Source organism: Dreissena polymorpha, chromosome 4, assembly GCF_020536995.1.
Source record: "Dreissena polymorpha isolate Duluth1 chromosome 4, UMN_Dpol_1.0, whole genome shotgun sequence".
In the NCBI taxonomy this organism is placed as follows: domain Eukaryota; kingdom Metazoa; phylum Mollusca; class Bivalvia; order Myida; family Dreissenidae; genus Dreissena; species Dreissena polymorpha.
In genome coordinates this window covers 16381948-16526126 of record NC_068358.1, presented here as the reverse complement: position 1 = coordinate 16526126, position 144179 = coordinate 16381948, and the positions used below count along the sequence as shown (strand labels likewise).

The window sequence follows — 144179 nt, the reverse complement described above, 5'->3', positions numbered from 1 at the left end:
TTTAATGTATAATTTTTCTTGCTTATTTTGTGTTATTGTAACATATTTTATCAATATATTACAATTAAACGCATACAAAAAATCGTATATATCCGCTTTAACGCATATGCATTAAGCACAGTTTTCCCAGAACGGCTCTCTTTTCTGTGGCAAGCGCTGTTCATTAGTGTATATGTATGCGTATAAACATTATTGAACATTTATTCAATATACAATTATAGGAACTTTGTATTACGCAATGCCTCATCCGTTCGCATACATTTGAAACTTTATTCTTTAAAAGGGCCGCAATAGGCTGTATGTTTACTATATAAATATTTATTATAACTGGCCATTAATACGATAAATAGACTCGCGTCATGTATTGACCAGTAGTGCTTAAAATAGATGAAAACCATAGGCGCTCGATGTCAATGACAATGTTGTTTTTTTTAATTAATTTATTTATTTCTCTGTTACCCGTTGTTTATTATAATGCATACACAATTTAATTAATAAAAATCTTCCGATAAAACGTCTTTGAAAAAAAAAGAGAGTTCGACTACGTACATAGATATTGACAATATCTATACATACATGATCGAACTATCTTTTTTTAAGAATACGTTTTGTCGGAAGATTTTTATTTATTTAATATGTGTATGCATTATAATAAACAACGCGTAACTAAAGAATAAATGAATTAACAAATTAGAAAACAATTATTGTCATTGACATCGAGCGCCTATGATGAAAACATCATGTACTATCGACATTTTTTCCGAGCTGTAACGCGTGAGTTGGTTTCAATCGATAGGAGCCAGAAATCTTACGCCACCATTGTCAATGTTATATAAACATTACTTAAAAGCTATGTAAGAACACACGCTTGCAAGGTGGTTCCGAACCCGTGAGTTTTTTTTTCTACACACACATGGGCCTTCTTCTGTAACCAATTTTGTAAAAAAAACAACAACATGGATTTTATTTTTGTAGAGGCAGTTCTTTCGTGTTCAATGAAGACTAGATCTTGTATATGTTACATCTATGACACAATGAACGGAAACACATATTATTGACATATTCGAGAATTCATGAATGAACAATGCTGGCACAGTGCCCAACGGACAAACTGTTTTACTGTTGCGGAAAAGATTTTCGGATCGATATGAAGCTCAAAGTCTGTTTCGCATAAACAGCCGCCATTAAGTGCTACCGGCAAGTCGCCAATAGCGGAAATTCTCCGAGTGGGGAACACAATAAAAATTTATTATAAATAGCTTACTTGCCGCTTTCCTATTTTAATATATAATGTTTTGGTTCAGACCTGTTATTTGATCTTGAACAAATATACGGACCTTACCATTATTGTTAAACAATTTTCGGGAACACTAAACGCTTGAATGACAGATACAATCATTAAATCGTTAACCATGAATTTGCCACTGTTACACTTGCGTTCTAGACATCAATGCGATAGTTATTCAGAAGATTTCTCGTTTAACCAAATATTGGACGTAATTAGTATGATCAATCTAGATTCAACAAACTTAATAATTTTATCAACAAGATTTTTCTAATTAAAAAAAAATTGGAATCAGGCACATGTCGATTCAGCAAATGCGGACTAAATTACCGTACACTACTTAACAAACATTTCAGGCGGCTGATGCGCGACAAGCAACTGGAACAACACCAACAAGTAAACATTTTTTAGAACAGACTAATCAGACACTTTCCGCCTATACTGGATTTTCTCTATGAATGAACTCCCTTTAAAGGGGCCTTTTCACAGATTTTGGCATGTTTTGAAGTTAGTCATTAAATGCTTTATATTGATAAATGTGAACATTGGATCTAAAACGCTTCAGTAAAAAAAACAACAATAATACAATTAAAGAAAGAAACAAAAGTAACCCTCAACTGCGTTCGAACCACTAACCCATCGAATAAAAGTATATCGCTTACACCACTCGGATTTCCGTGCTCACACAATAAGTGATGTATTTTAAACTTTATATGAGCAATTTTCATAGTATCATAACATATAACGACAACAACAGAACTCTCCATTCAATCGTTTCGCGTCGCGACGCTTTATTATTTTCAAGTTTTTAAAGCGTCAAAAGATGCATATAATGGCTATTTTAGCGCATGGTAAATGTTCAGTATTACTGTTTTCTCACAAATATCACAACTACGACGAAAATTTACGAATCTGAAACATTTTTTTAATTGCCAAAACGTGAAAAGGCCCTTTGAACGAAAAATACCATAAAAGCGGAAAGTGCTGTCCGTGATTAGCCCGTGTGGACTACACAGGCTGATCTGGAACGATACTTTACTCTCGTGCATTAAGCCCCGTTTCACCCGAACGCGGCTCATTTAAAGATCAACAAGTCAAGTATTACTTAAGTATGTGTAATAACGACATAAGCTGCAAGGTTTTTTATGTACACACGCGTGCCCGTTGTCGAGGAGAATATTAATTGAATATTGAACCTTAATTTAAAACAAATGCATATATTCAAGCTAAACGAGAAGTTTTTAATGTGCGATTCTTTACGACTTTCGTGACAATTAAAACGATACTTATTGTCCGAACCTAAAAATAATTTTATTGTAACAGATTACCCACCACTCTCAAATGCTTATTTTTTTGTTTTTAGATCAATATGGATATACACATGTATAAAGCGAAAATAACGTTAGAGTAAAACAAATTACTAATTACCTCAAAATGCGCTTAAAGCAGACATATTTTAATGACTGAGATTATTTCATGCGATGACAGAATGGCTGGGAGCAAACTAATATGTCAACATGATTCATTTCTTTCTTTCAACTTTATATTTGATTAAGATAAACACACTGAAAATGTGTCGCCCGATTGTCTATACCGTATGTCTATTTAAAAGTTGTTATAAGGAACTCGTTCAACTGTCCTGAAAATGAGAATTTCGCATTTTTAATGTCACAAATTTAGAAATTATTAGGAGTTTCAAGTGAGAAGGTTGTGTTAGTATTGTCAGATGTATATATGCTTGGAGGGGGGGGGGGGGGGGGGGGGGTATTCTATGTAGTTGTTTATATTTGGAGGTATGCTTTTTCATGTTTTTGAAAGTTTAAAAAGTTATTGCAATGGTTAAACACGTATGCACTCGTGCTTCTAAGCTCTGTTGTGTGGAGAAAGTATTCGTGTACATTTTTATTCTAAGACCTATAATTACCGACACCTATGCCATTGTTATACGATTTATGTAATAAATATTTCGTACATGTAGGCATGTTTATGGGACATATTTTCGTACTTTTGACAAATGTCTTTGAATGAGTTCATAAACAAAACTGTCACAATTGGAACAGTTTTAAATAAGTATAATTACAAGACAATCTTTTTTCCTTCACTTGGTCTCGAACCCGTGACCCATCGACGCAAAATGTATGCCTTTATTATTTCGCCACTCTGGCTGTTGAATGAATGGGAAAGTTTTATCGCTATGTTGGTACACATATTTGCAAAATCATCGTCGAAAAGCGTTAAACACGCTATATTTTCCGAGTTCGATTGCGGATTATCAATATACAAACATATATATTTTCAATATTTTTGGTAAGTCACGAGTGTTATTTTGCTTCTTTGAAAACAATGCCTACATTGTGTATGGAATCTGTGACAATTTATCTGAAAACTATAATTTTGCCAACATATGCGAAAGTCCCTTTAAGGGATTTTAATATAGTAACAACGGTTGCTATGATAAACATTATTGTTTACTAATGACAACAAAATCAGTATTACCTTCAACGATATACAATGTATGTAAATATAGCTTGTCAGTAGATTGGGCAAAATGTTTTCAAGTTAAAGTAAAGTCTGACTTCGTTTGATGTACAATGATAAATCGACCAAAAACACTTTCGTGCTTACTGCGGTTTGAATGTGCACTGTTGTGGTTTTGTTTTTTTTCTGCGAACTATAAGTTCATACAAAGACGCCCAATATTTTTTTGTCAGATCCATACACTTGTTTATATTTACTCAATAAAAACAAATGAAAAAGAAAACAATCATTTGCATGCAAAACATGTTGATCGTGATACAAGTACAGGACTTTGTATTTAGTTTTCGTGAACTTTTAAATCATGTATCCGATTTCAACGATTAAACAATGAAAAACATTATAGTTTCATTCTGCGAAAACGGGGTTTAATGCATGTACATTAAGTGTCGTCCCAGGTTAGCCTGTGCATTCCGTACAGGTTAATCACACTTTCCGCTTTAAAGGTAAATTTCGTTTGACGGAAGTCTCTTCTTAGCGAAAATCCAGTTTGAGCGGTAAGTGTCGTCCCTGATAAGCCTGTGTGGACTGCACAGGCTAACCTGGGGCGACACTTTACGGAAATAAATTAAACCCCGTTTTCATAGAGCGAGTCTCAATCATTTTAAATGCTATTAATATTGCTCGTTGTTGACCTTTCATTCCCGTCAGGCGATTGTAACAATCGCCAATATTCTTCCGGTGCTAAGGGCCTTGTCCGCAATGTGTGACAGTTCGTGTTTTCATTATCTACTCTGAAATCTAGACATACTTAAATCTGTATTGTAAATAAATTGTGATCAGCTATAAAAAAATAAGAAGATTAAAACTTCAATATCTATTGAACGCAGGAAAAAAGTAATACAACATAAACGCTATAGTTGCAACGGAAATTACGGAATTAAAATCAAACAAGTACATATACTATTCGAGTATTTGAAACGTTTTAAACGTTTATTATATGAGTCGTGTTCTGAGAAAACTGGGCATAATGCATGTGCGTAAAGTGTCGTCCCAGATTAGCCTGTGCAGTCCGCACAGGCTAATCAGGGACGACACTTTCCGCTTTTATGATATTTTTCGTTTAAAGGAAGTCTCTTCTTACCGAAAATCTTGTTTAGGCAGACTGCACAGGCTAATCTGGGACGACACTTTACGCACATGCATTAAGCCCAGTTTTATCAGAACAAGGCTCATTTGATTATATCAACGATTGTAACTCGTAGGAACACATTCAAATCTGACACTACTGTAATTGCTATTATTAGATTCGCCAATAATTGAAGTAGTTGATCTCTTGTTTGCATTGGGATTTGAGTTAATTCATGTCATGACCAGTGCCTTTCTATCGGATAGGATGATACCAAAACAAAATTCAATAGTTACCATGCGTATGTTTACATGTTATGGTGTTAACGGTTATGTTTATTAACAGTCTAGCCTAAGAACATCCCGTTTGCTATACGCTAAGTGCTTATTTGAGTTTAGACATTTCCGGTGTTTACGCTTTAATTAAATTCTTTTATAAGAACATCGATCTTTTATGTTTATAGTTTCTTTTTTTAATGTGTATAATAACCATGATGATATCCGTTTATGCGATTTGAAAAAGTATTGAGCATCCCTAGTTTTAAAGAAGAGAACATCACCAATAAAACTGCCAGAACGATACAAACATGCGCCCATATGGTGTTGCTCAAATGAGGTAACACATATTGAACACATGTGGGTTCCATATGGGGCGTGTATGGACCTGTCCATATGGGTTGGCTCTTATTGAACCAATATTTGACTTGTATGGACAGAAACCTATGAAGCCCGTATTGCAGCACTTTTAGGACAACTGAACTGAAATGTTTTATTTTTTATACAGGTATTGTGTTGACGCTCTTTTGTGAAAACATGGTTTTTTAGCAGTTGTTATTTTATTTTGAAACGTTTATAGAATACATAAAACGTAAAATGTATGTCCCATATGGGCCACACATTGGCCCCTTTTGGGTCTAACAATATCTCAGAAATGGTTCGCGAAATAAAATATGTATTACTAGCGCAAAACAAACCGAAGAAAACAAACGGTAAATTCTTGCAATTTAACATTTATATGCCACATGTTTTATTTAAATGGTTAATGTTTACGTTAATTTTCACATATATAAATATGTCATGCAAATTCACGCACGTTTTGTGCATAAAGAACTGTTGATAACCTGTTCCTCAAGTTTTGTGCTACATTTGTAATGAATTTACGAGTACTTATGTTTTCAAGAATCCGCCTGAGACACCATCTTTGAAATACATCTTGCCTCAAGCTTAATGTCTTTCATAGAATGCGTCTCAGGCGGATTCTCCAAATCTTCTGGCCAAACACTGTATCCGACACAGCACTCCACCGCAAAACAGGTACAACCCCAATATCAACACTGATCAAGCGCAAACGATGGCGCTGGATTGGTCATGTTCAAAGCACGGGGGAAACAGCCATTCCCGGGGTTGCAACGCGATGGACACCCATTGGACGTAGATAAATAAGTCGACCAAAAGAGACATGGCGCCGGTCAGTTGAAAGGGAGGCGAGAAAGGAAAATTGGAGCTGGGGCCAGGTGCGGACATGGGCAAAGGACCGGGTGCATTGGCTAGCATGGGTGGAGGCCTTATGCGCCAATAGGCGCGAAGAAGAATCAGAAAATTTTTAATTTGTGAATACAGTATGTGAAACTATGTTGAACTATGTTGCCAATACTAGGTATACAGGTAATCATCTCTTAAAATAGTCAAATATTAAAGTCATTTGCTTGTAGCTGTGTTTGAAAGATTATTGACCAAGGAGTTGAAGGACATGGACATTCAAGGAGCCGCATGACAACGAGGTCAAGACGGTAAAAGGCAGTGGCATATCAAAATCAGTGCAAAATGTGGCCTTAACCCATTTATGCCTAGCGTCTAGAAAAAAGGCCTTGGCAAACAGCGTAGACCCAGATGAGACGCCGCATCATGCGGCGTCTTATCTGGGTCTGCGCTGTTTGCTTAAAGGAATTTTTGTAAGAAATATTCTAAATATAGAAATAAATTTACAAGACATCCCTAATTTTGGAAATAAATTGATCTCATTTAGAAGGATGGGAGAGTCCACTAGGCATAAATGGGTTAAACACATTCTCATCAACCGTGTTCCTCAATGTTGCTGTTCAGCAAGTTGGGAGACTTGAAATTAAACGTGTTTCAAGTAATATCCCGAATAACACAGCGTAGAAGCACATATTGGACCCACAATAAACACATACGGGACCCAGATTCAGCCATTAAGGAGACCCCTTGTCAGTCCTGTTGCAACACCCACATGGGTTTTCCCATATAAGACCCAAATAGGTCCTGTTGATTGCTGAGAAATGATTCGATGATCCAACGTATTCATTCAAGGACACAAATTAAAAGTATACGAAATATTTCAAATTTAATACAAATTGTTTTTACAAAATGTACTTACATTACGAAAATATCGCGCATGATAATCTCTTGGGACAACCATCGGCGATTTTTTTGCCAGATGGATGCTTGCTGCTGGTCTCAGACGCTTTTTGTTGGATCATTATTCTGGAGTTAATCAGCTGTTAGTAATGCCTTAAAATGAACACGCGGGGTCATTTGCATGCAGATGGCCTTGAAAGAAGCCTTACAAACCGCAAATATATCTTTATCGAGATCCAAATATGGTAAGACTTAGCTTGACAGCATACATGATCAATCAATGTTGTACCAGTATTAAGAGCTTAAGTTAAATATACAGTAAGAGTTATTAAATTTTAGAAAAGCTAGCGTGCATCGACGGGTTCAATAATAAAGCAGCGCTAAGAAAGCGATTCTAGTAAATATTTTCTTTATTTTATCACGATGACAACAAAAAAGCAACTTTATATAACTGTATTTAACACTTAATTAACCGTGTTTCCTTTAATATGGGTCACCTGGGATACACAAAGACAGTGTCACATGTTTACAACCAGATAAAAAAATATAGAAGCTTACGCAACGGCAGATTCTTGCGTCGCTTACGCACGTGGATGTTAAAGTTTAATCCACCTGTTGAGGCGTAGAATTACAGTGAAAGTTTTGTATGACGTGTTTAACAGTGAACGGCATGTACGCTACTATTTATATGGGCATTATCTGTTGCGAATAATTCTTTACAAGGTGATAAAGCGACATTAAACAAATCTTTGTCTGCCTTCACAGGATATTGTTTTGCACGCTAAGATGCTGGACTTACTTCAACATTGGCATTTAAAAAATGATACAAGTAACACCTATTTACAAGGCCATTTCGCCGTGTCACGTTATGTACCGGTGTATGTGGTTTTGCAAAACACATCTAGGACTTGTATACAGTAACATTAAGCGGACTATTATAGAGCACATAGCGGTCAATGTCATAGTGGTTTAAGTCAGGTCTTCGGCCAATCAATTATTGACAACTGGATAATGACCAGTGCTATATAATGCACCCGTTGATACCATCTGATTGAGGTCAAATAAATGAATATTCATTATGATTATGTGAGAGTGGTGATTAATATTTGCGATGAAGTAAATATATAACGCATGTAACCAGATTAACTTCAAGTCATACCACTGGCAGATTACTAATTAGTTTAACTTCAAAACTACATTTATAACGTGTTGCCATTGTAAATGAAATTAATATTTTGGTCCGAGCGGCTGATTTTCAATAACGACTCCTTGGGCTGTATCGCTCGATTACCTCGGAATTTCAAAGGTCGAATTTTGTATTGATAACTGTTTTGAATAACAATCAAAGGATCTATACTGGTTAGAGACATTTGCTTTGTAGGTTCTTCAGGCTGCATACAGACACCCTCAGCCAGTGCTCCTACTAGAAATCAAGGGGGATTTGATAACAAGTAGTAAATCGAGTAATTTTGTGAATATACAGCATTTTATACAATTTAATTACGATTCGCACAAAAACGGGACATCAGAACTGACCCTTTTGTCATTGAAGACCAGAGTTATAATTTTGACCCAGTGGCTCACAGCTGTTGTCATAATACTTACATTATATGTTTTGATTTCGCCAAAGCGACCGACACAATTTAATCATGAAAAAACTGTCAATGGGATGATGAAAACTTTTGGCTTAATTTACCTTTTTGCGCAACCGAATACGTATCTTGAATCTAAACAATACTATTCGTGGTAGAATGTACACGTACGGCAGTATCCTACTGCGAACAGGCGTTTTTCTTCACGCATTTCGTAGTATTCGGAATTTCCAGCTATCGACTATCCTCTTTCGGTTGATCTTTTTTTGCGTTTAAATCAATTGATTTGAAAAATCTTTATTTTATGCTCAAAGATTGTGCGGATTTACAGTACAATTTACTGTACATGAAATTGCAATGTCATCGTAAGTTAGTTTATTAATTTCGCAGGGTCATATTTGCTCTTTTTTTTAAGACATCGACTTCGTGCTCTTGTGGTTGTTAGAAAATTACCCATGAGCAATCTTCTCTGAGAAATATTAACATTTACCGTTCGATGCGTCATTATTTTTAATAGAATTTTCTTATGTTTGAAATATAACATGCTACTGTGTTCTTCTTCAAGCTTCTGCGTATTCAAGTTTTCATGGCAACTACAGTCTGCATAGTAACAAGCGACAGGAACGTAAGCACAAACAAGTATTTTGTGTAAAAATATCAAGTTTATTTTTATTTATAATAAACGCAATACTTACAAGCACTTATAATGACAAAAATATAAAACAGTTATTTTAAAACGAGAACAGTCATTTTCGTCTTAAAAACGTAACAACAGCAAATAAAAACGTTGAATGTACTAACATGACCCACGCATTTCTAAGTGAAAACGGTGGGAAATACCACTGTACATGTTTTTCTTAGTCAACATAGAGGTGAAAAAGGAAATGTAAAGAATACAGATTTGTTGGAATCTAAATCTGCATTTTAAGGTTATGCGTATTATTGGAACATGCCTTTTGGAATTTAATTCCTAGGTATAAAACGAGCGATGTGAATTTACATCAAATAGCACATTTCCCATGATATGGCGATAGTTAAGGTGAAAGCACTGAAAAGCAGGTGGATAACACATATATCACTGAGACTCAAACATAGCAGGACAAACTGTGCGAAACAAGTAAAGAGAAAACTTTAAAATAGAACGTTAACAAACACTGGAATTCTAGGGGCTTGAAGTAGAGAGCTTGATATAACAAATGAAATGGAAAATCTTTTTTTTTCTTGTTCGTCTAACGGTGTCGAATCAAGAAAATCGGCCTCCATTTGAAATTGAGCAATAAATAACATATATTCTACTATTAACTATGTGTAATGTACACATACATACAAGAATCATAGCAATATTCTTGTGACATTGTGACAAAAACCACAAAACAACAGTATGGCTTCAAGATAGTACAAAAGAACTAAGAAAATGAAAATATTGATGCGAGGATTTTACTGTGATATGTTCATTCAGCGTATGGTCTTGAAACATATAAACAGCGCGTGTAAACTCAAAGACAGCCAAAAAAGCTTAAAACACAAATGAATAAAGACCACTTTTAAACACAGAACAAACATCAACAATATTCACTAATAAGTACAATAGCTAAATAGATAAATATCCAACAAGCACATAAGCACAATATCCATATGTTACAAAAATGAAAATTATCAAACGTTCCTGAACAAATAGACTTTAAAAATCGTTCAACCAAAAACAAATCTATCACAATTCTTTCCGCCAGTCAACTTTGGCTGAAAATGAAACTTTAGCTCATCAAACGCCCAATTGTTCAGCAATTAAACCGCATGGCTGCCTTTACTTGTGAACACCGTCACCCAACAATTCCATTGCCGTCGCCTGATCGTCGCGTGGCGTGCATGCAACCAAATCAGTCCAAATGTTTCTGTACCATCAGTCAAACAAACAGACAAATTGGAAATGTTCCAAATCTGAGTCTTATGCCATCAGGCTGTTTGTTTCTCGTCCCCCAAGTTAGGTTCTCGTGCGTTGCCTAACAATCAAATGCCTCCGTGTCAGAAAATCCTTCGTCCGAATCGCCGGACTCCTTTGATAGTCACTTTCCCTTGGGTTCGTGACGTTTATTGTGCAGTGCCAAGTGGTCAGAGCGCGCAAAACTGCGATCACATGTCTTGCACTGAAACGGCTTGGAACCAGTGTGCTTCCGGATGTGACGTGTCAACTCATCCGAGCGTGCGAACCGCCACTGACAGCTCTGAAAATGGCATTTGTAGGGTTTTTCGCCCGTGTGAATTCGCTGGTGAGCTTTCAGATGGGAGCTTTTTGTGTAAGCTTTGCGGCAACCTGAAATCATAACATAAATAAACACTAAGTAAACAGACAGAAAATATACGTTCTATGTTATTTTGCTTAGGTGGATCGTGTTGTATACTGTATTTGCAGTGTTAAGATGACGTTATCCAGTTCAACAAGCACAACATGCCTGTTTATTATCTGAGTCAGCATGATACGAATTACGTAACGATGACTAATTGGCGGAAGCTTGATCAAATATCGGTATGTTCCCGACGTAATTGACACGGGATATTGGTTAAAATCTTAAATGGTATACAATAATTACATATAACAAAAACTGATATGGTTAAATGCCTACCAGGAAATTCACAGAAGTGAATTCGACGTTTTTCCAAGTCGGGGTTGTTTTTCCGGTTGTATTTAATAGTCGAGCACCCTGGATGGGTCTTCTGGGGTTTCTTGGATGAATTGTGGTGTCCCATCGACTGCGGCGACAACGACATCGGACTCATACCAAGCACATTAAGGGGCAACTGCATGTGACTCTGGAGCATGCCCGGGTAGGGGGGCGGCGGGGTCCGCCGGACGTCCCCGAATGCCGTTCCGGGACTGCTCGGCTGAGAATCGGGAGGCGTCGGCATCAAGACGGGAACTGTGTGAGGGGGCGTCGACCCGACGCTGAACTGGTGACCAAGAGGGGAGTGGCTTTTCAGCTCTCCGGCTGAGCTGTAGTGAGAGACAAACTGGACTAGAGGAGAGGGCGAGGACAGGATTCTCTGGGGAACGGGAATATTCAGGGACTTCGGTCGGTCAGAGAAAGAGGTTGAGTTGTATAGCATGCAGCTAGATGGATTTTCTTGTTTGATGTGCGAGTCATCAAAGTCTTTGCTGTTGTACTGACACGACGGTTTCTCGCTCGTGTCTTCGATTTTAATAACAGGCACAGCGGCAATGTCAGTGTCCATTTCATTATCGCCATTATCGTCAGTAATGTCAATACTGGCCCTTATATTTTCCCACAGAGAAACACTGGGTATTGCACTCACGCTATGTGTGGTCGTCGTCAGAACTGACGTCGTCGGGTAACGTTTCTCTGAACTTGCTGACACGAGGCTGCTATAATCGTTAACGAATGTTGCATCCATATCGAACCCGTTCTGAAACTTGCTGGCCTGCAAACTTGGCGCTTTAGTGGTGTCCTGTGGCAGTTTAGGACTGGGCAATTCCTTCCCGAAGAATTCGTCAACCAACGACGACGACGTCCTTCTGGGTCCCCCAATCGCGTGCTGCATTATCTGTTGTCGAGTCGCGTTCAAGAGACCAGTCCTCAGCATGCTGATATCAGCGCCCCTTGAGAATCCCGCCGACAGCATCTTCTTGGCCGCCTGCAGCTCTGGCGTGTCCTTTGAGTCCCCGAAAAACTCGTCCACCAAGGACGAGCTTTCCCGACGCGTGGGTTTCCCATTCGGTATGTCGAGGAATGTGATGTACCGCTCTAAATCGTCAGCTGACTTGCACTGAAAATGCACAGGTTTTCATATTTGGAACGCGTTTTGACGTAAATTCATAAAACCTCGTTCATCCATACGTGTTCGTTCATCCATACGTGTTAACGAACACAGCAATTTTATTTATTTATAAAATACATGTAATCCAGAGAACGTGATTTTTTATTATTTCCACATTACACAAATTATAATCAAACTGCACTTATTTATACGAAAAAATAAAACGCCTACGTGAAAAATAGCGAAAGCGCTATTCGTGTAAAGTTCAAAGGGTACAAAGAGTCGACCAATCAAATGCGCGATTACGACATAGCCAATAATAAACGTTTTTCTTAAGTGCGTTAATTACTCAAAGTGAAAGGAATAAGAAGAAGTCGTGATTTAAGATTGGAATCAAACTTTTAACGTTCCGTCAGACATACAATTACCCAATACGTTTAGAAAACACAATTGGCGAAAATCAACGTGAAAATTCAAATGTTCGCATGACCTACTTCTTCATTCATGAAGACATTTCAAAATGGCGCATGTTCATTCATAAATTTTCTTACACCATCCGTCAACAATTATGAAAAATCTCAACTTAATAAATGTCGTGTAAAAGCAATCATATTGTTTATATTATAACTTAATGAAGAACGGAACAAATAATGTTAATTATGACGTTTTAGGCGAAGATATCGCTGAGAGCTTCAAACAACGGTTTGATATCAGAATCATATCAATAGCATTCCGGTTAATCATTTTCGTGTGTCTGATATGTGGCACAGTTACGATTTCAATTATATTTGTATTACTAATGAGAATAAGATCTTTTTAAAATAAAACTCACAAATAATAATTAAAATAATAACTAAAGTTATATAATAAGGTATATTTTAAATATTAAATTCATACAATTAAAATTACACAATTAAAGCATATTGTCTTAATTGTCTTAACTTTTGTTGCACGTTCTATATAATATATTTTATTAATGTATTAATTACGAACTATTTACAATATTTTTCACCATAAATATTTGTTATAAAACTTACTGATTCGGTTCTCGGTAGCCTTAATTCTGCCGGAGAAAGAAAACAGTCGTCGTTATCGGGAACAATTTGATCATCGTAAACTTCACTTTCGAGAGACATGAAACAACTATCCGCCATTACAGAATTACACAAAATAAAACGTCTCTTCAATAAGTTCCTCTCATAAAAGAATCACTACTAATGTCGTTCCAATATTGTCGTTCAGTTGTTTTATACACGAGTTATTAATCGGACTTCTCTCTGCTTCGTTCTTCGTCCGCTCGTTTTATGAATGAACTGACGTCACGCCCGGGATTATATAGTTAGGTCAATCTAAAAATAGTACAACGGCCGCGTAGTAAAATTAGCTCCGCCTAAATTGATCGTTTGCCAGCTGCTTGCAGCGAATAAATGTTTAAAGTTGTCTTTTTTCTTCTGTTATATAATAATTGCAAACAATTATTGATTTTACTACTAAGATTTCAATAATATGCAATACATATGGTTACATTTTTCTTGTATTTGGTTGCAAAATTTATTGTTTTCCGACGCATGGGAATTTGTAGCTGGCTGTCAATCAAAAATACGTCACGACATAACACGTCAAACGGTCGAATTAATGAATGAACACAGTCGAATTTCCGCGTAAACAAGGTTGTTTTCTACGCACTCTCTCGTAACATTTCCTAATTTGTAAGTCACGCTCTGATTAAAGAAGTTGGTGTCTTTTTTATTAAACTCACGCAATCCAGTATAAAATAAATATAATTATGTGTACAAAAAGCTCTATTTGTATATATTTTTTTGTTTTTCAAGTTTTCGTTATTTTTTCAAACAACCAACACACTCACTGTCTCTGGTTTTTAATGGCTCAATACCTATTTGTTCGAATCGAATGTATTAAATAGTATGCCGATTTAAACATACAAACTTCCATCTACGCATTTTTTATTAAAAAATTACACAGGTTGTATTAATTATATATTCATAAATATGTTTAAGCAAAAGAAGTAACACATACAAAAATGTATGATGTCTCGGTCGGTTCAACGCGATCCGTGTTTCAAACAGTTCGATATTTGAATGAATTTAGAATATCATAAAAATTCAAATGCTTCCAACTTCAGCTTTGTTTTTTTCCTATGGACGAATAACCACCGCACAACTAAATGAGTTGTCATCTGAAGAGTTATCTTTCTTACGAAATCAAATTGATAATTTTTCATAGACGATAAACATTTCAGATGCATACTTTAGTTTTAAGCGGAAACGCAAAGTCTATGTAATAGGCATGCTAGAAACACATGTCGGGGAAAACTAATTTATCTGAAGGGCTAGCTGACAATCACTTTGCAAATGCTCTGTACAGGTTTTAATCAATTTTCTCATCTCACATTGGTTCGAGGTCTAATTTATGATAAAATCATGGAAGACATACACCGTAACGTCGTAAAATATTATTTTCTGTATGACCCACCGCGAAAATGGTCGTTATCAAGAAAATTGTGCACTTAATCATGTATTTGTTTTCATTAAAAACTTAAAAAAACAAAACAAAGAAAAGTTCATGCACTGATAAAAAAAAATCATAGTAGCAAATCGTCTCCGGCGCGTGTTTTGTGCTATATCTCGTAGCTCTACGCCAATCAGAGCCCTTGAAAAATGCACGTGACGAAATGTTGTAGCTTTATTGTTGGCTTTTTTCCGGCGAAAAATCGTAGCAAAGTCATTTCATCTATAGGTACGTCATTTCGTTTGGACAAATTTGACAAAAACGTTTTTATATTTGCAGCTACGAGGTTTCCTATCAGGACGAATTGTCGTACCTCATACCACGGACGCTCCGTGCTCATACACATGACACAACTGTGGCGACAAAATATCGTAAATAGCCTTTCTGAACATCAGTATGACTTATCAGTATGACTTACGCGTCTACGGCTTTTACCGTATTTTGCAGTTTCATTTGTTTGGTATTTTTACAGAATTTCTATTTCTAAAACATCGTTATAAAAAAATGAGACGTTTTTTTCTCTCTCCTGAAAACTTGGCATTTTGTAGCTACGAGGTTTGAGAACGACAGCGACGAAATTGTGAACGATTGTCGAATGATCGCAAATTGATACTAGGGCATGCTGTAGATAAATGATACTCAATTGAAAAACAAAGTTATATAATATAAAAATAGTTATATTTCTTTAACTTTAAGAATCATAATATGAACATGCGTGTCTTGTCAATACTGACGATGTATTGGGTATTTTACGTTAAAGATAATCATACATGTTTTTATTCAAATTAACACTCAAATTACTGTTAAAACATATGCCTTAAGTAGTTTCGTTATTATATGGAAAGACTGTTTTATTTTTATGGTGCGCCCCGTGTCTGTAAAAGTTGAGGTATTGGCAAACAATGCAGACAAACAGACAGACAGACGGACGGACGGACGGAAGGACTGGCGGGCGGGCGGACGGACGGATTGACCGACTGACAGACAGACAGACGGACAGGTCTGACAGACAGACAGACAGACAGACAGAGTTTATTTCGACTTGTACAGGTCACATCATCAACAACGCGTAATGAAAAAAGTACAATGTCAATTGTGATAAGAGCAAAGTTTTACACATATTTACAAATCATTTACTTATCTAACAAAGTGGCGTGATAACAAATTAAATATAACAACACCAAAAACAGAAAAAAGAGAAAAAGAGACGACTGGTACAAGGCGAGTGTTTCTCGCTAAACAACTCATGTTTGAACTCAGGTTGACCCTCAAGTTAAGGCTCAACAATTTAACTGCTGAAGCAATTCACCACCTGTAAATATCGCATTATATAATATGATCGACGTATCACATAATGCCACTTGAACGGTTTGACTTGCCATCCTGCCTCTTGTGAGTAAGTATTAAATTAAGTATTTCACACAAAAGCCAAACATTCTGTGTTTACGGAAGCCGTGATAAGTCGATACAAGCAGTACAATCTTGTCTGTGGATCATGGTATTCTGATTTGTAGATCAGCGCTCAAATAATATACAAACTACAGGTTTAATCCTTTGCATGCTGGGAAATTTGTCGTCTGCTAAAATGTCGTCTGCTGAATTTGTAAAATAAGCATTTTCTTCATTTTTTTTCAAAGAATACTATCAGAATAGCAAACAGTTTGGATCCAGATGAGACGCCACGTTCTGTGGCGTCTCATCTGGATCCAAACTGTTTGCAAAGGCCTTTAAAATTCGGTTCCCGCACTGAAAGGGTTAAGTATTGTCTGCAGGGTTTCGTTACACTCTTATGTTTACCCTTTAACCCTTTGAATGTAAGAATATTAGATTTTTAACTATTCAGTCTTATAATGTTTGATTAAAAGTTCAAATAATAATAATAATGAATACAGAAGAAGTATAAACTAAATCTTAATGACTCACAGAAATTCGATCCTACGAGATAGTCGACACTTTTGTTGTCTGAACTAAGGCAGTTTGAACAAAAGCTTCGCTCTGGGAAAACTGGGCTTAATACATGTGCGATACGTGTCGCCCTATGATTAACCTATGCAGTCCGCACCAGCTAATCAGGGACAACATGTTCCGCCTATATTAAACTGGATTTTCGCTTAGAAGAGGGTTTCTATTTACGAAAATCGGAAAGTGTCGTCCCTGATTAGCCTGTATGGACTGCACATGCTTATCTGGGACGACACTTAACGCATATGCATTAAATCCTGTTTTCCCAGAACGAGGTTCAATTGGTGAAGACGACACAAGAATGTCAATTTTAGCATGCAACTGACCAGTTATTTTAATGGTGTTGCAATGGCTTATAAGACATAAAGAGTCCATTTGTACAACTCCGGAAATAATGCCGCACGTTGCCGCACGTCGGGCAACAAAGCAATGCTTTTTTTAATTGTGATTTAAAAACTTAGATATCCATTTATATGCTTAAATGTAAGTTATCCGTACTAAATTAAAAATATAACACGTGTTCAATGACATAAAGTGTATGCAAATAAAACGATGATTTGACTATAACAATAAATATTGACGAAAAGCACTATCAAATATAACTGATTATGAACACACAACATATAAAAACTGCATCTTCAATTCAGCTTAGCAATTAACAGTAGCAGTAGTCATAATGGTAGTGTTACGCGGAGGTGTTTGTTTTTGTAATTTCAACATATTTTCATCGATTGCATTTGCTATCATAAAGTTATGATTTTTTGTATAACCATTTAGATATTGTTCTAATATTTGGTAAATGCATTGCATTAATCTATTATTTATATTACCGAGTCGCAGGTGCAGTTGACAACGACGACGTTGAAGATGACGATGATGAAGATTTTGACTAAGGCTACAACAATATATATGTGTCGTGTTCTGAGAAAACTGGGCTAACTGCATGTGCGTAAAGTGTCATCTTAGATTAGCCTGTGCAGTCTGCGCAGGCTAATCAGGGACGACACTTTCCGCTTTAATTGTATTTTTCGTTTAAAGGAAGTCCCTTTTTTAACGAAAATCTAGTTTAAGCGGAAAGTGTCGTCCCTGATTAGCCTATGCGGACTGCACAGGCTAATCTGGGACGACACTTTACGTACATGCATTATGCCCATTTTTCTCAGAACAAGACACATATATAGAGTAAGATGATGCCTAACCTGAATATGATGACGACAATGACGACAATACAAACCACACCGAAGAAGATGATGATGTATAACATCTTACCTCTACGTAACGGCAATGTCCGACGTCTCGTTGCGCCTCACATGGGCGCCTGTAAACGTAAGGCGTCGTTATAAATGGGTCCTCAACATCGACGATACAATCTAAATCGCTCCCACTCGTGGTTGCGGTCATTTCGTCAAACTTTGTACACTTTGTTTTGCTGGGCTCCAACGTACGCTTGTAGGCAATGGTCGCTTTGAATGATCCAAGACAGATCAAGAAGACTTGGAGATACGGTTGTAAAATCTGAGTTGTTTGACGATGTCCGTACGGGTCTCAGATAGCTAATGTACGCTCATTAAAAGTAGAAAATAAGTATACAAACTGTCCACTTGATATATGTTTTGTACCCTCTTCCGCTGGCATAATCTGCTGAATACGAAGACACTGATCATGTGAAATTCGCTTCCGAAGAAATGTGTCTTAAATATTGACGTGAATGTTTAGCACCATCCTCTTCATCCATTAGCAGCCTGCACCTAGGCGACAAACTGGGAAAGGCTCGGGCTTTGTCCGTAGGTCGGCATTTTACGAAACATCATCTAAAAGATGTACGAGTGACGCCAACGTCATTTTATCCCACTTTTACAGCGAATTCGGTTGATTAAAGCCCCGTTGATTACATATCATCTATAATCAACGGCAGGAAATGACGTCAATATTTCGACGAAATGACGTCATAAATCCAGCGAAATTATCCAGTCAAACTAATTTTGTTTAAACAAAAGGTTTACTAAATAAAAAGTGGGATAAATAGAATAGTAGATAAGTGTTGATTATAGATCAGTGTTATCATGCTCGGCACGAAAACGAAAAAGCACTCGCCAAGGTATTTCAATAGTATTTTGAAGTTGATCTGTTACATTTACATTTTTCGAGAAATATCCTTTATGTTATTCTTCAGTAAAACCTTCATCAGTATCTAATTCGAAAATAATTTCAGTAAAAGCGTAACACAAATATTTATATTTTGACTAGAGGGCGAACATGTACACCTTTATATACAAAAAATGTACTTCCGTAAATGTGTGAATAAATTATAGATCTACATGTGTGTGAGTTTATCGAGTTTGCGTATATGTTTCAAATTAATAATCTGCATTGAAAGAATAAACAGTTAATTAAAATTTGTAAATAATGTCAATTTGTGCGACTTATTCGTATAAGACCTATACTTAGCACATCGGGACATTAACTTTGTAAAGATTCTACATGTATATAGTTATTTATCTATTTTTGTGAATGAGAATTAGACTTTATACATATTTATGTGTACAGTATAAGTAAAAAATAGAACCATTAAAATTGTGAATGATCTGTTGCAGTCACAAATCGAATCTTGAGCATATTTCAGATGGTGAGCTGTACTGCCATTAGTTTCATTACTTTAGTCTTAGTGTACACTTATCATAGAATACCAACATATGAGGCGCGCATAAGGAATAATGCATACGTGCATTAAGTGTCGTCCAACATATGAGGCGCGCATAAGGAATAATGCATACGTGCATTAAGTGTCGTCCAACATATGAGGCGCGCATAAGGAATAATGCATACGTTCATTAAGTGTCGTCCAACATATGAGTTGCGCATAAGGAATAATGCATACGTTCATTAAGTGTCGTCCAACATATGAGTTGCGCATAAGGAATAATGCATACGTTCATTAAGTGTCGTCCAACATATGAGGCGCGCATGGGAATAATGCATACGTGCATTAAGTGTCGTCCAACATACGAGGCGCGCATGGGAATAATGCATACGTGCATTAAGTGTTGTCCAACATATGAGGCGCGCATGGGAATAATGCATACGTTCATTAAGTGTCGTCCAACATATGAGGCGCGCATAAGGAATAATGCATACGTTCATTAAGTGTCGTCCAACATATGAGGCGCGCATAAGGAATAATGCATACGTTCATTAAGTGTCGTCCAACATATGAGGCGCGCATAAGGAATAATGCATACGTGCATTAAGTGTCGTCCAACATATGAGGCGCGCATAAGGAATAATGCATACGTGCATTAAGTGTCGTCCAACATATGAGGCGCGCATAAGGAATAATGCATACGTTCATTAAGTGTCGTCCAACATATGAGGCGCGCATAAGGAATAATGCATACGTTCATTAAGTGTCGTCCAACATATGAGGCGCGCATAAGGAATAATGCATACGTTCATTAAGTGTCGTCCAACATATGAGGCGCGCATAAGGAATAATGCATACGTTCATTAAGTGTCGTCCAACATATGAGGCGCGCATAAGGAATAATGCATACGTGCATTAAGTGTCGTCCAACATATGAGGCGCGCATAAGGAATAATGCATACGTTCATTAAGTGTCGTCCAACATATGAGGCGCGCATAAGGAATAATGCATACGTTCATTAAGTGTCGTCCAACATATGAGGCGCGCATAAGGAATAATGCATACGTTCATTAAGTGTCGTCCAACATATGAGGCGCGCATAAGGAATAATGCATACGTTCATTAAGTGTCGTCCAACATATGAGGCACGCATAAGGAATAATGCATACGTGCATTAAGTGTCGTCCAACATATGAGGCGCGCATAAGGAATAATGCATACGTGCATTAAGCGTCGTCCAACATATGAGGCGCGCATAAGGAATAATGCATACGTGCATTAAGTGTCGTCCAACATATGAGGCGCGCATAAGGAATAATGCATACGTGCATTAAGTGCCGTCCAACATATGAGGCGCGCATAAGGAATAATGCATACGTGCATTAAGCGTCGTCCAACATATGAGGCGCGCATAAGGAATAATGCATACGTGCATTAAGCGTCGTCCAACATATGAGGCGCGCATAAGGAATAATGCATACGTGCATTAAGTGTCGTCCAACATATGAGGCGCGCATAAGGAATAATGCATACGTGCATTAAGTGCCGTCCAACATATGAGGCGCGCATAAGGAATAATGCATACGTGCATTAAGTGTCGTCCAACATATGAGGCGCGCATAAGGAATAATGCATACGTGCATTAAGTGTCGTCCAACATATGAGGCGCGCATAAGGAATAATGCATACGTGCATTAAGTGTCGTCCAACATATGAGGCGCGCATAAGGAATAATGCATACGTGCATTAAGTGTCGTCCAACATATGAGGCGCGCATAAGGAATAATGCATACGTGCATTAAGTGTCGTCCAACATATGAGGCGCGCATAAGGAATAATGCATACGTGCATTAAGTGTCGTCCAACATATGAGGCGCGCATAAGGAATAATGCATACGTGCATTAAGTGTCGTCCAACATATGAGGCGCGCATAAGGAATAATGCATACGTGCATTAAGTGTCGTCCAACATATGAGGCGCGCATAAGGAATAATGCATACGTGCATTAAGTGTCGTCCAACATATGAGGCGCGCATAAGGAATAATGCATACGTGCATTAAGTGTTGTCCAACATATGAGGCGCGCATAAGGAATAATGCAAACGTGCATTAAGTGTCGTCCAACATATGAGGCGCGCATAAGGAATAATGCATACGTGCATTAAGTGTCGTCCAACATATGAGGCGCGCATAAGGAATAATGCATACGTGCATTAAGTGTCGTCCAACATATGAGGCGCGCATAAGGAATAATGCATACGTGCATTAAGTGTCGTCCAACATATGAGGCGCGCATAAGGAATAATGCATACGTGCATTAAGTGTCGTCCAACATATGAGGCGCGCATAAGGAATAATGCATACGTGCATTAAGTGTCGTCCAACATATGAGGCGCGCATAAGGAATAATGCATACGTGCATTAAGTGTCGTCCAACATATGAGGCGCGCATAAGGAATAATGCATACGTGCATTAAGTGTCGTCCAAGATAAGCATGTACAGGTCGCACATTCCTTACTTCCTCCCTTCCTCCCATCCATCCATCAAGCCAGCCAGCCAGCCAGCCAGCCAGCCAGCCAGCCAGCCAGCCAGCCAGCCAGCCAGCCAGCCAGCCAGCCAGCCAGCCAGCCAGCCAGCCAGCCAGCCAGCCAGCCAGCCAGCCAGCCAGCCAGCCAGCCAGCCAGCCAGCCAGCCAGCCAGCCAGCCAGCCAGCCAGCCAGCCAGCCAGCCAGCCAGCCAGCCAGCCAGCCAGCCAGCCAGCCAGCCAGCCAGCCAGCCAGCCAGCCAGCCAGCCAGCCAGCCAGCCAGCCAGCCAGCCAGCCAGCCAGCCAGCCAGCCAGCCAGCCAGCCAGCCAGCCAGCCAGCCAGCCAGCCAGCCAGCCAGCCAGCCAGCCAGCCAGCCAGCCAGCCAGCCAGCCAGCCAGCCAGCCAGCCAGCCAGCCAGCCAGCCAGCCAGCCAGCCAGCCAGCCAGCCAGCCAGCCAGCCAGCCAGCCAGCCAGCCAGCCAGCCAGCCAGCCAGCCAGCCAGCCAGCCAGCCAGCCAGCCAGCCAGCCAGCCAGCCAGCCAGCCAGCCAGCCAGCCAGCCAGCCAGCCAGCCAGCCAGCCAGCCAGCCAGCCAGCCAGCCAGCCAGCCAGCCAGCCAGCCAGCCAGCCAGCCAGCAGCCAGCCCAGCCGCCAGCCAGCGTCCAGCCAGCAGCCAGCAGCAGCCAGCCAGGCCAGCCAGTATTGGGTTAATCATACCTAGTCGTATCGACCTGAATTTCACACTAAGCACTTTAAAAACAGTCACACTTCAGATAATCAATATACTTTTAATATAAATTGAAACGAAGAAAGAGTCAAATAAATAACCTGTGGCCTTATTTTCGCAGTCTCGTATTGTTAAGCAATATAAATTACAGTTATCACCATTATTAAAAGGGGTTTTTTCGCATTAAGGGTCCAATAAACAGGACAATGTAGCATGACACACCGACATCAATCACCCTGTCGGCATGATATGTCATAAAGTACCCAAGGCACCCTTCCTCCTGCTATGTGACGATATCACCAATCGATTTTTGTAACTTCATTCAACTTGCATTTTGTTTTAACGTGGCAGAATTAACATAATATACATTTAATATAATACAATACAAATAATACAAAATATATAAAGAAATGAAAAAAATAAAATAATAGAAAATGATGATAATGATGACGATGATAATGATGATGATGTTGTTGTTGTTGTTGTTGTTGATGATGATGATGATGATGATGATGATGATGATGATGATGATGATGATTACGAACGCAGAAAAGCTCGAACGCACAAACGAACGAACGAACAAAAAAATTGACGGACGCATGAACGAACGAACAAAATAACAAACGAGCGCACGAACGACCGACCGACAGGCCGGCCCGCTCGCTCGCTCGCTCGCTACTGACTGAGTGACTGAGTGACTGACTGAGTGACTGAGTGACTGACTGACTGACTGACACTGAGTGACTGACTGAGTGACTGAGTGACTGACTGGCTGACTGACTGACTGACTGATTGACTGACTGACTGACTGAAAGAAATTACGAACGAACGAACGAACCAATAAACCAATGAACAAGCCCACGTACGCACAAACGGAATGAATAGATAAATAGATAGATAAATAAATAAATAGATGAATTAATAAAGAAAGAAAGAAATACATGAACGAATGAATAAACGCATGAATGAACGCATGAATGAATGAATAAATAAATAAATAAATACATAAATTCATAAAAAATACATTAATACATAAATAAATACATTAATACATAAATAAATGATTGAATGAAACCCTGTTCTATTTACAATAATTTGATTATTATTTTTGGTATTTCATACTTAAATATAATCAAACTATAAACAAATCCCTGGTGTTTTCAAAATCATTCATCTATTCACTGTCAGTGTGCAATATATTTTATCTTAAAATGTTCTAAATTCATTGATTAAAATATAAATTTATAACCAATATTTCCATTCTTTATTGGTTTAAGACCTAAAAAGGCGTTTTTCTTCATTATTTTCAATAAATAATCAAGAGATCGAGATACCGTGACCTAATACATTTTCCTTCGTAATCTATCAATAAACTATTTATTTATAGATCTTTTATCCAGGTTATCTACAGGCTAACCCCATACCAAATGGTATGATGGTAATACCATTGCCTGTCCGTACAGGCTAACTCCGTTAACCTAAGGCCTGTTGAACAGACTAACTCGAGTCGTATCGGGTGCATAAAGACGGCGATATTACAAACACGTGCGTATCTGATATTGTAATTGGTGATACAAATCAGCACCATTGCTCTATGAATATTTGATACATTTGATCCCTGTCGTCCCGTCGACTATAAACATCGATACAATCAGTATCACAGCTGGAAATGTTTCCATATGTCATTATGCCATTAGTAACCATTCAAATGTAATCGTAACTAGTAGTCAGGATTGTTTATACAATTGCTTTCTTTCCTTGAGACCATGTCTACAAGGGCATACTGGTCCATGATAAATCATTCATGTATCAGCGCACATAGATTCATATCGCCCTTTTTAACACTTCATCGATTGTTTGCACACTTCCAAGATAGTTTCACATCAGAGAAACAAAATATTCGTGGAAATATCTCATTGGTTTCGTCCAAATAGAATATTTGATGTCGAAGTTATTATTGGCTTAATGATGAGTTAAAACAGCAATTAAATAGTATACATACACTACAATACAAGTTCATCGGGATCAATGGTGTGTAGTATTTACAACTAAGTGTCTACTTACAACTAAGTGTCTACCGGAAAGGAAGACACAAACGCATGAATACAAATACAACTATGGAATACGCAATAAGTAAAATTTGCAGTTGGAAGGACGTATTACGTGCATACGTTAAATGCCTTTTAACATATATCAATTTTAAACAGGATGTATGTTATAACATGTATTTTATTCGATTTTACGTTTACATATTTATATCTGCCTGGTGTATGGGTGTATGATATCATTTTGAATATCGCTTCAACAAGGTTCAGGGCCATACGCAGGAATTTATTAACTGGCGGGGGACGAACCGGGGAGGGTGCGGGAGGGTCTCCTCGACCGAATTTATTTTTGAATTTTGTTCTTTTCAACGTGAATGTTAATTATTATAATTATTTTTTTTAATTTGGCACTTATCAATGTGAATTTTAATGCTTAAACAACTTATTTTGTGGTATAATTGTATGTAATATAACAAGTAAATCAGCACCTTTCTGAAGTATAAAGCTTCGAACATTTGTGTGAAATTCACACCAATCATTTAAGCTCCAGATTTGAGAAATGTATGATGTTTGGTTGAGAAGGAAAACACACTTTGACAATCAAAACACTAAAGGGGACTTTTCACAGATTTTAGCATGTATTTAAGTTTGTAATTAAATGCTTTGACGTAACGTCAAAAGGTGAGGTACACAAATGTAACACTTAAACGACGTCGTTTTTTGATATTTTTACGAATACGTAAGATTATTACGTCTTCATTTCATCTTTTGTTTATGTAAAGAATGCAACAAGCATAATAAGCTCTGTGAATCTTTATTACATATTACCATAATTATATTCACTTTGCTAAAATAAAATTATAAAATTGTTTGTAAAATTTTAGGTTAACAAATATCATGTTCATACACTTAAACATACACAATACGATTATGCCGATTAGGATTCGTCGCTGCTGCACTGAAAAACATCTTTAAAATTGTGTACATTGGGCGATTTTGTTTTCAAATACGAAGCCATTAACTGTGTCCTCTGACTTGGCGATGCCGGTAATAATTTTCTTAAACGCCCAATTCCGCACGACCGTGGCATTCTATTGCTGTAATCAGGTGGTGATATTAAATTACGGTGTTGTTTCTCCTTTTTCTTTGTTTCATAACGGCGTTGATATTCCCTGTGTCTCGCTGTCTTTTCATTCAATTTGTTCTGTTTTAACTTATTTCGCTGCCTTTGATTACGTTTCAAGACTGCACTTGGGCACTTCGAAGTTATTGACATTTTTTGTTTAAATGAAGTCTCTTCTGATCAAAAACCAATTTAGGCGGAAAGTGTCGTCCCTGATTAGCCTGTGCGGACTACACAGGCTTATCTGGGACGACAATTTACGCACATGCATTATGCCCAGTTTTCTCAGAACAAGACACATATAATACCCTTTTTCCGGAGTTTGTTTTTACGCAACACTTTCAGATATTTAGCTAATTTTCGGTATGTGAGTCTACCTACATGATATATGTCGTGTTACTCGAAATCAAATATGAAGTCATCATTATTTTTCGACATAGACTCATTTTTAGCTCCACTGGCCAAAGGCCAGCGGGGCTTATGTCATAGTCCTGTGTCCGTCGTGTGTGCGTCCGTGCGTGCGTCCGTGCGTGCGTCCGTGCGTGCGTGCGTAAACTTTTTCTTTAAACATCTTCTTGTCCTAAACTACTCGTCCAAATCTGATGAAATTTCTCAGGAATGTTCCTGTGGTGAACCTATTTCAAATTTGTTCAAATTATGCCCCTGGGGTCAAATTTGACCCTGCCCCGGGGGGTCAAAAAATTGAAAATTTGCTTATATAAGGCCTTTTTTGTGCAAATTTTATAAATCTTCTTGTCCATAACCATTAGGCCTAGGGCTACCAAATTTGGTATGTATTGACATCTTATAGTCCTCTACCAAGTTTGTTCAAATTATGCACCTGGGGTCAAATTTGACCCTGCCCCGGGGGGTCAAAAAATTGAAAATTTGCTTATATAAGGCCTATTTTGTGCAAACTTTAAAAATCTTCTTGTCCGTAACCATTGGGCCTAGGGCTACCAAATTTGCTATGTAGTGACATCTTATAGTCCTCTACCAAGTTTGTTCAAATTATGCCCCTGGGGTTAAATTTTACCCTGCCCCCGGGGGGTCAAAACATTGAAAATTTGCTTATATAAGGCCTATTTGTGCAAACTTTAAAAATCTTCTTGTCCATAACTGTATGACATAGGGCTACCAAATTTGGTATGTAATGACATCTTATAGTCCTTTACCAAGTTTGTTCAAATTAAGCCCCTGGGATCAAATTTGACCGTTCCCCAGGGGTCACAAAATTAAACATATGCTTATATTGGGCCCATTTTGTGCAAACTATAAAAATCTTGTCCATAACCATTGGGCCTATTTCTACCAAATTTGGTAGGTAGTGACATCTAATAGTTCTCTACTTAGTTTGTTCAAATTATGCCCCTAGGAACAAATTTGACCTTGCCCCAGGGGTCACAAAAATGAAAATATGCTTAAATAAGGCCTATTTTGTGCAAACTTTAAAAATCTTCTTGTTCTTAATTATAGAGCCTAGGGCTACTAAATTTGGTATGTAGTGATATCTAATAGTCCTCTACCAAATTTGTTCAAATTATTCCCCTGGGCTCAAATTTGACCCGGCCCCGGGGGTCACAAAACTGAACATATGACGTTTACCAGTGGAGATTACTGCGGCCGTTTGGCTGTGACCAACAACATCATCAACATCTTGTAAACATGAGATAAAACCCTGTCATTTAGTGCCATTTTAGGTCAGATGGTGACTGCTTACAAAGGCATTGAAGTAAGAACATGTGTTATGAATGTTTTCCTTATAAACTGAAAAAAGTCGGGTTTTATTTAAATATGTCGAAAGTGACCATATATCCGGATGAAAATATTTTGGATGACATGTTAATTTCATGTCTTTTTTGTAGTGTTAAAACCAGTTTAATAATATATTATTGATTTTAAAAACACAACTTCCATGAACATAATTATTTCAAGGAAAGTCAATATATGATACTGCACGGTAAACTCAAACTTTGTATCCAAGAGAAGGTGTTGAAATTAATGAAGTGCAATGTTCTTAACTATCGTATATGCTGCTTTATAATAACTAATGATTCATTGTTCCATTTGTGAATAGTGACTGATCATGAATTGTTGAAATGATTGTCAATTGCTCAACAATCCATATATATTTCTGACCATTTTATAATTTTCTTAATACAAGTTATGAATTGATCTTAGAAGTCAAATGTATTACTTAATTAAATACATTTATAAATATAAAGAAATAATCTTTAGATTATCATAATATTCTCAGGCCTGTTGGTCTTAGGGATGTGTGGGTTGATGAGCAATTTCTCCTTTTATCACAATTATTTCTACCCTATACCTGATCATTTCCTTCATATTCCATTTTAATTCAATTGACGTCTGCAACCTCTTTCAAATTGGGAAAGTCCAAAATGTGTTGTTTGGTAAAGGTTTAAGGCATTTTGATTCCAATGGGTCTTGTGAATCTGTTTCAAATCAAATAAGTAGATTTGATCTTCAGCATCAAAAAATATGTGAAATAGAAAGAACGACAATATCTTTTGTACCTACGTTATAAGCAAAGGACCTGTGCAACAATTCCCGGGCTTTTTTGTCTGTTTAGTTAACACGGTAGTAACTTTTTCCATATATAAAAATGCTCACCCTTCCAACTGTATGCGCCCAGTGGGACGAGGGGTAGAAAGAGAAAGTCACATGCTTGAGTACATTTCAACCCATGCGCATTACACTTTTTTTTTCGCAAAGAAAAAACAGTGGAGCGATACAGGGCCTGTTAAGAAAACACATAATTTATACCAAGATGTAAAGTGTTTTATACGCAAAAAGCAACAAACGCAGAGGCGCAAGCGCTCATGATGTTAATATTATCACGTCAAACGTCATAATCCAAGCCACTCCTAATATATAACACAACGATAGGTCAGAAACCTGTTATTCTCTATGTCCATTAACTCTTTCAGTGCTGGAACCGAATTTTGTCACTTGTTCTAGCTTCTCGCCGTTCATGGTGATGTCTGCACTGGTGTTGGTCGTGCTGTTCACCGTGATCTTCGATTTCTCCGTGCTTACCTTCATCCCGTATGCTACTGCTCTTTCATAGAGTATGTTGGTGAGATATTGAAGTTAACTGCTGATGCCACCCATGAGGTCAATGTCAGCAGCGAATCTCAAGTTAGAGACGTGTCTTTCACCAATTGAGATAGGGGTGTGGTGGTCATGGAGAGTCTCCTGTATTATCTTTTCAAAGAAAAGATTGACACAGCTTCAGTACAACAATAACATTTTTATTGTTTAAAACCTTTTTTTTCAGGGTATAAAAATGTGTTATATTTCATTGTTACAAAACCCCGTTTCGGAGAAAAGTTAAAACTAGAATTAACATCTAGACATAATCAATGTACAGTTTTAAACCTTAATTCATGTCAATAATTATCGAACTTAAGACTGAAGTCATGATTAACATTAATGAAAAACGAACTTTATCGTTGAAACTTGACTTTCCATCTTGACTTAATGAACGTAAGAGTTGAGACTTTCATTTACATTAAGGCATATTAAAAGTAAGAGTTAAACACAGAATTTATTTTCATCAAGGCCACATGAACGTAAGTGCTGATTGCAGAATTTACAGTTAGAGTTAGAGCCCGAATCTCAGAAATCAAGATACCGAGTTACACTTGTCCACCTATTGAGTATATTTGACAAACATCAAACAGACGAAACAATTTTAGTAAAACAATATCATTTTATTTTCATTGTTTAAAACATTATTTCACGGTCAAAATGTGTTATATTTCACTCAGACAAATACCCGTTTCGGAGAAAAGATGACGGCTAACCAGAAGTATGTTCAGCCTTCATTCACTGCTCACTTGATTATGATGTACCAAAGATCTTGGACTTACATGTGTAAAAGTTTGTAGACAATAAGAGGTTACTACCCTAGCGTGCACAAGACAACAGGACAGTAACCTGTTTTTCCGTCTATCATGCATCTACGACCCTATTTTTTTGGCGTGAATATGTTGTACAACGTTGACACTTAATATTTGCAAAATACATTTTTGCTGCTTTGTGTGTCTAAAATATATTACTTCTTGATTGTTTTTTGCTTGTTTGGTGTGTTAATTCTGACTATATTTAACCAAAAACATGATTGCTAAACAGGGACGACAATTTCTGCCTAAGTGGATTATCGTTTTAAATAGACGTCCTTGCAACGAAAAATACCAAAATAGCGGAAAATGTAGTTCCTGATTAGCCTGAGAGGACTGCACAGGCTAACATCGGATGAAAATTTACGCACATGCATTTAGGCCAATTTTCCCAGAACGCGGCTAAAATATAGCAAATGTATTGCGTATATCCTTGCGAAGTAGCGGAGAACTCGTACCGTAGTTTTATGAAATGATTATTACGTTAAATATTGCGGGTGCAGTAGTATAAACATATATCTCACCTCCTACAAAAATGACCTTATCCGATTGGCTTAGAGCGGTCACGTGCCCATGGTGTATTTTCCATACACCTCGAGTAATTTCCATACACACCGAGTAATTTCCATACTTCTATCAACGTAAAAAATGGCGTCTGTTCGATAAACTGCTAGATAAGTATTGTTATTAATATATAATATATTCTATATAATTTATACTATATACTATATACTATATAATATATAACATTATATGTATAATATAATATATATAACATATATATATATGATATATTATATATGATATATTATACATGATACATGATATTTCATATATAATATATTATACATGATATATGATATATGACAGATGATATATCATATATATTATACTAAATGTTATATATTATATAGTATATATGATATATTATAATATATGATATATGATATATTATAATATATGATATATTATATATTATAATATATGATATATTATATATTATAATATATGATATATTATATATTATAATATATGATATATTATATATTACATATTATAATATATATAATAGTATATATTATATTATATTATATATTATATTATATTATATATTATGTACTATATATAATATGATATATTATATGATATATTATATGATATATTATATGATATATTATATTATATATTATATATATATTATTATATATTATATATATTATATATTATATATTATATATATATATATGATATATTATATATGATATATGATATTATATATTATATTGTATATATTATTATATATTATATTATGTATTTTATTATATATTTTATTATATATTTTATTATATATTATATATTATATTATATATTATATTATATTATATATATATTAAATTATATTTAAGACATTATATATTACATATTATATTATATATTATATGCTTTAAAGGAAGTCGGTGAGATATAATCGTTACACTGTAAGTAACTAACAGTGTAACTTATAATATTTATGTTGTACACAAAGTCCCTGACATTTGATACAACTTCATTTTTTAGTTATTTATTTTTCATCATTCCTTTCAAAGAACTCTAAACGACAGACAATTAACGTCTTATATTATCACTTAGTTGATAAACAGATCGATCTTCTGTTTTTACCTACTGTGCGTTGGTTCAAACCAAAAGCATTTTAGCCTCGTTCTAAGAAAACCGGGATTCATGTCCGCTTTTATTTTATTTTTTGTTTTTAAAGGAAGTCTGTTCATAACGAAAATCAAGTTTCGGCGGCAATTATCGTCACTGATTAGCATGTGTGGACTATACCGTCTAATCTGGGACGACACGTAACTCACGTGAATTAATCCCCGTTTTTTTCAGAGTGCGGCTCACATAAAGCTGAACCGGTGTTGTCATGGTCGTTTCATTATGGAATAGAGCTACATGGTAGTTGAATTGAAATTCTAGAAAAGCAGAGTATTAAAAAGATCACCCGAAGTAAACTGAACGTAATCATAGTTGTACCAATGGAGATATTTGACACACACAAATCGGTGTCGTGGGGTGTTCATACGTGTACTATAGTTCATAACGACGCTGTCTGGCCTGATAATCCGTATGACATGGGTTTGGTGTCACTTTCGGAGTGTTGATGTGTTTCATCGCATCAAATGTCATTTTCAGTATAAAGTCATTTCAAATAATCAGTAGTTTTGATAATTTCATTTTCTATTGTTCTAGTATATTTTAACCAATAAGTTATTAAATTGCAATCTCAATCGATTTTTTTCTCTGTTTTTATTATTGGCGTCGCCCTGAAGTGCGGCGACTAGTATTTAAAACTTGTTTCGCTTATGGGAAGAGAAGTTATTTCACGGATCAATGTATACATTTTTGTTGTCAGAATATCTTGCATAATGGTGATTTTTGTGTGTAAATTAGTGTAAATAAGTACCGGGGCACTGCATTTGTGCCTATTACATTTACTACAACATTTATTGCGAATTATGCAAATCTAATTCTTTTAATTAAAAACTGATCACAGGGACTGGGCAATAATACAAGATCACAGGGCCTGGGCAAAAACGCGAACCGGTGAAACTTTCTGGTTTTGTATACAAACAAAACGTCTTTGTTCCACTATCCTAGCAACCACCTAGTTACTAATAAAGGCGCTATAGAGCGCGAAGCGCGACACGTATTATTAATTGTAATAATGAGTCGTGATAAAGGAAGCAGCCGCTTATCAATTAGGAGCACCATCACAGCACCCCAATCTCATTACTTTCAAGTCCTCCTACAGTTTTTTTTTAAGAACCACATATAGAAGGCCGCAGGCCAGTGGTAAGGACCCTTTGGTATTGACCTTTAACCCCGCTCATTATCCAGCGTTTAAACTTCCGGGTTTACATTTAAACCGACTATTAATAGCTTATTAATATCTTAGTTAGGGGGTGATTTTTCAAGCGGTTCCGTAGTGTAGTGGGTATACACTCGCTTCACGTGTGAGATGCCCAAGGTTCGATCCCAGTAGAATCAAATTATTTTATTTGTGTTCTATGTTGACTTTTTGTTTTGATGTAGACAATTTAGTTTAAATAAATATGCTGTTTTATTGTTACCATTTTTTGTTTTTATTATGCCCATGAAATATATGTGTGACAGGGTGGGGGGGGGGGGGTCGTAAACACATTAAAACTTTTACAGTGTTTTCATATCAATGAGTACTCAACCCCTATCGTAAATGAGCAACGTAAGAATAAGTTCAGAGTCATCTCCCCTTGAAGTTGAGAAAAATATGAAATTACGCTTACAAGTTGAAGCAGATTTTTTAAAACCTACACAGTTCTGTTCCATTAATGAAAACTGCACACGGATGCCAGTAAAAAAGCAAATCAATGTAAATAAAATGAACTATGACATATTTGGGAGTTACAACACAAAATCATAGATAATGGTTATTTGGGGGTTATAACACAACATCATAGATAATGGTTATTTGGGGGTTATAGCACAATATCATAGAAAATGGCTATACCAGTATCTTTTTCTATTTTGTTAAAAATAATCGGCAAATATATTAATATTTACAGTAGAAAAAAAATTGTTCCATGTAACTTCATTGAGTGCCTTTTACACTGAAATTCCCGACGCCCTTTGATGCTTTGCATCAATACTTATCTTGTTTAATATTAAATACGATGCTATCGGGGTAAATGCTTTTTTTGCATGTTGTGATACATTCTGAGCTCAGTGTGAGGAGGAGCTTGCAACCAACAAGCCAAAGGTGCGGTAACATTGACTGTTCCAAGGCGACGAACCCAGAATTCATAATTTTTCTTGAATGTATGCTTGTCGGGTACTCTGTGTGCTGTGGACTGTATGTTCTATAGTAATTGATTAATGCTGAACTTAATGTGTGGTTCGGCTTGTCGTCAAACCGGTTTAATCTACCCAGTGATTTGCAGTGATCGTTTCAGGGCTGTCCCGGCACTGACCAATTCTTTATCAAATGGTTATGTTTAATGTTTTCTGTTGCATGTATTGTCGTGAATAGCAAATATTTAAATTGCCTTTATACAGCAGGCAATCTGATGTTAACGAGAATTTCTTGATGATGACGTTAGAATTGCATATGAAACTTGAAACTTGAGCATTTGATTGAACGCCTATTTCTACGTATAAAACATATTCAATTGCGTTGTACAATAGAAAAAAAAAAAATCGAACACACAAATAAAAAAAAACATACACAGGTACATCACGTATTACCTTAAAAATATGCAAAAAAGTCACCGAACAAGTATGTCTTAAGTGTTTTTTTGAAAGTGTCTATTGAGGTACATTGTCTTAAACTCAAAGGTAGGTTGTTCCATAGTTTTGGACCTACAGTGCTGAAGTTTCTATCACTGAATGATCTTTTCTTGTTGAAAGGGGAGGCGGAAAACTACAACGGGCGAGGCATGGTATGGTATTGCGCAAGGGGGGTTAGAGGGTTAGGGTTAGTGTTAGGGGTCGGGTTAGGGTTTGGGTTAGCCTAAACCCAACCCTAACCCTACCCCTAATCCCAACCCTTACCCTAACCCTTTTTTGGGGTTATCACCCCTAACCATGCCTCGCCCGTTGTAGTTTTCCGCCTCCCTGTCGAAAGGTACATTGAAACAGCCTATTGATGATGCTGATGATCTAAGATACCGTTTAGAAATCGGCGTGGATAGAAGTTCGGTCAAATAGGCAGGGAAATTACCAATTGAACAGTTAAACATGTATGTAAGAATTTTGAATTCGATTCTAGTCTTGATTGGCAGCCAGTGCAGGTCATCAAGTGATTGTTTTGAACTGTAACTTTTTCTACGGCTCAAAACCAATTTTGCGCACATATTTTGAATACGCTGTAATTTTGCCAATTCATTTTGGGAGATGCCGTACAAAATAACGTTGCAATAGTCCAACTGGGAAATGACTAAAGAAAGAACTAGTGTTTCTGTGGCGTCTTGTGTTAAGTATTTACAAATGCTTTTTATTTTGAAATTATTCAACATAACAGATCTACACTTTCTCTTAACTTGTTCCTTAAAGTTCAGGGTTTCGTCCAAGAATGCGCCAAAATATCTTATGCCACTTTATCGCTTGATCTTGTCACCACATACATCAATGCCCTGAGTGTTACACTTATTTAATTGAGGGCGACTTCCAAACACTATGTATTCAGTTTTGAAGCGTTCATTTTGAGCTTGTTACTGTTCATCCATTTGTTTATTTCTTGTGCACATTCTTGGAGTTTGTTGATGGCTTCAGTTTCTTCCGATAGAATCGGCTTGAAACGTTTGCTGGCAGTATGGTCGTCTGCGAAGCCATAGACAGAGATGGAAGGGGGTACTATGTCAAAAATTGTTCCTGCATAGGTGAGGTTGAGCCAAGGACCCAAACAACTTCCTTGTGGGACACTGCATTTCAACTCACGTGGTTTTGACATGCATCCGTACACACTTACACAACAACTTCGCGGCCGCAAGTATGAGTCCATCCAGTCCAGCGCCACATCACACACGCCCTATTGACTTTTCAAGACATCTAAGAGTATGTCATGATCTACGGTGTCGAAAGCAGCACTAAGGTCTAATGCAATGAGTGCTGTAACCTCTTGGTTTTCCAATGCAGGTAGGAGACCATTAACAAGTCTTAGCAATGCCGACTCACAAGAGTGATATTGTCTGTAGGCAGACTGGTTCTTAGGGAGAAGATCATTTTCACTAGCATGTTTGTTTAATCTATAGAGTGCTGATTTTTCAATTAATTTTGACAGAAATGGCATATTACTCACTGGTCTGTAATTTGAAAAGGTCAGTTCAAGGCCGGCTTTTTTAAAAAGTGGTCTAACTACCGCCTGTTTCCACTTCGCAGGGAATACACCTTGTGCCAAGAAAAGGTTTACTAATTTGGAGATGGTTGGAAGAAGCTCATTCAAAAACAACTTTAACACTTTTGTCGGTAAGATATCAATTTCGCAGGATTTTGTTTGTAATTGATTTATTAACTTTCTGATCTCATCTTCTGTGAGTTGTTCAAAATTTCCAAACTGTGTGACCTGTTTCGCAATCGGCGTATAGTTGTCAAAGTCTTTAAGATTCTCTCGGATTGTCTCTATTTTCTGTATACAATGATCAGCAAATGTGTCAGCTAAAGTTTTTTCATTTTAAACAGTTGGCATCGGGTTCTCAGACTTGCTTCCCGTAAGCTCCGACACAAATTTGTACAGCTTTTTGGAATCACCTTTAGATTCAAGTACTTTCTGGCTGAGTGTCAATTGCTTGTCATGCTTTAATTCACAGTGATATTAATGAAGCGATACTTTGTAGTTTTCATAGTCTCGTGGTTTACGATATTTTCGCCAAATGTTTTCTGACCTACGTAAAAGTCGCTTTAAGTGAAGAATATTCTCACTGAACCACGGTTTTGGGGATCTATAAATTTGCATTTTTTTCTTTTATAGGAGCATGTTTATCCAGAAGTCCCCCGATTTCATCCTCAAACTGATGGACATAAGTTTCAACAGAGTCAGATTCGATTGACAATTTAGCCAGATCACTACCAAATTCGGAATTATCCGTGTCTTTGAAGTTTATAAAAACTACAGTTTTGCTGATTATATTTTCTTTTTTCACTTTCGTGACTACTCTGATAGCACAGTGATCAGAGATGAAAGGGTGAGGTTCACAAGAAAGTAATTCTACACCGTTTGCAACTTCAGTTATCACTAGGTCAAGACTATGTCCATGTACATGTGTAGGGAAAGTTACATGCTGTTTCAATCCCAGGGCAAATAAACAGTTGTTGAATTCTGAAATTGCATTTCTATCTTCATGTATGCACAAATTGAAATCGCCCATGACCAAAAGGTTTGAATATTTTGCGACAGTGTCTTCTAGAAATTAAAAGAAATGGCTCACAAACTGTACAGGTGTAGCCAAAGATGGAGGTCTGTAAACACCAACACAAATTATGGAAATATTTTTAAAAATCAGCTGCCAAACTCCGTACTCAAAGCTTTGGGTTGTGCCTGATACAATTTTACGCATGTTAACACTACTTTTTCATGTCAGAGCAACACCACCCCCTGTCTTATTTCTACGATTTGCAACACTAATTTTATAACCATTTTGATTCAAATCTGATGTTTCGAAATGATGTTGTTTTTCGTCTGAATACCAGGTCTCAGTTAAAAGAGCAAAATCAGTTTTGTGTTTAAGGAATAATTGACCAAGAGTACACATCTTTCCTGACTAATGAACGGCAATTTAAAGTGACAGACAGGTAACATTCTCTGTAAAATTGTTAAGATTATTGCATCCGTTTTGGGTATATCAAATTTGAAATATTTACACCAATGTGTCCTCTATTTCTTTTGTGAAGAGTGTATCTTTTTTCCCCTGACCGGGTTCTTCTATAGTTCAGTATACCTAAGCCTTTAAATCTGGCTAACACTTGTTGTTCAGGCTTAATCCATTGTCTAGGTAGTGAGCGAAAACTCATCAGCTCACTTGCGGTGTATAATAATCCAGCCCAGGGTAATCCGTGTGTTTATGCATTGAAAAAGTGTTCACCCAGTTACAACACAAATCTTCGTTATTGCATATCCTATGCTTGAAACCTTGTCCATTTGTGTAGTTATGCTTGACGATGTGTAATCGCAGGCATATAAACAGCAAATGAAGTACTTCACATTTGAAAAAAATGAATATTGTATGAGCAAAAATTTATCAATAATTTCCTTATAATTTAGAAACGCAATTAGAGCGTTGTATTGTGTTTTTTTGTCACACATGTGCGAAAAACACCATCATAAACATCATAAACACCAACATTCTATTGTTTATATATGTGTATATCCATCTTATACGGCGAATATTGTTGAACAATTAATTATTTAGTAATACCGAGGTAAGTTGGTAGGCGAGTAAATCCCGAGTGTTGTTTATACTTCCGATAGCTCAGCAAGTCTAATACAATAACAGCTCCTGCGTTTTATACGAGTCTCGCTTGGGAAAACGGGGTTTAATGATCAAGCCTTAAGTGTCATCCCAGATTAGCCTCGCAGTCCGCGCATGCTAAAATCGACGACACATTCCATCTAAACTAGATTTTCGCTTAAAAGAACTTCCTTTAACTGAAAAATACCATAAAAGCGGAAAGTGTATTCCCTGATTAACCAGTGCGGATTACAAAGTAATCTGAGAGGACATTATACGCACAGACATTAAACCCCGTTTTCACAGATCGTTGCTCATATATATATTTGTACTAGATCTCGGACGAAAACTGTCAACAATATGTTGATAGTCTGTTAACCAATAAACACCTATTTGTTTGGGCATCAACTGTCATATTGCATAAGGAAAACTAATACGTACTGTACGGCAAATGTTGTGTTATATTGTAATCTAAAACTTTGTCAATATTTTACTATAATAACCAATAGTCCAATACCAAGATGGCACATTTTAGAAAATGTGTATAAACTGTATATAAACTATATAAACTATATATACCGGTTACTGCATACGTGTATAAACCGTTAGCATCGAATTAATATAAAAAAAATATTGGTGTCAATATAGCAATTTTATGATTACATGAAATGGGGTGGAAGAGTGTGTTTATACGCATTTTTCCTAATCGGTTTGAACTTGTTACCGCACCTAAAACATCTCAATCTGAATCCCATGAGAGATTTTGAGTAGGATTTTGCATGAGAACAACGTGCTTTATTCGCAGATATGGTGCTTTATCTTATGATCAATCGTTTTGCACCAGGCAGCTGTGTTGTCAATAAGCGAACATCGTTGTTCCTTTAGCGTATTATAATCTCTAATACCATCGTGAGACCTATAATAATTTTTCTATCGACTGTGTTTATGAGTCATTTCGAACATGGCATCCTTTGTCTCGTCATGACTGGTGATAATTACATGCATGCCAATATTGTTATTCTTGAAATGCGTATGTTATTATAATTAAGGCTTGCTATGTGAAAACAGGCTTTAATGCATGTTCATAAAGTGCTGTTCTAGACTAGCCCGTGCATCCAAGACTGGATTTTCGTTTTAAAGAGACTTCATTTACACGAAGTATTATATAAAAGCGGTAAGTGTCGTTCCTGATTATTTCTGTGCGGACAGCAAAGGCTCATCTAGAACGACAAGTACATTTTAGTACATGCATTAAGCCACCTTTTCCCAGAGCGATGTTTTATTGTATGATGTATTAAATTATCAACACAATTACTAATAGCTAGAGTGTGTTCGAAGACTTCATATAATTGAATCCGAATGAATATCACAACTTAAAAAACAACATCAATAACGACACAATATCATATATAAATTTTCTTATATAGATTTAGCATCGTATTTTAGGTTTTATGGTGGTGTTGTATATTGTTGCATCTCTGGCAACAATATCTGCGAAAGTTTGATTGTAAGTCAATTAATAATTATAGAAAATATAACTGGCTCTTAAAATGATAAATTAACTATTAATATTAGGTGTGTATTAAACACTTGTTAATGCCCCCCCCCCCCCACACACACACACTCTCGAAGGAGGCAGCATATAGCTGTCGCATTTAGCGTCTTGCTGTCCATCCGCCTTTCAAAATATCTGTCCGCTGGATTTCATATCTCAGCCAAAATTAACTGTGTTACACATTGGTACATTAAAAAAGACACACATATTGATCATATAAAGGCGGTGGGCTGGGCGTATCAACAGTTAAACTTAAAATCAAAGGTCAAATTAGGCCATGACTCAGCTTTACAGTTGCTGGACTAATATTATATGGTACAGTAGCAATTACATGTATTATGGCCCAATGTATTTTTGTATCTAATTGTGCCTTGGTGTCATGTGTTTAATCACTTATGGGTATAGTCAGGGACCAGTGTATAGGTCCCTGGTATAGTTAAGCTACTTTAACATTATCTGTAATATCATATTTAAGTAACTAAATGACCATGGATGGCCATAAATATTACAACATATTTTACAATGAAATCAGCAGGTAATTACATAAATTTTTGAAATACATAAATAATTCATCTAATTTAGGGCGAATTCCTTCTTACATCATGCATTGGTAAATTATTATGTATTCACACAGCTTTGATAGTTAATACCTTATTTGAGATGCCCCCAAATTTTGATTCTAAACATAGACCGAAACAAGTGGACGCTGGCCAGAGAGGTTACATGAAGGACACATGTTACCGACGGTGAAGACTTAGTTAAACGCATCAATTTGAATCACCTCTGGATCAAATTTTTCGCTGAAAGATTAATTTTTGAATTCATATCATCGGACATACTGTCTGCGCAGCAATTGAGGAATTTGCGACGTACAAAATAAGTGTATCGAAACTGGTCTATCGACTGTTTTGCTGTGTTAAACGGCAAGTGACCGGAAGAAGACGTGGTTTAGGTAATTTTGCGGGAATTGTGAACTGTCAATTTGCAAGATCTCACACCTTTTGTTGGTTAAATAAGGTTCACGCGTGTCCTTTGTATCAAACACAAAACCTTAAGAGCAAGTTTGTAAAAAGCATATTTTCTTAACTGCGTTTGTGACCGTCATGTCTGTGTATTAAGACTCTGCCTCTGGCTTATTTTGTACCTAATGATTCGTACCTTGACAGATCGGCCCTGTTCTGAGCATTAAGCGGAAAATTAAAGCGATAATAATTAAATAATTAAAACTGATTTAACGTGTGTTTGATAATTATCTTTCCTAATTAATTCTAATTAAATATATTTTGTGTGTATAGAATTTTTTATATTGACTAAACCTGAAATCTCACAGAGGGGTCGTCGTCTTTGCAGAGAACTGTAAAATACAACTTTACTTCATGGCAAAGCATACCTAATGTATTCCCAGTGTGTGTATTTTTGTATTGTATATTCAAGCTCAAAATGGTGATCCAAAGGTATTTTAAACGACCCGGTCTGACACGTGGAGCTGAAGTATCGGCAGGGCGTAAGATCAGCACGGTGGTGGACAGCTTTAAAAGTCTGAGGACCGAGGCCTGCTTCTATGTAGAGAGTAATGAAGGTACCATGCATACTGGTCAAGGACCAATAGCTAAATATGACCAATACATGAAGAACCTGTCTTCTTGTTAAAAATCTGTTGAGTTTAAACCTGTTAAGCTCGATTGCATCGAAAACCTTAGGCTTGAACCAGTACTTGGTGTCTTTGGGAGAGATCTAAAGAACACTCCCACAGTGGAGATCAAACCCTTGACCTCCTGGTCGCTAGGCGCACACCATATCCAATACACCATGGCAACTATGTGTTTCATCTTCTCAATTGAGTATACAATTTAGTGCAGAAACTTATTCCAGGTAGTGTTGTAACATTTTAACTGTTTCTATTAATATTTTTAAAAATTAAGTGATTACTAGCTTTTGTTTACATGTGTCATGTCAAACTTGGATAGGGATTTCTGTTTACAAGTGCATATATGCGAACAACTTTATTGCATGGGAGGCCTGCTATCAAGTTTTCATTCTTAGCCGCAAGTGTATTGCGGCAATTTAAAGAGGCATTGGTACAGCTACAAAATGTATCACTTCCTGTTTTATTGTAAATTCCAGGTCTTGATAAATCTGACATGGAGAAACTGAGATGGCTTTTTTCAACACCATTCACCTCTGTGGATTGTCTGACAACAGTGTCAGCTTTAACATCCGATGACAACATCTGCCTTCTTGTAGAGATCGGACCAAGGTGGTGAAATCTGTTTCATAATGATTTCTCTTTCCAAACAACTTTGAAAAGTTTCTGGTCTTTTCCTCTTTTGAATAAAGGGTTCAGTACATTTTTTATGAAAATAAGGGAGTGATACAGTTTGGTTGAATAAAGGGTGCGTTACAGTTTGGTTGAATAAAGGGTGCAATAAACTTTGGTTGAATAAAATTAAGGGTGCGATACATTTTGGTTTTAATAGAAATAAGGGTGCAATACATTTTTGTTGAATAAAGGAAGCGATAGTTTTTGGTTAAAAAAAAGAATAACATAAATTTTATTTGAATAAAGATGTTATTAATATTAGTTGCATAAAGGGTGTAATACATTTAGGTTTAATATAAAGTGTGATACATTTTAGTTGAATAAAGGGTGTGATGCATTTTAGTTGAATAAAGGGTATAATAAATTTTGGTTGAATAAAAGTGCCATACATTTTTGTTAAATAAATGGTGCGATATATTTTGGTTGAATAACAGGTGCAATATACTAAAGTAAATTAAGTTAATTTGACACTGTGATTCAATATTCAATAAAATTATCTGGTACCCGTATTTTTTCGCCATTTTGGGAATTCGGCTGGGGCCCTTAGGAGTGTTTCAATCTCATTGTTTTGAAGTAATTTGGGAAATCTTTTTTTTTGTGGAATACCTTCAAATTGTAAATAAAACTGTTTTCATTATAATATTTACTTAAGTTCAACTTATACAGCTGGATAGAAGTTGAGATTTATGACACATATTTTTAAATAGTATTTGAAACCTTCAGATCGGAATTTAGGCATTTATTTGTGAAAAATATACTTTTAAAATTGGGAAAGGGGCTGAATTTTGTTCAAAAATTGACCAAAATATAAAACATGTGTTACAAACTGAAGCTTTAAAATTGGCTTCTACTAAAGGGGACAAAAATATTGCTAAACTGCACGCACTCGTCCTGCAGGACGAGTGCTTTAAAATGTTCACTCGTCCTGCAAACACATGCACTCGTCCTTCAAATATGTGTGAAATAAAGATTTCAAAGGGCTGATATGACTAATAAAATTTCCTATATCACTGATAAAATGCTGCTTAAACAGCTTTTCATGCCAGCTGATCACAAAAGAAATGTTAAGCAGTGAAATAAGTTACTTTATTTATGAGGAACACAAAATAAATGAAGACAAATATTTGTCTTTTTTTCTAACGCTCGCATGCTTTCCGTTTTGGACGTTTGAACATCGCCCCTGCCCCCTTTAAAGATGCTTGTATGTAAGACATTTTTCAGACGAAATTCAGACTGGTTTAAAACCGTACTTCGGGGTTTAAAAATCAATTCTTACAGTGATGCAGTAGAATGTTTCTCTTTCAACATGTGCGCGCAGAGTTTACACCAAAAAGCCAATATTTACTTGGGACACAGTCTCTCATAACAACGCGCACCTGCTGTATAAAATTTACAATTACTATTTTTTCGGTTCATTCGCGTTCTACTTTCGGAATAAATATGCTTAAAGAAAATGATTTTATTTAATGAAAAAGAGTCTTACTGATTAGAAAATACATATTTTAACATCAGCTTTTTTTCATTCGTCCTGTAGGACGAGAGCCTCGAGCTTTAGGGAAATTCACTCGTCCTTTCAAGATTTCACTCGTCAATATAAACAGACGAGTGGAATTGTTGTCCCCTGTACTAGTATCCATCTGGTGAATGAGGTCTTATGAAAATTGATGTATATTTAAGGATTTGTATATAGTTTTTAATAGTAAGAAAAATGCAATCTGTAGGGTGAAGCGTTTTTCTATGTGCACTCAAGTAGGAAAGAAGAGTTTTAATATTGTAAAATTGTGTTTTACTTTTTTCAAAAAGCCCGAAAATAATATTTTATTTGTATTCATATGAATTGTATTGTAAAACAAGATATTTAAATGATTTGTGTGCCATTCTTGTTGTTTTCCTAAATGTTCACTTTTCACTTATATGTAATAAAGAATATTTGTTGATTTCACTTTAATATCATATCATGTCATAAGTGGTGACATAAAACATATTTCTCAATTAGTAGAGTACAATTTGCCATATTTTTTGTTTTTTTTGTTTGAGGGTTGTTTATTGTTTAACAGCTTAATGTTGATATTGAAAAAATATTATTCACTTTCTTTGCACAACAGGCATCCAATATAACAAGAAACAAAGTTATGCAATCTCTTCATTTCACATAACCTACAACAGTGGTTATTTTCACCCATTTTGCAAATGGGGCCTGGGCTCTTGGTATTTGGAACATTGTGCCACTGACTAAAATTGGGAAATTGGTTTTGCTGTATTGTTTTGCAAACAAATACTTTATAATTGAGAATAAAAACGTTTTAATTGGGTTCAACTTATAGAGCTGGATAGGGAAATGAGCTAATTGGGAAAATTTACTTATTTTTTTAAAACCTTTTAAAAAAGTGGAAATTTTTAGGCAGTAATTTGGGGAAAGATATATACTTTTTGAGAATTGAAATGCAACCAAAAAGCCCCATACAGTGTAATGATCTGCTTGGTATTTTCTACTCATTCATCATATGGTATGCAATCAATAATTAACATTTGAGCTTTGCTCTTTGAATACAGGGTTAAATGCATGTGCTTTAATTGTTGTCCCAGATAAGACTGTGCAGATTGCACAGGCTTATAAGGCCAACTCTTCCCCTTTATTGTATTTAAATTTAAAGGAAATGTCTTCTCAGCAAAAATACAGTCTAGGCTGAAAATGTCATCCCTTATTAGAATATGCAGACTGCACAGGCTAATCTGGTACGACACTTTACAAACATGCAATTAGTCTCCTTTTTCCTGAGTGACTGTCATTTATATTCAGGTCGAACTTCTCTACTCCATTCTCCACAAATGCTGTCTCCATCTGCAAAGCAATTGGTCTTGTAAAAGTGACCAGAATCGAGGTTTCTACCCGCTACCTCATCAGTTTCTATGGTAACCCACCGCCCCTGGGGCTGGAACAAGGTCTGGTGAACTGCTTGCACGACAAGATGACGCAGTGTCGCTATGTGGAGCCTATCCAAACATTTGACCTTGATCATGACCCTGACCCTGTCTATGATGTGGACCTGATGGAACGTGGCAGGAAGGCCTTGGAAGAGGCAAATGTCGCTTTAGGTAGGAAAATTTTAGGATTTTAATAGAATTTATCCTACCTCCGGGAAAACCAGGCTTAATGCATGTGTGTTGTCATCCCAGATTACCTGTGCGGTTTTGCTCGCTTTGTAAAAACAGGGCTAAATGCATGTGCGCATAGTGTCGACCCAGATAAGCCTGTGCAGTCTGCACAGGCTAATCAGGGAGACATTTTCCGCACTTATGGTATTTTCGGTTAAAAAGAAGTCTATTTTTGAGGTAAACGGAAATGATAAGAAAGCTGTCTTTAAAAGAATAAATCCATAAAACTATAAAAGCAGAAAGTGTCATCCCTGATCCTGTACGGATTCTGCATGCTAATCTGGGACGACACTCTACACACATAAATTTAGCCATGTTTTTACAAGTTCTTGGCTTAATACCCATTTTGTATATTTAGGCTTAGCCTTTGATGACTGGGATTTGGACTTCTATACCCACCTGTTTCAAGAGAAGGTCAAGAGGAACCCGACCAATGTTGAATGCTTTGACCTTGCACAGTCCAACAGGTAAGTATCTTGAGTTTCCCCTATACGACCACACAATTACAAATATAGTTTCCTGCTCAGCAGCAAAGTGAAAATGGCTTTAAGGCATTCCAGTAACTAGCAGGCTGTTCAGGTTGTACTCTATTTGCTGCTCATCAGTATCTTAGGGTTGGAAATCAAGCCTTTAAAACTTTTATTTATAAAGAAAGGTATTGAATTTTATACTTTTATTTTTAAGGGACTACAAATAGGTTCAAATGTGTTATAAGTTGAAAATCCTGGATAAGATTGAGTTATGGTGAGAAGTTAGTGTCAAAAAGGCTGTTTCTGTTCTATAAATTTAGTTTGCATTGTCTTAATGAAACTGGAAATATAACGAACTTGAGTGGCAATCTAGCTTTGGATTGAAGCCGCGGCAAGGGTGGGACAAGATAATTTTTACAAAAAAATGGAAACACATTTCCTTGCAATAGATCGAGTTTATATTTGGTATTGTTCTGAAATTTAGTATGTTGGTAGCTTACATGTAAACCTAGGTTGCGATTATATTTGGGACAAGATCAAGGTCAAGTTCATTGTTACTTGAAATAGAAAGTGATTCAGCTCAATTACTGGCAGTGTTTTTTTTTATGGCAATTTCGGGGCCGATATTCGGCCCCATTCCCCTCAAAAAATAGTATATATTTTTCCCCGATTTTGTAGAAAAAAATCCCTTCCAGAAATTTTTTTTTTTTTTTTTTTTTTTTTTTAGAAAGAACTCTCTTATAATAAATATTTATTTCATAACAACTAACAAAGTATATAACAAATTAATAATATAATACGATTTTGAATTATTATAAAGAGTTACATTAAATTAGTATTTCCCAAATCAGTGTACTTTTCATATGAATTTCATGCTTTTCCCAAAATGGCCAGGAAAAGGCCTGATGTATCTGCATATATTGTGTCAATATTTGATGATAAAAACATTCCAATTTGGTCCATTTTATTGATTAAAAATGCTCAAATTTGCCTTTTTATCGAGTAGAAAGTCCCAATGAGACTCAAAATGGCTAGGAAAACTGAGAGTGTGCATGAAGGCTAAACTGTCTGTAACTAATGTTGAAAAAATCATTGGGATATATTTTAGAAAAAGGACAGAGAAATTCAGCTGTGAATATAACATTCATACATACATGTGTATTCATATAATAAACTTCATAACATATAAAAGAGTGAATTTTAATTTTCCCCTTTTCCTAAAAAACGACGCGTTTTTCCCCTTTGGACAGGCCCCGCCACCATTCCCCTATTTGTGAAAAAAAACACTGACTGGATTATGGAGATTTTAACAAAATCTTTTGTTTGTAGGTAGCTTACATGCAGAGCTAGCTTGGGATTGTACAATTATGTGAATTAACACCATTGTGTTGTTTGATTACAAAACCCAGGTTATTGACTGAAATTGTTTGACAAACAACTAAAGACTGATAATATGAAGGAGTGACCTGTCTACTGGTTAATACTGTTCTAAACAACACAAAAAAGACCCATAAACAACAGCACTTAAAAGACCTATTCAAAGCCATCAAAGATCTGTAGTTTTCTATTTATGAAAACTGTTTTGACAAAAAAGAAGCCAAAATTAATTTATGTGATTGGCGCCTGCGGTTTATTCATGTGATACGGTTGCTTCAACACATTTCTGTGCACTCCACCTGTTAAGACAAATACATATGAGCCTTGCTATGGGGAAACGGGTTTAATGCATGTGCACAGAGTTTTGTCCCAGATTAGTTTGTGCGGTCTGCACAGGCTAATTAGGGAGGACACTTTTCCCTTTAATGGAAATTTTCGTTTTAAGGAAGTCTTTTTCTAAAGAATAAATCCAGTTTAGAGGGAAAATGCCGTACCTGATTAACCTGTGCAGACAGGGGACAACTTATGCACATGCATTAAGCCCCATTTTCCCCTTATTGCATTGAGCACAGCCGGCACTGTTTTTTGAGCAACAGGCTCGTGATAGACGGGTAAAAGTGTCTGGGAAAACAGGGTTTAATGCATGTCTGTAAAGTGTCATCCCATCTACGTAAAATACCAAAAAAGCACAACTCCATTTGGACTGAAAGTGTTGTCTCTGATAAGTCAGTGCAGACTGCACAGGCTAATCTGGTACCACACATACACACATGCATTAAAGGTCCATTATGTTTCAGTGAGCACAGTAGGCACTGGTTTTTCCGGGGCAGGCTCGTGATAGACGGGGAGGAAGTGGAGGGGTCTCTGTTCAAGATGATCATGGCCACGCAGGAGCACAGCAACGACAACAACATCATCAAGTTTAATGACAACAGCAGGTTAGTACTGTTTAAGTCAGTGTGGTTGGCATTTAATTTTAAAACTCGTGTACATAGGACATTTTTGGGCCATTACCTAGTAGGCCCCTACTGTAAAACCCTTTATAAATGTCGGCATGACATTTTCTTGTTTAAAAAAAGGAAGACTTTTTTTGACATGAAATTCATGGATTTCTGAATTTTGAATAAAGAGAAATTTGCGTGGATCTTTTTCCAATGTATTTGTGTTAAATTTATGGATTGGTAAACCCACAAAATCAATGAATATTTATGTCCCACAAATAATGATGATTTTACAGTTACTAAACAACTCCTGCTGTAGCATAGTGTTAGAAAGTAGACATGGTTTTCAAGTCTCTTCTGTAAATATTTCTTCTTTTTTTTTGGGGGGGGGGGGCATTTTGGGGGCAGTTGGTAATTGGGCCCCTTTTGTACAGATGATATTTTCAAGGTGCCTGAACCACGTGACTTTTTCGGCTATGTGTGGGACAATCGGATGTAAAAAAAACGTCGCTTCAGGTAACGTTTTTGATAATTTCTTTATTATTTCAAAACCATTTTCAAAAAAACAAAGACGAGTGCCCGGTCATTGTAAAAAGACACAACTTTGTTAAGTTTGCGCAAAATTAATAAAGTATTTTTTCCAATAAGTGCAACCGGGTGTTTGAAAACACATGAAGTGAAATGCTATGTGTGGTATAATTTTTGTTCAATCAACAAAAACATTGATTATAATATTGTCGAGGGTTTAAAAAATAGGGCGGACATTGTTATTCTTCATAGATAAGCTACTTACATTGTATGTTTGCGCAAATACATCTAATTTGGAGTGTGTGTATATAAATGTTATACTGCTATGTGTGGGACACATTTTTTAAATGCTATGTGTGGTATACAAGAATTTGCCCGTCAGTTCTGCAGTTTTGTAAGAATCTAGAACATAAACTTTAGTCTGTCCTGAAAATATATCAAATTAACCAAATGTTACATTATTGAATACTGAAGTAATCGTGAAATGATTAAACAATTTATGTTTAACTGAACATAATTCTTATAAAAGCATACATGTTATGTTGAAATATAATATTTCTTTGTTTTACTTATTGTCTTTAAATAAATATAATGATTGATATTTCTGCCTGATTATTGAATTTGGTCCATTTTTTAATGAATGACAAAGAAAATAAGAGCACATGCTTTAAAATGGGTTTTACTTATATTGTTTTTTTTTCAGACTTGAAAAGGATTAGTCGAAAGATCTGTAACGCTTTTAAGGTTCGAAGCTGTGTAAGAACTACATGAACACCATCAAACCACACGGAAGGTGATATGTGGCAAGTTAATTATCAAAACCACAGTGACAGACACAGGGACCCCGCTTCATTCTGTGATGATTATGGAAAGCTATTTCAACTAAATATGCAGACATACCATTTAACATGTATTTTTGCATAAGCAAAACAAAGTGTGTGTATTAATATGTGTGTATATTTATGGGTTTTGTATCTATGTTATTACTAAAATTGATTAGATGAATATAAAATCTGATTATGTGTGTTAATAAAACAGGTGTTTCATAACAAATAACAATTTAAATCCAATGATGCTTGTTTGTCGTCTATTCCAATATCATCTCCATATGAACATCTTTGAATCCAATAATGCTTGTTTGTGGTCTATTCCAATATTATCTCCATATGAACATCTTCAAATCCAATAATGCTTGTTTGTGGTCTATTCCAATATTATCTCCATATGAATATCTTCAGTATATCAAAATAAACACGTCATTAATAATAACATTACTTTATAACTAGCATGCAAATGTAACAAGAGAATTTAAAGCACCAAATACATAAAGGAGTACATTAGTATTCACAAAGAAATTGTAATCAGTCAAGTTATGAATTTGCAAATCTTGCTATTCAAACATATGAATGCTCCAATTAAGTCATAACAAATGATCATCGCCAAAACATCTTGACTTGTGGGGGTTATTATACCAACAAACATATTGAATTGCATCAATACTTCATTTACTAAAATTCAAATGAAATCTGAATAACTGAAAATAGTTTGAGATGTTTAATGAAAATACTCATTGGCCCGGTCATGAAAGGGCGCTGCAAGATCTTGTTACAACTGCACCAAGTAATTAACATTAAATCATATAATGTTGTTCAATTTGTTGAAATGTCAAATTTTTATGTAATGTTTACTTTGATTACTCTTTCCCTGCAATACTTGCACCATCTGGTAATAAAACAAACAGTCATTTAAACTTTCGAACATTTACTATACATGTTTGTATATGACAACTTTTCATTGATCAAGATATCAGTACCTCTCTTAAAGGTGCTTCCAAAAATACTTTAATCTCCCTGAAAAGAACAAAATACAAATGAAATACACTGTTAAACTTAAAAAATGCGTGATATATCAGATAGCTCAATAGGATTTAGATACAAATACATGATTTTCCAGAAAAATAAATGTTACTGATCCTAGTGTCTATTTGTTTCAAAATGCTGTATGATCTCTTTATGCTTATTTAATAACTATTGTTACAGTAAAAAATGCCTGCACATTCCTGGTGAAAAACACACAACTAACACCTGTTGTAGTTTTGTTGCAATAATATTCACATGACATCTTGCACAAACAATCCTTACGATTTTGTGCATAAGTTGGCAGTAACAATTCACTGAAAATTCAACATTTTGTAACAATCAATTTTATAGAAACAAACAAGAAAAACTTTGCCCAACGGAACTATTTTCCTGTCCGTGCATGGGTGGCTTTGTGTTAGGAGATCCCCGACCGTGTTTTGACCTCTCTGCCATACTGTTCGCAAACAGATGGCATTCTAAAAGTAAACAAAATATGAATATAAGTTATCGACAATCATGATAATTTTGAGTAACATGAACGTAGGATTAGCATATTTAAGGCGCGCAAAACACTACCAACAATGTTTATTGACCAACTTTTGTTATTCAGACAGACTTTAAATATTATTGACTTTAATGTCAATCTTTCCATCTCTAGTTTAGTTTGTATACCACACATAGCATTAAAAAAAATTGTCCCACACATAGCATCATTACATTTTCATACACACACTCCGAATCAGATGTATTTGCGCAAACATACAATGTAAGTAGTTTCTCTATGAAGAATTACAATGTCCGCCCTATTTTTTAAACCTTCGACAACATTGTAATCAACGTTTTTGTTGATCGAATAAAAAATATACCACACATAGCATTTCACTTCGTGTGTTTTCAAGCACGTGGTTGCACTTTTTGGAAAAATTACTTAATTAATTTAGCGCAAACTTACCAAAGTTGCGTCTTTTGACAATGACCGGGCACTCGTCTTTGTTTTTTTGAAATTGGTTTTAAAATAATGAAGAAATTATCTAAAACGTTACCTGGAGCGACGTTTTGTTTACATCCGATTGTCCCACACATAGCCGAAAAAGTCACGTTGTTCAGGCACCTTGATTTTTGGGGTCATCAGACAAAGGGTCCTTGCTTATATTCATCTTTGTCTGCATGTGTCACTGTAGTATCACAGATAAATTTAAATAAGATAAACATCGGTGGAAGTGTGTAATCACAGGTAAGGTGGTTTAAGATCTCTTCTAATTGATTCAAGTAAAAGCTTTGTTTTTTAAAAACTTTTTAGATCACCTGAGCAAAGCCGTGTGCATGTCAATCCTTCTCCGTTATGTGTTGTCAATATTTTCTTTGTGAACACTCTAGAGGCAACATATGTTGTCCAATCTTTATAAAATGTAAGCAGAACATTTGTCCCAATTATATCTGAGTCAGGTTCGAAATTTGGTCATATTTTTTGACCAAGTGATATCTTGACGGATTTTGAAACAGTTTTGGGCTCAGATAAAAAAATGACAGTGGTTTGTTCAAAAACATGCCTGCCAGGTGTTGGGGCAGTTTTCTATATAAAGCTATTGAAACACTTGTGAACACTACCTGCTCAGAATAGTTTACGATAGTTCCTTGGGGTCTCAGTTGAGCGCCTGAAGGCCTTTTGCCAAATTGGAATAAGATTGACATAGAAGGAAACGTTTTATTCACAGACAACGAGGACTCTTTTTTTCTGTATTTAATCTTTGAATCATGGACATTCCATTTTAGTGGCATTCAGGGCTTTGATGTGGAGATAATCCGCCCAAATAATCCAGCGGAGCCAAGCCAAATGATGATGAAGCGAGAGATGAGACACATCATCTTCACTGCTGAAACACACAACTTTCCAACAGGTCTTCAAAATTGTTCAATGATTGGAAATTATGTTATTTTGTCAGTGTTTTAACATAATTTTATGATTGGCTATTCACTAGTTAAATATTTTTCATTTAGGATACCTTAAGAAGTGAGTTAATAAAACCAGATGTTTATTATTTATATAAACCATTCAGAAATTTAATTCAAACATTTTGGAAGTGTTTTTGTCTATTCTTTTATGTCCACTATATTTAGCATTATATACAAATTATACATTAATCACTCTGTGTGTCTACTAAAATGTCTCTTCAGTTTTCAGACACAGTCACTAGAACTATGAACTAACCAAATTAGTGACCTTAAACGTACAGATGAAGTTTTTGTCATGAATTTCATGTTAATGTTTACATAAGGACGTTAATGTTGGTGTTTGGTTTAAAACTGGCCCTGATTTCTCTACTTTTTTTGGATTACCTGCTAACTCTCTTATCTCATCAATTAAAATTAAAAGAACAAACATTTTAAGATTTATATGAAAATAAAAACAGTGAGTTTTTTCTGCCGAATTCAGAAAAGAAGTCTGACTAGGAAAATTAGCTTGAACAATCGTGCACATTTGTGTGAATAAATCTTATATTTGGGAAATTTGCATCTTTTTAATTGATAGAGAATTTAATTTGTTTACCATTTAAAACATTTTTTCACAGGCATTCAATGAATGACGATTTTGTACTACAAGAGCATATTAACACATAATATAAAATATGTTTATTGTAATTGTATTGTACACATGTATTTTTTGGCCCAAAATACAATTGTTCAATAATCATCCAATATGGCGACAACAGAGATATGTTAATTGTCCCCTACCGGTGAAACCGGAAGGGACTTATGGTTTGCACTCGGCCCATCAGTCAGTCTGTCAGTCAGTCTGCCACATTTTTCTGGATCCTGGGATAAGTTCTTCATATTTTTTCATGAAACTTGAAATATGGACAGATGACAATATGGACATTATGCACGTCATTTCATTTTGTTCCTACATCAAGAATTCTGGTTGCTATGGCAACAAATAACAAAAAAAAAAATAAATCTGAAAATGGTGGAGTTTCACCGGTAGGGGACCATATTTCTTGGCAATCACTTGTTAATAATATATTATTAACAAGCAGAGCATGTAACACAAAGACATAAGCATCCAATGTATATAACATATCATATCATAACTTTGACAGGTAAGTAATTCAAGTAATATGTTTCATAATTAGAGTACTTATAACATCATGAAACACTTTATTATTAAGTATCAATCAAAAACTTCTTTCGAGTATTAGACGCTTCATGCATATATTTTGCAATAGCATTTACACTCCTTCTGTCATTTTCCGACATCATTGTATAAAACAGATTTAAAGGTATATAATGGTGTCCATTAAATATTTTAAGTCTTATCTCATCATATAATGGGCACACTAAAACAAAATGGAATTCGTCTTCAATTACATAAAATTTGCGTTTTAAACAAAAGTAACAATATCTATAATCTTTATCTATATTCATATGACTGCCCTTTTCAATTTGTAGTTCGTGGCCATTTTTTTCCCAGAATGTATTTTGGAATGTTATAATTTTTCTATAATAGGGTAATAATATCACAGACCTCACAGTGTCAAGAATTGTCAAGAGATCATGACCTTATAATCTGACCAGCATTCCAGTGTGTGATATGGTACTCAATAAGGCAGTTGTGTTTGTTTAGGGGTTGCCCCGTTTCCGGGTGCTACCACAGGTACAGGGGGGCGTATCCGGGACGTGCACTGTACAGGACGGGGGGCCCTGGTGGTGGCAGGTACCGCTGGATACTGCTTCGGCAATCTGAATATACCAGGTAGTCTCTCTTTTTGCATCTTTTAGCCTCCTAAGAAACGCAAGTGCAGAAAGTGAAGTCCCAGATTAGCCTGTGAGGTCAACACCGGCTAATCAGGGACGCCACCTTCCCCCTAACTTGATTTTATTAAAGCAGAAAGTGTTGTCCCTGATTAGTCAGTGCAAAGTGCACAAGCTAATGTGGGACAACACTTAACACACATGCACTAAGGCTGAGCCCTGCTTTCTGAGACCACAACTCATCGTATAAAGTTTTAGCTGAAATAAAGCTTGCTCTGCAAGCAAAATTTTTTCTTAATGGAAAGTTCCTTAAAAAATCTCTTGACATCTAGATAGTGTAATCTCCTTCGTCTGCGACAAAGTACTGGTTCTACCCAGGAAATGAAACCTTGTAAAGGCTTGAGTGTACAAAACAATCAAAGCAAACGAAGGCTTAAAATGAATAATGACTTTCCTTTCCTGCAGGTTACACTCTTCCATGGGAAGATGAGAGCTTTGCATATCCACCCAATTTTGCATCACCACTTGATATTGCTATTGAGGCTAGCAATGGAGCCTCTGACTACGGAAACAAGTTTGGGGAACCAGTTTTGACTGGATTTGCAAGGTCATTTGGGCTGGAGGTATCCCCTGGGGACAGGCGAGAATACATCAAACCCATCATGTTCAGTGGTGGTATAGGTCAGCTGATGGGGTCACATATCAAGAAGGAAACACCTGTTAAAGGTATGGCAGAATAATGATTATTATTTTAGCCTTGTTTTGGGAAAACTAGGCTTAATGCATATGTTTAATGTCATACCAAATCAGCATGTGCAGTCCACACATACTAATCAGAGAGAACATTCTGCCTGTATACTATTTTTCATTTAACTCTCTCAGTGCTGGAACCGAATTTTGAAGGCCTTTGCAAACAATTTGGATCCAGATGAGACGCCACAGAACGTGGCGTCTCATCAGGATCCAAACTGTTTGCTATTCTGATAGTATTCTTTGAGAAAAAATCGAAAAAATGCTAATTTTAGAAATTCTGCAGACGACATTTTAGCAGAAGACAAATTTCCCAGCATGCAAAGGGTTAAAGGAAGTCGCTTCTTAGCGAAAATCAAGTTCAGGTGGAAAGTGTTTTCTCTGATTAGCCTGTGCAGACTGCGCACATGCATCAAGCCCATTTTATCCAGAATGTGGCTCTATTATTATTATTACTATTTTTTTGGAGAGTCGGTTTTACTATTTAGAAATGCAAGACTAAATCATTGTGTATGTGAATAAGTCATTTTCAGTCATTAGAATGATTTCTTGTCAGACATTTTTAACCAAGTTTTAAACGCAAAATGAAACTCATGGTTAAGTTAAGTTTGGATGGAGGTATTGAGATATTGTGTGTATGTAGGTAGCTCACATTCAGACCTAGCTTAGATGGCGTTGCCATGTTTCTTGTATGTATGTGTCAGTAATGAAAATTTGTTACATGGAAACATAAAATATATGGTCAGATGTTTTGTCTGACATTGCCCAAATGTATGTCAGACAAATTTATTTTGGTGAGATATATCTGACTTTGTGATGTTGTCTAATAAATAGGCAAAAATCCACTCCAATCATCAAACAAAATATGGAAGTGGAGAGCATCATCAGCACAGAGAAGCACCCTTCTAATTTGCTCAAAATTGTAAATAAATATATGAGCCTTACTTTAGGAAAACTGGGCTCAATGCATGTGCATAAAGTGTCATCCCAGATTAGCCTGTGCAGTCGGTACAGGATAATAAGGAGTGACATTTTCCGCTTTTATGGTATTTTTCCTTTAGAGGAAGTCTCTTCTTAGCAAGAATCCAGTTTAGGTGGAAAGTATTTTCCCTGATAAGCCTGAGCGAACTGCACAAGCATTTAGCCCCATTATCCCAGAATGAGGCTCATATCTTTATTTCTCATGCAGGCATGGAGGTGGTCAAGGTGGGTGGTCCAGTGTATCGTATCGGTGTGGGAGGGGGAGCAGCGTCCTCCGTGCAGGTCCAGGGGGACAACAAGTGTGAGCTGGACTTTGGGGCCGTTCAGAGGGGGGATGCAGAGATGGAGCAGAAACTTAACAGAGTCATCCGGGCCTGTGTGGAGCTTGCAGACCACAACCCCATCGCCAGCATTCATGACCAGGGCGCAGGGGGAAACGGTATGTTTGGGAATAATCTGGGCTGGGTTGCTTAAAACTTTAAAGGGAAGGTAAGCTAACAGTTATTGATTTTATTGATATTGATTTTGAGCTATCGAGGCCAGGTTGTTTACATGAGAAACTTGGAATTTGAATGAGCGTTCTTTGTTGTTAGTTTTTAGACTTCAAAAAGTGTGTTTCAATCATTATAATTATCCGGTGTTTTTGTTTACCACAAAAGCAGTAATAAGGTTTATAGTCCGCATTTTAGCATTTGGTTTATCCTTTCCTGCTAAGAAGCTAAGTTAAAGTGGCTATATGTAAGCAGTATAGAACCAGAACAGCCTGGGAGTAACTTGCAGTCTGTTCAGTTTTCATGTAGTTTGCTGTTTTCATCAGTATCTTAGGGTTGTAAATGAAGCCTTAACAATTTTAATCTAGTAAGAAAGGTCTTAAATTCAACTTGATTTTCTGAGGGATTTCAATGCCAAAAAGTGCATATCTTGAGTGGTAAAGAGCTAAGGTGAAATGTGATTATTGAAATGTAAAACAATTTGCACTATTTATGTATTGCGTTTTCACAGAAAGAGGCTTTTATGATATTTTTTGTTTCTTGCAGGTAATGTATTGAAGGAGATTGTGGAGCCAGCAGGCGCAGTGATTCGAGCGAAGGACTTTCAGCTGGGTGACCCCACCATCAGTATCCTGGAGCTGTGGGGGGCAGAGTACCAGGAGACCAACGCTATGCTGGTAGCCCGGGAGAACATGGGGGTGTTAGCCAAGATTGGTCGTCGGGAGAGATGTCCGGTGTCTTTTGTTGGGACTGTAACTGGAGATGGGCGGGTAAAACTGGGGGCATGTCAAGGGCCCCTTTTAGTCCCTTGTCAGCCATATTTATGTTTCTTTAAAGGGACCAATTACTAAAGGGAAATGGTAAAAAAAAGTGCAAATGGAAAAAAAATCCCAATTTGAAAAAAAATCATCATTATTGTTTTAATTTCCTCATAACAATTGAACTATGATTGTTATATCTCAATTTTATTTCAATTTATTCCATAAAGCAGAAAGTGCTTTATTGGATTAGCCTGTTCAGACTGCCCAGGCTAATCAGGTACGACATTTAATGCACATGCATTAAGCCTAGTGTTCCCAGAACATGACTCACTAAGAAGCCACGAACATGTTGCTCCTCTGTTGTCTGACTCACTAAGAAGCCAAGAACATGTTGCTCCTCTGTTGTCTGACTCACTAAGAAGCCATGAACATGTTGCTCCTCTGTTGTCTGACTCACTAAGAAGCCATGAACATGTTGCTCCTCTGTTGTCTGACTCACTAAGAAGCCATGAACATGTTGCTCCTCTGTTGTCTGACTCACTAAGAAGCCATGAACATGTTGCTCCTCTGTTGTCTGACTCACTAAGAAGCCATGAACATGTTGCTCCTCTGTTGTCTGACAAAGCAGTACTTTTATTTATTTTGGAAGTCAAGTGTTGTTTTTTTGTTAAATTTGGGGCAAAAGACTGCCCAAAATTGTCAAATGAAAGTCTTAAACAAGCTTGCTTACATGTAGACTTTTCATGGAATTAAATTTGGCCCAATCAGATAAAGTTAAATGCCACTGTTGCTACTAATTAGAAAAACAGTTTCTGCTAAATAACTTGAGTTTTGATGGAGGTATTGGACATTATGTGTCTAGGTAGCATATGTTTAGACTAAAATGAAGATTGAAAGATTGATAGATTATTTTAATTAAATGAAAATAATATATTTGAGATCTGGTTTTCAAGTCATTTGCATATTTTCTTTTTGTCACCAGTATTGTTTTGGCTATCATTTGTACATTAAATTAATACATTTTTCATAGATCACTGTTACCCAGACCTTTAAACACACATAGTTTGTGACAAGTAAACACTCTAGTTTATCTGTTGAAGAACAATAGTTTTTAACAAGACTATTGCACCTTTGCTGTCTAGAAATGTGGTATCTCTGAAATGCATGTTATATTTTGACAAGATTTGAAAAATCATTAATGTGCATTACAGATATGCTTGGAAGATTTTCCTAAGAGCTTAAAAGGGAGTCCTCAAAGAAAACGTCAGAAAATCAGTAACGCAAAAAGGAGTGCAGTGATCTCAAGTAATGGCAAGATGGCTGAAGGTAATGTAAAAGGTTTAGATGGAGACGGGGACAATTCTAGTGTTGCTGAAGCAGATGTGGCAGGCATAGATCAGCAATGTGAGGTTGAGGATGCAGTTGTGCCCAGGGGTTCCTATCCGGTAGATCTGGATCTCGAACATGTGCTGGGAAAAATGCCTCAAAAGGTGAGTGACACATTTGCATTCCTATTGGTTCATAATGATTGAAACCTTTACCTCTAAGATAAACATTTTGATATGTTTTAGTCCCTTTGAAAATCAAATTAAATTGAAGACATTTCTTAATAGAATAAAGTTTTAAAGGCTTCATTACCAACCTAGATACTGATTAGCAGAAAACCTGAACAGCTTTCAATTTACTCGCAGGCTGTTCTGGTTGCATGAAGCCATGTTAATTTTGCTTCTGAGCCACAAAGGATTTATGTAGTCTGCCTCACATTAGTTGTCCAGTTGTCACTATTTGGAACATATAGGAACAAGTGAATATATTATTTGTTATCAATTCACACTTGGAAAAATTTAAATTGGATGTGTTATTAATTTATTGATTTCATGGTCTAAAATAGGTTTTCTTACTTTGAAAAATTGAGCCTTGTTCTGGGAATATTTGGCTTGATGCAGGGCTTTAGATATCTTTGGGGTAGATTGGGTAATCACCCCCTGTTTTGACAACAATACATACGGAATATTACGCTAGTCAATTGTTCCAAGAGTTTGTATCACTCGAGTGGCTTGTGTGATGACGTATCACACGAGAGGCGGAGCCTCGAGTGTGATGCGAAATAGCACAAGCCACGAGAGTGATACAAACACTTGGAACAATTGACTAGCGTAACATTCCTTTTATTATATACAAAAACTAACGAAAACAGTTAACAAATGTATTTTTTACTCTATCAAAACTGAAAAAACAATGACTAAAACGGTACGCCATAGTTTAAGACGCGTATGAATACAGTTTATGTAAATTAACGGGTAAACATTCGAACCGGGAAAACAGGTTTCCGACACGCTTACCTTATTGCCATCGTTTATCCAATTTTTATAACAGTTAAGTTGACAACTTTAATCCGATGTTTATAACAAAAACATTTAAACGATATGCACTTCCACTTCTATTCCATGTCTTTATCGAAACTTAGTTTAAACCACACTATTTTATTGTATTCCTATCGAAATATACATTTATGCATGATAAACACACACTCCAAAATACGTTTCTGTTAAAAAAACACCACGTCCGACATTTCCTTACAGAGTTAAGATAAAACTATTGTGTTTAGTCACAGAAATGACGTCACACAATGTACTACGTAATATATTTCGTAATATAAAATATTTCTATTTTCGGTGCGTGTAATGTGACGTTATTAAATGGGTCAAAGTAGTCCGGCTAGTATGGTAATACGGAATTGGAAACAGCGAGTAGCGTAATACGGGATTTTTTATTTCAACGATTAATACAACATGTATTTTGTTAAAAGCATTTAACAGGTATATAATGAAAAAGGGTTTTTGTAAATTCAATAGTTTTAGCAAATATTTTCACCCCCTACTTTTGAGCTTAATTGGTTTTTCATCCCCGGTTTTTTAACTCAATTTAGGGGATGACATATATAATATAATAAAAATCTACTAAGGTTACTGTATTACTTATACAAATGGAATTCAAAAAGGTAACTGTACATAACAAACAATTACTGAATTTCTGATCAAAATTCATTCATTTTTGCGTTGAATAAGACAGAGTTTGTGAAAATCGCTGCACAATTGATGAAGGGCTGTTCAAAGCGATGCACCCCGTTTTCGAGTCATTTTGAGTTGAATACCTTGAAAATGAAAGTAGAAATCGGATGGGTCTACGAATAATTACAATAATTGCCCCAAAGATTGATAACCGCTGGAAAGACTGCCTTCTTTTCTTCATAGGACGGCATATAAACTATCCAGTACATTTTTGTACGGAAAATAACCAGTCTCAAAAATACGCCCAGTGTACATAAGAATTGCGATTCATGACGCAAGGTTTTTTATGGGAATTACGTTCTTAAATTTGTATTTGCGTTTTTGTGCTATATTTTAAATTTTATTACGTTTTTGGTTATTTTAATTGCGTAATAACGCAAATATGCTTGTTATCTATAGCCCTGCTTGATGCATGTTCATAAAGTGTTGTTCCAGATTAGCCTGTGCATTCCACACCGGGAGGAAACTCTCTGCCTAAATTAGATTTTCTCTTAGGAGAGACTTCCTGTAAACAAAAAATATCATACAAGTGGAAAATGTCCCTGCACAGGCCAATCTGAGACGACGCACTGTGCCCATGCTCTAAGCCCAGTTTTCCTGGAATGCAGCTCAATACTTAAACAATTTCATGAAAGGCAATAACAAACTGAGTGAAATACTATTTTGCTAAAATTATTCTCAATGTCAGTAGAAATAATTAATAAGCATTTATGCTTACTTTCCAAAATTTCTAATCTTGATGACACATTTTTCTTACATGTATTTTTTGTTAATAAAGGTTTTCAACTTGACAAGAGGCAAGCTTGTTTTGAGACCACTCTCTCTGCCAGAAGGACTGACGGTACGCGAGGCACTACAGAGAGTGTTGAGACTGCCATCTGTGGCCAGCAAACGTTACCTCACGAACAAGGTATGACAGGATGAACAATCGCATCTTTTTTATGCCCTGAAGGGAGGCATGCTATAATGGCATAGTCTGTCTGTCTGGCAGTCAGTGTTTCCTGCATTTTGTGAAGGGCTTAATTCGGAAAGCATTAAAGGGATTAAAAAAAATCATATACTAATAGAGGGCATTAAAGGGTAATACAGAGTACAAGAACCATGACTCTTTCATCATCATTAAAGAGTTATTTATATTAAGTTAATATTCTTGTGTGGAGCATTACTCCTTTAGTAATGAAGGTATGTCAGTAAAACTTTGTATTTTTTACAGAGGGCATTGCAAGGAAGTGCAGCGTGCAAGAACTACAACTCTCTTATAAGTGTTTGTGGTGTTATTGCCGTTTGGTTATTTTGTGTAGTCTGTTTCTTTTTTGCTGCATAACTTAGAAAACAAGGAAGGGTTTTAAGCCTTTCTCACTCAGAAGCAAAGTGAAAATGGCAATGTGCAAACAGCATAAAACAAGAATAGCCTGCAAGTAACTGGTAGTCTGTTCAGGTTTTATGCTGTTAACTGCAGATCAGTATCTATGGGTTGAAAATGAAGCCTTAAACCCTTTGCATGCTGGGAAATTTGTCGTCTGCTAAAATGTCGACTGCCGAATTTCTAAAATTAGCATGTCTTTCGATGTTTTTTCCAAGAATACTATCAGAATAGCAAACAGTTTGGATCCTGATGAGACGCCACGTTCTGTGGCGTCTCATCAGGATCCAAACTGTTTGCAAAGGCCTTCAAAATCTGGTTCCAGCGCTCAAAGGGTTAAAACTTAAGTCTAGTATGAAATGTCTTTAATTAAATTTAACTTTCTAAGGGACTACAAATGTTTCAAATAACGTATCTAAGTGGTAAAGGGTTAACATAAACTAAATAGAATGATTGAGGGGCTTGCTGGGGAAGTGCAGACCAACTATAGCTCTCTCATCATGATTTACAATTTATAACCCTGAAGAGAATTTTCTTTGGCAGAGCATATTTGGTATTAAATCTATTAAAAAACATAGCCACACATTGAACTTTGATAGAGGACATTCATAGGAAGTGCAGAGTTCAAGTTATTAATTAAATGGTTGTGGGATTGACTCCCTGCCTTGCTACATCACTTATGTGGGTATTGGTCATTAATTTATTTTTATGGCCATTCTCCGCTTGATTCAAATAGGGCTTATGTCAGTTTCTGGCATAAGTATGTGCACTTAGAACTAGTAAAGCAGCCTACCCAGGAAAAGTATGAGTTAGTAAATCCTTTTCCGCTAAGATATACACTTAGATATACAAGTTTGAATTCCCATAAAACATTTTTCTGTAATATAAGTTTTAAGGGCTACATGTCAACCCGTATGTACTAATGATAAGCAAACAGCATAAAACCTGAACAGACTGCAAGTTAGTCACAGGCTATTTTGGTTTTATGCTGGTTGCATGTAGCCATTTTCACTTTACTTCTGAGTTGGAAAGCGTTGACACCTCTGTGTTATGACTGAAATAAAAACAGTGAACAATCTAAGCAAACCAATATAATTCCAAACTATTTCCAGGTGGACAGGTGTGTGACTGGACTGGTTGCCCAACAGCAGTGTGTGGGACCTCTTCACACACCCCTGGCCGATGTAGCAGTTACTGCCCTGTCATACACTGAGAAAGTAGGGTCAGCCACGGCAATAGGAGAGCAGCCCATTAAGGGGCTCCTTGACCCAGCCTGTGGGGCCAGGATGTCTGTCGGGGAGGCGCTGACCAATCTGGTGTTTGCAAAAGTTACTGATATCAAGGTAAGATAGACATATGCTTTTTATAAGGATTTTGTGTCCAGTAATTAAGAGGAGGTTAAGGTGATTTGTTGTGTTTGTAATACAAGCACAATTAAATGTTTAACATCTTTAAATTCAGATGAAGAAGTACTATAGAAAAGTAGTCATTTAAAAGTCATGATAAGATTGTGGATAGCTTTTATATAACAGCAGTTTTAAGGCAACAACTTAATTTGCTCAGGAAAATCTCATGTCAATGGATAGTATGTTGTTTCAAAATTGAATGTATTTGATGTGATTGCTTTTGTCTATAAAATATCCTAGTTTGTCTATGGTATGTACATACGAGACATGCTCTGGAAAAATAGAGCTAGATGCATGTGCGTAAAGTGTCCACCCAGATAAGCCTGCGCTCACTGCACTGGCTTATCAGGGACGACTTTTTCCGCTTTTATGGAATTTTTTTATTTAAAGGAAGTCTTTTCTTAGATCAAGTTAAGGGGGAAAGTTTCGCCCCTGATTAGTCTGTGAGGACTGCACAGGCTAATCTGAGACGACACTTTACACACATGCATAATTGCATTAAGCTTAGTTTTCCAAAACCGAGACTCAAATACAATATCAGGACATCAAGTGCAGCGGTAACTGGATGTGGCCTGCCAAGCTGCCCGGGGAGGGCGCTGGGCTGGTGGAGGCATGCCGTGCCATGTGTGACGTCATGGGGGCCCTGGGCATAGCAGTGGACGGAGGCAAGGACTCCCTCAGTATGGCTGCAAGGATGGACAACAACACTGTGAAGGCCCCAGGTTAGGTGCTCCGTAAGCATTTTGGTGAAAATTGGGCTTAATTTAAGTGTCGTATCAGATAAGCCTGTGCAGTTTGAACTTTCAGCCTAGACTGGATTTTTGTTTAGCAGAGACTTCCTTTTATTGAAAAATTCAAATAAAGCAGACAGTGTGGACACTTTATGCACATGCATTAAGCCCAATTTTCCCAGAATGCGACTCATGTGATACAGATTACTTGTTGAAAACATATGAAGAGGTTAACATGATGACAGTGATAGAATTATGTATGAGGGCAGTGTTAATAATCATATCCTCTTATTGTGTTGATAGTAAATCATGCTGATTATGTTGAAAGTGTTTATGAAGATGATGGCAGTGCTGCAGCTGCTAATGACAATGGTGGTGGTGGTGGTGGTGGTGGTGATGATGATGATGATGATGATGATGATGATGATGATGATGATGATGATGACCCTTACCATGTTACAGGTACCCTGGTGATATCTGCTTATGTTGGTTGTCCTGATATCACCCTAACAGTCACACCAGACCTCAAGTGTCCTGACAATAAAGGTACATTTGCATCATTTAATACCAGTATGTTGGCAACTCATATCGGATAGGGTTAGAACTTGTTTTCCCATGGTATTTGAATCTGAAAATACATTTCTTAGTTTTAAATAGTGTATTAAAGCAAATTACTATACTTACCTTTCAGAGAAGAATATCGGCTTATTGTTTAGCTACCACTGGGGTTGGGGGGATAGGTGGGCATAGGTTACACTGTCCGTTATAACTAAGATTAAAGTTTTGTATATATACATTTATTCCTTATTATTTTGCCAATCCTTTTAAAAATCAACGCAGCTGTTTCAGGGTCCTTCTCAAAACATGTGCACTTGGATCTGCTTCAACCCTTAACAATTATGTTTCAACCTGCAACTCACATTTTTGTTGACCTTTTTACAGTCAGAGGCAAAATGAAAATGGCTATATGCAACCAGCATAAAACCAGAAAAGCCTGTGCGTAACTCCCAGGCTATTCAGGTTTTAGGCTGTTTGCTGCTCATCATTAGATGGAAATGAAGCATTTAAAACTTAAATTAAGTCAGAAATGTCTTAAATTTAATCCGATTCTCTTAGGGACTATAAACAGGTAAAAAATGAGTATCTAACAGGTTAAAGAATAATGCCTGAAATTTTAGTTATGATTTCCAGGTCAACTTCTCCACGTTGACATCGGGTCTGGTCCCTGTAGACTGGGAGGCACTGCTCTGGCCCAGTGCTTCAAGCAGCTGGGAACTGAGGCACCTGATCTGGATCATCCAGAGGCTCTTGTTGCAGCATTCCAAGTCACTCAGACGCTCATTGAAGGTTTGCTTTTTGAAGTTTTGCTTTTGAGTTCTTAGTGTGTAATGAATGTGTGTCATCTTGTAGTTATTAGAAGCAATAGGTTTTAAATGTGTATAAATGGCTGAAGTTAATTATAATTGACTGTTGTAAATGACTTAGAATGATAGAGTATCGGTTAAGTGTTAATAATTTAGGGATGTTTGTGGTGTGTTAATTAAAATGTACATATTTGTTTCACAGAAAAACGTTCAAAACCTCCCATGTATTATGTGCAAACCTTCAAAATTATAGGCTGGGTAAAAACTTACTGTTTCCACTGTCAGCATCAGAGTTTATTAGAAAGCTAGTTTCATAAGAAATGTTCTAGAGATTTCATTAGACATTAGAAACAAATGTAGCGCTTTGATCTCCTATATTGCAGAGAGGAAGATTTCATCAGGACATGACATTAGTGATGGAGGACTTATAACGGCCTGTCTGGAAATGGCGTTTGCTGGAAATTGTGGAGTGTGTCTGGATATTAAAGAACAAGGTCATTACACTGAGCCATAATGGTGATATATTTCAACCATCTATACCTTAATAGTCCTAATATTTCAGTTGTAGTCCCTCCCTAACATGAGTAGACAGCTACATGATGCATTCACCATGGACATCATTTCATCCCTCTGTTTACTGCAAATTCATTAATATGTATGTGACATTAGTTTTTATTGATTTCTGATTATACTGATTCAATAATTTAAGATTTTAGAACAACATCAGTGTGCTGCTTTTTGTGTCACTGGCTGTTCTGTCTTCATGGAATGGTATAGGCAATAATTACTGCAAATATCTTTTGTTATTTAACATGAGACCAACTCATAATGGCTTCATGCTCTCAACTATTTAATGGAATTTTTGTTTTAATGATGTCTGTTCTAAACAAAATCTAGTCTAGACAGATAGATCTTATCTGGGACGACACAACGCACATGCATTAAGACCTATTTTCCCTAAGCGAGGCTAATATATTTTGCCAATATTCAATGGCAAATGAAAATGCTATGCTAAGATACTTCAAATTCAAGTGTAAGGCTAAGAAACTTCTTGATTTTAGCAATTTATTTCAAAATGTCACCAGATTAGTCCAGTTTTCCACTCTGCCCTTTTTAGCAGTACCCTTTCATGATCTATGATCTTCCTCTAGTCATCTCTAAATCTGGTAAATATTTGAGTAGTCCTATAATTATTTTGGGTACTTCAAATAATAATCATATCATTTTCAAGTTTGGAATAAATCCAAAAGGATCCCTTGTTTTGTAACTTTAACAAGTACATTAGTACATTTCCTCATGTGCTTTGTAAAAGTTTGTATTGTTCACATGTTTTATTACACATAGAATTGTTCACCTGTTTGGTGAAACATTATTGTTTACCTGCATTTTTAACTGAGCGTTTTATTAAACCACTTATTTTCCCTTGTTTGGTAACACTATGCAATATTGTTGAATAAAATTTTAATCGCATTTCTTTAAATATATGTTTAGATTATTAACTGAATTTAAGTCTAGAATAAAACGTGTCAATGTTGTTTTTCAATGGTTCTCTCAGCCTTAGAAATTAAGGCTGTTTTGTTCAATTCCATATCACTTTCTTGTTTGCTTGCACTTTATCTTGCTTGCCTGTTTGGTTCAACATCATAGGGCTTACTTGTTTGTTTGTTTCCTTTTTTTGCTCTTTAAATGGTTCCCCTGTTTGTTTCAACTTCATATTGCCTTCATATTTGTTTGCTCTGCAAATGGTTCCCCTGTTTGTTTCAACTTTATATTGCCTTCATATTTGTTTGCTTTTCAAATGGTTTCCCTTTTTGTTTTAACTTCATATCACTTACATTGTACTTGTTTGTATGCACTTCAAACGAATTTTCTCTTAAAATTCATATCGCTTACTTTTTGTATGCTTTTTAAAGGAGCTATGGTGTCAGAAAAGGGCTTAATGCGTGTGCGTAAAGTGTTGTCCCAGATTAGCCTCTGCAGTTCGCACTGGCTGATCAGTCAGGGATGACACTTTATGCTTTTATGGAATTTTTTGCTTTAAGTTAGTATCTTTTTAAGAAAATCAAGTACAGTCAAACCTGAATGCAGCGGTCAGTCTAGGGAAATGATCAAAGTGACCGTTGTCCACAGGTGACCGTTGAATTCGGATCACAATTTTAAGAAGGTTGGTGAGTTGGTAGTATTACTACGTTGTTACCCCCACCCAGTCGTTTGCATACAGTGTAAAACAAATGCTCATTGCATTAACAAAGCATAATAACAGCATTAACTTACGCGTGTACATTGAATAATAGAGAATAATATCTTTTAGATTGATTTAATTTCATATTGTTAAATTAAACAATTACTTTATCAATGCTGGTATAATTGTTTACTCATGCATCTCATTCATTCAGTAAATAAAGCTTGTCACGTTCCGTTGACGTCACGTGACGTCCGTAAAAGTCTAAAAAGCAGATTCGGTGTCATAACCCGATTGTACGGTGTAATTGTACTGTTTTAATTCAAAGAAATAGCGGTCATTTAATTAAGCGATAATTACTTTCAACAAGTCATAAACTCTGACATATTTTCTTTTGAAGATACCCACACAATTATACCCGGAAAAGATACCTTCTCAACACCTTATAATTTGTTTACTCGCAGCGGGCTGCTTTTATAATATCATAGACAATTACCGCTTTCAGACGCTTTAAATGCAAAATAGACGGACAAATAATGTGCTGTGTTTTTCATTTTCGCGACTCGAGACGACTGACGCGTGACCGTTGATTTCAGGTCAAACATGAATTTTGGAGTGGAATATAGTGGCCGTTGGTCGTTATGGTCAGGTGGCGGTTAAATTCAAGTGTAATTTAGAGTGTTTTTCGTCGGGGGGATTCCAGACTGACCGTTGTCTGCAGGTGACCGGTAAATTCATGTGGCCCTTAGGTCAGTTTCGACTGTATATGCAGATAAAACGGACTGCAAGGCTGATCTGGTAAAACACATTACGCACATGCCATTAAAGCCTATTTGCCCAGAATGAGGTTCAAAGGGTTGCCAGTTTGGTTCAATTTCATATCACCTGCCTGTATGTCTGTATTCAATTCAGATGGTGCCTCTCCATTGGCGAGACTGTTCCACGAGGAGTTGGGTTTGATATTGGAGGTGAAGGACGCAGATGTACCGCATGTTATGGAGAGATACGCAGCAGTCAATGTGCCATGTTCTCACATTGGTCACAGTATAAAAGATGGACCGGATTCTGTGGTTTGTGGTGATTTTATTTGAGCCTTGTTTAGGAAAAACTTGGCATAGTGCATGTGAGTAAAGTGTCATTGCAAATTAGCCTGTGCAGTTCGCAAAGGCTTATCAGGGACGACACTTTCTGCTTTTATGGCTTTAAAGTTTCATGAAAATTTGCAAGAGATGTGGTTTATAGATTGTTCTCAAGGTTATTCTTTAATTTACACTCTTCACCTAGTTTTAAGCTCCTCTGTTTTCGGAGACAACCAAGGTATTGTCATAGCCAGCTCATTGTCTGCCGTCTGGCGTCTGCCGTCCAGGTCGTGCTAAAACCTTAACATAGGCTTAAAATCAAAGTGCTTCTGCATACTACTTTGAAACTTCATATGTAGATGCACCTTGATGAGTTCTACATGCCACACCCATTTTTGGGCCACTAGGTCAAAGGTCAAGGTCACTTCTGACAAGCTTTCATTTATTCAAAACTGCACACACAGCCGAGCATTGGCACCTTCTATGTGGTGCTCTTGTTATACTCATGTTACCCAAATTTGAGCCGAGATAGCATTGGGACAAATATTTGGTACAAGTTTCATGAAGATTTTCATCATGGCTTTTCATCAGCAATAATCTATATTCAAATTCCCCACATTTTAATGAAACCATCAAAACTTGTATACAAAAATGCAGTGGCTTATTGTGATTGTCTTTAGCCAACAAATACAAATTGGGTCATATAACCATGTAAGCCTTCCTTTTTTATAAACCACCATATGGTATGTGTTTCAGGTAAGCGTTAAATTGTTGGGCAACATTGTTCTGGAGGAGAAAATGGTTGTTCTGAGGGACATCTGGGAACAGACGAGCTTCCAGCTTGAGATGCGACAGTCTAACCCAGACACTGTCAGACAGGAACAGGATGGGCTGAGGTCAAGGACAGAGCCACCTTATCAGTTGACCTTTGACCCAGATATCGTGCACATCATTCCTGCAGGTATATATTGCTTGATTTTTATGCCCCCGGTAGGGTGGCATATAGCAGTTGAACTGTCAGTCCGTTTGTCTGTCTGTCTGTCTGTGTGTCCGTCCGAAAACTGTAACATTGGCCATAACTTTTGCAATATTGAAGATAGCAACTTGATATTTGGCATGTATGTGTATCTCATGAAGGTGCACATTTTGAGTGGTGAAAGGTCAAGGTCATCCTTCAAGGTCAAAAGTAAAAAAATACAATCCAAGGGAAGAAATAAGCTTTAAAAGGAGATAATTTCTAAACCTGCCAAATGATATATTGAAATTTTATTCAAAGCGGCGCACACATCTCTTGTTGATCCTGATATTGTGCAAATTATTCCTGCAGATATATTTAGCTTCATCTTTAAGTTTTACATGTTGAAAATTATTCATATAGGTAAACACCAATCGACCTTTTACCTAGATATTGTGCAGATCATTGCCACATGTGAAAAATTATTGACCTTTCACCCAGATAATGAATACATCATTTCCACAGGTATTTATCACTTGACCTTTGACTCAGATATTGTTCACATCAATCCTGCAGGTATTTTTTGCTTGACTTTTGACCTAAATGTTAAGCACATCATTTCCACATGCACACATTGCTTGACCTTATATTAGTTTATATCTTATATCAACCTGGTAATGCCATTTATGCATGAATGTATTGAGGTACCGCTACTAACAACATATTAATTTTTGTACTGGAAGCAATATAAATTGATTGAAGCAAACCTCAGTTTACTGTATTGTCTCATTATACCCTTGCAGCAGTTTTATGTAAAATTGGTTGCAATACAGCAACGCCTCATCTAGCAGCCATAGTTGATCTCCCCTAGGTTTTGCAGGCAAGCAGTGTCCCAGGGTAGCAATCCTGCGTGAGGAGGGCAGTAACAGTGACCGTGAAATGGCCGCAGCATTCATGATGTCTGGCTGTGAGGTGTGGGATGTGAACATGCAGGACCTGGTGTCAGGGGCAATTACTCTTGACCAGTTCCACGGGCTGGCGTTTGTTGGGGGCTTTAGCTATGCAGATGTTCTTGGCTCTGCAAAAGGTTTAACTTTTAATTATGCCCCCTTTCGAAGAAGAGGGGGTAAATTGCTTTGCACATGTCGGTCGGTCTGTCGGTATGTCGGTCTGTCGGTCCACCAGGTGTTTCCGGATGATAACTCAAGAACGCTTGGAGCTAGGATCATGAAACTTCATAGGTTCATTGATCATGACTCGCAGATGACCCCTATTGATTTTGAGGTGACTAGGTCAAAGGTCAAGGTCACGGTGACCCGAAATAGTAAATGGTTTCCGGATGATAACTCAAGAACGCTTAGGCCTAGGATCATGAAACTTGATAGGTAGATTGATCATGACTTGCAGTTGACCCCTATTGATTTTCAGATCACTAGGTCAAAGGTCAAGGTCACAGTGACCCCAAATAGTAAAATGGTTTCCGGATGATAACTCAAGAACGCTTAGGCCTAGGATCATGAAACTTGATAGGTAGATTGATCATGACTCTCAGATGACCCCTATTGATTTTCAGATCACTAGGTCAAAGGTCAAGGTCACGGTGACCCGAAATAGTAAAATGGTTTTCGGATGATAACTCAAGAACGCTTATGCCTAGGATCATGAAACTTCATATGCAGGGTTCGACACTAAGGCACGTCCGACAGACATTGTCTAGTAAGATCGGTGGTCGGGCTAGTAAAACTGTGGGCTAGCTTGTCCGACTGGTCGTACATAAAAAAAATCTATACTGATTCAAATAACTATAACTAACCGAAAACCTTTTTCTCTTAATGTGTAAAATAACTCTCGTATCCGTTATTTACATCAGAACAAAACTAGCGTATATAAATAAACGCGGAGCATTCACGTGATTCATTGCTATTTTTAGACGCGAAGGAGAGCTTCCTGCAGAAATTGCTTGTTTCCATTGGTCAAGTTGTCATGAATATTAACGAATTTCTGCAGTGTCTTAGAACTTTACATCATGTTTTTACGACTTCTATCGAAAATCTGTATCATCAATGTAAACATTTTGGCGTAGCAGACGAGAAGTGTTATTTAAAGAATGGCTTTGTTCAAGATTGGATTTTCGTCCGACAAATGAGTTAATAAAGAAGAATCCGATGGTAAAACTGACACAGATTATGATGGAAAAGGGGTCTTGGAGCTGTGGTAGCATGGAGCACAGCGGTCAAGGTGGCCAGAATTTGATGACGTTGAATAAATGTCACCTGCTGTACAGACATCATTTGTTTAACTGGTGATAAACAGTGAAATTATAACAAACAATTTATGTTATTAAATAGTTTTATTTTATTTTTTACTCTGTGCATCAAAATAACTTTCTTGTGTTCACTAATTATTTACTGATAAAACCTGATTAAACATTTACACAACACAATTGTGTTTATTTGCTATGCCATTTATGGTCTAGTAGACATCAGATTGGGGCTAGTACATTTTAAGAGGAGCTGGTCCGATGGTCTGGCTGTAAAAAAAGTTAATGTCGAACCCTGATATGTACATTGATCATGACTCGCAGATGACCCCTATTGATTTTCAGGTCACTAGGTCAAAGGTCAAGGTCACGGTGACTCGAAATAGTAAAATGGTTTCCGGATGATAACTCAAGAACGCTTATTCCTAGGATCATGAAACTTGATAGGTAGATTGATCATGACTCGCAGATGACCCCTATTGATTTTTAGGTCAGTAGGTCAAAGGTCAAGGTCACCGTGACCCGAAATAGTAAAATGGTTTCCAGATGATAACTCAAGAACGCTTATGGCTAGGATCATGAAACTTCATAGGTACATTGATCATGACTGTGAGATGACCCCTATTGATTTTCAGGTCACTAGGTCAAAGGTCAAGGTCACAGTGACAAAAAAACATATTCACACAATGGCTGTCACTGCAACGGAGAGCCCATATGGGGGGCATGCATGTTTTACAAACAGCCCTTGTTTCATAAATATTTTTAGCTCAATTGCATGGAAAGCTGAAGGCTTATTGAAATGCTCTTGAGTCTATTTCCTGAGTAGAACCAGTACTTGGTGTATTTGGGGAAGATTGACAGAACACTCTCACAGTGGGGATCAGATAATGACCTCCTGGAAGCTAGGCAGACATCATGTCCACTACACCATGGCGTCCTTTTTCATTGGAGTTACTTTTATGAGTTGCCTTGTGGTGTAAACAAATCATCTTGTTTCTAAATTGTTCCACAATATGAAAATAGCAAGTACATAAAAACATCTATTTATTCATTTTATTTCCTTAATATGACAAAGCAAAATTGCCTGTGGCTAAGTCAAACTGCGTAAAGAAAATTAGCAACTGTTTGTTTTGCTCATGTTTTCATGTTTATTTGTTCACACGATTTTATGTTGTTGTAAGACTTGTAATGCAGTCCATTAACACATCTCAATAAACATGAAGGAAAATAATAAGAAGAATAAGAACGATTTAAAGAGATTAAGCAAACTATTTGTAAAATGTCTTATAAGTCCTGTGATCAAATGAATTCAGAAACATTTCTTGACAGTTTTAAAACTAAACCATGTTGCTATTAACTTGTAACCTTATTAACCTGAAGCATTTGTTTGAATTTGGAAACTTGTAAGTGATATTTAAATACCAGAAAGTGCACCCTATTTTTCATTAAATGGGCCCATTTACCAATTTTCAAGGTTTTAATATGTATTTACTACATAAATAAAGATTCAGATATACAATATTATATGAGCCCCCCCTCTGGGGAAATGGGGTTTAATGAATGTGCATAGTGTCATCATAGATTAGCCAGTGAAGTTTGCACAGGCTAATCAGGAGCTCTTTCCACCCAAACTGGATTTTCACTAAGACAGGACTTTCTTTAAACAAAAAGTACTATACAAACAGAAAGTGTTGTCCCTTATTAGCCTGCGCAGGCTGCTCAGACTTATCTCGGACACTTCTTGCACATGCATAGAAGACCATTTTTTCAGAGCATGGCTCATATTTTAAAAGCATTAAGGCGTGATTAACAAGCTGCCTGGGATTGGAATTACACCTTTTGATAAAAATTATGTTTTTATGAGCTCTAGGATTAAATTGCCTGTTAAACATTTTTTGGCCACAAATATCATCAATTTGCCAATTTATGTTTATTAATCCCAAGAGAAATGATGGTAAATTATTCAGGTGAATCTTGTTTTGGGAAAACAGGGCTTAATGCATGGGCGTAAAGCTTTTTATGCCCCCAGATTGAATGATCGGGGGTATATTGTTTTTAGCCTGTCTGTCTGTCATTCTGTCCCAAAACTTTAACCTTGTTTAAAGTTTTGCAGTAACTTTTGCAATGTTGAAGATAGCAACTTGATATTTGGCATGCATGTGTATCTCATGGAGCTGCACATTTTGAGTGGTGAAAGGTCAAGGTCATTATTCAAGGTCAAAGGTCAAATATATGGCTTCAAAGCGGCGTAAAAGGGGGCATTGTGTTTCTGACAAACACATCTGTTGTTTGGATTTTTTTTGCAGGAAGTCTCTTATTAACAAAATCCAGTTTAGGCGGATAGTGTTCTCCCATATAAGCCTGTGCAGGCTGCACAGGCTAATATGGGCTGACTCTTTACACATATGCATGAAACCTAGTTTACCAAGAACAAGGCTAAGCTCAATGTTTGAACAGCTTTAGGAGCACTCACAGTTATCTCAGTTTTTCCATACTGTGACTCAAGGTCATTGGTTACATTCTAGGCTGGTCTGCAACGGCCCTGTTCAATGCCTCTGTGCGAGAGCAGCTGCTGGTGTTTCAGAGGCGGGAAGACACGTTCAGTTTCGGTGTGTGCAACGGGTGTCAGCTGATGAGTCTGTTGGGATGGGTGGCCCCAGATGTTGGCGACGAAGGTATTATATGGATCGCAATATGAGAAAATAGGTTTTAATGGATGTGCATACAGTTTTGTCCCAGATTAGCTTGTGCAGTCTGCACAGGCTTATAAGGGAAGATACTTTCCGTCTGGACTGGTTTTTTTAGTTTAGAAGTGAGTTTCTTTAAACAAAAAATTCAATAAAAGCCAAAAGTGGTGTCCCTGATTAGCCTGTGCAAAGGCAGAGGCTAATCTTTGAAATACTTTACACACATGAATTTAGCCTGTTTTTCCCAGAGCAAGGCTAATATTGAAAATCTGTTTTCTTTTAAAGTTTGTATGTATGATTTTCATTTCAACATCACATTTTCTCATACTATTAAGTATGAACAAAGAAAGTTGAATACATTGCAAAACAACAACAACAACAGATATTTGTGCCACATTTCAAATGTTGTTGTATTAAATAAACATCATCAATTTTTTTTTGCACTCATACCTTCACTAAACTTGTTTGTTGGACAAAGACAAACAGTGTGACTTTGTCTTATGAACACAACTGCGCAGCCACAGAATTTAGTATTTTTCTATTATTGTACATGGCTTATATTCATAATTTTTTTACTGAGATGAAAAGGCTATTATAAATGAAAAAATAAATCTTGTGTTACATCATTTAGATCTACAATGAACTTATATTCTGTTTAAAATTTTCAGTTTGTTGTCATTAATTTACAGTTTCTGAAAAACTATGAAGATTGTGCAAAGCCATTTTAAGTCTGTCTGATACACCTCGGACAAAGTTTGAATAACAACAAGGACATAAGATTTCCACTACATTTTTTGGCTCGACATTGTCTTAGCAGTTTTCTTACATCAAACTGAAACATTTCCATTACGTTTGTGATTCAGTGTGAACACCAGTTATTAAGTTTGTATCAGTTGCACCCAGTAGTAAACTTTCACTTGGTAAAAATAACTTGGGAAGCTATAAGATCTATAGAAGGTTTGCAAAAAAAGAAGAAACACATTAAAGAAAATTTTAAATAAACAGCTCTGGGAAAACGTGGTTTAATGCACATGGGTAGTGTATCCCAGATAAGCTGCAGTCTGCACAGGCTAATCAGGGATGACACTTTTCACCCAAATCGGATTGTTTCTAATTAGAGACTTCTTTTATGAAATATACCTTAAAAGCAGAAAGTGTTGTCCCTAGTGTGCAGGCTGATCCAGGGCACCACTTTAAGCAGATTCATTAAGTCCCGTTTTCACACAGTGATGCTCTATTTGGTTTTCAGATGAGGTACTTGTAAAACTTACTTGAAGTCTGCCCTTAATTTTCACTGTCTTTACTGTATGTTACAAGTTGATCGTTCAGATGACACACAACCATGTCAAGGCGTGTTTCTGGACCACAATGACTCAGAGAGGTTTGAATGTCGCTATGTCACAGTCCGTGTGAACAGAAGTCCTGCCATCATGTTTAGAGGCATGGAGGGCTCCATGTTTGGAATGTGGAGTGCGCATGGAGAAGGTAAATAGGGCTTATAAATGTTTTAAAAGTTCTGTTATAGCAAAACTTAATGCATGTGCATAAAGTGTGCAGTCCCCACAGGCTTATCAGGGACAACATTTTACGCCAAAACTGGATTTTTGTTTAGGAGAATCAAATCAACTTAATTAACCAATTTCTATTTGTTAATCTAGGATTGAGTTAATAAATCAATTTTTTTGTATAATTCAAATATTATCAAATCCACAACTTTCAAAAGTAAGGGAGGATGTATCCTGAAATCACCATCAATCCGTCTTTTTCGTTGTAGAAAACCAACTTATTTGACAAAGTTCCCCTAATCTTTTAAGTGAACAACAATTTTATTAACAGTCGCATATTTCTTCATAATGTGATGTTGTGCATTTGCAGATTGTATTGTCCTATGTTAAATGTTACTAAAGTTATGCCCCCTTTTAAACTTACGGTTTCTTCAACAAGATTATTATTATTCATACTCAATACTCATACATGCAGTGTCTGGATGTCAGTACTGTGACATGCTGTAACATTAAGTTTTTTCAAGCACACTTCAATATTCTCAATTAGCATTAAAGGGAAAATGGTGTTTAAATCGGAAACTGACACTCATCACTATTCTCAATTCACGATACAGGGAAAATGGTGTTCAAATCCCACACAGTGTACCACAGCGTCAAGTCCAACAACCTCATTCCCCTGAGCTACGTGGATGACGCAGGGAAGGCAACCATGGTGTATCCCTTCAACCCAAATGGCTCGGTGGAAGGGGTTGCTGCCCTTTGTTCCCCGGACGGCCGACACCTAGCCATTATGCCACATCCGGAGCGAAGCTTCCAGATGTGGCAGTTGCCGTGGATACCAGAGGGTATGAAGGGATCGCTGGACGCATCGCCATGGTTGCAGATGTTTCAGAACGCATTTGACTGGAGCGTGCAGAAGATCAATGAATGAAATCGCAAACCTTATTTTTTTTTGCTATTAAAATTTTGATTGTCTTCTTATCAGGCATGTACTGTGGAAAGTGATCCCCACTCTAGGAAAACAGGTCTAAATGCTTATGCTTTAATTGTGTCCCAGATTAGCCTTTGTCGTCCACACAGGCTAATCAGGGATGACACTTTCTGCTTTTATTCTATGTTTTGTTTAAACAAAGCCTCTTATTAGCAAATAATCCAGTTTAGGGGGAAAGCGTACTCCTTTATACCTGAGGGAATCCATGGGAAAATCTGGGACAACACTTTAAGCACATGCATTAAGGCCTGTTTTCCAAGTGTGTGACTCAAATATTAACATTTTATGGCTATTATAGTTTTAAGCTCATCTATTTTTTGAAAAAAAAAAAGAGCTATTGTCATCACCTTGTTGTCTGCGTCTGCCTCGGCATCCGGTTAAGTTTTGCGTTTGGGTCCACTTTTCTCATAAAGCATCACTGCTATTTATCAAACTTGGTACAGTTACTTACAATCATGAGGGGACTGGGCAGGCAAAGTAAGATAACTCTGGCGTGCATTTTGACAGAATTATGTGCCCTTTTTATACTTAGAAAATTGAAAATTTTGGTTAAGTTTTGTGTTTAGGTCCATTTTATTCCTTACGTATCAAAGCTATTGCTTTCATACTTGCAACACTTACTAACTATCATAAGGGGACTGTTAAGGCAAAGTTATGTAACTCTGAACTGGCATTTTGACATAATTATGTGCCCTTTTTATACTTAGAAAATTGAATATTTGGTTAAGTTTTGTGTTTAGGTCCACTTTATTCCTAAAGTATCAAAGCTATTGCTTTCATACTTGGAACACTCGCAAACTATCATAAGGGACAGTAAAGGACAAGTTGCATAACTCTGGTTGTCATTTTTACGGAATTATGGCCCTTTTTTGACTTAGTAACTTTGAATATATGGTTAAATTTTCTGTTTAGATCCACTTTACTTCTAAAGTATCAAGGCTGTTGCTTTCAAACTTTAAATACTTTCATGCTATCATGAGGGTACTGTACCTGGCAAGTTGAATTTTACCTTGACCTTTGAATGACCTTGACTCTCAAGGTCAAATTATTAAATTTTGCTAAAATTGCCATAACTTCTTTATTCATGATTAGATTTGATTGATACTTTGACAAAACAACTCTTACCTGACATACCACAATAGACCCCACCCAAACCATCCCCCACGCCCCTTCGAAGCCCCCCCCCCCCATTTTTTTTTTTTTTTTTTAAAGATCATCTAATAAATGACCACCACACCCTCACACTATACCCCGCCCAACCCCCCCCCCCCAATTTTTTTTTTTAAACATGTTTTTTTTTGCATTTTTGGAAGAAAATGTAATAAATGAGCACACCCCCACACTATGCACCCTCTCCACATTACCCCTCCCTCCTTTGTGGTTGAAATTGAGATAGGTCCCTTTAAAAAGAAAAATAGATGAGCGGTCTGCACCCGCAAGGCGGTGCTCTTGTTAATGTTCTTAATGTTACAATAGATTTGAATAAAATGATTGTCTTATCAGCATGTTCTGTTGATACGGGTCATTTGTAAATCTTTATTGTTCCTTTTTTGAATTCAAGCACATTTTGAATAGTCAACGTATTTGTCATGAAATTGCATGAACATCACACTGTCCAGACTGTTGAAATTGAAAGGAAATTTATTGTTTCAAAGTGCTGATAGTTTTTGTACAATTATGTATACGTTTTTCGTATTTTATTATTGGGTTGTAAAAACCAGATATATCAGACTTTTGTTATTCAAAGTGTCTTTAATATGTTTGTGAAACAGTTTAAAATATTTGTTTAGCTCTGCCTTTTCTTGCAAAAAGAAACAAATCAGTTTTTATTACTCATTTATTATGTGATTTCCTGTTTTATCAAAGCCTATTAAGTATGAGCCGCACTCTAGGAAAATGGGGCTTAATGCATGTGCGTATAGTGGCATCCCATATTAGCCTGTGCAGTCTGTAATTTTAATATAAAGGACATCTCTTCTCAACAAAAATCAAAATTAAATGAAAAGTGCCATCCCTGAACACTTCATCAGTTCGCACAGGCTTATCTGGGATGACATTTTATACACATGCATTAAGCCCCATATTCAGAGAGAAAAGCTCATAAAAATAAAAGGATTAATTTTAACAACATCCCATAACTATAAGGATAGGCAGAAGCAGACACAGACTTGTACAAATGTTACTTGATATATTAGCATATGGTTAAGTGGCAATTGATAGCCAAGTATTTTTGACAATTGTCTTCATCGCCTCTTTGCAAACTGATAAATAAAAGATAACACAAGTAGGATGGAGTGTTAATTTTCTTTTCATGCTAACCATTCCCTCTGCTTGTGCTGGTGCAGATGTACCCTTCCCAAAATAAAATATGCTTTTTACCATAATACGCTTCAAAACGTGTTTTTTTTCAGCATTTTTAACGATAAGTGTATTTATTCTGCATTTTTTTCATGAGTAAGTGCGCTAAAGTGTGTTTTTTCTGTATTTTTATAGTGTATCTTTTGTAGACAAAGAGTATCTTTTTATGCAAGAAGTGCATTTTTGTGCATTTAAGTGTATCTTCTTATTGGCCAAAAAAATACCCTTTCTGTACAAGTGAATTTTTTTCAAACAAAGTTTTTTTCTAGTGTTTAGACAAAGTGCATCTTTTTATGCAAAAAGAGTGTTTTTTTTAATGAAGTTAATTTTTTGCACATATAAGTATATCTTATTTGCAAAAAAATAAGTGAATCTCTAATAGTGTGTATTTTTGTTATCATTTGTTTAAAAAAGGACACTGTAGGAAATAACTGAAGTAAAAGGAAAGGGATCTACTGTTTATTTGAAGGATTGTACTGAATTCTTTTTTATCATTCACATAATGGTAATGGTCTTATAGTTGCAATTTGTCTGCTAATAAAATATGTGAATCAGTAGAACAGCGTTTAAAAGGACAAGTACAACTAAATCAGGCTGTGGGTAACTAATTAAAAATATTAAGAGTGTCAAAAATATTATGTGGGCTTGCCAGCATCAATTATATCTCCTCAACATAAAATATTCGAACTTTCTTATACTGATTTTTAACCCCAATAAATTAATGTCTACCACATTAACTATTAACATTCATTTTAAAAGGCAATTAAAATAATATTTATAATATTATTATTATTTGCTTACACCATTCAGTATGTAATATTGAAAATTTCACAATTAAATATAATATGCTAAGGATGCTGGGTATTATTCAATTAATATTTTGGTGTTGAAATGTGCCTTATCTGTGGATATTTCTCAGATTAAGTATGGCTGACACAGTATGGTATCAGATAAGAGATTAGCCCTCCCTCAATTAAATCAAATGTGCATCATAAACTTTAATCCCTATCAGTGCTCCAACTAGGCCTAACAAAGGGCTATTGATAGACTCTTGATTGGTTCAGGCACCATAATTGTGAAAATAAGTGACCTTTGATTGGTTGAAGCACAGGAAGTTATTTTTTGAAAACAAGTGGGGTTCAGCAACTGACTTTGAACTAAATTTAAGGTATAATTAAGCAACATTAAGACTTATAATTCTAGTGTAAAATGTCTTGAAATACTTTCAGCATGAAGTATTGTGTGATGAAAACAATGTGTATTTACTACAAATATTCAAACTTGACCAAGACATCATCTAGATACAACTTCTGACCATGTTTGGTTAAGATCGGATGAAAACTACTTGAATTAGGAGCAGACACCATGCTTAAAACGCACTAAGTGACCCTGTGACCTAGTTTTTGGCCTGAATTAGAGAGCGGACACCATGCTCAATGTTTAAAGCGCACTAAGTGACCCCGTGACCTAGTTTTTGACCCGGCATGACCCTTATTCAAAATTGACCTAGACATCAGCTAGATACAACATCTGACCAAGTTTGGTGCAGATCTGATGAAAACAACTTGAATTAGAGAGCGTACTCTTGATACAGACAGACCGTCAAACAAGTTCACTCCTATATACACCCCTAAACTTTGTTTGTTGGGTTATAAAAACAAATGGTTCATACTTGTATATTTAGCTTATGACTATGGATACACAATGTTTTTTGTTTTTGTTAATATCAAACTCAAAATAGAATATTAAACCTGTTGCCTCCAACCCTGGTGTAACTGAAGAGACAAACTGGTCACAATATCAATATATGTCTGTAGCCCAGCCACGTTGTTATCCTCCAATTGATCTGTATCAAGGACGTACAGTTCTCGAGCATGTATATCTGACCAATCCATAGTGAATGAGCTTTGGTTGAACGCAACCCACTCTGTGTACCGATATTGTCTTGTCCTAATAGAGTAGCCCATGATTTTAATCCTGTGTAACCTAGGCTGATCACTGTCTTTCACAGGGATATCAGACGGCCTAGGATACTGGGTAAACACTGCCTCTTTCCAACCTTTAACCTGGAGTTTATTATTGTCATGGTAATGTGATTTTACATGTTTTATGATTGAGAAATCATTCTTTATCAACCAATTTGAGGCTCCTTGAATTAAAGGCACCATGCTTGAGCCTTCAGTACAGAGCATAATGTAGCTGGAATTCTTTGGACACGTCTGTAACTTGGGTAACCCAGCCAATTCTGCCAATGTTGGGAATATGTCAACCAATTCTACTAATTCTGATACTTGTTTTGCTTTTCGTTCTTCAATTATGTTATTCTTACCTCTCCAATATTTTAATCTAAGCAAAGAATCATTTTGAACAAACTTAAGCACATCTGTTTGCTCACTGCTTTCGTAAGTTTCATCAAAACTTCTGTCTTCATTTAGAGAAAAATTTACAGTTTTCAAACCCTTGAGATTCTCAGGGTCTCTGTGATACACAAGTGGCTTCTTACTAAGAACATTAACAAACGGGAATTTCCTATGATGGTTGTGAACTTCTGTGGTGAGTCCAGGGACAAACAGGATCATCGGTACCCGAGTGGACACCTCAAAGTTGCTGTATTTGCACCATTCCTGATGCTCCCCCAGCGACCAGCCTGCAAAAGAATATATTTGAGCAGCACTCTGGGAGAATGGGGCTTAATGCATGTTCGTAAAGTATTATCCCAGATTAGTCTGCTTTTATGGAATGTTTCGCTTAAAGGCAGTCTTATCCTTGCACAATCTTCTTAAGGCAGAGAGTTTTTTGCCTAACCAGCCTGTGCGAACCGCACAGGCGAATTAAAGGGACAACACTTTAAGCACATGCATTAAGTCCCCTTTTTCAAGAAAGCTGCTAATATCTCAATGAAATGAAAGCTTGCACGGAATCCTGGCTTGGGATTGTATTTTGGGCAGGTTGAATCAAGGTCAAAGTAACTGAAAAATAGATAAATGGTTTCCTTCTGATAGCTTGCATTTGGATGGATATATTGTACTGAAACTTTGTCTGTAGCTTACTTTTAGACATAGCTTGAGATTGCATTGAAAACAAGAGATGTTTTTGTCAGAAACACAATGCCCACAACTGCTCCGCTTTTATTTTTTTTAAATATAACTTTAAAAAATATTACTTCCCTTGTAAAAATGATCTATACCTGCCAAATGATAAATATAAATTATCTCCCACTAAAGCTTGTTACTTCCCTTGGATTTGTTTTTTGACCTTTGAACTTGAAGGATTAACTTGACCTTTCACCACTCAAAATGTGCAGCTCCATGATATACACATGCATGTCAAATATCAGTTGCTATCTTCAATATTGCAAAAGTTATGGCCAATTTTAAAGTTTTTGGACGGAAAGACTGACTGATGGACAGACTGACGGACAGTTCAACTGATATACGCCACCCTACAGGGAGCATAAAAATACATATCTCAATTGAAATATAGATGATTCACGTGGATTTTATATCAAGGCTTGAAAGAGAATTATTGTTATAAGAGCCTGAAATAATAAAAATATGCCAATTGAATCACTTTTCATAGATAATGTCTAGTATTATCTTACCTTGTACAGAAAACTTAATTTTCAAAGGCTGAGCCAAGTTATATTCTAATCATATATTTTTCCATAAGATTAGTAGCTTTTCAAATTAGGTAAATAATGTTTAATTACACCACAGAAGTGAACAAGAAGATATTAAAATTACATGTAAAATAAGATATGTTAAAGAACAGTATAGCTTACTTTTCTCTTGTCATTGTGTAGATGCTGGAGAAAACATTTTATTTGGGAAGATAAATAAGTAACATGGCCTCTTACTGACCCTGCATGCTATGATACAAAGTAAAACATGGTATTGGGCTTGAGCTACATGTACACTCTTGACCATTATTAGTTGACTGACAAGGTATCATGCAGTACGGGTTCAGTAAAAAGCCATATAACTAGTATCGCACTGACTACAAATGATATTTTATGCTTATTTACAACTTATTTTACATTTAATTGTCAACCATTACAAGAATCAACTTCTGAGCAGATAACATAATATTAAATAACAAACATCACTGACGCTCGATTGGTCATTGTCTGCACGGGTACTACTTACATGTACCCCGGGTTTTATACAAAAACGTACCCGGTCCATATTAGACTGTACCCAAGTTTTTTTCCCGCCTAAAATCTGATGAGGTAAAACGCGCTATCGATTACCGTAATTACGAATCAAACTTCAATTAAAAAATATCTGCATAAACATATTTTTTGAGTAGGAGTCTTGATAATAAAGAGGCAATTTAACAGAAAATTGACATACATATGAACATAATTAAATAAAAAAATATAGTCGACAACGACCGATTCAGCGTTAAAATTCCCGGGTACGTCTTAGTATATTTACTGTACCCAGGGTACATGTAAGTATACTTAAGTGTATCCGCGGTACATGTAAGTAGTACCCGAGCCGACAATGACCAATTGAGCATCACTGACACTGTATATTTCAGCCTTGCTTTGGGAAAATATGGCTAAATGCAAGTGCACAAAATGTTGTCCAAGAATAGCCTGTGCAGTCAACACAGGCTTATCAGGGACGACACTTTGTTTTAAATGTGTGTTTCGTTCAAAGGAAGTCTCTTCTTGGCAAGAAAATCTCGTTTAGGAAATAAGCTTTGTCCCTGATTAGCCAGTGTTAAGGACACAGGCTAATCTGGGACAACACTTTACATGCACATGCTTAATAGTTATACCCCATTTACACAGAGCTTTCTGTTCAAACTGATACTACAACTATGAAAAAACTAGTCAAAGGTAAGCATAATAATAACCTTGAAATACACCACTGGCTGTTTTGTGTCTGCACATTACATTAAGATGTTGTTAACTTGGAACTGCTTCTTTCATCAACAATCAGCTAATCAAAAGGTTATACAAATATGTCTTGCTCTGGAAAAACCAGGCCCCATGTTCACAAAACATTTTTTTGCAATTGAAAATCGATTTTGCTTGTCATTGAAAATGGATTTCCATTGTAGTTGAAAGGCAAACATGTAAATCGATGTCAGTAAAAATCAATTTTCGATTGCAAAATCGTTTTAGTGAACACGGGGCCTGCAGGCTTCATGCATGTGTGTAACGTATCATTCCATAGTACGCTGCGTAGTCTGCATGGCTAATCAAGGACAACACTTTCTGCTTTTATTTTATTTTTTGAATAAAGGAAGTCTCCTCTTAGCAAAAATGCAGATACGGATGAAAGTTTTGTTGTCCATAATTAGCCTGTGCAAACTGCACAGGCTGAACTGTGTGTGGGAGCAGTGGTCTAATGGGAGGACGCTGGCTTAGGGATTAAGAGGTCCCGGGTTCGAATCCCGCCCTGACCACTGGAATTTCCTTGAGCAAGAAATTTATCCCACATCTGCTCTTCTACACCCAGGTGTATAAATGGGTACATGTGAGGGAAATAAGCCAATGTGCCGTGGCAGCATACTGCGCCAAGATGTTAACGGACGACTTATGACCCAGTGATCAGGGAAAAAAACTGTAAAGCGCCTTTGAACGCACATCTCGAGTATTCAAAAGGGCGCTATATAAATGAGGTATAAAAAAACACAAAAAAAAAACAAACTGGGACGACACTTTATGGGCATGCATTAAAGCCCATTTTCCCAGAGCTATACTCAATTCCTTACCATGATCCCCAACAAGGAGGATGATGGTGTTATTTGCAAACCCTTCCGTTTCTAAAGCATCCAACAACCGACCGACTTGTGCATCGATGTAGGAAGTTGCTGCGAAGTAGCTCTGACGAATGAGCTGACTGAAATTCTCTGGGATTGGTCCGTATGGAAAACTGACGTTCAGTGACTGCAAGTCGTCACGCTTCCGAATATCGGTCCACGGGTTCCAAGCCACAGGTGGAAGGTATGTCGGGCGTGATGGGTTGGGCACCTTTGGAACCTTGTCTAATGGATAAAGCTCTGGAAGAATGATACAGCAGGAATAAGTATTTTCGATACTTGGTTAAATTCATGGTCATTCCTGATTCTTCTTTTAACTTAGACATACAGCAAAATTACCTATGTAAACCAAAACACTTATGTCCCAAACCGGACCACTGTATACTTAAGTAAATCATCATTTTAATTGCACAAATCATGAAGAATCAAAGTTGTATTCAATTGTCACAAAATATCGAAATGCCCAATGGACAAGACTATAAAAACAAGAGGCCCATCAGGCCTGAATCGCTCTACTGCTATAAACACTGTGCAAGTTTGGAAAAAATAAAATGGAAACTGTGTACTAAATCGCGCAAACAAGGAGAATTTTCTCAAATTCAAGGGGAGATTATTAAATACTGGTACTTATTTCTCCGATACTGCTCATATTCAATAGGGTTCAAGTCCTCATTGATATTAAGATACTGTGCAAATTTGGAAATAATTGGATGAAAACTGTGGAATTAATTCCGTAAACAAGCGGGATTTCAAAATTTTCTCATATTCAAGGGGAAGTTCTGGACTGATTGCTTCGATATTGCTCTTTTTGAAAAAGGGTTTGAGTCCTCATTGATACAAAGACACTGTGCAAGTTTGCCAAGAATTAGATGAAAATTATGGACTTTATCACATTAAAAACTAAATTTTCATTTTTTTCTCATTTTCAAGGGGAGATAATTCTGGATTTATAACTCCGATATTGCTCATTTTCAATAGGGTTTGATTCATCATTCAGATAAAGACACTGCAAGTTGGGAAATGATTGGATGAAAACTGTGGACTTTATTGCGTAAAACAAGCAATAGGGTTTGACTCATCATTCAGATAAAGACACTGTGCAAGTTGGGAAATGATTGGATAAAAACTGTGGACTTGCGTAAACAAGCCTTATTTAACAATTTTCTCAAATTCAAGGGGAGATAATTCTGGACTTTTTACTTGGATGTAACCCATTTTCAATAAGGTTTGAGTCCTCATTAATATAAAGACACTGAACAAGTTTGAAAATAATCGGATGAAAACTGTGGAATTTATCGCGTAAACAAGAAAAAGTTTTACGCACGACTGCACGGACAGATGGATGACGTAAACTACGCCATGACATTAGCTCTTCAGGCCTCCGACCAGTATAGCTAAAAATTGCCATAAGTTCACATTTATTATAAGACACAATTTGGCAACGTATCAAACTATGCAAGCAAACAATGTTTTACAATTATTCATGTAGAGTGCACAACTAAATATTTGACAACTGCCATTTGAATAATTCTTTCGGAAACATGCGAGTTGGGAACTCTATAGGAATCCCATGCCTCATATATAAATAATTTAATACCTTTCAAGTAGCTGCAATTATATGTTTCAATTTCACACAATTTCCTGAAGCCTCTCTTAACTTCTTAGCATATTTATCATAGGGCTAGAGCTGAGCATTTTCAAGCTCACAATATTCAGAGACAGTTACCTACAAGTCAAGGCTGAATCATTGAACAATTTATATATAAAGTACATTATCAGTTAATATAAACTGTATATATAGAGAACAGCAGGTTACTGAAAATCAGTATGTAATATATCAGATGAGGCTTAGAATTAAAGCCTTCCCTTTGTTTTATTAGTACCAAGCCTTGTATACATTACCCAATCATAGGGTAGTGACCTGTTTCAATATTTATATTACCTCTACATCTCAAATTTTAAAGAAATTTTTTAACATTATCTCCATAGCACCGCATTTTGAGCGGGAATTAATATGTTGGACGTGGTAATCATTATGTCATGAGGACTTGTGCGTAACATTTGTAAAATATGTTTTTGCTGTTTTTGTTGCTTTTTGTTTCTAAAATATATTATATATCTGTATCAATTAGTTTGTTATGTTGAATTCCATTATGCATGTATTTAACATACATTTTATAAATTTATATTCGATTCCCAGTTATATGACCAATATCCAATCATGGACTGATATAAACCCTGTTGATGTGATGTACAAAATCATATAAGGTAACTTTATATCAAGTAAATATCAATGTAGTGGTATGATAAAGTAAAATAACTTTTGCTAAAAGATCTGCAATGCAGTCATATTGATAAAAATTGGCCCTAGGTTTGTTGCAATATTGAGATGACTGACTGGTAACTTAAACATTGAAGTATAATCAACATTTCACCTCGCAACATCTATGATAACACTCCATTAAATAATGTCTTTTATTATCAATAGTACAAACAACAACAAAGTCCTACCCAAATATTCCTTGGGATATTTCAATGGAATATGTGGCTTGTAAAAGCCCACAGCCAGAAAGAACAGCGTCCGAGGCTTTGATGAAAAATCTCTCAGAGCTTTGATGGCAAACTCAGTACTCTGCAAGTCTGGCAAGGTGCCCCTTGGCATGTCGCTAATGGTAACCGGGCAAACAAGGTTCCTGTGAAGACAACCATCTTGTCCAGGGCAGACCTTTAATATGAAACAGACAGTTGACACATTGATGACAAAAATGATTCGTAAAAATATAATTTCTGTTAACAAATCAAATTATTGCCTAGGTGACCCGGGATCAATCCTTGTCCCAGAAAGCATGAAAGTTTGGTTGGTGGTAACTTTATCCAAGAGGTTGGGGTTTCCTCCTGGTATTCCAGCTCTCCTCCCCCCCCCCAAAAAAAAAACCCCACAAAAAGACCACACTAAAATTGGAATCTTTTAGTAAGAACTTAAATTGCTTAAAATTGCAGTTATACTACAAACAAGGGATGTGTTTGTCAGAAACACAATGCCCCCTAATGCACCGCTTTGAATTAATTTTTATGACCTTTGACCTTGAAGGATGACCTTGACCTTCCACCACTCAAAATATGCAGCTCCATGAGATACACATGCATATCAAGTTGCTATGTTCAATATTTAAAAAGTTATCGCAAAACTTTAACCAAGGTTAAAGTTTTGGGACAGAATGACAGACAGAAAGACAGACAGGCCAAAAACAATATACCTCCTCTTTTTTCAAAGAAAGGGGCATAAAAACAAGTGACAAAATTGTCACAAAACCAGGTTTTCAAAAAATATATTTATAACTAGAGCTTTGTCACAGATGTGACTTATACCCCCACATGCTGCATTGACACAGAATATTTTGCATGCTGTCTTAACAAAACAAGAGAAGCTAATTTATGGCGATTTTTAAGAATTATTATGCCATTATCATTTATGGCCATTTTAACCTTTGAACTCTTAAATTCTTTCGCATGACACGCCGTCCAATGACTGTGAACAAAATTAATGTACAGGGTCATTTTAAAATCTCACAATGAATGACATAGTTACGGCCCTGCCAAGCTCAGTTATGGCCATTTTTGACCTTTGAACTCAAAGTGTGACCTTGACCTTTGAGATATCGACAGAATTCTTTCCTATTACACACCGTCCAATGATTGTGAACAAATGTACTGAGTAATTTTAAAATCTCACAATGAATGACATAGTTATGAACCGGACAAGATCATTTATGGCCATTTGTGATATTTGAACTCACAGTTTTACCTTGAGGTTGCAGATATCAACGTAATTCTTTTGCATGACACACCATCAAATGATGGTGAACAAATGTGCCAAATGATTTTAAAATCTCAAAATCAACAACATACTTATAGCCCGGACAAGCTCATTTATGGCCATTTTTTATCTTTGAACTCAAAGTGTGACCTTGACCTTTGAGATACGCCGAAATTCTTTCACATGACACACCTTCTAATGATGGTGAACAAATGTGCCAAATGATTTTAAAAACTCACAATGAAGTTATGGCCCGGACAAGCTCATTTATGGTCATTTTTGACCTTTGAACTCAAAGTGTGACCTTGACATTGGAGATATTTACGTAATTCTTTCATGCGACACACCTTCTAATGATGGTGAACAAATGTGCCAAATGATTTTAAAATCTCACAATGAACGACATAGTTATGGCCACGGACAAGCTCATTTATGGCCATATCTGACATTTGAACTCAAAGTGTGACCTTGACTTTGGAGATTTCGATGTAATTCTTTCACGCGACACCCCGTCCAATAATGGTGAACCAATGTGCCAAATGATATTAAAATCTCACAATGAACGACATAGTAATGGCCCGGACAAGCTCATTTATAGCCATTTTTGACTTTTGAACTCAAAGTGTGACCTTGACCTTGGAGATATTGACGTAATTCTTTCACGAGACACACCATCCAATGATGGTGAACAAATGTGCCAAATGATTTTAAAATCTCACAATGAACAACATAGTAATGCCCTAACATGCTTGTTCTGCCTGCCCGCCCACGACATTCGCCAATCTAATTACCATTTTTTTCCTTTGGAAAACCTGGTTAAAAATGTGAGTCTAGTACTACATTAGGCAGGAGAGCTGGGACAAAGTCCGGGGTTCCTCACATAATGCAGCCTCAGGTACAGATAGACTTCATAAACTTCAAAAATTGACACAAACACACACAACAACAAATGAAGTAATTATGATGAAACAATTTGTTGGAAAAAGACAAATTTCACAATTCAATACTTGGTCAAGTAAGTAAAGTGATTGTAACTGAATCAAGGTATCCAACTCACTACAACAAAATAGGCAGTACTTAATTTTAATTATTACTAGCAAAGTGTCAACTAAATATGTGTTATATGCAATATAGAACATTTCTTGACTAGTGAAGTTCTGACAAAACCCGAACTGTGAATGCTTGTAACACTTCAAAGTATTGACTATATTTCCCCAAAATATAGACAGGTATTAAAACAATGAGTATTTCCTGTTTCCTTCCATATATTTGAATAGAAACAATCATATATTGATTAAATATTTAAGGGAAAAATACGCTGCCAAATAATTTTATTCAACTTACGTTTCAAGGAGGTTTCAAACTTGTGCCAACAAAAATCATGCAATTCACTGGGAATTTTACAGCACTACAGAATCTTATCAGTACACTGCCATAGTGCGCATGCATAAAGCCTTTTTTTTATTTACATTCTCTCCTTAAAGATTTAACAACTGCAACTCATTTTCCCCCCTCCTGCAATTTGTCCCTGGGAACTCTTTCAATAATAACAAAATTCCAACTGAAATCTTTATTTTAGGAAAATACACTTGTATCAAAAACATTTTTATAAACAGATAAAAAATATCATTTTTTGAAAATATAACACATATTGCCCCTGTTACATTTTACACTAAGATAAAATATTAACCTTATTGTTTGTAGCTGTGTGACACAAACCTTTGCATCTTTATATTTCAGTGTTGATGGATGGTAGGCGGGTACTGACCAGCTGTATGGGAAATCGTCAGTGAAATTACTGCTCTTTCCTGCAAAAAAATAAATGAAATATATCAGCCTCATTTCTAAACATTAATTTAGTCTCTTGTAACAAGATAAGCATGTGTTCACTATTTTCATATTTCATTAGGTTCCCTATAATGGCATAATTTGAACCAACTTGGTAAAGCATCGCTATATAGTATTAAAAAAAACTAGAACTCCGCGAGTTGGATGTGTCGCCTGATGGTAGCATACTTGTGTTACTTGTTTACTATTATATCGGAGATTGGACATTAATTCTTAATGTTGTTACAATCAAACTTTTACCCTTTTTTAGTAACATATTGAATAAACATAACGTTTTAATGAATGACCAAAATAATTTTGTATGAATATTGTCAATCTAATAGCAAACAGACAAAAACACACAGACAGACCAAACACAATATGCCCTCCTTTGTGCTATAATTTGTAAATTCTCTTCAATTCTTAACTGCTATCCACACAGATTTGTGGTGGCTGTAGTATGTTTCTAGCTCACCAACATCTTTACAACTGTCAAAGTTCACAAATATCAAATCGTTTATTATTATTTTTATTATTAAAAATGCCTAAAGTAAAGCTCAAGACTTAGTATAAGTTATGAACCTTTTTTGGGTCGCAGTCGCAGATTTCAAAATCTTAATGAGGACCTTAAGTTCAAGGTCAAGGTCACAAGGGTCAAAAATTTTATGCGCATGGAAAGGTCTTGTCCAGATATCCATGCATACCAAATATGAAAGCAATATCTAAAGGGACACAGACATTATGGGCTTTTTTTGAATCACAGTCGCAGATTTCGAAACCTGTTCGAACACTGACCCAAAGTTATAAAATTTCATGCGCATGGAAAGGTTTAATCCAGATACACATGCGTACCAAATATGACAGCAATATCTGAAGGGACACAGAAGTTATGAGCCTTTTTCGAATTGCGGTCACAGATTTTGAAACCTGAATGCTTACCTCAAGTTCAAGGACAAGGTCACAGGGATCAAAAATTGTATGCGCATGGAAAGGTGTTGTCCAGATACCCATGCATACCAAATATGAAAGCAATATCTGAAGGGACACAGTAGTTATGAGAATTTTTTTTCAAAACCTGAACACTGACTTAAATTTCAAGGTCAAGGTCACAGGGTTCAAAATTTTTATGAGCATGGAAAGGTGTTGTCCAGATAAACATGCATACAAAATATGAAAGCAATATCTGAAGGGACACAGAAGTTATGAGCCTTTTTTGATTCGCAGTCGCAGATTTTGAAACCTGAACGCTGACCTAAAGTTCAAGGTCAAGGAAAAAGGGTCAAAAATTTTATGTGCAAGGAAAGGTGTTGTCCAGATACACATGCATACCAAATATGAAAGCAATATTTGAAGGGACACAAAAGTTATGAGCCTTTTTCGAATCGTGGTCGCAGATTTTGAAACCTGAACGCCGACCTCAAGTTCAAGGTCAAGGTCACAGGGGTCAAAAATGGTATGCACATGGAAAGGTGTTTTCCAGATACCCATGCATACCAAATATGAAAGCAATATCTGAAGGAACACAGAAGTTATGAGCCCTTTTCGAATCACGGTCGCAGATTTTGAAACCTGAACACTGACCTACAGTTCAAGGTCAAGGTCACAGGGGTCAAACATTCTATGTGCATGGAAAGGTGTTGTCCAGATACACATGCATACAAAATATGAAAGCAATATCTGAAGGGACACAGAAGTTATGAGCCTTTTTTGATTCGCAGTTGCAGATTTTGAAACCTGAATGCTGACCTAAAGTTCAAGGTCAAGGAAACAGGGTCGAAAATTTAATGTGCAAGGAAAGGTGTTGTCCAGATACACATGCATACCAAATATGAAAGCAATATCTGAAGGGACACAGAAGTAATGAGCTTTTTTCGAATCGCAGTTGCAGAATTCAAAACCTGTTCGAACGCTGACCCAAAGTTATAAAATTTCATGTGCATGGAAAGGTGTTGTCCAGATACACATGTGTACCAAATATGACAGCAATATCTGAAGGGACACAGAAGTTATGAGCCTTTTTCGAATCGCGGTCGCAGATTTTGAAACCTGAACGCTGACCTCAAGTTCAAGGTCAAGGTCAAAGGGGTCAAAAATTGTATGCGCATGGAAAGGTGTTGTCCAGATACACATGCATACCAAATATGAAAGCAATATCTGAAGGGACACAGTAGTTATGAGCCATTTTCAAAGCGCAGTCGCAGATTTTGAAACCTGAACACTGACTTAAATTTCAAGGTCAAGGTCACAAGGTTAAAAAATTTTACGAGCATGAAAAGGTGTTGTCCAGATACACATGCATACAAAATATGAAGCAATATCTGAAGGGACACAGTAGTTATGAGCCTATTTTGATTCGCAGTTGCAGATTTTGAAACCTGAACGCTGACCTAAAGTTCAAGGTCAAGGAAACAGGGGTCAAAAATTTTATGAGCATGGAAAGGTGTTGTCCAGATACACATGCATACAAAATATGAAAGCAATATCTGAAGGGACACAAAAGTTATGAGCCTTTTTCGAATCGCCGTCGCAGATTTTGAAACCTGAACACTGACCTACAGTTCAAGGTCAAGGTCACAGGGGTCAAACTTTCTATGTGCATGGAAAGGTGTTGTTCAGATACCCATGCAAACAAAATATGAAAGCAATATCTGAAGGGACAAAGAAGTTATGAGCCTTTTTCGAAAAGTGTGACGCTACGGACGCCGACGCAAGTAACACCTATAAATTATGTCCCCTGACCATAGTCATGAGACATAAAAACAACCTCAAGGCCTTGCAGATTCAGAGGATATTTTAACTCACACATAAAGAAAACAAGTTACCTCCAGGATGGGGCTAATTTTTACTCTCGGGACATAATTTGTACATACTTTAAAGAGGACCACTACACAATGTTAAAAGGAAATATTAAATCTCTGAGCTGATGGAGAAGATTAGTAAAATTGTGATTATAAATAAATATAATTTTTTTAACCACCTGGAAGAGACCAATTTTACCCATGTTGCATGATTTAAACAATCTTGGTAGAGGACTATCACAGAGTACATGTATTACATATCAAATACCTATTCTATGAGCCTTGCAGTCTCAGAGATTTTTTAAGTTTTCACTATATAAATGTAAGGAAAAAAAGTAACCCACAAGGCAGGGCAAATTTGAATCAGAGGGGAATGATTTGAACATACTGGGAAGAGAATGCCTAATGCCGCACACCAAATCTCAGGGCCTTGCAGTTTCAGCTAAGAAAATATTTGGTTATATAAATCATGTGACCACTCTGTAATGGCAACGTTCACCCACATCCATGAGCATGATTTTAACAAATATTGCAGACAACTGCTTCAACATGTATCCTATCAAATATTTTCCCTCTGAGCCTTGCAGTCAATAAAATACTTTTAAGTTTCCAGTTTAAAAATCTATTTTTGACCTGATGAACATAATATGCACTGTACAGAACATTTTGAACAACTTTGACAATGGATCACCCAAAGATTATTCCTGTGAAGTTTCATGAATATCAGCTGAATGTTTAAGGCGATATCGTTTGAATGAAAATCTCAGGGACAGACAGACACACTCACAAAAGCACATATGACAGACCCCACGTCATTCCAGTATCTCAATATAAGAATGTTGTGATCAGTTGAGCTGGTATAGCATTATTAAATTATTTACACATGGAAGATGAACAATAAGAAAATAAGTATGTATTTACCAATCACAACAGTGGGCTTGGTTTACACACCTGGGTGAAATACCTTTCCAACTGACACTGTATGGTAGCCATTGTTTTTAAAGAGCTGGGGTAAGGTGGTGAAGTTGCCAGCTGAGTCACGCCAATAGGAGTAGAAGTCATACAGTCGAGTTGTGTCTGGGCGACGGCTTGTCAGGAACGACACTCTGCTGGGACCACAAAGTGCTTGCTGAAGTAATGCGGAGTAGATATAGTATTGCAGCTATGATCATAAGATCAGGCAAATGTGGTTATTTACGTAATCATTATCAAATCAAAACAAGTCAACATTTTAGAGCCCATACAGGTATAATCTCTAGATGCTTTAAATTCTACTCTCTTGGTAATTCAATATCTTCACCACTTCAGTAACAATAGTATGTGTTCAGTTCTAAAATATGACATATAGTCAGACAGTTTTTGTACCATTATATATATATAAACCCTGTGTTTCTCAAGCCCGTTTTATTAATCTAAGTTAAGGTGCAATTTTGTGAGACGTATATGTTCTAACCACAAACCTTTCTGATTAAGTACTTTTAAGTTTTTCGTTTAATTTCCTTTCTAACTTTCACAGGTCTATTTGTTTTCCAACATATTGATAATAAATGTAAATGAGATGTGCTCTGGCATGTGTGTAAAGTGTCGTCCCAGATTATATAGCCTTTCCATTCCGCCAGTGCAATCTGCCTAGGCTTGATTTTCTTATAGAGGAGACTTCATTTAAATGAAGAAGTCCATAAAAGCATCTAGTGTTGCCACTGATTAGCCTGTACTGACTGCATACACATCTATACATATACATTAAGATATGTTTTCCCATAGCCAATTCAAATTAAATTAATATATGCTCCTTTGCTTTGAAGGAGACAACAATTTTTTTCATATTTGATACAATTACCATAAAATCACTCTTACCTGAACAAAGGCATTTTGAAACTGGATCGAGTGCTGCGCAAGGTTGTCAATATTTGGGGTAATCATGTTGCTTTCACCATAACTGCCCAGCATTGGTCTGAGGTCATCCACAACAATAAACAGGACATTCGGTCTGCTGGCCACACTTTGCCCTACTGTCAATACGGTAGATTATTCACTTAATAATTTACATTTCAGAATTATGAACATAAAGTATATTAATTTATGCCGTGGTAATATGAAGGGTAAGAAGAGATATTTAAAATAAACTTGATGCACAATAATGCAACTTAGCATGAATACCCTTCTGGTAGAAATTGACTACTGCATACATTGCCAATATTAGACTGATGAAACCACCTTTATATTTTCATAATTAAGTATTATATAAACATGACTAGGGAACCTACTGTAACTCTTCAGCCGGGCACCTGAATGTTGATATACTTAATACTATTGCCCTTCTCAGTAACTAACCATTACAATAAATGATCTATCCCTGCAGTAATTTCTAGCACATTACCAGGCTATTTTGCTCATTGTATCGACAATCCCAGAAATCGATACCTCCCGGATTACCCTCCCCTGAATACTCTCGCGCGCCTCCAAAACGGTGCTGAAGAAATAAACATGGACCTATATATGTGTGCATAGGTCCCTACGCAAAACAAGGAAGCGAAACGGGTTTATCAAATATATTTTAGGATTTAAAGAGTTTCTGTTATCGATCTGACAACCAGATAATAATTCGTGTTTTTTTTAGTCATATAAATTACGTAATTAGTAGAAATAAGGTTCATCTGCATTCGTTTAAGAGTAATAACACACAGCATGGACATGGACCTATTTGTGTAGGTCCCTGGCATGAATAAGGTCTTGATTGTCATTTAACATGTTATTTAAAGGTGACTCGTGATATCTTATCTAAATTTCGGTATCAACACATGTGCAGACATGTGGTGTCACGGGCACACCCATAAACGCTTTTATTCCACACTAGGAACATCGCCTCCCATTGAGCGAATTCGTTCGCGCCTTAATCGCTGATGTTTTTTTCAAGAGATGTATGTTGCTGTCATTTATAATCCGTAATTAAAGAAAAATAAATCACTTATTTTGTGCGTGTTTTTATTTTTTAAGCGTACATTTAGACCGTTTTACAAACATTTAATAAAGACATACGTTTAGGAAATCTAGAGAACACAATTGGAACTATTTAAGTTTATTTAAGGCTCATTATTTTTCATGTTGAACATTTCAATCGTGAATTAGGATGTTATTAAGAAAATTTAATAATATTTCCGGCAACATGTAAAACGTTATTTAAATAATAATATAAGAAAGTTGTAGACAAAAGCTGATATGTCCTTTTCAATAAAAAAGTATGACATATCTTGACATCTTACACAGTTTTGCAAGTGAATAACTCCGATACTTGTTCATGTAAATCACAAAATTCATTTCCGACTAGTTATTTTTGTATTAGCTTGAGAGCGATTTTTAAATAAAAGATTGCTAAAAACCACTTTAGTTTTAGACTAAACTAGATACATTATTTTAATTAAAAAAAATCTCTACCTGAAAATCTTACAGAGTTTTGAAAACAAAGATTTACGAAACAATTTTAGCATCACTAACTTCATTTCGGCTATAGATTTGTATATAATACCTTTAAAATGACACTTACAAGGGAAATATTAATTCCGAAATGGTAACTGTTTAGACAAACAAAGAGATGTATTATTCAATTAAAGAAGTCGTCCTAAGTCTTTAATCTTACAACATTTCTTAATAAATATCTCCGGAAAGTATAGAAAGTACGACATTTAATCAGAAATAATATAGGCTTAAACAAAGGCAGATATCAATTTAATTGTCTTCATCGATCTGAAATCTATCTAATTAATATCAAAGATCTATCCAAAAAATATGGTCTGAATGGATGTTTCCAATCTTTATATATTGATAGATCTTTGTTAATATCTCCGGCACTATTTACGCTAAAATCACAAAGTTTACTTCACACTTTAGATATTTCTATACCTTTATAATTATGCTTGAATAATTTTATTGCATAAAGAAATAATTAAATTTTATACAAAGGCATTATGCTGAAAGGTATGCTTAAAATGCCAACTCAGTTTTAATCAATACGTGGTGTCACTGAATATTGTTGCAGAGACACATATTTTATGAATCTATCGTGTATATTTTTAATTTAAATTATATTGATTTACGATGTGATACATATCGACACTTGGTTTCATGTTTCACTTGTTTTCAATCCTAATGTGCGAAGTCATAAAGTACCGGTACTGTTTCTTGGAATAAAGCGGGTGTATACTATGATAACGTTGTAATCTGTCAAATTCTTTAGTACCGTTTTCAATCGCGGGTTACGTAATAGCCAATATGGCGGCGCCCATATTATCGATTCTGGGATTGTCTATAGCCATTATTGTATCCCTTATTCTCATAGTATCAACCCTCCTCGTTGTATTGTGCCTTTGACGAAAACCCCTGAAGAAATTAGATAGTTAGACTTATATTTTCCTCCATTCATGGAGAGCATAAACATAAACTGCTGGAAAGTAAATGTTTGGCCATTTTTAGATTTAGTTTTAATTGATTTGCTGTTCATTAATAATTTAATGACTATTATGACGATCTTTCTCATGATTTTCAGTTTTCATTTGAAAACAGGTCATGTTTACTCCAGGCCAATTTATGATTACTGTACATTAATGCTCAGATCATTCAAGAAGAACTATACCTGTACAGAGCCTTTACTACAGGGCTCAACATTAACCTAAAAACCAACTACTTAGAAAATCTACTTGCCCTGAACGTAAAACCACTTACCCAAACATGAAATATCACATTAACTGTTAACCTATTTTTTAATAAAGATCAAAATGATACACCACAAAACTTTTTTATTTTTTAACATTTAACAAAATGATTACAGCAATTAAAGTCTTATTAAAGTCTAAATTAAATGCTCTATGTTATCCCCTGCCAGAGGCTGAGGGATATTGTTTTGGCGTTGTCCGTCCGTCCGGCTGTCAGTCCGTCCGGCACTTTTGTGTCCGGAGCCATATCTTGGAAGTGCTTTAGAGGATTTCATTGAAACTTCGTATGAGTATATATATGCATAAGAGGATGATGCACGTCAAATGGCATGATACACCATCTGTTAAAAACAGAGTTATGGCCCTTTGTATCTTGAACAAATGCTATTTACTATAGGCACTTTTGTGTCCGGAGCCATATCTTAGAAGTGCTTTGGCGGATTTCATTGAAACTTGGCATGAGTATATATATATATGCATAAGAGGATGATGCACGCCAAAATGGCATTGTACAACATCTGTTAAAAACAGAGTTATGGCCCTTTGTATCTTGAACAAATGCTTTTTACTATAGGCACTTTTGTGTCCGGAGCCATATCTTGGAAGTGCTTTGGGGGATTTCATTGATACTTGATATGAGTATATATATGCATAAGAGGTTGATGCACGCCAAATGGCATTGTATACCATCTGTCAAAAACAGAGTTATGACCCTTTGTATCTTGAAAAAATGCTTTTTACTAAAGGCACTTTTGTGTCCAGAGACATATCTTGGAAGTGCTTTGGCGGATTTCATTAAAACTTGGTATGAGTATGTTTCCCCCCCCCCCCCCCCCCCAGAGGCGGAGGGATATTGTTTTGACGTTGTCGGACTGTCTGTCCGTCCGTCACTTTTGTGTCCGAAGCCATATCTTGGAAATGCTTTTGCGGATTTCATTGAAATTTGGTATGAGTATATATATGGATAATAGGATGATGCACGCCAAATGGCATTGTACACCATCTGATAATAACAGAGTTATGGCCCTTTGTATTTTAAAAAAAAATGTTTTTTTTAGTGTCAAATATAACACTTTTGTGTCCAGAAGTATATAGGCGGGGGGATATCAATTCAACGAATTTGCTTGTTCTTTTTTGCACTTGCCCGGGCGGACAACTAGATTATAAAATAACTTGCCCGGACCCAACTTTTACTTGCCAGGGACAATAGTACAACCATTACTGTTGAGCCCTGTACTACTTGTATATACTATAGCCATTATTGTAGAAGTGATCTATCTCTGTGCAGGACGTTTAAGTTGGTTTCTATCCCTGGAAAAAGCTTTTATGCCGATTTTATAGTCATTTTTGTACAAGAAGTATTTTTTTTTTTAATATTATACCAGTGTTGAATGAAGCTACAGTTTATCATTAGAATTACACATATAATTTATAAATTAATTTTTACCTACCAAATATAAAATCGCGAAATTATATTATAAATAGTTAGTTATTTTCTCTTTAACCAAGACATCGAAATATAAAAATTGTGCACCATTCATTGCCTTTGTTTAATGAAATTAAAACTACGTACAACACCAGAATATTACTGTCTGCAGGAACAATGTTGTTCTAAAAAACATTATTGATCCGAAATAAGTTGTCCGAAATAGCTGTGCATTGTTTGCATACAGAATCAAAGTGCTGACAGCAAATTTTTTGTCGCTATAAACACAAGACAAAATATGTAAAAAAAGAAATGGTACTTTTTTCTTGAATAGTTTTATGAGCACATACGTACAGCTCAAAGTTCTTTTTGATAAAGGCTTTTCATGAAAAATATGTCCTACCGCAACCCAAATTCGACGACACCTAAATTCGACGATGTTTTATTTGTATTGATTAAATGGATGATAATTGTCATGGAGTCATTTCAAAGTAATAGCTTCTAAACCTATAAGTTCGTGCACCTTAAACTTCAAACGCATTTATTTTTATGACAAATCAGTAAACACTACCTTAATGTGATATATGCTTTTAGATTTATCCTTTGTTTAACCAATAACGAGTGGATCAGTTTGCTTTTCAGATAAAATAACGGAGTTACGTACCTTTAAACATGTGTGTACATCGTAGTCTGCGTCACAGGAAATTACCCTATAAGATCGTGCACTGAGTTTGATGACGTCATAGCGAGGCCCTGGCATGTGTTCATAATAAATGATGTCTGTTTTGTGAATATGTGTTTATTTCTAATAAAAATTTGTTGTTTTAGCTGACTTTCGTGATTAAACTGTATTAAACAGAAGGGTTTAAAAAACATCGGTAAACATAAAAAAGAAATATCAACTGTGTTAAATGTTATCAGAGGTCTAGATAAAGTGTATCGATTAACGGAAAATAGCGAAACAACGGCCAGTGGTCCGTGAATGCACTTAACTTTGATTATGTGCAACTGTTTCACATTGAATATCCAAGTAAAACAGTCGCACATAATAAAAACTAAAGTTTCTTGACGGACCATTGGGCGTTTGTTTGTTAAACTAAATCGAGTATGCATCGCTAGAAAAACATACGATTTAAATAAAATCCATAGCATCAGATAAAATAATATCTAAGAAGAAAACGCTATCTAGTATTCTGATGTTTAACTAATAAACTCGAAATCAAGTAACAAGAACTATATAACTTAAATATAACTCAGTTTAATCACAGTGGGGGCATAAACAGCTGTCACCCCTTCTAATGACAGTTTTTTTGTGACAAAATGCCAAATGTACGCAGTGAGAACATTTGTCGCAATAGGCCCAGGTCACGATCTTTACGTATTGCCTGGTGTCATCATTTGGCGGGTAAAACTTTCCACAGACACAGCACACTTCTTCGTCATCGTCAATGCTCTCATCATCTGATCCGGATACGTTTCCCATTCCACTGGTCGATGGTTTGGAATTGAGTGGATCCATTATGACGATAGATGTGGATTTCCTCTTTTTCTCGATCCTCTTTCCCTTTCCTTTGGTAAGCATATTTTCATTATCCTCTTCGTACTGGGATAATGCGTCAATAAACGAGGGATCTGTTATGTTTTTTCCCCCAGGTCTTGGTTTGGAAAGGCGTGGCTTTGCATTCTTCGGATTTTCAACTTTGGAGCACGTACATGCACAACCGCATGTTTTGCTAGGAGGAATCTCCGCAGTTTCCATTTTCATTTTCAAATATGCTTCAACAGCATCTTTTCCCTTCTTCATTGCCTTGACCTTCTGAACGGGTGTGTTGTCCGTGAATGATTCACAGGGAAACAATTTTTCCCGCTCCACCGCGTTTCCATCTAGAGGATATATTCCTGCTTTTTTAAAGGCGCCAGTTATATTTGAGGGGCACATGGCGCGAATGTATGCTTTACACGCCAATGCTGTCATGTCATATTTGGTAACCGACTTTCCCATGTTTTCTCTCATGAAAGAGGCACATTCCCTATAATAATAGCCATTGAATGGTCCGAATATCCCCACATCAAGCGGCTGAAGGAGATGAGACGTATGTGCCGGTAAAACAAACAGAATGATGTTATTGGCTACCGCCCAATCAATCATCTGCTTGGATGTGTGGCTTGCGTGGCCATCGTATATGAGCAGTATCTTCTGCGTTGCGTTAGCGATTGACCGGACATTTGGGAGGAAGTGGTTTTGGATGTAATCGCTGAATATGGCTGAATTTGACCATCCCGATTCTGACATCACAATCTTGGTCCCTGGCGAGCTGCCTTTGTAAAGGTCATCGTTCATCCGCTTTCCTTTATAAATGAAGAACGGGGGCAGATGATTTCCGGCCGCGTTTGCGCAACCTATCACAGTTGTGGTTGTGGAGCGGGTGGATGTCACAGACTGTGGTTTTTCATGTATGGGGGCAATTATGTTTGGAGGGCGGTGCTCTGGCTGAATGCCGGTTTCGTCAAGATTGTATACGAATTGGGGCTTATCAGACAACTCGTTTTCTTCAATAACCTTTTTCAGATTTTCGAAGTATCGTTCGACCACAACAGGGGATGCCGATTTCGCTCTGTTGGTTTCCAGCGCACTCAGTTTTACCGAGCTTACACGCTCTTTCCATCGCTTTAGGAACCCAGTCAACCAGCAGTTGCTTAGCGGTTTTGCGTTTGATTTTATTCCTAATGTCTGGGCTAATTCTCCACCAAGTTCCTTAAGTTTATTGTTGGTTATGCCATAGCCTAGCTGTGCCATTACCTCTACATGCTCAACAAGAGATTGCTCCTCTTCCAACGATAGCAATGTTGTCTCGTTTTTTAAGTTCGTGGTCAACACGCCCTTTCACTCTATCTCGCAGAGTCTGAATTGGGACTCCAAACATCAAGGCTGCCTTTCTCACGGATAGTTTTTCAGTTTTGACACTATATAATGCCTTATCTAGAAGCTCTGGGGTGTAAGTGCGGTACTTCGCGTAATGCTTGCTAGACTTTGGATAAAGCTGGAGTTTCAAAAGAGAGAACAGGATATGTGTGAATTATTTTTAAACGACGTTAATTGATTTTTAATCGTATTGTAATGCAAAGTATTCAAAACATTGAACACACTAGAAATTCGAGACGGGCCTCCAAGGGAAACAACTCTTACAACATGTTTCGATCACAACAAACAGCGGTGTGGTGAAAGAATTTTGCACATTTTTAGGCGATTTCTATGGAAACGAGGATAAAAATCGGACAATATATGTAATTATTCCAAGTTCTTATCATATTAATTGTGTTATTACCTGTTTTTTTTCCATGATTTTCGTTTCTTCGGCTGCGAAAATTATTTCGTTACAAAGTTGAACAGTTTTCGGGCGCGTGCGTTCGAATGTCGCTTGGTAAAAGTAAAAAAGTACACGATCTTATAGGGTAGCACGAAGTTATAAGAAAGGAGGATACAGCCGAGTTTAAAATTAATATGATTATAGGTGCTACCTAATTTACGGGCAAAAGCTTTTTAATTTTTTTTTTGATAACTATGTATTTTTAATAAATATATTGACATGATTGTGTTCAAAATATTATAATTGTTGCAATAATTAAGTAATGCATCCACAAAAAATCAATCTTAAAACAAGTTACATGTTCCAAGCTTACAGATCTAGCATCTTATTTTTTTTAGCTCCACTGGCCAAAGGCCAGCGGGGCTTATGTCATGGTCCTGTGTCCGTCGTGTGTGCGTGCGTGCGTGCGTTTACTTTTTCTTAAAACGTCTTCTTCTCCTAAACTACTGGTCCAATTTTGATGAAATTTCTCAGGAATGTTCCTGTGGTGAACCTCTTTCAAATTTGTTCAAATGATGCCCCTGGGGTCGAATTTGACTTTGCCCCTGGGGGTCAAAAAATTGAAAATTTGCTTATATAAGGCCAGTTTTGTACAAACTTTATAAATCTTCTTGTCAAGAACCATTGGGCCTAGGGCTACCAAACTTGGTATGTAGTGACATTTTATAGTCCTCTACCAAGTTTGTTCAAATAAAATTTAATAAATGCCCCTTGGGTCAAATTTGACCCTGCCCCGGGGGGTCAAAAAATTGAAAATTTGCTTATATAAGGCCTATTTTGTGAAAACTTTAAAAATCTTTTCGTCCATAACCATTGGGCCTAGGGCTACCAAATTTTATATGTAGTGACATCTAATAGTCCTCTACCAAGTTTGTTCAAATTATGTCCCTGGGGTCAAATATGACCCCGCCCTGGGGGGTCAAAAAATCGAAAATTTGCTTATATAAGTCCTATTTTGTGCAAACTTTAAAAATCTTCTAGTCCATAACCGTATGGCATAGGGCTACCAAATTTGGTATGTAATGACATCTTATAGTCCTCTACCAAGTTTGTTCAAATTAAGCCCCTGGGATCAAATTTGACCGTTCCTCAGGGGTCACAAAATTGAACATATGCTTATATTGGGCCCATTTTGTGCAAACTATAAAAATCTTCTTGTCCATAACCATTGGGCCTATTTCTATCAAATTTGGTAGGTTGTGACATCTAATAGTTCTCTACTTAGTTTTTTCAAATTATGCCCCTGGGAACAAAAATGACCTTGCCCCAGGGGTCACAAAAATGAACATATGCTTTAATAAGGCCTATTTTGTGCAAACTTCAAACATCTTCTTGTTCTTAATTATAGAGCCAAGGGCTACTAAATTTGGTATGTTGTGATATCTCATAGTTCTCTACCAAATTTGTTCAAATTATTCCCCAGGGCTCAAATTTGACCCTGTCCCGGGAAGTCACAAAACTAAACATACGACGTTTACCAGGGGAAATTACTGCGGCCGTGTGGCTGTGACCAACAACAACAACAACATCTTGTAAACATGAGATAAAACCCTGTCATTTGAAGTAAGAACATGTGTTCTGAATGTTTTTCTTATAAACTGAAAAAGTCGGGATTTATTTAAATATTTCGAAAGTGACCATATATCCGGATAAAAAAATTTCGGATGACATGTTTATTTAATGTCTTTTTTGTAGTGTTTAAACCAGTTTAATAATATCATATTGATTTTAAAACACAACTTCCATGAACATAATTATTTCCATAAAAGTCAATATATGATTCTGGATTGTAAACTCAAACTTTGTATCCAAGAGAAGGTGTTGGAATTAATGAAGTGCAATGTTCTTAACTGTCTATATGCTGCTTTTTAATAACTAATGATTCATTGTTCCATTTGTGAATTGTGATTCATAAATTGTGGAGATATGATTGTCAATTGCTCAACGATCTATATAAATTTCTGATCATTTTATAATTTTCTTAATATAAGTTATGAATTGATCTTAGAAGTCATATGTATTACTTAATTAAATACATTTATAAATGTAAGAAATACTCTTTAGATTATCATAATATTCTCAGGCCTGTTGGTCTAAGGGATGTGTGGGTTGTTAATTATATGTATGCCCATCTTCGAAGAAGAGGGTGTTTATTGTTTTGCACATTAAGGTCCGTCCGTCATCCGAATGTCCGTCCACCAGATGGTTTCTGGATGATAACTCAAGAACGCTTAGGCCTAGGATCATGACACTTCAAAGGTACATTGATCATGACTCGCAGATGACCCCTGCTGATTTTGAAGTCACTAGGTCAAAGGTCAAGGTCACGGTGACCCGAAATAGTAAAATGTTTTCCGGATGATAACTCAAGAACGCTTATGCCTATGATCATGAAACTTGATAGGTACATTGATCATGACTCGCAGATGAACCCTATTGATTTTCAGGTCACTAGGTCAAAGGTCACGGTCACGGTGACCGGAAATAGTAAAATGGTTTCCGGATGATAACTCAAGAACGTTTTATGCCTAGGATCATGAAACTTCATAGTTGCATTGATCATGATTCGCAGATGACCCCTATTGATTCTCAGGTGAAAGGTCAAGGTCACTGTGACCCGAAATAGTAAAATGTTTTCTGGATGATAACTCAAGAACGCTTATTCCTAGGATCATGAAACTTCATAGGTACATGGATCATGACTCGCAGATTACCCCTATCGATTTTCAGGTCACTAGGTCAAAGGTCACGGTGACTCAACTTAGAAAAATGGTTTCCGGATTATAACTCAAGAACACTTACGCCTAGGATCATGAAACTTCATAGGTACATTTATCATGACTCGCAGATGACCCCTATTGACTTTCAGGTCACTAGGTCAAAGGTCAAGGTCACGGTGACTTCACACAAAAAATGGTTTCCGGATGATAACTAAAGAAAGCTTACGCCTAGGATCATGAAACTTCATAGGTACATTAATCATGACTCACAGATGGACCCATATTGATTTTCAGGTCACTAGGTCAAAGGTCAAAGTCACAGTGCCAAAATATGTATTCACTCAATGGCTGCCACTACAACTGACAGCCCATATGGGGGGGGCATGCATGTTTTACAAACAGCCCTTGTTTGAGATGATTCTTTACAATGAAAGATGCTACTATTGTATTTGTTATAAATGTGTGAAAGGCTCTAAAAAGGAACCAGAGATTATTAACCCTTTACCAAACACCAACAGGATTTTACGGGTTTATAGCTGACGACTTTATAAAAAATTATGATAAAATGAGAAATTGCGCAAGATGAGCAATTTCTCCTTTTATCACAATTATTTCTACCCTACCTGATTATTTCCTTAATATTCCATTACAATTTAATTGTCGTCTGCAACCTTTTTCAAATTGGGAAAGTCCAAAATGTGTAGTTTGGTAAAGGTTTAAGGCATTTTGATTCCTACGGGTCTTGTGAATCTGTTTCAAATCAAATGCGTATATTTGATCTTCAGCATCTAAAAATATGTGAAATAGAAAGAACGACAATATCTTTTGGAGAGATAAATGTACCTACGTTATAAGCAATGGGACTGTGCTTCAAAGGAACAATTCACAGGCTTTTTAGTCTGTTTAGTTAACACGGTAGTAACTTTTTCCATATATAAAAATGCTCACCCTTCCAACTTTAAGCGCCCAATGGGACGAGGGATAGACAGAGAAAGTCACATGCTTGAGTACATTTCAACCCATGCGCATTGCGCGTTTTTTTCGCATAAAAAAACAGTGGAGCGATACAGGGCCATCATGGCCCTCTTGTGTTTTCTAGCCACAGGAATTTATAGCTGGTTCGGTGTCTGTGGTATAGTGGATGGGGTGTCTGCTAACTGGCTTAGTCACTGGGAGGTCTCTGTATTGATCTCTTAAGTGGGAGCATTCTTTAGATAACCCTAAAGACATACTATGGCGTACCATTTGGGTTGAAAGTCAAGAAGACCTACAAGTTAAAAAGAGAAATGTACGTCAAAGTACACTAATTGTACGTCGACATAAATATAAAATACACTTCGAAGTATATATTTGTACGTCAAAGTACAATTTGTACTTCGACATACATGTTTGTACTTCGACGTACACATTTGTTGAACAGCCAATCAAAACACTAGTCTCTTGAGCCGCTTTTCCTAAAATCTCTTTTTTAATTGAGGACAAAATGAATAAAAATATCAGAATTGCAAAAAAACAACACATAGAAGTTTCAAGTATTTAATGCATTGAAATACAAATTATATACAAATTTGAAGAAGATTCAATTGTTACCCTTTTAAAATTAAAATTATTCAGCATATTGTGAGTATTTATTGATCATGCGGGGCGGAGTATCACGAACGTCCAGTGCATTACTGTGTAGGAAATTCCCAACAGTAACCAAACAGTTACCAAGCATTAACGGGATAAATAATGTATTATAACCTCTCCGTTGGTCGTATTTTGTGATAACCATAACTTGCATAAGTCAGAGGTTAACTCCGCCACGCCAGGTCAATAAATACGCACAATATCTATGAGTTAGCGGTCGATAGTCGCATAATTTGGTATAAATTATAATAATAATAATGTTTAATAAATACGCACAATGTCTATGAGTAAGCGGTCGATAGTCGCATAATTTGGTATAAATTATAATAATACTTATGTTCAATGTCAAATATCTCTAAAAGCAACAGATGTAAGGTGTCTTCTGATTGGCTAACACTCAAGGGTCGGTGAAAACTGTACGTCGAAGTACATTTCTCGTTCTACCTAGTAGGTCTTTTAGACTTTCGACGTAATGGTACGTCATATAGACACTAAGTACTGGCCCTACCCAGGAACCAGTTTGTTTCATCAAATGTCTCAATTCAACTTGACAGCTTGCTAAAGCAGTTGCATTTAGCATACAGTACATGTGATGTGTCAAATCAATTTTGATTGACAAATTTGACAGGATTTTTTTTTAATCCAATAAGTTTTAGACTGCCAAATAACACACACTACGTATTGAAAGCCATACCTGGAGCTTTCGTCTGTATACCATTGACTTCATCAGAAGAATGATTTCTACTGTTGGGAAACGTTAACACCACTAATTGTCTTCTTTTTTATTATCAATGTATAATTATGTGTAACAGCATAACAACATACTTGTTTCGCAATTAAAATATTTAATAAATACAGGTATCTTGCAGGTTTCTAATTTTCTTTCGCAAACTATTGTTGAATAGTTTAAATTGTGTCGCCACTAAAAAACTAGCCATTTTGTAGCAATTCTAAAATCACAGTCTAAACTGCATACACTTAGCTCTACAGTTACAATTTGAATGCAAATATTAGAATGCATCATGTTATATCATCCATATTTTTTTTATTTAAACATGCAAATAACACATAATACAGTACATATATAAAAAGATATGTGGTATTGTGTGGATATACAAAACACTTCACATAATTTATTTGCACATAAAATAATAGTTACAAAATAAGTAAAACTCATCAACCTACATTTCAAGAATATTTACGTATATGAAATTACAAAGTGGTGTTATTGTATTACCTTTTACAAAATTAACATTGCTGGTTTTGCACTAGCAATTAAACATTTATCATGGATTAGCAAGTAACAACCAATTTATTAATTACACAATAGAACGGAAATCATATTAATTGCATTATGCATTTACTAAACAAGCTATTTGCTACTCTTTAGAATTACACTATCTTACTAAAAATGATCACTGGTACTTAGTGCTTTTACATACTTGTGGTAAGTTTTGTATTACTAGTTTGACAATAATCGGCAGACACTTGTCGATATACAGACAAAATTTGCATGGAAACTTTTCATATTTTTTCAGCATAATTGCCTTCAAATTGTTAATTTAACAACCCTTTGACATTGTTTGCACATCTGATCTTATTATACCATAGCTGATTTTTGTTTATAGATAGACATATATAGACTTTTCAAAGTTCTATAAAAGTTCACACATGTTCCATCCAAGTAAACAAACAGAACCAATAAAGATCACCACAGATAATAACTGTGTGTATAGCTTGGAATTTTTGATAGTTCGGGAATCCCTCCTTTGTTGATTTCTGTAAACCAAAACTGTCAGTCTTGCTGGATATAATAGCTTGTATAATGCCCAGCTCTTGCCTTGGCAGAACAGCTTCTAAAAACGGAAAACCAAAAAATATCTTAAAATTTGATCAATAATGCAGGCAATTTATAAATGTCTTGTTTTTTTTTGTTGATTTCGAATCTGGAAGATTTTTTACGTAAGATTGTGGTACGAAAATACCAACGGTATCGGATTTTGTGGTTTTAGGCCTAAACTATTTATAGTGATATGTAACCCTTTTGGATATCGGTAAAGTGCGAGCAGACGAGGTGAAAATACTTTAAAAATTTAAGCTAAAAGACTAAAAAGTTAGATCTGAATATCTTAAAAATTTGTGAATAAATGTGTTTCTGGCGGGTAACAACGACAACTTACCAGAATATTGCTCATGATCAAACGTAAAACTTCTTTCTGAGAGCGAATGGAAAATGCGTCACAAATTCTGATACATAAACAGTAGGGCGTCGTTATTGAAATACCGCGAGAATACTTGAAGAATAGAGATGCCAACTATAGTGTTTAAAACAAATAATTTTTTAACAAGCGTTTGTGATTTGTCAGGATAATAATAACAATAAGATATCGAAAAATATCAAAGCAAACACATTCGACAGAAATCGGAAATTCGGCAATATATTAAAGACGGGTTATGTTCCCCTAAATTGTGTTCTGTGAAGACTGTTACTATATGTAGTGAACCAGTCTTCGGCTTATACCCACTGAAGAAGAGCATTCAGGGGAGATAATTGAGTAATGACCTAATTCTGGAACGGTTGCGAAGAAAAACAAATAATGCGAGAATATTTAGTGCGATTCGCTACACAATTATGATGTCATTGATATAACTTTTTCTGAGGTATGTATTTACATGTGATTTAGCATATGTCAAAGTGTTTTTGATTTGTTCAAGTTCATAAATAGCATCGCGAAAATATATGTCGCGTGGCAAATTTTTTTGAGACGTATCCATATGTGGTATTCTTATGTAATTTTATGTCTAAATTCCCATATGTATGAACGGTCAACGCCCGCTTCGCGGGCTTTTGCCCGTATTATTTTGTGCTATTAAACATTAAATTATTTCTTTCATTATTTGCTAAATATTGCTTCATGTAACCGTTACATCGTCGAATTTGGGTCACACTGGGATATATCTATAAAATCAAGTTAAATCCAAAGGTGGTTAGCGTGTGGTTATCAACACAATATTGATAGATCTTTGGTTAAATTATACTAAATGTGACCTCGGAGGGTCCAGAGGGACATAAAATGAATTTGTATAATGAAACCTAATCTGAAAACAGCGTCACTCCACAAAAATATGCAATTATTGTATTGCTAAAAGGCTGCAATCTTGTATATTTATAGTTTTTCGTAGCTCATAGTGCCGCTATATATATGCCGCCCTATTAATTTGCCGGCCGAGGCGGCCGCTTAGTTCGCCTAGTGGTTAAACAGGGGCTGTCCACAAACACTCAAAATGAACGAATTCTTCGTAAAATATAGTTAGTCCATTAATATCAGTGTTCCTTATAGCAAAGACCTATAATACACATCTTATCTATAGGTCTTTGCTTATGGCAATAGCCAAAATTAATTCCAAAACTAATTCCAAAAGTTTATATTTTCTTTGCAACAACTGTACGTTTTAACCCTATTTGATTTACTTGAAAACGAAAGTCTCCAGTCATGTCCGCTGCTAGAATCACGTGCTCTTGAACCCGGCCTAGCAGTTACACCGACATAGCCAGACACAGAATATCGAATTATGTGACTTGCCTCGTTGTTTTAAAGGAATAGGACGCGAGCTATCGATTGAAGGGGCCGTCCAACAGATTTTGGCATGTATTGAAGCTTGTCATTAAATGCTTTAAATGCTTTATATTGATAAATTTAAACATTTGAACAATAAAACTTCAGTAAAAAAACAAGAACACAATTTTAAAAAAGGAAAAAAAGTAACCCTCAACAGGGCTCGAACCACTGACCCCTGGATTCCTGGAGTCATGGAGTAAAAAGCCTCCCGCCTAGACCACTCGACCAGCTACGCTCATATTCAGAGCGGATGTATTGTTTTAGCTATATACACTAAATAGTTTCCCGATATAATTCAATATAAAAGCGACAATTTTAAGCGAAAATAAATGCAACATTTTGCATATAGAGACCCCCATAACCATACATTTTCTTAAAGGCCATTCTAAGCGGAATCGATTTATGCAATAAAAAAGATATGTCATGTACAATGCAAGAAAGAACTTGACACAAATCAAAATCGACTGTTTTTGCAACTTTTTTTTCGGCCGTTTCTTAGTGGAATGTAACCTTTTCTAGTGCAATGGTTTACTATAGTCTACACGTGTATCATATTTCAGGGATTCAGTAGTGAACACCTATTCATGCCCTACCATTATCTCCGCAAGATAACACCCGAATAATGGTAAAAAGTGTAAAATATGCCTTCCTGTCAACTATGATATTTTTTTAGAGAGTACAGCCCTACATGAAGCGATCATTTGGTGTATTGTAACCATAAGCAATCCTCGTAGTTTCCCAAAATATCGAATCGCGTCGATACGACGCTTTATTTGTTGGACGGCCCCTTTAAGGGGAGAAAACTCAAAAATATTGTTTGAACGTCTATTCTATATTTATTCTCATGGACAAACGGGCTCGAAATATTGCTTGGTTATCGGCCGACTGGGTGTAAACGGATGAACAGATTTCTTTGAAGTAATATTTTTTGAAAGGTTGTCCAATTGCCCATAAGAGGATTAAGGGATGCTTTGGATTAAAGCTATTTTTGACTTTTTTGCGGCCCGCGAAGGCAGGTCTATGATAAATTCTAGTTAATGACCTTGTTATGATTCCAATATAGAAGTTTTTTTTTTCTTGGCTCTTTGTCACTTTTGCTCTCATTAAACATTATTTTATATATATATTTGAATATATTTGGCTCCTTGGCCCATATACTATCCTGGGTACGTTACTTCCACCTGTGAGACGGACGCGACGAATATAGAACTCCGTTACGGACATACATACGTCGAAATCCCGTGTCTTACAGCATCGAAGGATGTCAATAGTGTCGTTCTTGTAGACTAGACAACGTGATTTTTTTATTTGATAATATATTGCTATGTTCACCAATAAAATGTATGTCGGCATCACATCTGTATCATTTTATTCACATCTTATTTCAACAACCATTTGAAATTAAAAAATGTGCAGTTATTGTTAAAGATGAAACAGGTGTGTTAAGTTTGCATAAAACTTAACATTAGCGCAAATCTATTTGCAGTCACGGTTGACATTTCGTATAATTAGCAAAATAAATTTAGGTCAAAATCCATCTAACAGCTATGCCGAAATTAATTGTATAATAGACATTTTAATAGCAATTACCAAAATACATTTCACAAAAGCAAGGAAATGCATGTTACAATGTCCTCTATACTTGAAGACGATGTTGTATTGTTCTTGAGTTGTCTCTATGGACTAACTTCGACAACTGCATGGCAATTTCACTAGCAATACCCATTTATGTTTGCACACGTTCTCGCGACGACGGCAACTTCCAAAACGATGACAAGGGTTATCCAGGCCACACCGACCACAATGCTGCTGATCATTAGGTTCCGGGCCAATGCTGAGTATCGACTGGCATTACCCATGTCACCTCTAGCAACCGCCGTATTAGCCTGCAAACAGAGGCACACGAGTCTGTTCAAATACCCAGCAAAACAGTGATAAAAGGTGGAATAACGCCTTTTCAGAACAGTGCACATATTTTAGTTACTTAAGCATATTACGGATAATCGTATTTACAAATGCATAATCAAACAGACATGGTAAACATAATCAATATTGAAACTGTAAATAATTACAGAGCAGGTAATTAACTGAAGATTTATATACGTTTACACAAAATGAATTAACAATTGCTCTAATAGCCTGCTGCTGTGTGGAATATATAGTTGATTGTAAGTGTGTTTGTGTGCGTGTGAATGACATGTACTGAATGTATTGCTAGCACATGCATGCATTCAACGAATTTAAAGAAAGTGAAGTGCATTAAAGTAGCGAACATAAAAATAATAAAACAAAGCACTCCGTAAACAGCTATATATGGCCATGTTTGTTAAACGCAATCTTGAGGTCAGGCCGTCAGCAGTAAACTGAAACCATGTTGGAATCGAGTAAAACTGATACAAGAGGGCCGTAATGATCACAAATAGCTCACTTGAATTCACATACTAAAGATATTTTAGCTGGGAGAATATTTATTTACGCCTTTACTTCGTACAATTAGGGAAATGAGTAATCAGCATGCGAGGCCAATTTGTATTTTGAGCATCGTGGTTTCTGAGAAAGAAAATTAATTTACCCCGGTATATTTGAAAACTATTTCAGCCATATTTACCAAAAAATGCAGTGGGCCGACAAGAGTTAAAACACTGTGAAAGAGGACCAGAAAAAGATTTTTCATGTGATATTTCATGAAAATCTGCCAAGGAAATTAGAAGATTGTGTCGTTTGAAAAAAAATTGATTTGAAAATGATATTTTGTAGTATAAACCAATATATAGTAGATTCATGCGATTTTTACACGACATTGGCAGTTAATGTTTGGACGTTTTGTGTCATATTCCCTTGTCTGCAAAAATCACTAATGTGCAATCAAACTGTATGTTTTATGGCCAAATTTAACTTTTTGTCGAGAAAGTATTACCTTGACCTTTGTTGTAGGGAGACATGCAACACTCCTCCCCACGGTGGCAATTATTGGATAGTTATTATACAATTGTATAATACATAACAAAGTTTGCGTCCGGACACGGTCTTATATGGTCAAATTTGAAATCTTTTTAAATGTGAATTGACCTTTGAGTTGTATATAGGATTGCTAAACGTGAAACGACGTCTTATGATTTACATGTGTGACAGTTATATTGAAATCCAGCAACATATGACAAAGTATTGGATGAGACGGGATTTTTTAAGCTATTCTAAGGACGAATTTGTCATTTGACCTCTTAGTATGACTTAAATCTTTGAGGTAGGGAGGCGGCTGATACACGCGACACGTTTAATTATCTGCACTAGATTTTGTGTGTGAGTCAAACACAACAAGAACAGCAACAACAAAACATTTCAAAGGTTTCGTTAAACTTTTGAGACCCATGCTCGATACCTTTAATGAATACACGAAACAATTCAAGCATGTTAGTTATGTATAGTAACAGGAAACCATGCGATGATAATCTGCATGGCCTTATACACGAGAGGTCATACCTGTAGGGCGAAGTAAATGGCGAACAGTCCAGTGGGCCAGAAGCAGAAGAGGCATGCCAGCACGGAGGGGACCATGTAGTCCGGGGGTCGGGCAACCACAGCGAAGGTCCCGCCTGTTGGCTGGTTGGTTACCACCTTGCAATAAGACGCAAAGGTAGTACGGAATATACATTTACCAAAACACATTGGTTACCATCTTACAATTAAACGCAAAGCGATGGATACATCTACCATGATGTTTCTATCGAATGTCCGTAATATTCCAGAGTATCAACAGGCAAGTGACACATTTGGATAATTTACTTAATAGTAGCGTTATGGACAAGATGTAAGTAGACCAATATGAAGTTTCGCCAATCATTATAATGTATACTTTTGCTGTGTATTTATTGTATGTTCTTTGCTACGCCAAGAGATTATCTCAATGTGTAAAATTTATCATTCTGCTAGATTGGTATTTGCCTGATATAACGCTGCTTGATACATTTTATATCAGTTCAACAGGAAGTTGTTATTTCAGTTTATGTTTGGAGGTAATTCATATTAATCGGAATCAACTATAAGGTTATCGATTTGTTAAAATAGAATAAGATTCAACAAGCCAAACAAATCGATACCAAGATGATATTTTATAAACAAAAAGCAACATAAACAGAACAAAACATTTTGCAAATAATAAACGCAAGTACTCATGACGTCATGATGAACACACCAAACGCCAAAAGTCATATTCATTCCAACAAAAAAATGAAGCGTCGTAGTGATTATTTTTTTCACTACTTGTTACAAAAATTGGGGACGTAAAGGTATGATAAACAGAATAAACAGATTACTGTCTGATTGTTTTGTAATATATCAGGCGAGGCTTACAAAAATAATGGCGAGGCTTGCAGTAACCTATGTACCGGGTACATGATAAATAACACTTATATGTATCATAACTATGCAAAAGTTGCCGAATCTGTAAACAAAGTAGCTTCGTTTTGAATTAAAAAAAGGCATGCATTAAAGCTGACTATTTATAAAAGATTTGAAAGAATGTTAAAACTTATGAGTGTTTGATTGCCTATAAATTGGTCCTGTTAAAACGTTTGTTTCTTTATATATTTCGCTGGATACCCAATATCTGTCGATGAATGCCAGAGTTTTCGGATCTTTCCGTGTCTGCGCATCTTTGTCTATGGAAATATTTCCGAAGATAATCGACGCCGAGGGCGTTTAAAATTTAAACAAACAAAGCCTGAAATACTGGACCATGCTTTCTTCCGATGCTATTTGATCGCTTATAAAACTTGCCGGTTGGATTTTTGACGATGCTGCGAAGCATCGCCTAAGTTATCATATCATGGAAAAATTCTTCACAATGGCAACCTGTGTAAAAGACCGAGCCAGTCCGATTGAGATAGCTCGATTTTTCTAATCGGCATACCACGCTGATTATCATTGACAAAGGTATAGGAAGCTTAGCTATAAATAGGACAGCATATACTGGGAAAAGATTTAATAATAGTTTGAAAACGTTAATTTTAAATTAGTTATATTCAATCCATTATATATTTATAGATCAATGAAACAACTATGCATTTTCTGTATTGTATTTGACATTTGTCGTTATTCAGTAAATACATTGCGAATTAAAACGTGTTTAATTAACTTTCAACGCGATCATGAGTGTAAAGAAAACGAATTATTTCGAATCTGCCATTTGTAAATGTTGTAGCGACTATGGTATATAAACAGCATAATAGCCGTATCATATCTGTGATACTTGCTTTTCTGCGTGCTTCCTCATTTTGCATATTTAATAAACTTTTTAAACATAAATTACAGAGCCACATCAGTGCACATACTATGTTTGACAATTCATTCGTTTGTTGGATATTGTTTGCTGTTTTAAACACATATTAGGTCATATCTCGGAGATTTAGTTAACCTTACCATGTGTTCATGGGCGAACTCACGTATTCAAGTGCTCTTACGACTATGTGCTCATACCCACTTTCGATCGGGAATCATCATGAAATTATTGCCGTCCTTAACGAATAAACATGCCTAAGCTTATTGAATTAGAGGAAAATACAATAATCAAAAGAGAAAAAGTATATGTTCATGCACATGGGATTGTGAAATCACTTCCGTACACATAGCATCATTAACTCAGGAAAGGAAACAACGAAATATAAAGTTTGGTATGATATACATGTGAAATTAAAGAGCATGGTGTAGTTAAAGAGCATGTCAGGTTTTGAATTTATATGCTGAAACGTAATGTTATAACCCACAAACGTTTTACTGTAACAGACAGTTTTTTTCAGATAAGTGGTACAGAAAATACACGTCGAATACCTTTTTAAAGATATTTCTTGTTATATTTGATCGAGAATGTAACCCGCCTCCCAGTTTTGCTGAAAGGATCAAGTTCCCCACGGGTACTACTTCCCCGCACCCCCATTTTTTTTCGTACCCTACATTTTTCGTACCCAATTTTTTTCGTACCCATTTTTTTTCGTACCCAAATTTTTGCTCGTAACCAATTTTTTTTTCGTACTCAATTTTTGTCCTACCCAATTTTTTTTCGAAACCAAATATTTTTACGTACTTTTTTGGCATAATTTTTGTACCCAAAATTTTCGTACCCATTTTTTTCCTACCCAAAATTTTCGTACCCACATACACAATTGTGGTGATGTAGATAAACTTAAATAGAAGCTTTTATATCAATCCTCTTCAAAAGCATCGTCACACCAGTACTGTCAGTACTTTGATTTTATACTAAGATTGTAGATTGTGACACATTTTTTTAAACGAGATATTTAAACACATTTCGGAAAACACACAGATTCAGCATCTTTAAAAGAGCAAGTGTGTGATAACAAATAATTTGTTCAGAGAGTTCTATATAATTTCATAACGTCGTGTCATGTCCAATATATGTACTGCACATGTAGAGCTAAAGACTTGATCGGATAATTTCATCCCACTTAATTTAAATGCATTTGAATCTGATGGATACGAGTACCATGAGATGAAAAAGAAACAGAGAACGATTTAGAAATGAAGAAAATAAGTAGATAATTATGAAGAAAAGATGGCCCCACTGACCACAGTTTGGTTGGAGGACATGGCGCTGAAGTTCTGTTGAGGGGGAGGATACCCATACTGCTGGCCGTAGCCCGGGGGCGGCTGTGGATAAACCGGGGGTGGTGGCCCGGGGTATCCTGCTTGAGGGGGCTGGGGATATCCTGCAAGAAAATGTGCATAATTTATTGTCTTATTAGGGACGACACTTTCCGCGTGTATTTTGCGTTTAAAGGAAGTCGCTTCTTAGAGAAAATCAAGTTCAGGCTAATATGGAACGACATTTAACGCACATGCATTTTCCCAAGGCGGGGCTCAAATATATACGATACGTCATTTTCGTCCCAGCTCTGGAATATGTATTATACTGTATTTGTACGGAAATGGATACTAGTACCAAACACACGACATTGGTACATTTTACATATTGTCATTTGCACGAAGGCTCATATAATTATTTTCATTTGCTGTAATAATTTACCGCGTTATCAAACAGAAACACATGGTATGTATATCAGTATTATTTAAGATGCCGGTACGTTAATTCTATGTCGTCATTATCACAAAGTGATTAAGCTCTTTCATACATTTTACTGAACGTGGCTTCAATAAAATACACTTTTACATGTTTAACGTGTTGCGTATATTAGATTTTACGTACAGGAATTGTTTCGTTTGTTGTCCTCGAGATAAAATGTCGATAGCTACAGGATGTTCACCGGTACTATAAAGAGAGCGATACGGGGGAGCGATAGCGCATTGACCGTTAGGTATCTGACCGTAGCTTTATTGTTATTTAGAAAACATTTCCATATCTCCCTATATTTTTGCCCCCTTCGAAGAAGAAGGGTATATTGTTTTGCACATGCCGGTTGGTCCGTCGGTCGGTCCGTAGGTCGGTCCGTCCACCAAATGGTATCCGGATGATAACTCAAGAACGCATAGGCCTTTGATCAGGAAAGTTCATAGGTACATTGATCATGACTTGCAGATGACCCCTATTGATTTTTAGGACTCTAGGTCAAAGGTCAAGGTCACAGTGACTCGAAACAGTAAAATGGGGTCACAGTGACTCGAAACAGTAAAATGGTTTCCGGATGATAACTCAAGCAAGCTTAAGTCTTGGATCAGGAAAATTCATGGGGACATTTGTCATGACCGACAGATGACCCCTATTGATTTTCAGGACTCTAGATCAAAGTTCAAGGTTACAGTGACCTTAAGCAATAAAATGGTGTCCGGATGATAACTCAAAAACGCTCAGGCCTGGAATCAGAAAAGTTCATAGGGACATTGGTCATGACCGGCAGATGACCCCTATTGATTTTCAGGTCACTAGGTCAAAGTTCAAGGTCACAGTGACTCGAAGCAGAAAATGGTTTCCGGATGATAACTCAAGAACGCTTAAGCCAGGGATTAGGAAAGTTCATAGGGACTTTGGTCGTGACTGACAAATGACCCCAATTGATTTTTACAATTTCTCTCTGTAACTAACTGCTTACACTATACATACTTGATAAACATATGTACACTTTTGACTTGTCTTTATTTAATATCTAAAAAATATCTGGTTGAAGTTTATGAGAAATAAACAACAGACTCTCATCAGCAACTCCATGAGTCACGCTAGCAATATTTCTTTAAATTGCCAATCATACTCTAACGTATTCACACAATGGCTGCCACTACAACAGACAGCCCTTGGGGGGCATGCGTGTTTTACAAACAACCCTTGTTTGTTTTCAATTGGCCACTTGCTTTCAAATAAAACCAATCGGGTGGTCCAAGGAATTTATTTTATGACCGAAGTTTTTTTTCCATATATTCAAGTACCAACATTTACATAATAAACTATAATAAGAATGGCTTATCGCAGTGGTGTGTTGAATCGGTGTATGATCTTCCTCCAGCGTAAATGCTGTATTTCTCTACTATGGGAGTGTTTCTTAAGTCATCAAGTCCATGAATTCTTCACAGAAAAACAGACTTTCAAATGTCTCAAAAAGGCTTTGGATTTCGTTATTTAGGTATTATCTTAATATGTTCATTAGTTATCATATCATCCGACGATGTTCTATAGTTTGAACTAGTCTGTTATCATTGTATCGATTACCGTCCGTGTAGCAAGATGACCCATGACACAGACACACGTAGACGCTATTTCGAAATGGAAGATAAAATATTTTAAATTCCAGTGTATCGAATACACCATGTATATGAACACACCGATAACGAGAAGTTATAGTTTAACCGCAGTGTACATGTACGATGATTAGCATTTGAATAACTGTAATCAGAGTGTCAAATTTGAATATTTGGCAATGTTCATTCTGTTTTCTGTAATATTTTGCGCAGTAAAATGTGTGTCATTTTGATGGAGAGTAAGTAGGTTCCTTTTTCCTAGTTCCGGAACTGTTCCTTATTCTTTATTCAAGCTTAACATATTTGATATAGGATTTTAGAGAATAATGCATACAATTCTTAAGTAAATCAAAACAAAATAACTCGAATACATTTACTTTTGTATTACGTTGCATGTTTATGTTTCTTCCTCGCGCTTGCATAGGATTTCTTGTTTAAACCGAACCGATATTTTCTTATCAGGATACCAACTTCACATCCACAAAACCTTAAGCATATAACATTATTTTTTATCACATGCTATACCCTGTTTCCCATGTAATACAACACTTACATCTTTTTTTATATAACATATGTGTAATACAACATTTTTAAGCGTTTTCATTGGCTTAGTTTTCGTTTATTGACCAATCGCATTTTGTTATTTTGATGAAATGACGTTGAAACGTGAAATGACGTAACGAAATGTAAACAATATTCGGGATTTGTCATTATGCTTGCGTACATATTTATTTATTTTGCTCATTTAAAAGCATGCGATAAAAAAGATCTGACACTCGTTTTCATATCATACCATATTTTATTAAACTCGTCCAGGAAATTCGTTAGTAAGCTCGCCAAAGGCTCGCTTACTAACAAAATTCCTGAACTCGTTTAATAAAATATGGTATGATATGACAACTCGTGCCAGATCCTATATATATGTTTTATATGAACTGGTTCCTTATTCCTTATTCAAATCGAAGACGGAACTGGCATTTTCATACTTCAGTAAGACAATGCCAGTTCCTTATTCGGCTTGAATAAGGAATAAGGAACAGATTTTGTTTGCCTTATTCAGCCGCGAATAAGGAACTGGATTACAAATAAAAACAAACATGTTTAAATGTACACGATTGCACTTTTATATCACATGCATGTAAAATAATAGTATATGCTTTAGGTTTGGTTGATGCGAAGTTAGTATTCGAATAAGAAAAAATCGGTTCGGTTTAAACAAGAAATCTTATGCAAGCGCGAAGAAGAAACATGAATATGTAACGTAATATATAAAGTAAATGTATTCTAGTTTTTTTGTTTGTTTCGAGATCCTTTATAAATGTTTGCATTATTTTTCTTTTTAACCCTGTAACAAATTTGTTACGCGTGAATAAGGAATAAGGAACAGTTCCTTATTCCTTATTCGAATAAGGAATAAGGAACTAGGAAAAAGGAACCAACTTACTCTCCGTGTCATTTTGTCACATTTAAGCAGGATCATATAGCTGTATACAATAAAATATTGAATTTACATTTAAAAATGAACCGCTCATGTTCATAAGCAATAGCTTTAACATATTTGGTAATAATTGACTCCATACAGTTGTTCCTGAAGTGATACACACCAAACAGTTGAACTGTTTTAAAATGTCTAAATTCAAATCATATGTATTTCTATATGCATTACTGATCATCATTTATAAATAATCATGTTTAATCATTCCTGCATTAAATGAAGGAAATAAAAAATAAACTGAGACGAACATTTTTCTTAAACATTGTATATGTTGCGGATCAATCGACAAACGGAATTCGTTTCAAGATAAATTCAGAATGGTTTCATAGAAAACAACATATTATAGAAGAAACTGGACATTTATATAACGCAAACAACAACAATAATGTTAATTCGAAATATTCAAATACCTTTGTTATCCATGATTATGGTTTGAACAACTTCAAGATAACAAAAATGGTTTTTAATCGCAAACACGACACTGAATTTTACTATCTGGACTGGATATATATATATATATTACTATCGATGCAAGCGAAATGCATTTGGGTTGGTTGGTTTTAAAGCGGAGATAACGGGTCCTCTCCGCGATATTAGAAAAATGATAGAGTGTGGCATTTGTTTCCCCAATCATTTAAGTTATCTGATGAGTGTACGCTACCAATCCTCTAGTATTTGTCCTTGATATCGCTATCCGATATACAAACATTTGGAGAAAAGTAGTGATTGTTTTTCGTATTCGTTACCATTGATAGCCACGTACTGATTGAGAGCCCACATATATTTCATATAAACCACCAATACGGAATAAGACCAGACCATACCGACCAGACGATATATACGGACCAGACGCGACAGTACGTACCAAGACCAGACCATACAGACCACGGCCAGACCATCCGGACCAAGACCATACGGACCAAGACGAGCCCATACGGACAAAGAATATACGGACCAAGAACATACCATACGGACCAAGACCAGACCGTACTGACCAAGACCATACGGACCAAGACCAGACCATTAGCATCAAGATCGGAGCAAACGTACCAAGATCAGATATATTGAATAAGACCAAACAATGCGGACCAGAGAAGACTCTACCGAACAAGACCAGACAAGACGGACCAGGCGAGACCACGCGGACCAGACAAGACTTTACGGACCAATACCAGACCATTCGGACCAAGACCATACGGACCAATACCAGACCATACAAACCAAGGACAGGCTATACGAACCAAGGTCAGACTATACGGACCAAGACCATACGGACCAGCACCAGACCATGAACATCAACGCCAGACCATACGGACCAAGATCAGACAATATTGACCAAGCAAGAACAAACCCTTCAGACAAAACTACGCACAAAGAACAGACCAAACGGACCTATGAACAGCAAATACGGACCAAGACCAGACCATACAGACCAGACAATACTGACCATCCGGACCAACACCAGACCATTATGACCAATACCAGACAATGCAGATACTACGGGGAAGACCAGACCACCCGGACCAAGACAAGACCATGCGTAGCAACACCAGACAATGGACCACCACAAGACCATACGAAACTAGACCAGACCATACGGACCAAGACCAGACCATGCGGACCAAGACCAGACAATACGGACCACAACCAGACCATGCGGACCAGACCAGACACCAGACCATGCGGGCCAGACGAGATCATACAGACCAGACGATACCAAACAGACCAGATTAGACCATACAGACCAGACGAGACCATACGGACCAGACGAGACCGTACGGACCAGACGAGACAATACAAGACATTACGGACCAGACGAGACCATACGGACCAGACGAGACTATACGGACCAGACGTGATAATACAGACTAGACGAGACGATACAGACCAGACAAGACCAAAGGACCAGATGCGGCCATACAGTCCAGACGAGACCATACTTACCATATGAGACCATACGGACCAGAGGAGACCATAAAAACCAGATGAGACCATACGGACCAGACGAGACCATACATACAAGCTGAGACCATTCGTCCCAGATAAGACCATACAGACCAGTTGAGACCATACGGACCAGATGAGACCATACAGACCAGATGAGACCATTCGGACCAGATAAGACCATACAGACCAGTTGAGACCATATGGACCAGACGAGACCTTAAAGACCAGACGAGACCGTACAGACCAGACGAGACCATACAGACCAGACGAGACCATACGGACCAGACGAGACCATACAGACCAGACGAGACCATACGGACCAGATGAGACCATACGGACCAGACGAGACCATACAGACCAGACGAGACCATCCGAACCGACGTGACCATACAGACTATACGAGACCATACGGACCAGATGAGACCATACCGACCAGGTGAGACCATACAGACCAGACGAGACCATACGGACCAGATGAGACCATACGGACCAGACGAGACCATACAGACAAGACGAGATCGTACGGACCAGATGAGACAATACAGACCAGACGAGACCATACGAACCCGTATAGATCATACGGACCAGATGAGACCGTACAGACCAGACGAGACCATACGGACCAGACAAGACGATACAGAACAGACGAAACCATACGGATCAGACGAGACCAAACGGACAAGATAACAACAATTCGGACCAAACGAAGCCATACAGACGAGGCCATACAGACCAGATGCGACCATACTTAACAGACGAGGCTATACAGACAAGACGAGATATACCATAGGATATTTTGAATCGCTTCCGGTATTCCGAATAGAAAGATTGGTATTTTTGTCTCTTCAGCCTTGTTATAGTATAGGATCCTCCTCACCCATAACGGTTTTTCATTCCGTTTATATTGCACGTGTATGTCATTGTTTTGTGTTTTAACTGGTGTGGCACTAAGACGTTATATTTTATTTTTTTGATGGCCAGTTTTCATGTACCTTTATTTTGCTAGAGCGTTTCACTTATTAACAGAACAGAACAGAACATAATGTTTATTAACGACTTAAGCATTTACAGCTCATCGTCACAACAATATGAACAAAAAAAACCCACAAAACAAATTCACATGCGTCAACAATACATGTCATTGTATACAGTCCATCAATTATATACTAACATGGCTTAATGTGAGAATGCCAGAACACTATGAGGTGGCTCTTAATTTGCAAAGAGTATTAAGATGTAATACTTGAACAATTCACATTTAAATAATTGAATATATAAACTTTTGAAAAGATCCTTTCTCATCGAAACAAAATGAAAGCTTTTTATATATTGTCAGCCCAAAGTTTAAAAGCTTTGATGCAAAAAATAGCTAGAAGAATTAATACCGTTTTTTAGTTTAATTCAATAATTGCACAAATTTAAACATGCTTGGTCTTCTTTTGTAAAAGTTAGGCAAATAAGTATTTCTCAAATTGTCATAGAAAGGACATATTAGTACAAAATGGTATTCATCTTCAATTTCGTTCAATGAACAGTGTTTACATATTCGTTCATTTCTGGGAAAATGTTGATGTCTACCAGTTTCAACAAAAAGGCTATGTGATGATAACCGCATTTTTGCAATGATATTTCTGAATTTCGAAATCCCCAAGATATCTAAGAAAACTGATCGTTTAAAAATAGGTTTCAATTCTTTGTAAAGGTACAATGAGGAACTTTCATTAACGTCCGTTCTCCAATTTGAAATTAAAATATCTTTTTAAACGGTTTCGAAAAATTGGAATAAAGGTGTTTATATTAACAGATTCTGGATACAACCAAACGTCGTTAAAGCCAGATTCTTGTAAAAGGTTTCGAACTGTGCATCCCCAAAATTTGGAACGTGCAATCGTGTATTAACGCTGTATGTTTTAACTTGGCAACCTCAACGTCTATAACTGGCGTCTTGTTAGCTGGAAATAAGAAGCATAGTCTTTCATTTAGGCAAATTCAAACATAAATGTGTTAATATGTGTTAAAATAAACAAACACAAAATACACTGAATAAATAATACCGTCAAGTACCTTAAATTACGCACACCAAATATTAACTTTTAGTCTGTGATAAAAGATTCAAATCAATGTTTATGTCACCTTTGATTAAATGAATTAAAACTAAATAAATCATCATATACTACATAATGCGTCAAATGCAAAAGAGTAAAAATGATAATTATTGACCTCTATTGTGATAAAGGTGTTTTAAACAGTCGTATCAATGAATAATTCATTCACGATAATTAATAAGTGTAAAACCTTCTAAAATAGGTATGAGCTACGCTTGTCGTTTGACAGTCATGTAAAGCTAACAATCTGAATTTTTCGTCGCCACATGTCATTCGCTAAATTTTCTGTCACAATTCAAGGTAGATCAAAAATCAAAATGGCGAACGATGAACATTGCGAGTTCAGCATAGACAAAGGCAAACACTTGTATCAACGAATTAAAAATGTTTTCAACATGTAAAAGTGTCAACATAAGGCTACTATAACTATAAACACTCAGCAGGAGCAACCAAATTCGAATGAATTTTATTGAAACAGATTTTTTTTCGGTTTCCAGTTGCTTCCCTAATAATTATATCGCCCCATTCGTCCAACTTCTACGGGATATAATTATTCATTTGTTTGATAATGTCGGTTGGCAGGCAGACCGCTTTCATTCCCGTTCAGGTTTTTCGGATTTTCCTTAAGGTTTATATAACTTTACGCGTTGACAATATATTCACAAAGTTCGAAATACAAACACATTTCCACATGAATGGTCGAGTTAAAATATTTGAATGATGTTTATTTGGCATTGAAATAATTCAAAATTACCCAAAAACCTTCACAAAGCGTGATGGAATAGTTTTTAACAAGGTAGTCTAAAACAGTTTTATCTTACGCCGAGATCTTTTTTACCTTTAAGTGAGACCTTACCCAATAGATCGAGATACTTACTCGTGTTTTCTGCACATTGTTCCGGCGTAACGGACCTGTGAGACATCTTAATGAAATTTTTTTCACATGAACATGATACATTGAGCAGACACGGGAATACAGGCTCAAACATTTACATTTAATTGTTACTAACTTATTAATGGTCAACATTCAAGTGTGACCTTAATATTAAGCATGTGTAAAGGGCCTATGCATTCTGAAAATTGTCTAAGTAAACTTAAATGTTGACCTTAAGTTCATGAAAAATCCTCAATTGGTATGCAAGATACGGAACAGAGACACACAAATGATACGGATAACTCCCCTTCGCGTTTCGTGGCGGATGATTAATAATGTTACGTGCCGAGGGCGGTACTAAATAAATGGTAATTTATAAACATATAAAATTATCTTCAACTGAGCTACTTTGCACGTTATTATTATAAAAAGTGGATAGTCAACCAAAATGTATATATATATATAGAATATATCTTTTGGCTACTTTCCCTTTCGATTAGTATTCTTCGCAAAATGTACGTGTCTAACAATGCAAACGCGTAGCTTTAACAAAGTCTCGGATATAGACTGTGTCGACAAAACGAATAGTTGCGTTGATTAAAGTAACACACAACACGTCATTATTCCGTAATAATATATAGAGGATTTTTGTTGGATTCGTTGGAATTTCGATTTTAATTCACGACTGATTATAGCATAGAAAATATATATTCTCTATGATCACGAGTGGGTTAAAATCGACATTCCATCGAATTCAATAAATTTTCTTTTTATTTTATGCATTTCCTTTCACCGTTTATTAACATTGTTAAAGAATTTAACTGGAGAATTTCGGAATAATGACGTCATTTCGTCAAAACATGACGTTATTTCACAGTAAAACAGTGCAAATTTTCGATATTTCAGTTTAAATCACTGATATTTCCCTATAAATCACTGGAAAGCATAAAATGCAAATTATTAGTCCATATATTCTTTGCATGGAAATGCGTTCCTTTCGATACCACCACAATAGTGCAAATGTAATACGTTTATTTCCTTTAACGGACCACCTGGTACCCATGTTTTATTAACCACAATTACCTTTAAAAAAACAAAGCCAACTTGCAAGGGCTTAAATACAGAAAACAACGAAACTGTCACTGAAACAACTAATACATGGAGACACAAGTACGTTTTGCTTTTTGCGAACGTTCAAGATCAGAATAAAAGTGAAAGTTGAAAAATTAGTGGAAACACCCACACAGAAAAGTGCATCTGTGTAGTGTCGGTTTAACAAAATAAATGCGTACAATAAATTCTCTTTCTGGGAAAAGTATTTTCATATGCACTAAAGATTGCACTTTAGGAGTGGCATAAGAAATGGTGACTTTTGGTTTCTGTTGCGATTGTTATTACTTATTTATAGCACAAGAGCAATTGAATAAAGGCATAGTATTGTCTGTATTGCAGTTCCCACGGTTTTAAATAGATTTCCTCATAAGTAAAGATGCAGTTTCAAGGTCGACGTATGACAAAAATATCGTGCCATTGGAGTCTGTATTTGCGACATTCTGGTGCGTCACATAGAACCATTTTGTTAAAACCTACTTACATTATCCATTTCGAATTCTCAATACGTGCTTGCTAATGACCCCCTTGCTCCTTTAAATGAATTTCTTAGCGGTATTCTCCCATTTTCAACTTAATATTTTCAATTTAAGGTTATGTTTTTCAATATCTATCTCGTGGGGATAGACCGTAGGCATTAGTAAGTAATTTTATTCAAGATTTTACTCGAGTTTTTTCCTTTTTTACAAATTGTTATTTTTGGTTAATTCAAATAAAAAAAAATGAATGTTAAGATTTGAAAATATCGGAAGTGATCAATATATTCTAGAAACAAACAATCGATGTGTTTGTAAAACACTATGTCCCCATATATTCGACCTTTGACCTTGAATACTGACCTTGACCTTGACATTTCACCACTCAAAATGTGCTGCTCCATGAGATACACATGCATGTCAAATATCAACTTGCTATCTTCAATATTGCAAAAGTGTACATTAAATGAGCGAGTTCGACCCATATATTTGACCTTTGACCTTGAATGATGACCTTACCTTTCACCACTCAAAATGTGATACTCATGCATGCCAAATATGAAGTTGCTATCTTCAATATTGCAAAAGTTATGGCAAATGTTAAAGTTTGCGCAAACAAACAAATAAAGCAACAAACCAACAATATGTCCTCCACTATAGTGGTTGGGGACATAAAAACAAGAATAATGTAAAGCGAGTATGTATGCTGTAATAAAATATTTGAACAAATCCTGTATGTTAAATTGTTCTAAACATTTGGAAAGATTTTTTTTGAAATAATTTTAACACAAAACTATCTTTATTTTGAAGTTAACAAATACGGATAAGATATTGTAATAAGCGTTTTCATTGAGCGCGGCCATTAGGCATAAGAAGTATAGCACGTGATGTGGGAAATAACGATTGCACAAGACGCATAAAAAATCGACTAAAATCTAGGGATTAGGGCAATGAGCAACGATGGGCGGCGATGAAAGATGGCGTAGAACAGTATATCGCGCAAATATCATGAAACTGTTGACTTCCGACTCTAAATTAAAGAGCACGACACACAACATTTAACGCGACGCACGACAATTGAAAGACGACGTACGATGATGCAGAGCGACGCCCAACATTCAATCGCTTATATCACACAACATACTTACTCATCTTTATGTAAAGGGTGCATTTATTCGCCTAAAATCTCGACTTTTTATCAGATATACTATCGATAAACTGAAAGAAATTCCAGAAATTGTTCCCATTTGCCATCTCTCTGAGTTGTACGGCCATATTGGATTAATTGTCTGTGTAAAATGATATGTATGATAAGTATTGTATGAATGTCACCGACATTATAAGATTTTAAGAGGCTGACGTATTCAATTTTTTTAGTTATTTAACATTTTCAAACGCACATTGCTTTTTTTCCAACCTTTAACTCTCAACAAAACGCAACTTGATTCACCTATATCTGTTCATGGCGCATCTTAAGGCAATGCCTGCCAAGACAAACGTTTAATTCGATGTAAGTGCATCAGGAAAGCTTTTCCACTTGAACCGAAATGACCGTTTAAAACTATTGGAAACAGATGCCTATGGATTGGATTACAACATTCGAAAATTACAAAAAAACTGTATTGATTTATCTGTAACATTTAACACATTTAAAGCTTATTTGAAGTTGTGTGCATCGCCAACTTCAAAATTAACGACGTGTTAAGTCGGCAGGGTAGGCGAAGCGTTTATAACCATTAACGGGAAATCTCCACACAATGAAAACAAATTGGCATGGCGCGAAGCAACAGCTAAATAGACCCACATTTAAAATGATATTATGAGCTTTTTTTTTCTTAGTACTAATTTGCTTCCTTATCGTTGTTCAATTGTTTTAATGAATGAAAGTGAAAGACGGCCGATACTAAGTGGCCACTTAAAAATCCGGCTTCGAGTAGTTTTAATCAATTAAAAAAAGCAAAAGTCTCCATAAATGTTTAAATCACTTCAAAATCACGTGTTTTCATTTATCGAAATTTTGATTCATGCGTTATACACATCTTGAATGCTTCTCTTTCTTTAACGGAAATTGCCTTTGGGTTATATTGACAATACATAAGTTCAACGGTATCGGATCAACGAAATAATTTCCGCTTCACGTTGTGGCCTTGTGGCATTTCAATTTGTAAAATGTATTTTTGTATTTATTACGTTATCGATTGCTACAGTTTAAATACAAATCCATTTTTTACAATGTTATCAACAGTTATTAACTTTTACATGAGAGGTTGCCGTAGCGTAATGAATATGGTGAACGCGTAGCGACCAGGAGCTCAAGGATTCGATACCCATTGTGGGAGCGTCCTTAAGATCTCTCTTTTAGACACCTTTAACTGGTTCTACCCATGAAACGGCCTTAATAAGCCATTTAAAAAAGCCCTAAGCTTAAGATGCATTTTGTAAGTTTGTAATTTGTAATTAAAGATAAGATCAAGCGCGAACGAACTGGTCACTGCACCCTAATCCTTTTGTTTCATCCTGCTGCCCTTAAGGACTGGTAAACAATATAAAGTGATAATCCCTACACATTAAGTATCTTTTTGAAAAAAAAATGTCATCAAAAATAAGATCCTAAAAAACTTAAGTACAAATATTCTACTAAGAAATTCATTGATTCTGGAAAATTATTAGAAAATGTCTCATGACTTGTCAGGCTTTCAACCCTGCCGCCTTTTTAACGGCCCTGTCCTTTTTCAGAATTGAATTTCATATGTATTTTGCGTAAGACATTTCTATTTTGAGCGCATGAACTAGTACTATATAAGCCTCGTTCTTGGAAAACTGTGTTAAATGCATTTGCGTTAAGTCTCGATGCATATTAGCCCCTGCAGTCCACACAGGCTAATGAGGGACGACACCGTCCGTTTAGAATTGATTGTCCTTAAGTAGAGACGTCATTCAAACGAACAATTCCATTAAAACGGAAATTGGACGGCACAGGCTTATCTCGGATGACACTTTACGCACATGCGTGGAGTCAGGTCTTCACAGAACGATGCTCATATACTTGCACATTCATGTTATATTGAGTGGGAGAACGTGGTTTTTAAAAAAAACAACACATTGAATTTGTTTCCTGTTTACGATGGAGAGTATAAAACTTGTGCCATAATTGTATTTGTAGCACTGGAACAATATCGTTTACTTGACAGTTCGAATCACGTATTTGCATGATGGAAAAAGCGGGTAAGTTTTTTGACATTAACTATAACTGGACTTCGGGTTCGAATTTAACACACTTTTTTCATTGTTAAATTTCTTCTTTGCATCGTTTTGTACTAATATGTTTTTTATCGTTACGTCGCTGCTAAATTTACCATATTCTACATTTTGGTAAACGTGCTGTCATTTAACGTAATGATGATTGTACTGTTGCCGCAGTTCTCACAGGCTAATGACGGACCACACTTTCCGCTGTTATGGTATTTTTCGTTTGAAGAAAGAGTCTTCCATGTGATTCAGTTTAGGCGGAATGTGTCGTCTCTGATTAGCATGTGTGAACCGCCCAGGCTGATCTGAGACGACACTTGACGCGTTCGCTTGAATCCCGCTTAGCCCAGTGTGCGGCTAATATAGATTATTGGTCAGACAACTGCAGCCTCTGTTCATGTAAATAAAGCAGACCGGCGGTAATTTACAGAGACGGTATTAACTTACCTCATAAAATGTAGCATTATTGAATAAATTTTGTATCAGTAATTATTATATATAAGCTTTAGTATGAAGGATAAAGGAAATACATTTTAAATTAAAAGCAAGCGAGGCCCAATTAAATACCTAGATAATTCGAAAGCAGGCGTACGAAATTAATTCAAACACTAAAATTATTCAATCGATATGCTAAGAGTCTGTACAGATTTTCTTTACATTTCACACAGGCATAATTGATATAATTAAAATGCATTTTTACTGAAAACGTGTGTACATAGTTTAAATATAATTTATATTTATCTTTATCTAATAAGTGTGCCGTCTTTTCGCGTGTTCATTATACGCAATCCGGTTAATGCTACATTGGTTATCTTCTGTATACTTTTGAGGTCGACACACGACATTGAACGCGACGCTTTATACGATAATCGAAAGCAGTTATTTCGAATTTCGCATGGTCGCTCTAGATTTTAGCTAGAAATGTTTCGTCGAAAATTGAATGTCGTTTGTCAAAGTCGATTGTTGTCCTTATAATAACGAGCGTTCAATTGTACCACGAATATTCTACGCTGGTCATAAAAGCATTACACACTATTTATCGTGTAATGCGATGCTGACCAACGTCATAGGACGTTGACTAGAATAAAGATATCTTTCACCTTCCGACTTTCGACTGAAATCTAGGGATTACGGCATTGATCAACGATGAACAGCGATCAAAGATGGCGTACGACAGTATATCGCGCAAATGTCATGAAACTGTTGTCTTTCGACTGTTGAAGGGGCATGTTCACAGATTTTGGAATGTATTAAAGTTTTTCATTGATAAATGTAAACATTGGATCTAAAAAGCTCGCTTAAAAAACAAGAAGAAAATTAAAGCAAGACAAAAAAGTAACCCTCAACTGTGGGCTCGAACCATCGACTCCTGGATTAAAAGTCTATCGCTTAGACCACTCGACCATCAGTGCTGAAACATAGAGTATTTTATACTTTATATAAGCAATCTTCGTAGTATCACAAAATATAACGACACAAACAGAACTCTCCAAATTATGCAATCTTTTCGCGTTGCAACGCTTTATAATTTTCAGGTTTTTAAATCGTCAAAAGATACATTTAATGGATATTTTAGAGCATGGTTAATGTTCAGTGTAGCCGTATCCTCACAAATATCATAACTACAACGAAATTTGCGAATCTAAAACATTTTTTTAAATTGTGTCAAAAAAAAGTGAAAAGGCCCCTTGAGCTCAAGAGCACGACACTCAACGCGACGCAAGACGATAAAAACGGCTAACAATGATACAGAATGACGCTCAACATTATATCACATATATCACAAAACATACTTACTGCGAAATGGGCTAGATTTTGAAAAAGAAACAACAACACACAAAACAAAAACGTTTTAAATCTCTTCAGAACCATATTCCGTACCACCCGTTTTTATTTTAACTAGCATTGGTTTATAAAATTGGTCAGCTTTGTATATTTAATAGCAAAAAAAAAAGCGAATTAATCGGGATGGAAAATTAATATCACGATGTTTAATTGGTTAACGATCTATTTTTGCGAAAATTGTATGGTTATCGAATTGACATATCCTATTTCTATGTGTAACCCCGGTCTGCACAGACTAATATGGAACGACACTTACAGCAAATACAGTAAACCCGGTTAACCCAGAGCGAGGCTCAACTGTTTTACAGGCCATGAAAACCCACCGAGCGAACAGCCAGGCAGTCAGCAGCAGCAGCAGCAACAGCAACAACAACAACAATCACCGCCGTCCTACACTCAGCAGCCACTAAATGTCGGACAGCCACAAGTCTATCAGCAACACGGTGGCTACGTTCAACAAGGCTATGGCGCAACGTCTGGGCAGGGTGTGGTAAGTTTTTATTGCTTTCCACACGACTGGCCTTGTTAATTTCACTTTCCTTTCACTTAAAAATGGTAGCTCGTGGTTTGGTTAGTACAGTGTTTGGCAAAGGCGAGGTAATGATTTAAGTGTTGTACACTGGATCGGTCAATGTAATTATAGTTCTTGACATAAAGGTAGACGGAAGGAAGGAATGAAAGACGGACGGACGGACAGAAAGACAGAAAGACGGACGTACGGACGGACGAACGCACGGACAGACAGACAGACAGACAGACAGACACACACACACACAGACAGACACACAGACACATAGATACACAGACAGACAGACAGACAGACAGACAGACAGACAGACAGACAGACAGACAGACAGACAGACAGACAGACAGACAGACAGACAGACAGACAGACAGACAGACAGACAGACAGACAGACAGACAGACAGACAGACAGACAGACAGACAGACAGACAGACAGACAGACAGACAGACAGACAGACAGACAGACAGACAGACAGACAGACAGACAGACAGACAGACAGACAGACAGACAGACAGACAGACAGACAGACAGACAGACAGACAGACAGACAGACAGACAGACAGACAGACAGACAGACAGACAGACAGACAGACAGGCAGGCAGGCAGGCAGGCAGGAGGCAGGCAGGCAGGCAGGCAGGCAGGCAGGCAGGCAGGCAGTTAGGCAGGCAGGCAGTTAGGCAGGCAGACAGGCAGGCAGATAGGCAGGCAGGCAGGCAGGCAGGCAGGCAGGCAGGAAGTCAGACAGACAGACAGACAGACAGACAGACAGACAGACAGACAGACAGACAGACAGACAGACAGACAGACAGACAGACAGACAGACAGACAGACAGACAGACAGACAGACAGACAGACAGACAGAGACAGACAAACAGACAGACAGACAGACAGACAGACAGACAGACAGACAGACAGACAGACTGTATTTTTGCTGGATACCTAATGGTAATAACATGTCATTATGCTGGGTATGTATTGGTAATTTCATATCTTTTTTATAGTATGGAATGGTAATTAAATGTCTTTGTACTGGGTATTTCCAAGTACAAGTCCATAATTTATTGCATTAACATGATACAATCCAATATCAAAATAAAATAATATTGACATGGATAAGTACACAGTCAATAGAGTATATTTATCATCACAGTAGAAACTATGAAGTGAAACATTATGCGCATAGAAGTCGTAAATAAAAAGATGGATTCATAGTAGTACACAGTATATTTAGAGTAAATTATAAAGTATCTATTCTAAATGTATCGGCATTATATATAATTTTGGCGATATTATATAAGCTGGTACTGCATGTTGATTTTAGAAGCAATTCAAATTTATTCATGGTAGCCAATCACATTAATATAGTTTAAAACATTTCACTCTGAGCTCCTTATACATTGGTTTAACAAGTAAAAAATGATTTTATGTTTAAAACATAATCCCTTATTTAAAGGCAGGATCGTTTATTAATAGGCATATTGATGTATCTATCACCTTTGATAGCAAGTTTGTTTGAAGACGTTCTGAATAGTTCAAGAGCAAATCTATATTTATTTTTTATAAGTGATTTTATTTTTATTTAGATGATGAATTAATATCAAAATGCCAGGGGTGTTGTTTTTTTTTTATTTTCCTCTTAGAGTTTCCAGATTGTTTAAATATAAGATTTCGGCGTTCCAAATTTCACCAAAACCGTTGGTTTCGGGATATTTTTGTATATTCCATTTGATACGCAGTTGTTTATGTCACGGATTCTGTTTCGTAGCGAAACTCTCTTAAGCATGTTATACACTGTTTAAATTCTTATGTTATATAATGGATCACTTGATATACCAATATTTTAGTATATGAGTTTGGCGACATTAATGTAAAGAGATCCAAGTTCTTCGTCGAGTGCAGTTCTTCGTGTAGTTAGTTTGCAGCACTAAACATCGCAGACAATTACATAGCCATAATCAAGAATAACATCAATGTAGTTCTGTTGTCATCTGCCGAAAACGTTCATGGGAAAGGTGAAGGAAGAACAAGCCATGGGTGACGACACGAAGAGAGCTGAGGCATGAGAAGTAAACCAGCCAGGAATCTAGGTCAGAATACCAAAGCAAACAGGGACATTTGGAAAAAGATGAATGAGCCAAAGGATGGATGGACTGATGAAAATTGTGACACATTGATAAAGAGATGGCCATGGGAACAGTAAGAAGGCATATTGCACCCTAAATACCCTCATGAAGACAAGTCAGACCAATGTCAGTGTTAAAGCCGACGCTGAAGGAAACTTTCTGCCGGAGAGTTCCGCAGTCCTGAGCAGATCGCTCGAATACTACAACGATCTCTATTACTACCCATTTGATATCCAGGCAGTTCCAGTGAAGCTATTATGAATTATGGCCCTTAAATTAGAAATATTTGCCAAGTTAACCCCGCCCATCCGTTAACTCAACAATTCGGTAAACTAATTGCAGGCAGAAAATATTGGTCATGTATGATAAGCAGCAAGATCGCTTGAAACATATCTGAATTATGGCATTTGAATATTCGGAAAGTCGCCAAATTAAATCGCGTTCTCCAACATAACAACGTTTTATAATTATCAAACTTAATCAATGAAACCAACGGTTTTAAACGGACGTATTTTTCGACAAGTTAATTTTGGTGGGGGCTAATATACGCATGTAGATTTATTAATGTCAGATATACATTTGTGTTTCTCTATATATATTTAAGACTTCATTCACAAATTGACCCGATTTTGTGAGGATACCTAGATGTTTTACCGATCAAATTTGAGTTTTGTTCAATTACATTGACGAAATTACAGACCTCTGATTACATTTGTTTCTTAAAAAAAAGCTGCTTTTGAAAAAAGAGGTAATTGTGTTTGACAAACACAGCTCTTGATAAAATCATGTAATCTGAAATACTATAGTTTTGTAGTTTCCTCTTCCCGTAATTTCGTAGTTTCCACAGCTATTTTCTTGAACTTGCAGGTTTTAGTCCAACCTCAGCCGACAGCCTTATATGTGCCGATAGTGCATCAGCCTTCGGACTATATGGTGCCTTCAATTTTTGCGTGTTTGTGTTGCTTCTGGCCAACTGGGATCGCCGCCATTTATTTCTCGATGGAGGTAATTTTAACGTTTTTAGCTAAATGTCTTCATATTGAACAGCAAATATTTTGTAGGTAGCTAACATTGATACCTAGCGTGTGCATTCATTTTGGGGATAATTGGGCGAGGTCATACTTATACTATTACTGGACAAACATTTTTAATTAAATAAATTGCGTTTTGATGCAGGTTTTGGTCCACCATTTTGTACGTTACTAACTTACATACTTTTGCAGCATGAGATTGCATTTGGCGCCTGTAAGGCAACGGCTAAGGTTACTCCAAAAGGAAAACGCTCAATAACTTGAGTTTAGAGTATTGCGTAGAAGTTATGTCTGTATGTAGCTTCAGTGCATGGGATTTAAACAATATTTAAATTTAATAAAATGAAATGACAATGAAAACCTAGTTATGTGCCATTTCCCATTGTCTTGTAAAATTTGAAAATAAAAATCATAGTCAAATAAATACAGGAGAATTAATTACAATTACATTTAATTTTGTCGTATGTCGATCGGCAAACTAATTGTATAACAGTAATATATATCGTCAATACCAATGCATACTGTTGACAACGTGTAAACCTGCGTGTTGGATCCGAATTTGTACTGATATTTAATAATAATTAGATACGTTTCATATGGGCATTATATAGTGCTGCTTACCGAGGTTAACCCGTAAAAAGTTGTGAACATAACGTAGCATGTCTGCGTTTAATTTTATGCCACCGATTGCGTGTTGCAGACAAGGAATGCAATCGCTAATGGTGACATGACGAAAGCCAACCGGTACTCGGAGTATGCCCGGAATCTAATGATCGGCAGCGTGGTTCTTGGTCTTGTCTGGATCATCATTACCATCGCGGTGGTTGCAACCAATGCCGCCAGAGCAGTTTGTTATTATGGTCATTGCTAAGATGACTCATCAGAGATGTTTTGGATAGATGATCGCGTGTGCGAGAGAGAGAATGTGCCGACTGCGGATCAATATTCGAAAATCTGAATCTTTTAAGTTCATATGAACCTCGTTCTGGAAATACTTGGCTTTATGTATGTGCATAAAGTAACGACCCAGATAAGCCTGTGCACTCCGCACAAGCAAATGAGTAACGACACTTTCGCCTTAATATAATTCTTCTCTGAAAAGGAGTCTCTTCTAATCCAAAATTCAGTTAAGGCGGCAAGTGTCATACTTATTAGGCTATGTGGGCTGCACAGGCTTATTTGAGATGACACTGTGCATATGCATAACGTCTAATATTCCCAGAACAATATTCATATTATGTCGAATATTTTATATTGAACAATAATTTCAGGAAAGATGTTTGGATTGTAGACAAGCATGTGTCAGTGACCAGTTACTTGTCAGATTCACGTTTCTTAGCTTACACATGCGATGTTTTATAACGAAAGACAGCGGACTTTCAAATTTTACTGCCGGCTTTTATCGTACACTAAAAATGAAGAAGTACCATGTACTCTACGTATCATTTTTAAATCGTATGCTTGTGTTAAACTTTCTTACCGGCAATTACATTTATTGCATGCCGTCTGTCATCAAGAGTTTTTGGCAATAGTTTACTGTTTAAATAACGTAACAAAGCATTATACAAATTGTGTGTGTTAATGTTCTTATATAATACACGTTATTAGATCTCAAAAGATTTGTATGTATGTATCTTCTTGCGCTGTTTTTAAAACCACGAGTTGGTTCACAATCAGGTCCGAATATTGTGAAAAGGATTGTAACAATGTTAATGCTTTATTGAAGGATTTATGAGAACCATAGATAAATGTATAGGCATCATAAGAATATGATGTAATTGCGTATTCTTCTTTGTCAATTTATATTCTCTTTATTTGAGTGCACTTCCTAATTTCAATCGCTAGTATCTATGGATATATATGTATGTGCTGAAATAGGATATGTCTTATTATAGAAAGATCTGACAAAACACCGTTAAATCAGTTTTCATTTTCCATATAATTGAAAAGTGTTATCCAGTTCTTCAACACTGGTCCAAAACATAAACAATCAAACACTTGTTTAATAAAGCAGAATGATAAAGTATCGAACTCTTTTTTGAAATCGATCAGCATCAGTTGGCAAGGGATTGGTTTGCATTTCGTATATATCATAATATCATATAATAGTCGTGCTCCATACCCCATGCACATGTCTTTAATAAAACCAGTTTGGTAATTGTTTACTAATTCGTTAAAGAATAACTTAGTTGTTTTACCTATCATCCTTGATGCTAGTAAATATACTGTGTTTAACGAGCCGAATGTCTTAAATATATGTGTTTGCTTTCCCTCATTTTGATAAATCTTATTATTTGCTGTTTCTGAAAGTGACCCCGTATTATAAAAACACAAATGCTTTACGAAGACAACCCATATTTTTTTTTCAAAACACTTTTAAGAAATTTGCAAGGAATCGGAGCCTGGGCTTTTGTCTTTTTTTCATTTGTTTAAGAGTAACTGACACCCTGTGTACAGAAAAAATACCAAGTTACATGTCCGCTTTTAAACTAGTTACTTTTTGCAAATCGTTATGTTTACATTCGTGTTTGGGATCACAGTTGGGTTGTTTTGAATATTTAAGTTTGTGAAAAGCAGTTTGCTTTCTTAAGAATATTTTCACATTCATATATAAATGTTCAATGTTCTTTCTGAATGCAAGATATTTTTTAATTATTTTTTTTTTAAATTGCAAAACAAATTAGTAGGTTTTCTCCATTATCGTACCAGTCTGAAAGGGAAAGTGTAAAATTTGTTTCCTTATTTTCCTGTCTGATAGTTTCTAATTCAATGCTAAGTTCCCATAATATTTACTCATTTTCCTCAGTCCGTGATTTCTCTAATATTTCACTGTTTTTATATTAATTGACTTTTTTGTTCTTATTGATTTTGCGTTGTGGCTTGAATAAAAATGTATTGCCTCTAATAACCATTTAGAGTGCTTCTATCATTCTATGAAAAGTTGATTATTTATGACAAACTGTTTTTGACTATCATCAATATCATTTTAAGTGTCTAAGTTTTATATAGGAATACTATGTTGCCGGTTAATACCATCTATCGATATTTTAATCAATGAAACATGATCTTTGAGATAGCAATGAGTTATACAATTTCCATAAACCTTTCCGTGTATATTTTTATCAAATTTTATAACCATGAACATAATAGAATGATTTGATGCTTTGCTTGTTTGTATTTGAGCATTAAAAAATATTCAATAAATGATCTGTAATAAGGAAAAGGTCCAGACGGCCCTGTTGCAATGGTTTAATACGTCTCTATGTGTAACCATTTTTTCTAACCGTTGATATCTAACGGTTAGATCTAAGTGTCCATTTTAACTACAACTCAATCACAAGTCTGTTGGTTTATTTTGACGACTTGTATGTGTAAACTTAATTCAATCTAAAAATGGTCAATCACTATATTGTATACTCCACATATAATATTCATCGTATTACGAATTGTATCGATTGTATCAAAGACTTGCTTATAAAAGGCCCGATTTTCTGCATTTGAGCCGAATACAGTGAGAAATGTGAATTGTTTAAAACGGAAATGAATCATTTTTCCATGATAATGATGTTTAATTGAATTTACTTAAACGTGTGATTAATTTTTGACCTCGAATAGGTTGGCCGAAACTAATGAAGCAATTATATATAATATAATATATATTAGTATCATGCTTTAAAAGATACATCACATCAAATCTTGTTTTACACATGTACTTAAAATCAACACCGTCAATCAAAACAGATAATTCGTAGTTCACTAATTTCAAAAGGTTAAACAAAATAGTAAAGGCGTTTGACTTTAAGTAATAGTTGATTCTCCATATAAAGCATATATTGTAAATTGTCAAAATTTCAATTTAGTATTTATTATAAAAAAAACTTAAAAACACTTAAATGTCTTTTTAAAGAGCGTAAATCTTGTAAACAGGAATTTAAAAACAAGAAGGAATGAACACTAAACTGTCTGTAAATCAAAGTACTTAAAGTACTGGTTGGAGATTTTGCTGAAATTTTGCGGTCGTTAAACACTTTACACCGTGATGCAAACCTTTGTTGAATAAAACAGATGGAATTAAGGAAGGGTGACAGTCTGTCAACATAATATATTATTTAGCTATCGGGGTTAAAAGTAAATGAAGCTTTTTAAAACAAGTCATTCTCGCACGCGCCAATTATTCATAACTGCGAAACGTTTTCGAATACAATCTTGATTATTATTATTTGAACGGTCGACCTAGCGGTAATTAAATTGTGTCGGCCATATCGCGAACGCAGTTGATTTCTTAAAGCGAACGAACGTAAATGAGCTGTATCGGTTAAGTGTAGATAGTTCAGTATTGAACCGATATTACGTCGCTGAATAGACCTTCCATGAGGATTACGTGCTACTCGGGTACTAATGCCACAGTAAAAAGACATTGCCATAGATAGAACGCGCTCATTGGTTCTATTTTGTTTGCGAATACATAATCTGGATGCAAAGTGGTCAAATGCAGTAACGAACGGACAACATTCTTCGGTTTACGCATATGTTACCTATGGGTCGAATTGCAGAAGGCAATCGCCCCAAAAACCACATACAAAACCCACTCTATGCAGAAAAAAAAACAAATCGAACATGCAATATTAAAATATATAATATTTTTTTGTACGCACTCAAACAGCCATTTAAGTGAAAACATATATCGACACATAGACTCTATGTACATATTTAAATGACTTAATATATGTATTTATTCTACAGATGTCGTACTTGTGTAGTATTATCGGGAAAATAACGGGGATCATTGTAATTAAAATGAAGTAATATTTTACTAGCGCCGCCAATATATCTGTGAAATAGAAATAATAACTGTTTACGGTTCGTTTTGTGTACATTGATTTGTCATTTTTGAATTTAGTTATATATTGAAATCAAAGATTTAGATAAGTGAATGCAATGTATAACAATATGTCCGCTCTATAACATTATGGTGGGTGGAGAATATAAACTGAAATAATTAATTTGTTTATGACAATTTTTAGCATATGTCTATCTCTCATGCAGCTGTAGGGATATTTGTAGGTTTTCAATACGGATTATTTTACAATTTAGACATATAAACAACATACCTTTTTATATAACAGTTATTCAATATAACTTAGAGACAGACATGAAAACAACAACAACACACTTTACTTACATGCCAGATGTTGTTAGAAAGAGAACAAGGATGTAGCTGTTCAACAGCATTTTTCTGAATTTATAAATTAGTTCATCTATTAGTATACACGTAGAGTGTAATGCTAACAATTGTTCAAACTATATACTTTTTACTACATAGTGTTACAATCCATACATGGCATATATGCTATGAATGCCTTTAACCCTATATATGGCATATATTTATAATCTTTAATATTAATAATTAATATTTAATATTATCTCTTATACTCAGTTAAATAATTATGCAAGTTATTGTATATAGTATTAAATGTTACACGTAAAACTAGAAATATAATAATACATTTCCATAGTTATAAAGACAATATTTTATCAAATACTGAATTAAATTACTCTTTAAAGTAATCCATTGGTATGTAAATAGTATATGCATAGATAATGGGAGGTAACAACATCTGAAACATATGATACAAGTTTTAATTTGTTTTGTCCCTTTCGCAAATAAAAATACTTAACAAGTTCGCTCATATAAGTCGATAAGATAATATTAAAATGCAACATTTATGGTGTTTCCATTGAATATATGTAGTAGTTACATAGATCTGTACTTATTGAATGTAAACTTTATCCCGGATTTTAACTATCGTGCACACAATAACCTGACTTATCTTAATACACATTGAGGCATCATTCTGCTAAATTGCTGATCACAGTTACGGGCTTTGGTCAATTATCCCCAATATTTATTCCAATATCATGTGTAAGGCATATTAAGCTTGTCATAGATATAGGCCGTTGTCAGTGACATTGCGTGATAACCCGAAGATATGTGTCTTGTTCTGAGTAAATGGGGCTTAATTCATGTGCGTAAAGTGTCGTCTCAGATTAGCCTGTGCAGTCCGCACAGGCTAATCAGGGACGACACTTTCTGCTTTAATGGTATGTTTAGTTTCAAGGAATCCCTCCTTACCGAAAATCAAGTTTAGGCGGAAAGTGTCGTCCCTGATTAGGCTGTGCGGACTGCACAGGCTAATCTGGGATGAAACTTCACGCACATGCAATAAGCCCAGTTTTATCAGAACGCGGCTCATATGTACAACATGTTCCTATCAATCAATCCAGAGGTCTTAGAGGGGTTATTGGTAAAGACGGTACATATTACGGTCACAAAAACGGGATTTCATCAGTAAACGACGAACACAATTTGCAGATATATCTATTGTAGTCGTCGGTCCTAAAGGCTGAAACATATGTGTATGGACACTTTGATTGCTTAACAGAACTTCGACAGATCAGTAAATTAATAAAGATATTTCCACTGAATGCCTATTTTGTTATTGTAAAGCGCAATTGCTTATGTTCATAATGTTTGCGCTATATAAATGCTAAAACGTCAGTGAATGATCTATCCCACGCATTATAACACCAATGAATGATCTATCCCACGCACTATAACACCAATGGTTGATCTATCCCACACAGTATAACACCAATGGCTGATCTATCCAACGAATTATAACACCAATGGTTGATCAATCCCACGCATTATAACACCAATGGTTGATCAATCACACGCACTATAACACCGATGGTTGATCAATCCCACGCATTATAACACCAATGGTTGATCAATCCCACGCATTATAACACCAATGGTTGATCAATCGCACGCCTTATAACACCAATGGTTGATCTACCCCTCGCACTATAACACCAATGGCTGATCTATCCCATGCATTATTACACCAATGGTTGATCAATCCCACGCACTATAACATCAATGGCTGATCTATCCAACGAATGATAACACCAATGGCTGATCTATCCCACGCACTATAACATCAATGGCTGATCTATCCCACGCACTATAACGCCAGCGGTTGATCAATCCCGCGCACTATAACACCAGCGGTTGATCTATCCCAAGCACTATAACACCAGCGATTGATCTATCTCACGAACTATAACACCAATGGCTGATCTATCCCACGCACTATAACACCAGCGGTTCATCTATCCCAAGCACTATAAAACCAGCGATTGATCTATCTCACGCACTATAACACCAATGGCTGATCTATCCCACGCACTATTACGCCAGCGGTTGATCAATCCCGCGCACTATAACACCAGCGGTTGATCTATCCCAAGAACTATAACACCAGCGATTGATCTATCTCACGAACTATAACACCAATGGCTGATCTATCCCACGCACTATAACACCAGCGGTTCATCTATCCCAAGCACTATAAAACCAGCGATTGATCTATCTCACGCACTATAACACCAATGGCTGATCTATCCCACGCACTATTACGCCAGCGGTTGATCAATCCCGCGCAGTATAACACCAGCGGTTGATCTATCCCAAGCACTATAACACCAGCGAATGATCCATCTCCTGCACTATAACACCAATGGCTGATCTATACCACGCATTATAACACCAGCGGTTGATCTATCCATTGCACTATTACACAAGCGGTTGATCTATCCCACGCTCTATAACACGCGCGATTGATCTATCTCACGCACCAGAACACCAATGGCTGATCTATCCCACGCACTATAAAACAAATGGCTTATCGATCCCACTCAGTATAACACCAGCGATTGATCTACCTCACGCACTATAACACTAATCGCTGATCTATCCCACGCACTATAACAACAATGGCTGATCTATCCCACCAATTATAACACCAGTGATTGATCTATTCTTACGCACTATAACACCAATGGCTGATCTATCCCACGCACTATAAAACCAATGACTGATCTATCCAACTCATTATAACACCAGTACTTGATCTATCCCATGCACTATAACACCAATGGCTGATCTTTCCCACACATTATAACACCTGTGATTGA

General features: G+C 36.3%; 5 protein-coding genes across 14 annotated transcripts in view; 2 read left to right on the top strand and 3 right to left on the bottom strand.

Moving 5' to 3' along the window:
* Window positions 1-9501: 9501 nt before the first annotated feature.
* LOC127875994 (Krueppel-like factor 8) lies at window positions 9502-13943 on the bottom strand. The gene is made up of 3 exons (XM_052420809.1): window positions 13668-13943; window positions 11481-12639; window positions 9502-11170 (listed from the first exon to the last, which is right to left on the bottom strand). Exons 1-3 carry the CDS (start codon window positions 13782-13784, stop codon window positions 10923-10925), a joined length of 1524 nt encoding a protein of 507 aa, XP_052276769.1. The 5' UTR covers window positions 13785-13943; the 3' UTR covers window positions 9502-10922.
* Window positions 13944-40366: 26423 nt separating this feature from the next.
* On the top strand, window positions 40367-77785 carry LOC127875983 (phosphoribosylformylglycinamidine synthase-like). Of its 7 annotated transcripts, none has more exons than XM_052420773.1 (24): window positions 40367-40584; window positions 41067-41211; window positions 41757-41889; window positions 44753-45048; window positions 45467-45575; window positions 47753-47893; window positions 52057-52181; window positions 53906-54034; window positions 54499-54759; window positions 55973-56203; window positions 56802-57025; window positions 58228-58506; window positions 60866-60997; window positions 62563-62793; window positions 63398-63578; window positions 64050-64133; window positions 64779-64934; window positions 65335-65445; window positions 68046-68203; window positions 68969-69173; window positions 70039-70254; window positions 73953-74102; window positions 75432-75599; window positions 76234-77785. In XM_052420773.1, exons 2-24 carry the CDS (start codon window positions 41073-41075, stop codon window positions 76548-76550), a joined length of 4176 nt encoding a protein of 1391 aa, XP_052276733.1. In that variant the 5' UTR covers window positions 40367-40584; window positions 41067-41072; the 3' UTR covers window positions 76551-77785. The 7 variants fall into 7 exon arrangements, with proteins under 7 accessions (XP_052276733.1, XP_052276732.1, XP_052276731.1 ...); XM_052420772.1 differs by lacking the exon at window positions 40367-40584 and adding an exon at window positions 40585-40693; XM_052420771.1 differs by lacking the exon at window positions 40367-40584 and adding an exon at window positions 40591-40649.
* A 1627-nt stretch (window positions 77786-79412) lies between these two features.
* Window positions 79413-99594, bottom strand: LOC127875992 (iduronate 2-sulfatase-like). Of its 2 annotated transcripts, none has more exons than XM_052420804.1 (7): window positions 99468-99594; window positions 95043-95197; window positions 94137-94314; window positions 90280-90368; window positions 87255-87468; window positions 84696-84983; window positions 79413-81615 (listed from the first exon to the last, which is right to left on the bottom strand). In XM_052420804.1, the coding sequence occupies exons 1-7, from the start codon at window positions 99514-99516 to the stop codon at window positions 80714-80716; spliced, it is 1875 nt and encodes a 624-aa protein (XP_052276764.1). In that variant the 5' UTR covers window positions 99517-99594; the 3' UTR covers window positions 79413-80713. The 2 variants fall into 2 exon arrangements, with proteins under 2 accessions (XP_052276764.1, XP_052276765.1); XM_052420805.1 differs by having other exon boundaries at window positions 95043-95194; window positions 99468-99550.
* A 12415-nt stretch (window positions 99595-112009) lies between these two features.
* Window positions 112010-144179, bottom strand: part of LOC127876005 (proline-rich transmembrane protein 1-like) — a 60702-nt gene continuing 28532 nt past the window's right edge. The window contains exons 1-4 of one of the 2 annotated variants that reach the window (XM_052420828.1): window positions 121263-121430; window positions 117240-117379; window positions 114138-114272; window positions 112010-112543 (exon numbers count right to left, since the gene is read on the bottom strand). In XM_052420828.1, coding sequence (XP_052276788.1) covers window positions 112370-112543; window positions 114138-114272; window positions 117240-117379; window positions 121263-121275 — 462 coding nt within the window. In that variant the 5' untranslated portion in view covers window positions 121276-121430 and the 3' untranslated portion in view covers window positions 112010-112369. Of the gene's footprint in view, window positions 112544-114137; window positions 114273-117239; window positions 117380-121262; window positions 121431-144179 lie in introns of those variants that run through there. The other variant, XM_052420829.1, reaches the window with a different exon arrangement.
* LOC127876003 (trafficking regulator of GLUT4 1-like) overlaps window positions 130375-144179 on the top strand; it is a 73186-nt gene continuing 59381 nt past the window's right edge. The window contains exons 1-4 of one of the 2 annotated variants that reach the window (XM_052420826.1): window positions 130387-130589; window positions 132767-132948; window positions 135976-136113; window positions 136840-139086. In XM_052420826.1, coding sequence (XP_052276786.1) covers window positions 130574-130589; window positions 132767-132948; window positions 135976-136113; window positions 136840-137010 — 507 coding nt within the window. In that variant the 5' untranslated portion in view covers window positions 130387-130573 and the 3' untranslated portion in view covers window positions 137011-139086. Of the gene's footprint in view, window positions 130590-132766; window positions 132949-135975; window positions 136114-136839; window positions 139087-144179 lie in introns of those variants that run through there. The other variant, XM_052420827.1, reaches the window with a different exon arrangement.

What these genes read in the sequence shown, in the direction of transcription:
- LOC127875994 (XM_052420809.1), bottom strand. Translation starts at nt 13,784, where the DNA reads ATGGCGGATAGTTGTTTCATGTCTCTCGAAAGTGAAGTTTACGATGAT. An exon ending in GGCTACCGAGAACCGAATCA is followed by an intron (nt 12,640 to 13,667) that starts GTAAGTTTTATA and finishes GTGCATTTTCAG; the next exon opens with TGCAAGTCAGCTGACGATTT. An exon ending in TCACTTCTGTGAATTTCCTG is followed by an intron (nt 11,171 to 11,480) that starts GTAGGCATTTAA and finishes TTATGATTTCAG; the next exon opens with GTTGCCGCAAAGCTTACACA.
- LOC127875983 (XM_052420773.1), top strand. Translation starts at nt 41,073, where the DNA reads ATGGTGATCCAAAGGTATTTTAAACGACCCGGTCTGACACGTGGAGCT. An exon ending in CTATGTAGAGAGTAATGAAG is followed by an intron (nt 41,212 to 41,756) that starts GTACCATGCATA and finishes TGTAAATTCCAG; the next exon opens with GTCTTGATAAATCTGACATG. An exon ending in AAGATGGACCGGATTCTGTG is followed by an intron (nt 68,204 to 68,968) that starts GTTTGTGGTGAT and finishes TATGTGTTTCAG; the next exon opens with GTAAGCGTTAAATTGTTGGG.
- LOC127875992 (XM_052420804.1), bottom strand. Translation starts at nt 99,516, where the DNA reads ATGTTTTTTAGAACAACATTGTTCCTGCAGACAGTAATATTCTGGTGT. An exon ending in TTCAAAATGCCTTTGTTCAG is followed by an intron (nt 94,315 to 95,042) that starts GTAAGAGTGATT and finishes GCATTACTTCAG; the next exon opens with CAAGCACTTTGTGGTCCCAG. An exon ending in ATATCCCAAGGAATATTTGG is followed by an intron (nt 84,984 to 87,254) that starts GTAGGACTTTGT and finishes TCATTCTTCCAG; the next exon opens with AGCTTTATCCATTAGACAAG.